Source organism: Hylobates moloch, unplaced genomic scaffold (genome assembly GCF_009828535.3).
Source record: "Hylobates moloch isolate HMO894 unplaced genomic scaffold, HMol_V3 SCAFFOLD_17, whole genome shotgun sequence".
Lineage (NCBI taxonomy): Eukaryota > Metazoa > Chordata > Mammalia > Primates > Hylobatidae > Hylobates > Hylobates moloch.
The window spans coordinates 30781821-30925999 of NW_026652292.1; the positions used below are offsets into that span (position 1 = coordinate 30781821).

Consider the following 144179-nt stretch of genomic DNA (forward strand, 5'->3'; position numbering starts at 1 on the left):
TGTCAGGGAAGTCTTAACCATAATGTATGAGCGAGAGCCTCTGAAGTTTCCCAAGGCAGGTCTGCTCATCTATTTAAAAGAAATTAGCAAGCTCTGCTTTAGCTTAACTGAAGAGCATCTAGAGAAAGGATGGGGATTTCTAGTTAAAAGGATGCATTGCACCAATGCTCGGAGGGGTGTGTATGTAGCATACAAAACTGTAACATGCTGTTCTCTGTACACCCTTCCAACTCCCACCTACAGGGGAGGTCCCTTGAATTGTTTTCCTAGAAGTGAGAATGGGTTAACAAAAGATTCTTTCACAGTCTCCTGCCATTTCCCTTTCTAACAAATGGTTCATGTTTAGCCCAGTGGTTTGCAACCTTGGGGAAGGAAGAGATATTTGCCTCCAGGGTATGTCTGGCAACGTTTGGAGACAGTTTTGGTTGTCTGACAAGACAACATCTGGGATTGCTACTGGTATCTAACAAGTAGAGACCAGAAATGCTGGTAAATAATAATCATACAATGCAGACCCTCCCACATAACAATGAATTATATGGCCTAAAATGTCAATAGTTTCAAGGTTGAGAAATTTTAATTTAGACTAAAGTGACTGCTTAGGTTAGCAGTGGTGCCTGACGACCCCAAAGGCTCAAACTCTGATTTTTAGGCAGTTAATCCACTCAATTAAAGAGTCAATTGACTCAATTAAAGCGTCAATTAACAAACCAAAGGGTGAAATGTTAGTATCTCTGAATCCCTTTCTAATTCTGTCACTGACTTGCCAGTTGAACTGAGACAAACTTTTGTCTCTCCTGTTCACTCAGTTTCTTGGGTTGCTAGAAGTCAATGAGAATAGCTTTTTAGTTTCATTGGTATCTCCTCTCCCAGTGACTGCCTCCCGAAATAGTGCCCCAAGGTTTTCAATGATCTCCATGTCCATAAATCCAGTGAACATTTCTCCTTTCTTGCCTTCCTTGGCCTCACATTAGACACAGCACTAAATACAGCCCCTGCTTTTTTTTCCCCTACATTTCATTTCTTGGCTTCCATGTGTGAAAGGAAAGTATCTTGGGCCCCCAAAATCACTAAGGAAAACTCAAGCTGGAAACTGCTTGGAGCAAATCTGCCTCCCATTCTATTCAAAGTCACCCCTCTGCTCACTGAGATAGATGCATACCTGATTTGCCTCCTTTGGAAAGGCTAATCAGAAACTCAAAAGAATGCAACTCTTTGCGTATCACCTTCTGTGACCTGGAAGCTCCCTCTGCTGCTTTGAGTCTTCCTTCCTTTGCTTCAAGTTGTCCCGCCTTTCCAAACTGAACCAACGTACTTCTTACATATATCGATTGATGTCTCATGTCTCCCTAAAATGTATATAACCAAGCTGTGCCCCAACCACCTTGGGCACATGTCATCAGGACCTTCTGAGGCTGTGTCATGGGCTCGTGTCCTCAACCCTGGCAAAATAAACTTTCTAAATTAACTGAGACCTGTCTCGGATTTTCGGGATTCACATGTCACAGGCTCCTAGTTTTCCTCTTTTCTAGCTCTAATTCTCATTGTCATAAACAGTGACAATAGTCATTAAATATACATGTAGTAATTATCATCAACAGGCTTTCCACGCTCTACCAGACAGTCCAATCTCAGAGTTCCCCCAGGTTTAACAAGAGATTTCTTCTCACTCTACACTTTTTCTCTAGACAGTCTCGTCAATGTCAAAGCTTCAATTATAATCTATACACTGCGAACCCACATATTTTTATCTTTGCTGAGTCACTGATTCATGTATTCAACTGTCTTCTTGACATCTAAATCTGACTGGGGCGTTCACACTCTCATATGTCCAGCCTGAATGTGTCATCTTCCCCCACCTGACTTGCTCAGCATGCCTACCTACCCACATGCTCAGGGTAAAAACTTGAAAGCTTTTAATTTCTCCTTACCTTCACCCTTTCTTTGTATGCAGTCCACCCCCAAGTACTGTCAAGTCAGTCTCTTAAATGCCTATTTAAATCTTATTCTGCCCCGCATCCCTCTAGATTGAAGTACAATCATCTCTCTCCTGAACTATTGATGTAGCTTCCTAATTGTCTTGATTTATATGAGCTCTGCCCCTTCCAGTCTACTCATCACACTATATCTAGAGTGATGGTTTGAATATGCAAAACTGATTGCATTGCTCCCCTGCTTAAAATTTTCCAATGTCCTCCATTACTCCAAAGTCACAGATCAAAATTCTGCAGTCAGAAATTGTTTGACACCTGCCCATGTCACCAGACTATCTAGCACTATTTACTTCGTCTCCCTGTGTTATAGGCACTTCATCTTCTTTCTCTCCTACAAAAGCGTCATGCTCTTTCCTGCCCAGTGCCTTCATTCAGGCTGTTCCTTCTGCCCAGAGTCCTCTTTCTTCCCATTTCCTTACCCCCACCCCACCCCTATTTACCTGATTATAGAATTTCCTTTCTTCCAAGATACTATAGTTTATAAGACACGCCTTTTGTTTACAGGTTTCTAGAGAAAAAAATATTATTCATTAAATAGACATATAGCAATTGGAAATCCATACTGATCTTAAAAATCTTTAATTTGAAAAGATGTGAATCTTAGAATTAGATAAATATGCTTGCAAATAGTTAAAGATTAGTTGCTTGCACATGGTTTTATAACTGTCTATTTTACTCTGTTTTCTTTCTTATTGTAATTATAACAATACAATTTGTTAGAATTTCTTTTTTTTTTTTTGAAATGGAATCTTGCTCTGTTGCCCAGGCTGGAGTCCAGTGGTGTGATCTCAGTTCATTGCAACCCCCACCTCCTGGACTCAAGCAAGTCTCCTGGCTCAGCCTCCAGAGTAGCTGGGACTACAGGCATGTGCCACTATGCACAACTAATTTTTGCATTTTCAGTAGAGATGGGGTTTCACCATGTTGGCTAGGCTGGTCTTGAACTTCTGGCCTTAAGTGATCTGCCTGCCTCAGCACCCCAAAGTGCTGGAATTACAGACATGAGACAGTGTGCCCAACCCAGAATTCAAATTTTTTAAATGTCTCTCTCATCTACTAGAATGTGAGTTCTGGTAGATAGTATTTACCCCTAAATCTCTAGTACATGACACAGTATCTAGCATAAAGTTGGTGTTAAGATTAACCAACATGTTCAAATCAGAATTGCTCCGTTTCCCATTAGGTTATGTTCAAGCCAGCCTTGTGTGCCCACCCTATGCTAGTTTCTATTGCTATTATAACACATGGGCAGAAATGTTGTGGCTTAAAAGAAGGTACATTTATTCTCTCACAGTTCTGGAGATCAGAGGTTCAAAATCAGTTTCACTAGAGTAAAGCCAAGATGTCAGAGGAGCTGGTTCCTTCTTGAGGCTTTAGGAGAGAATCCATCTTTTTGCTTAGTTTAGCTTCTAGTGGCTGCAAAGTTCCTTTGGCTGTATAAAGTAACATCCAAGGGCTTGGGAAATGGGATGTGGACATATTTGTGTGGGTGGGGGAGGCATTATTCAGCCTACCACCCACCCGTTTGTCAAAAAACCAATATATGGAAGACTTAGATCCAAACTGGGAAATGGAGCATAGATCAAGAGACATCACATAAGAGTCGATACCATGTTTTAGACTGGGTGTGTCTCCTTCCTAGTGGTGAGATCCTTGGTAAACGCCTTCATTTCTTCAAGCCTCCTCTGCAAAATGCTGGACCAAAGCAGGTGATTTCTTCCCTTCTATGATCATGGGCTCCCAGTAGTTACATGCTAGAGTATGATTTTATGCTGTCCTCATGCCTTCGCATGGCCCACATGGCTTCAGGAACACAAAAGAAGCCCAGAAAAAGGTTTCAAGCTCCCATACCCTGCCACTGTGAATGAGAGACAGTTTCTTGCTGCTGATTTTCCTCCAGGCCCCCATCATAGCCTGGTTTCAATTTTGGTAAGAAGAGGCACAGAAAAACAGACCACATATGTAACATAACAAGCTCTGCACCCTTCCTCCTTTATGGTTTCTTTAAACACCAACAGAGAGTACCCCCTCCCAAAAAACCTAAAACTGGAATATCCCATCAAAGTATAACTATTTATTATCTACCCACCCCTTAAAAAAAAGGGAAACAATAAAAGAGGTAAAATTATTGTCCACTTATCTGGCATGAATTATTACATTCTAGATAACTTAGTCATGCACAAAACTAAACAAAAAATATAGTTTTAGATACTAGTAGATTGCACACTCATCTAGATTAAGAATTCCAGAGAGGATCAAAATAGAGGACTTATGTCTTTCAGCCTATCTCAGTGCCTGGCAAGAGTAAGTGGCCAATGAATGTGAGATGAATTGAATTAGGCCCGTATAATTTTTTCGTAAAGTATGAATATGTACATGTGATTTGGAGCAGATCAAGTAGATATATTCCTGGGTGTGCCTAGAAGCACTGAGAAGCTGTGTATGTGTGGGATGGAGGTCATCGGCGTGAACATACCAAAAATTTAACAGCAGAGAGCTTTCAGGGTATACCCCAGCTTTGCTTGTGTTTCAACAGCCCCTTGAAATATTAGAAAAGAGAAATAGAGACAGAGACGAAGAGAGAGAGAAAATTGATGGAGAAATAACCAGTTAAAGTCAAAACTGAGTGTGAAAGTGAGGCTACTAAAACCAGGATAATAGTCATCCATAGAAATAACCTGTGCTTTGGGAGGAATCCTCAGGGCAGGGGTGATTTCCAGGTAAGAACTGATCAAAGGAGATGTTTGCGTTTGGCTAGGTTTTTAACTAAAGCCCTTACTCCCTCTAGTGGGAAGACGGAGCAGTGCGGCATCCGTAGCAAGGTGTGTGCTCTTCAGGCTAAAAGTCCTTTGGAATCAAGATTGTTTCTTGTTTCTTTTTTTTTCTTTTTTCTTTTTCTCTTTCTTTCTTTTCTTTTTCTCTTTCTTTCTTTATTTTTTCGTTTTTCTCTTTTTTCTTTCTTTTTTTCTTTTCTTTCTTTTTCTGTTTCTTATCTCCTCAGCTTGAAGTTTGCATCCTCTTTATCTCCTTAAGTAAAGCTGGGAGTTCTATAGTACTCCAGGAGTGAGGACAATTATGCTTAAGGAACTTTGGATTCAGTTTAGTCTCAGACCAAGAAGAAAACATTTCAAAATTTTAAAGTAAATCCTAAAAGTGTAATTTACACCAGAGCGATTGACCTGGCATTTATGTAGACTGCAGCTTGAGAAGTAATTCAAGTGGTTTCCACTCATTCCCTTGGAAAAGTCCTTAGAATGTACTTCCATTGGTCTGAAAAACGCCTGAAAAAGAGTCCTGATGCTAACAGTAGTGGAAATAGGAGGCCTGGTGGTTCACCATCAGCCCAGTGGTATCCTCTGTTCTATTTGCATCTAGGTAAAGAGACTGTGGGCTGTATGTGATCAAACAATTTGTTGAAGCGCTTTGGGCCTAGGGCATTTAATTTCTGTGAAGTAGGTCCATCACTTATTTGTTCTGTTTTTGTGTCACCTCTCAGAATACATTAAAGTACGGGCAACCCTTGAGCCCAGGCTTCTGCCATGTGAAGACCCTTTGAAAATCCTGACAAACACAGGCACTGCATAAGTGATCAGCTAATTAAAGAGGGGAGGTGGAGCTGTCCTTTGTGTATCCAATAAGTACCCATTATCTCATTTGAGCATGAAAAGAGGCCACTGTTACTACTTTCAAGAAGGAAAGTAAGCAGGATAGCTCATATTTTGAGAACCATTCCTCACCAAATGGAATAATTCCAGTGAAAAGTGGGAGTGAGGAAGAAAGAAAAAAAAATTCTAATCATAATGTTTGGGAATAAGAAAGGAAGAGGAAACTCACGTCAAAGCCGACTTTCTCCTGCAGGTGTAAAATAAAGGCTTAAGATCGTTCCTGCTGAAACTCTGGGGAGGAAAACGGGAGCTGGCGGGTGGGCTTTGCCTGAAGCTCAGCTCTCCCTGGCGGCGCGGGCGCGGCTGAGTTCAGCACCTCGGAAAGCGCCCCTCGCGGCACCCCGGGATTACGCATGCTCCTTGGGGCCCGCCGCCTTGGCAGTGCAATTGCCACTGTAACTGGTGAGAGCCACTGGCAACCCACCCGGAGTTGACAACCGCGGAGAGACGCAGACACCCACTGACCTCCAGGAAGCAGAGCGTGGTGAATGGAACTCTAGATCTCTTTCTCTCCAAGGACGGAAACCTCATCCAAGCAGTCCCAGAGGAAACGGATAAAGGTATTTGAAAGGGAGCGAGCGGCCCCAAATCGTACAATTGAGCGGCTGTGGGAATTATGCGCCAGTGCCCTGGTGACAGCGGGACATGGAGAGGGGAAGTCTGCGTTGTACATAAGGACCTAGGGACTCCGAGCTTGGCCTGAGAACCCTTGGACGCCGAGTGCTTGCCTTACGGGATGCGCTCCTCAACTCTGCTCCAAAGCAGCCGCTGAGCTCAACTCCTGCGTCCGGGGCGGTTCGCTGCGCGCCAGGACGCGGTTAGTACCCAGTTCCTGGGCTCTCTCTTCGGCAGCTGCTTTGAAAGCTCCCACGCACTTCCCGCAGGCTAGCCTGGGAACAAAACTGGGGTAAACCGTGTTCTCTTAGGTCTTGTCCCCCAGAACATGACCTAGAGGTACCTGCGCATGCAGATGGCCAATGCAGCCACGATAGCCACCATGAATAAGGCAGCAGGCGGGGACAAGCTAGCAGAACTCTTCAGTCTGGTCCCGGACCTTCTGGAGGCGGCCAACACGAGTGGTAACGCGTCGCTGCAGCTTCCGGACTTGTGGTGGGAGCTGGGGCTGGAGTTGCCGGACGGCGCGCCGCCAGGACACGCCCCGGGCAGCGGCAGGGCAGAGAGCGCGGACACCGAGGCCCGGGTGCGGATTCTTATCAGCGTGGTGTACTGGATGGTGTGCGCCCTGGGGCTGGCGGGCAACCTGCTGGTTCTCTACCTGATGAAGAGCATGCAGGGCTGGCGCAAGTCCGCTATCAACCTCTTCGTCACCAACCTAGCGCTGACGGACTTTCAGTTTGTGCTCACCCTGCCCTTCTGGGCAATGGAGAACGCTCTTGACTTCAAATGGCCCTTCGGCAAGGCCATGTGTAAGATCGTGTCCATGGTGACGTCCATGAACATGTACGCCAGCGTCTTTTTCCTCACTGCCATGAGTGTGACGCGCTACCATTCGGTGGCCTCGGCTCTGAAGAGCCACCGGACCGGAGGACACGGCCGGGGCGACTGCTGCGGCCGGAGCCTGGGGGACAGCTGCTGCTTCTCGGCCAAGGCGCTATGTGTGTGGATCTGGGCTTTGGCCGCGCTGGCCTCGCTGCCCAGTGCCATTTTCTCCACCACGGTCAAGGTGATGGGCGAGGAGCTGTGCCTGGTGCGCTTCCCGGACAAGTTGCTGGGCCACGACAGGCAGTTCTGGCTGGGCCTCTACCACTCGCAGAAGGTGCTGCTGGGCTTCGTGCTGCCGCTGGGCATCATTATCTTGTGCTACCTGCTGCTGGTGCGCTTCATCGCAGACCGCCGCGTGGCGGGGACCAAAGGAGGGGCCGCGGTAGCCGGAGGAGGCCCGGCCGGAGCCAGCGCCCGGAGACTGTCGAAGGTCACCAAATCAGTGACCATCGTTGTCCTGTCCTTCTTCCTGTGTTGGCTGCCCAACCAGGCGCTCACCACCTGGAGCATCCTCATCAAGTTCAACGCGGTGCCCTTCAGCCAGGAGTATTTCCTGTGCCAGGTATACGCGTTCCCTGTGAGCGTGTGCCTGGCGCACTCCAACAGCTGCCTCAACCCCATCCTCTACTGCCTAGTGCGCCGCGAGTTCCGCAAGGCGCTCAAGAGCCTGCTGTGGCGCATCGCGTCTCCTTCGCTCACCAGCTTGCGCCCCTTCACCGCCACTACCAAGCCGGAGCACGAGGATCAGGGGCTGCAGGCCCTGGCGCCGCTCCACGCGGCCGCGGAGCCTGACCTGCTCTACTACCCACCTGGCGTCGTGGTCTACAGCGGGGGGCGCTACGACCTGCTGCCCAGCAGCTCTGCCTACTGACTCAGGCCCAGGGCGCGCCGTCGGGGCAAGGTGGCCTTCCCCGGGCGGTAAAGAGGTGAACGGATTAAGGAGGGCTGGGGGGGGGCAATTTAAGAAGTAGGTGGGAGGAGGATGGGCAGAGCATGGAGGAGGAGCCTGTGGATAGGCCGGAGGACCTTCTCTGGAGAGCAGATGCTTAGAAATCAGGTGGAGAGAGGAAACTGGCAAAGGGGCAGAGACCAGCCCCACGGACCAGACAGGCAACCTCCGCTCCGCACCCCACAGCCTTTCCTTACTCTTCCCAAGCTGGGCAGTGTGGGGGCGCCCAGAAGCGAAGAGAAGCAGCAAAAATGTAGAGAAATTGGCACGGGGAGCGGGGCTTAGCCAAATGACGCGCAGACAATTGTGCCCGTTTATTCCAGCGGCTTCTGCGGAGAGGGCAGCCGTCGGCACAAACTCTCCTTTGCGTCTTGGCAAACGAGACTGCAGCAGCGCCAAGGTCCTACTTGCTGCGGGGCTGCCCCAGGAATCTAGAGCTGGTAGGCAAGAAACGCTTTTGGAGTTAAGAAAAAGAACGGACCATCCTGGTCCGCCCCCAAGAGAAACGGCAAAGGAAAGCCACCTCCAATGGAGTCATTATGACAATTATCATTCCGGACTGGGCCAGCGGGAACACCCGGAGCCCGACCTAGCTGCACAGTCCCGGAGCTCAGACGTTGGCAGGGGGATAACACCTGTCACCAGCTTGGGAGAGCGATTCTCTGGGGAGTGTCGTCACTGCGGGAGGGAGCAGACACAGTGTGATTAGAAGGGCTGGACAGGGAAATTTCTTCAGGCTGCTGCCCCAAAAGGTAAAAGGGGGCTCATATGCTCATTTGGTAGCAGAGTTGGAAGTGGAGCGTTGGCGCGTTGCGCGCAGGAAGCCCGGGCACTCCAGTTCCTCTGAGAGCAGTCTGGGTGCCTGTAGGCACTCTGGTCTGCGTGCTGCCGGTGAGCTGGGCCCAGAGGCATCTTGAATAGCTCTACTGGGAGGAGTAGGGGCACTTCTTCAGTTCCTCCCTTCCCACGCTTTGAGAATCAAGCTCTTCCTTTGATTGAGGCCCTGGACCAGCTAGTAGAGGGATGGTTCAGTATTTATTTTATTATTATTTTTTTCTGGTAGGCTTAGATAGAAGAGCAAGAAATACCGCAGAAATGTGCAAGGGGAATTGGGGCCGGTGAGGGGGAAGGGGAATCTTGGAAACCAAATTCCTAGAAGCTGGGTCGGATCTCTCAAACAGAGGTGTGGGGTAGGAAAGAAAATAGAAGGTTCAGGTACAATGTTCTAAAGCGAGCAGAGTACTGGGGAAACTGTTCTGAGGGTATCATCAGAATTTCAGGTGTGGGTTTTCTTGTTGCTTATATTATTGACAAGACAAGGTAGGAAATAGGAATTCCCATTGGACATTATCATCACCAATTTCCATTTATTCTAAAGAGTGCTTTACATATTAAGCATGCATGACAAATTCTTTCCCAGCCTCCAGACAGTTTCTGGAGCTGTCTCTGAAGATTGCCTCACATTTCTCATGTTGACTCTCTTTTGATCACAGGAGCTTAAGGTGTTAAACCCTCACAAAGTCCTTTCTTGGGGCTCTTCTGAGAACTAGGATCAAACATCAGTCTACCTACCCATCTGCTGGCTTTGATAGAGGTACTGCTACTCTCTTCGGCAACCTGGTTTGGGGCCAAGAAACCAATGATGCAGGCACCCACTGGGGTGGTTGGTTTAATATAATAAATAGCCATCGTAAAAACAGGTCTGTTTAAAGAGCCTCTTGAACAGTAGAATTGTTTAGAGATGTCGTTGAAAGTTTTCTGCAATATCTGAGATTCAGGGCTCAAAATGTGAGATCTACAACTCCCACCTTCCCTGATCTGCTTTTTGTGATTGCAAAACACAATGAAATGACTAAACACTCATGGCTTCCCACAAAGGCAGAAGCTGCCAGTCTCGATTCAGAGCAGTCTTGTGAAGTCAGCTCTTTTAGAGTATTTGTTTTGAAGTAGTCCATTTTTTCTTCACCCTTTGGGAAGAACAATTATTGATATAGATATTGAATAGCAAGTGGGCTAACAAAGACTGAAATGTAAGCTCCACAAAGTTCCCCAAAATACAAAATACATGAAAAAGTAAACACAGGAAAAAACTAACATTTGCATGGTAGGAGATCCATCTATAACACGGATAATAGACTCTGACTGAGAGATTCTTATCAAAGCAAATTGCCATTTCAATTTAACAATAAAATAATGTGTGGGTAGCTCAGAATTTTTACGAAAGGGTGTTGAAGTATGTGCCTCTGCCACTAGGGGCACTAGAAAAACAGAAAAGAAGGAGCTGGAGGAATGGAAAAAAAATAACCTCTATAAAAAGGGTCACTTTGTCCAAATCCCAAGCACAGGGCTTCTGAGAACATGGCAGGAGGGATCAAAGATCATGACTTTGGTCTACCACAAAGACAAAAGGGTCACCAAAGGAAATGGTCAGATCAATTGTAATCAACAATTACTTTTCGAGTGGCTGTTGTATGCCATCCCCTGTGCAGGGTGCTGAGGTGATGTACATGAACCAGACATGTTTCTGACCTCCACATGTGAAAGGACAGACAGTGCTGAGTACAAGCAAGGTAAGACAGGGAATTATGAGCTGAATGTCAAAGTAAGGCTGAAAGAAAGAAAGACAAAGGAACGAAAGGTTGATCCTACTGGGAGATCAGACTTTCTGGTCAAAATAATATTTGAGGTAGGTCTAAATATCTGGGCACAGTTTAGGCAGAATGGCAGGGGTGCGTTCGGAGGTAGAGAGGATATTCAATGCTAATAAAATGTGGTGACTAAAAGCTTTGATGTTGGAATGTCAGATGTTTGGTTGGGGAAGCAGGAAACAAAGTAGTAGGGATTGTCTCTATTGCAGGATTTCCCAGGATTTCTGTTGAGAGTATGCATCCTTGTAGTAGTTTTATTTGTCTGGGGAAAGGAAATTTCTTTTGCCAGAAAGAATATGTCATTGGCATACTGAGAACAAATACTTAGATTTCAAAATGTGGTTAAAGACTTTGAAAATTGGATTATATTTATTCATTCAAACCTCAGGGAGTTGAGTTCAATGAGTATTTGCATATTTGTGTGTGTGCGCGCATAAGTGCCCTGTGGTTGGTTAGGGATGACTACATTTGACTTCTTGGGAGTTCAATAAGATGGCCCTCAGCTATGGGTCACCTTTCCAGCTGGCCCATCTATTCATTCCCAAATCTTCACACGTCAGAACAGTTTTTGGAGAAATGAACAGGAAATAAACACTGAACCCTGGAGAGGATTCCATTTCTAAACCTTGCAAAGGCCAAGTACAGGTAAGGGAAATAAGAGAGGTAGCTTGTCGCTGTTTCCTTCCTAATGCTGAGAGCTATGTGCCATGAAGCCCTCCAAGCATTTACCCATCCTCATCCCACACAATGGCGTTGGGAGCAGGTGTTTTCCCTGATGGCCTCTCTAAATGAGTCATTAACTTATTTCTCCAGGATGGATAATGGCAGGGGGATGGGAGGGTGGAGTAGAGAAGAAGGGGTAGTTTTGTATATATTGTGTAAAAAGAATGAGATTGTTTCATTTGGGAGTGAATGTACTAATAGAACACAGGGGGACCTGATTGGGAAGCAGAAAATGAAAAGGGAGCAAGGCTTGGAGGGTGATAAGCAAAAGAGCATGCTCAAGCCAGAGAAGACAGCCTAGCTGGGTCTGGAAAGCACCAGTGATCTGGAAAGAATGGGACAGACACACTGCAGGAGCCTGGATAAGGAAGCTGCATGCCCTGCAGGTGACGAGGTTGAGCAGGGAGCAGGAAGAAGTGGCCACTTTAGCATAAACCCCTGCCCTCTATTGTTCCCCCCAACATATACACCAGAAGTGGCCAGATTCACAGGGGCATTTCAGATGCCTTGCTCCACACCCCTAGCACTGCCTCAGTCACAGGTATAAGAACCAGGTAGCTGCAGAGAGTGGGTTCTTTAAGCACAAAGGAGGCAATGGTAGAATGGACGCAACAAAGTGGAAGCCCAAGCAGCAGCAGGAGGAAGAGAGAGCGTGTGAGATATCAGGGATGCCACTGCCTTATGAGACACTTGGGGAGGCTGGGAAGGAGAAGGAGGCTGCAGCACAGAATGAAAACAAATGGCTCTTTGCTCCTAGGCTGGCCGACTTCAGTAGATACAGTCCTTAGACCTGGGCAGCCAGCTCATTAGAGGAGACCCTGCTCTGCCCCTGCCCCTCCCCACATGGCAAGGATTGCACAGGACCTTCTGGAGCCTGTGCCCCCCTAGTCCTCCCACCTGCTAGATTATGCTTGGGTAACTGAGACCTTGGAATTTCTTGTCCAAATGGCCCTGAGTCTATTTACAAGGAATCCATGGGTTCTTTCTTGAGTCTATCCTCCAGATGGAATTCCATGCCACTGAGTCTGTCCACCCTTAAGTGGCTAAGGGTGGTCGTTTGCAGGAGCGGTAGAGAGTGGAGACAGGTGGGAGGCTGTGGATGTGCTGACGCCAGCATGCACACAAGGACTCTACACTGCCTAGGTAGAGAGAGGAGTGGGGGAAGCAGCGAAGAGGGATGGGCTGTGGATCACATGCCTCCATTCGTGTGCCAGACACCAGGCAGAACCAAAGTGGCTGGGTTCAAAGCGCAGCTCTGTCACTTAAGAATTGCGTGGTTTCAGATAAGTTATATCTTTCTGCCTCCATTTCTTTATCTAAAAAATGGAGAGTGGTAACAGCACTCACTCCCACAATTGCTGTGTTAACGTTAAAACATTTATAATAGTGGTAAAGACTCCATAAATGTCATGGTTTGTGTTTTGTGGTTTGTTTGTTTGTTTTGAGACCAGGACTCGCTTTGTCTCCCAGGGTGGAGTGCAGTGACAAAATCACAGCTCACTACAGCCTCGACCACCCAGGCTCAAGCAATTCTCCCAATTCAGCTTCCCCAATAGTTGGGACTACAGGCATGCACCACTATGTCCAGCTAATTTTTAAAATATTTTTTGTAGAGAGAGGATCTCCCTATGTTTCCCAGTCTCATCTCGAACTCCTGGCCTCAAGGGATCCCCCTGCCTTGGTCTCCTAAAGTGCTGGGATTACAGGTATGAACCACCATGCCTGAACCAATGTTACATATTATTAATCATCACAACTCTCTGAGATAGCAATTCTTATCCCAAATGTATAGATGAGCAAGTGTGCCTTGGGGAGATTACATAGTTTACTGCTGAGCGGCAAAGCCAGGATTCAAAACCAGCTGATTCCAAAACATGATTTTTATTAAACTATGCTGTCTCTCAAGGCTGCTGAACACCTCACCATGGGGCAGTTGAAGGGGTATGGTTAGAGAAAAACTGCTTAGCCTGGAGAAGAGAAGATCATGGGAGAAACAGGGGGCTGTTTTTTGAAAGACTTTCACATCAAATCCAGAGGACAAAACACGGGTGCAGACTAGAGAGAAATATTTTTACTGTGTCAGTGAAATGAACTATTTTAAAGTGGTGAATTCTCCAGCATGAGATGTTTGAGTAGACTTGTTAGGGGTATCATAAAGTAATAGGAATTAATTATAAGCAAATTATGAATAAATTAATATCAGAGAATAAATCATTAGCGATTTTTGAATATTTGTGAATTCGATGAAATATATGATTCCCCAATATATATGGACCCCTGGCTAAAAAAAAAAAAAATCAGATCACTTCACAGAACACATCCAAGCATTGTATATGGAATTAGTCTGCTTCTGAGGTCTCAGCAAGGTTTGTAATGCCCTGTGAAAAGCAGCTCCTGCCTCTTCCACCTTTGCACTGAGATGCTACCACCCACACTTACCCCTTGCCACTGATGCATGGAGGCATAGTCCAGGCAAACGTTGCCTGAAATATGGGGACCGTTGTGCAGAGGATTGGTTTAAAGTGAGAGGTGGGGCGGGCGCGGTGACTTGTGCCTGTAATCCCAGGAGTTTGGGAGGCCAAGGCAGGCGGATCACGAGATCAGGAGATCAAGACCATCCTGGCTAACGTGGTGAAACCCCATCTCTACTAAAAATACAGAAAATTAGCTGGGCATGGTGGTGGGTGCCTGTAGTCCCAGCTACTTGAGAGGCTGAGGCAGGAGAACGGTGTGAACCCGGGAGGCGAAGCTTGCAGTGAGCCGAGATCGTGCCACTGCACTCCAGCCTGGGCGACAGAGCAAGACTCCATCTCAAAAAAAAAAAAAAAAAAAAAAAAAAGGGAGACAGAGGTGGGCAGATTCCATGGCTGAAATCACAATACTGGGCGTCCAACGGGCGGACCCTAAGATTCAAAGCTGCACAAAATGTTAACTTCCTGCCATGTGCTTCACTGTGTCTGAGGTTAGGGTCATTGTCTCTTTATCCACCTAATCCACGTATCTAACAAAGAGAGCCACAAAGCAACAGCCTATCAGTGCCACCGCAGACGCTGTGATCACCACGACGACGACGGTCCCAGCTGTGTTGACCAGAAAGCCCAGGCCACCTCCAACCAGGATCTGAGCCAGCTGCACCATGCATGTGAGGGTGGCGCAGTCCATGCCCTTGCCTCTCACACTGTTGTCTGGGTCCCCTCCTGGGGCCTGCTGCCTCTGCAAAGGAAGCACAGAACCATCATTTGACCTACAGGGAACTGTCATTTAGGGCACAGGTCGGCAAAATTTTTCTGTGACCAGCCAGATAGTAAATATCTTTGGCTTTGTGGATTATACAGCCCTGGTCATAACTACTCAACTCTGCTGTTGTAGTGCAAAAGCAGGGGCAATGTGGAGCTGAGTTGGCTTTCCAATATATATTGATGGACATTATTAGCATTTGATTTCATGTAATTTTCATGAATTGGTGATGTGGAACTGAACTGAATATTGATGGGTATTAGCATTTGATTTCATGTACTTTTCACCTGTCACAAGATATTAACCTTCTTTTGAACTTTTTTTCAATCATTTAAACAATTAAAAGGAATTCTTAGCTCGCAGACTGTACAAAAACCAGTGGCAGGCCATAATCAATACAATGTAGTGGATACTTAATAAATATCCCATTCTTTTTCTTTCTTAGTGTTAAAAATTCAAAGATTTTAAGAAGGATGTTGAATTGCTGATGTCCTTAAGAGAAGCAACTTTAAAAAGCATTTCAATCTTTCAAAATATGGTTGCTACCTGATTAATATAATAATGTTTGGTTAATGTTTGATATTTGGTCTGAACTGGTCGATAACTTTGTCATTTGTTGGGTGTCTCTTATGTGCTGGGCCTGGGTTTTTTTTTTTACCTATTACTGTATTTCAACCTCACCACCTCCTTAGATGCACATGTTATTATCATTACCCCCATGGTAACAATTATAATACTAGCTATCACATTTTGAATCTTTGTCAGGTGCTAGGGGGCACTATGCTAAGCACATCCACTATCTTGTTTGCTTTTCTGTAAGGTAAATAACATTCTTTCCATTTGCCTCATGAGAAAACTGAGGGCCTGCGAGCTTAAATGATGATTTCCTACACTATTAGGCAAAAAAAAAGCATTATGCTGAAAAACACATATTATCCTTTGAATAAGAAAGGAAAATAAGAAAACAGATTTACATTTGCTTGGTTTTTATTTAAAAATGCTGGAAAGATTAACAAAAAACTAGTAAGAGTGGTAACATGTTGGGGCTGGAGGGAGATAGTAAATGGTAAAGGGAGCACACAGTGTGCACTTTTGTGTATCATTGTGAATATATTATCTCACCTAAAAATGAACTCATTCTAAGTGCTACCTAATAAGTGAGTAAATAACATCCCCAGTGTAACACAGCTTCCAAGTGTGAGAGGCAGGATTTGAATCCAGGTTTCTCTGAGCCTGAAGCACAGGTTTTCTTCCCCCAACACCATGTAACACTCTCCTTGTAGGGATAATTTTTTATGATGACTGTCCCATTAGCAGCAACACCCCTGTCATGCACTAAAACCTTGGTGACAATGTTTGTCAGAGGATGAGGAAAGCCACAACTCTTTTTTGAAAGGTTTTTACTCCTGGTGCGCCTCTGCCCTGCTGCCGGATCAGATGATGAAAAACATGGCCAGAATTACAGTCTCATGGTTATATGTTCAGTGTTTTTGCAGTTTCATGCTGAGCTGGATTAAACTTGGAGCTTTCTCTGTAGCTTTTATATCATTGCTCCAGTTAAGGAACTGTAAGCCTATTTTCATGGGAAGAAAGTTGCAAATTTTGATAAGAAGAGGTGGTAATTTTAGAGTGGAAATACTAACTCTGTTATAAGCACTGCATAGGCGCTTGTTCACTAGTTGAGTTCCAAGGTTTACATAGCGCAGGTCCCCCTCAGGGCAGCAAAGTGGGGATTACCACCCATGATTCCAGCTTTCCTTCTCACACATGGGGTCTGACTTACAAAATCTGGACTCCATTGCCTAGGACTTTCCTACCCTCAACAAATAATGCCAAGAAATTCCACCATGTACCTCTGCAAGTTGGGGGTAGGGAGACCCTTATTGTGGGTATCTAGAAATGCTGCAGGTGGCACCAGGGAGACCTGTGAGGTGGTTATAGAAGACCTGGGTCCCCCTTTTTTGTCTTTGTGTAATTGTGGGCTGGTTTCTCAGCCTCACCAAGCCTTCTTTTTCTAATCAGAAAAATGGGTGTAACACTTCTTGCCCTACAGCTCCCTAAGTGAGCAGGGGATGAGAATAAGGAGGACAGGAGAGCTGGACTGGGCTGGGCTGGTGAGCATGCCTGTACCAGATCATGGTTGCAGTTGGTTGGGCATTTGACTGCTGCTGTTTCATGAACCCTTATTTTCCAGCTCTGCTCTACACATTGCTACCAAATCCTCCCCAGCCTTCAGATGAGTCTGGACGTTACCCAAGGCAGAGGTTCAATGACAGCACACCTCCTTTTCTTCCTCGCGGTGGTACTCAGTAATGAGGTTAAAGGGCACGGTGTACAGGGTGCTGGACATTACACCAAACAGGCTGCACAGGACCAGGGTGGAGTAGACATTCGGGAAGAGCCCAATAAATCCCGTCCCCAGGCCAAACAGCAAATATCCCGTGAAGTAAAGACCCTTTAATCCAATGTAGGATACCAAAACTTTCTGAAAGTCTGTGGGAAGAAGAGAGGGAGAAATTACAGCTGGCAGTACCTCATAACATTTAATAATTTCAGACAATCCTTTCTTCGGAAGATTCACTTTTTTAGATGTCCTTTGATACTGAGCCAGGAACAAAAGAATCCCCTTATCTGTGGGTTGAAAACAGCTGGCTTTTGGAACCATTTTAAAGACCTTTGCATAAAGGACAGCTTGAAAATGCCTTGGCCGGCTGATTTTTTTTCTACAAAGAAGAGTCTGGCACTGTTTAGCAGACAGCTGGATAGCAAAAAGAAGCAAGAAAGGTGGTGGAAAATCTGACCTAACTATGGGAACCTGGGGCTTCAAGAAAAGTGTGGGTTATTCTGAATCAGATGGGCTGTGGCCTCATAGGACCAAAATAATAATACAGGCCTATCTTGGCCCTATGACCCAAAGTCAGGTTGGGGAAAATTGAAACAACCAAAATTTACAGAATGATCTAAGTCATTCATAATTTCTTAGCCCCCATCTGAATGGAGTCTGCACACCTGAGAAGGAGGTAAAGGATGCTCAATTATCTGAAGACACTTTCCCTGACTTGCCAATCCTTCCCAGACTGGTAAGGGGCTCCCACAGCACCCAGCATCTCCTCATCACTGGCTCCCTAACTCTTGGTAAACAAGTTCCTTGACTTCTCAAAACCCCAGCTTCCTCATCTGAAAACTGGGAATAATAAAACCATCTTTTGGAGTTGTTGCCAGGATCAAGTGAGATGAAGTGTCTATGAAATCACCCAGCCGAATGCCTAGCATGTAGAAAACATCCAGTTAAGCAACAAGACAGGCTGAGCTGGAGACAGTTGACTCTTAACTGGGTTCCTCTTCTAGCAGGTCAACTTGGCTTGCTTATATCAGTATAGTGGCAGAGCTAATTTTTAAAAATGAAAAATTCTGCTTTAAAGCATTTTACAAGGTTTTCCACAATGGCAAGGAAAATCCCTAAATTGTTTTTATCTTCCTTTCTTAATCAGTTGTTTTTAATCCACACATTCCTCATCTCTTCCCTGCCCCATTCTCCTGGAACACAAGAATCAGGGGATAAATAACAGATACTTGAAATGTGGCTATTCAAGAATGACATTTTCCATATCTATTCATATAATTATTGGACGGACACCTTGTAGAGAAGCAACCTTATTTGCAGTACATTTGAATCAATTATGAAACTAAACACTGTCTCACACTGATGGAAGACAAAGCTCTGGAAATGACAAGTGGGCAACATTGCTTCCTCTATTAAACTTATACCATGACTGGAGGAGTGTTGTTAAGGTTGAGAATACAAAAATGAGAATAAAGCTAGATCAGTTTCTGCTTGCTTAATAATTATATTTATACAGAAAATGTAATCTAAGGTGTCTCAATACCTAAAAGATACCATCAATACCCACTGGGTAAATGCTCTTATCCAAGTGTGTATGCCAGCAGAGGAGAAGGCAAAGCAGGATAAAGAGGTATTTGGAAACATAAGTAACTTCAGTACAAAGACTGAAAGTCTGGCAAAGAATACTTATTCACAAAGATAATTCAGTGAACTTCAGGGCCAAGCTTGCATTGCCCTCTGATGGGTCTGATACCCAGTGGTAGTCATATCCTTACACGATGCCTCTCTTCAGGACTGGGGGGAAATTATAGATTTAAGCACCAGTTATGACTAGTAGTGTATGATATTGTGGTATGAACAATTGGCCATATCTTAGTACTCAGTGTTGTTATTCTAATTGGTATACGTGTACCTGCTGTATACAAAAGGAGCTTGGAAACAAGTCCCTATCAGCATTCTCCACCACAGCAGCCAGATTGTCCTGCCAACCTCCACGTGGATAGAAACTCTGAATCTGCTCCTGATGTTATGTGATGAATCCAAAATAGAGGGTAATATAGTGAGCTCTGGAAGGAAAGGAAAGGATTGATTCTGCCCAGAGTGGGTTGAGGTGCAGGGGGAAGAAAACTTAAATGATTTGACTGAGGAAGTAATATTTAAGCTGGGTCTAAAAACATTATTAGAAGTTGTCTAGTTGGGGAAGTAGAAAGAGCAGTTCAGGTAGAAGAAACTAAAAGCAGCGGCAAATACCCAGAGATGAGAAAGTCTGCATAGTGGGTCATTGAGGGTGGTTAATTGATATGGGAGTGAAAGAGGGCAAAGTATGAACTAGGCCAAACTGTGAAAAGCTCAGGAATTTGACTTTATCCTACGGGCAGGGAGAACCCCTAAAATCCTTGAGCAGAGCTGGCTGGTATTTTATAAATAAAATGTTGATTTGAATTTACAGTGGTAGGGATCCCATAGATTTACACATTAATAAAACTTTGGAAAACTATTCAACTAATAATTTCTTTTGTAACTGGAAAGGCTTTTAACTAGAAGGGACCTAAAAATAACATGCTTTAAAGTTTCAAATGTCATAAAATTTATGCAGACAAGACTAATAGAATGTTATCTAGTAGGAGTTCCCTGAGGAAAAATAAGTTTAGATCGACACATTTTTTTCTGACAAAGATGAAGGTAGGGCTGGATGTAGTGCCTCATGCCTGTAATCCCAGCACTTTGGGAGGCTGAGGCAAGAGGATCACTTGAGCCCAGGAGATTGAGACCAGCCTGGGCAATGCAGGGAGACCCCATTTCTACAAAAAAAAAAAAAAAGAAATTTAAATTAATAAGCCAGGCAGAGTAGCATGTGCTTGTTTTGGTCCCGGGTACTCAGAGGGCTGGGACTTGCTTGAGCCCAGAAGGTTGAGGCTGCAGTGAGCCATGATCATGCCACTGCACTCCAGCTCAGGTGGCAGAGTGAGACTTTGTCTTAAAAAAAGAAGAAAAACAAAAAAAAAGAATGAGGGTAGTAGTAAATAGTCCCCTCGGCCCTTGAAATCATGAAGGACTTAAGCTGGATAATTTACTAAACCCTTTTAGTCTAACACTCTTTTATTCTATTTTAAGTGCTTGAAATCTTCCTCGTGGAATTTTTCTTAGTTTGCATGCACCAAGAGGAATAAAAGAGTTTGCTAAATAAATGTAATCTTTAAGCGCTACTATTTGAGTATCCTAAATTTTAAAATAATGAATGTTGTGGTTATGTGGTTATTGGGCTCATCAACTTCTTGCATGTTTACGTGAGGTCCCCTTTTCCCAATTGCACTCAATTTTTAAGAGATCTTGAGGCAGGTTTCCTGCTGTGCTGTGGCTAGGTAAAAGGAAGAGAAAGAGGCGCTCACATACATCCACCCTTTCCCCTCACAAGAAGCAGGCTGACAGTGACAGAGTGAGCCCCCCTGAGAATGGTAACAGGGATTCTCCCGATCTCTTCCCACTTCCTTCACCCAGGCGTTATCCCTGCTGTCCCCTGGACGTGTCCAAAGGCCAGAGCCCTGAGCTGGGGGTCAGTTATTCTTACAATCTTGCAGAAGAAGAGCTCTTTATAAGAGCTCTTTATAATTAGGAGAACTGCATACATTTTTCAGGCCAGACTTTTCACTTAATTCAATGCATACAGAGCTTGGAGATACCCACACACACAGTAGCAAGTACAATGCAGCCTGTGCGATGCCCTGGAGTTGTAGCACAGCCACCTGGACTTATGTAAAGACAGCAGCGGAAATCCCTTTGTTCAGTGTCTTCACAGCTGCAACTTAGGTAAGTGGAGGTTAAGAGGCTCAGAAAAGCTGGCACCTGGGAAGGAAAGCCAGCTGTCCCCAATCCTGGTGTGTTGCTCCTGTAACCCACCCAGCTACACATCTGAGCTAAGGTCATTTTGCATGCTGACTTTGTCACCTGTCATATTAATATCGCTTCTCTTCTGTATCATCTACAAATCTGATAAGCCTATCTATGAAATGCCACCAATGATCCTGCTCCAGTAGAACATGAACCTGCTGGGACTCATTCATCCAACACTTCATCTTGTAAAGAGTCCCTTTTATTTTCCAGAGAAACTTGATCAGGAACCCACTGGTTCCAAGAACAAAGTAATCAGTGAGGAAAATGACACCTAGAATTCATGATGAAAAAAGGATGCTTTATATGGTCCTTTTAAGGTAACAGTTTTTCCTGACGTCCACAGATTTATTAAGAATCTGATTGTTTTTTTTTTTTTTCTTGAGACGGAGTCTCACTCTGTCGCCCAGGCTGGAGTGCAGTGGCGTGATCTCGGCTCACTGCAAGCTCCGCCTTCAGGGTTCACGCCAGTCTCCTGCCTCAGCCTCCTGAGTAGCTGGGACTACAGGCGCCTGCAACCACGCCCGGCTAATTTTTTGTATTTTTGGTAGAGACGGGGTTTCACCGTATTGGCCAGGATGGTCTTGATCTCCTGACCTCGTGATCCTCCCGCCTCAGCCTCCGAAAGTGCTGGGATTACAGGCGTGAGCCACCACGCCCAGCCTAGAATCTGGTATTTTAAACAGTAGGAAATACACATAGAAATATCAAATCCAAGTTATGCTAGACCAGAACATTTTAGAAGACATCCTTAGGAGAGAGAGAGACTTACAAGAATAAAGTGAGGAAAACACGGAGTTGATGCACAAGCCCCAACATCCAACCTCGACTCCTCTTTGGTAGATGAGAAACTCCGTGGAGTTGTGTGCACTATAGGGATCCCCGTGGTACACAATCTGAAAGAGAGATTGGAGGCTGTTGAGGTACAAATACAATGTAGTAAGAACCCCTTCTCATGCACTCTGCTTCTCCACCCCTGGGGAACAAATGTCCCTGCCTGAGGGACCCTTTCTAGAGTACAGAGCTGAGGCTGTCATGACCAAGTCGCCCCTTCCATCCTATCACATCTTCATGCAAGGACCTATCAGAAATCTAATGCTTGCCGCATCAGATCTCAACAACACTCTCTCAGATCCTTAACATTTCTCCTTCCATCTCACAGCTGGCCCCACCTGACTCAGGCAATCCCACCACTCATCTTCTGCTACAGCCAATCGGCTTCTGACTCATCTCCACGCGAGCCATTCCTGTTCCTGCTTGGAATGTTTTCTCCCTCTCTAATATTCCTCTAACTCCTACTCACCCTTCAAGGCCCAGACCATACTGCACCTCCTTTTTTATTTGTATTTATTATTATATTTTATTTTTTAAGGGACGGGGTCTTGGTGTGTCACTCAGAATGGAGTAGAGTGGCACAATCATAGGTCACCGCATCCTTGAACCCCTGGCCTCAAATGATTCTTCCACCTTGGCCTCCAAAAGCACTGAGATTACAGGCATGATCCACCATGCCCAGCCTGAACCCTGCCCCTCCTTTTTGAAGCCTGCCATGGTTGCTACAGCTCACATCAATTTGCCCTATTTGTTGTTTTTGATTAAATACTGGCAGGCTCCGTAGTGTCCTCTAGTTGTCCGGGGTATAGTAGCATGTTTCCAGACCTGTCTGTAAGCCAGCTTCTTGATAGTACCCTTTCCTACATTCTTACTGTGCCAATCTTAGAGGATAGCCCAGAAGAACCTCAACAGGTGTTAATGGAGGAAATGATGTGTAACAGTGAGTGTGTGCACAGGCACGTTCATTACCTGGCCCATGAAATCTGTGAAGAACAGCATGTTGGACAGGAAGGCCGTCCATCCAATGAGGTGGCTGATGCAAAGGTAGCGGTAGTGAGAAGGCATGCTCACCAGTGCTTTCAGCAGTGACTTTAATGTCATTGCCCTGCGAGTCTGAAATAAAACATGAAACAGAGGTGAGATCTTCACTGCAGAAACTCAGCCAGCAAAGGGAGCCAGAGCACATAGCCATGTTATGTATTTGTCAGTCAGCCATCCCACAAAGTGTCACTTTTCCTGGACATGGAACAAGGTTTCCATGGAGTAGACTCACAGGAGGTATTCTGTTAAGCATGAGTGGCTGCTTAGCAGTTTCAGGCCCAGAATGAGGCTTTGGACCCAAGGGCAAAGGGAATGAGAATAGTGCTAGCTTCAGGCCAAGGTGTAGGAGACATTGAGCATCCTATCTCTGAATGACAGAACTGTTGTACAAGGACAAAGCTCACAGACATAAGCCAGCTCTTAAATGATTATAATTCTTGGGTCTCTTAACTGTGAGAGCATAGTAGGCAAATCCAAGATGTCTGTCATGATCTTGGTCTCCTAATGTCATCCCTGTGATTATGTGCTGTTACATGGCAAAGGGATTTTGCAGATATATTAATAATTAAGGTTACTAATCACTCACCTTGAGTTAATTGAAAGGGATATTACCTGGGTGATCCTAACCAAATCCCATGAGCCCTTGAAAAGTATAGAATTTTCTCCAGCTGATAGTAGAAGGGAAAGTCAGAGCAACTCAAAACACAAGAAATGCCTGCTTTGAAGGTGGAGGAAGCCACATGAAAAGAACCTGAGAGTGACATTTAGGGGCTGAGAGCAACTCCAGGCCAACAGTCCACAAGAAAGCAGGGACCTCAGTCCTACAACCACATGGAACTGCATTCTGCCAACATCCTGAATGTGCTTAGAGGCGGGCTCTTCCCACTGAGCTTCCAGATGAGAATACAGCTCTGCTAACACTTTGACTTCAACCTTGTAAGACCCTGTGCAGAAAACCTAATGCAGCTTACCTAGGCTTCTGATCTACAGAACAGTGAGATAATAAACTGATGTTGTTTTAAGCAGCTAAGTTTGTGAAAATTTTTTATTCATTAGAACATTAATACAGAGAGCCAGTCAGCTCCCTGTTCTTAGCCAGATGTCTCCTCCCAGGTTATTTCTCTGAATCCTAATGATAGCAGAAACATGTTAATGAGCCCTACATTGAGTTAGAAGTAAGAACAATGTAGAACTCAAATATATATATTTATACACACACACACACACACACGAAGGGTCTTCAATGTGTTAATGGAAAATACATATTATGAAAAAATTATTCATGGATTCCAAAAATTTTTTTGAAGCAAAATAAACTCATGCTAACTTGTTATAGCATGTCTGAAGAAGATTTAGTTTGAGGTACTAAGAAGGATAAGACATCAGTTTGCAAAGAGCCCCTAACAGAGCAACATGAATTCTACTAAAATTGAAGCTAGAATAAACATCAAATTAATGGTGAAGCTTCGGTGGAAGAATCGTGAAACACTGATTTTTTTTAAGTTTATGAAGACAATGTCCCAAAGAAATCGGCAGTTTACAAATGGATAACTCATTTTAGGAAGGCACCAGATGGTGTTAAAGATGAAGTCCTCAGGGGCAGACCATCTACATCAGTTTGCAAATAAAAAAGTTAATCTTGTTTATGCCCTTATTGAAGAGGACTGACAATTAACGGCAGAAACAATAGTCAACACTGTAGACATCTCAGTTGGTTTAGTTTACACAATTCTGACTGAAAAGTTAAGGTTTAGCAAACTTTCCACTCAATGGGTACCAAAAGTATTGTGCCCAGATCAATTGCAGACAAGAGCAGAGCTTTCAATGAAAATTTTAAACATGTAGGATCAAGATCCTGAAACATTTCTTCAAAAAGTTGTAACAGGAGATGAAACATGGCTTTACCAGTATGATCCTGAAAACAAAGCACAATCAAAGCAATGGCTACTGAGAGGTTGAATTGGTCCAGTCAAAGCAAAAGCAGACAGGTCAAGAGAAAAGACCATGACAACAGTTTTTTGGGGATGCTCAGGCATTTTGCTTGTTGACTTTCTGGAAGGCCAAAGATTGATAATATCTACTTACTATGAGAGTGTTTTGAGAAAGTTAGCCAAAGCTTTAGCAGAAAAACACCCACAAAAGTTTCACCAGAAAGTCTTTGTCCACTGTAACAATGCTCCTGCTCATTCCTCTCATCAAACAAGGGCAATGTTGTGATAGTTTTGATGGAATATCTTTAGGCATCAACCCCACAGTCCTGATTTAGCTCCTTCTGACTTCTGTTTCCTAATCTTAAAAAATCTATAAAGGGCACCCATGGTTTTTCAGTTAATATTGTAAAAAAGACTGCATTGACATGGCTAAATCTCCAGGATCCCCAGTTCTTTAGGGATGGGCTAAATGGCTGGTATCATTGCTTACTCTTCTAAGCAATGAACTCAATGGAGCTTATATTAAGAAATAAAGTTTATTCTTTTTAATTTTTATCTTTTCATTCTGTTTTTCCATTAACTTTAGGAAGGCCCATCCCATACACATATATGTAAAAAATGAATATATAGGCCCCGATTCTTAAATTTAGATTTAAATTAGGTTAAAACTAGAAGCTATAGTTTTTCTGGCTTCAGAAACATTGAGAGAATGAGAAACTTTAAACTATTGATACAACTGTTTTGAAATACAAAGAATGATAATAGCTTTTAGCATCTTGTCATATAAGAGAAGAAAGAAACCTTGGGAATATTAATTGATTAGCTTCCCTGAAGACACTGAGACCATAAACATCAGACACGATTTGGTAATGGGTCTTTCTTGTCATATTTTTATTTATTCCAAATCATGACATTGAGTACTGGCTAGTTTATAAGACAGTCTACTGAGATTTTCTATTTTAACTGTAACAGCATATTTTTTATACTTCTTAACCTTATGTAATCATGCTTTTTACTTCTTTGTTGTGGAAAATTATATTCACCCATTTTAATTTTGTTGTGTAAGTTGATTTTTTAAAATTCATCAGTCTTGCAGTATCTAGCCCACTGACCATAACTATACTCATTTTCTGATAATCAGTGTTAAACACTATAGACATTTCCCTGGATTGAAGGAAAATAACTGTTTTTCTGCAAGTAGAATATGGCACCTGTAAAAATAAATGATTATAACCGAAATGAAGTGCAGAATTACTACTTTTTCCTCAGCCACAGAAAGAAGCAGCTAACAATAGCCCAAGAAACAACAGCCTGGTTTTCATACCTCCAACTAAATGGTTTATCATCACTTTCCTTCCTCTCTTTCTAAAAATGCAAAACTGAGAAAGTGAATCTGGCCAGCAAGCATTCAGCCTCACTCTAAATATTAATATATGCTTCTGACTTATACATAATTTTCAGCTTGCTTTCATTGTTAGCCTAATTTCTCCTTTCTTCTAAAAATAAATATGAGCTTTTGAAATGTGCCTAGTATTTCTGTAAAAGCTGGGAGTGTAAATATTCAAAGCCCCTTTGCATATTTTAACTCAGAATAAAAACCCAGCTGGGATATTATTCCTGACTCATCAATTCCTTGGTAAAACCCTTTCAATGGTTCTGAAACCTTGGGAGTTGTTTTACCACATTTATTTTGCACCACTCTCAGCTGGAGACTGGGTGGTGATGAATTCACAAGCGAAAAAGGTACAGAGTCATCAGGGAGAAAGAAAACTTCACAAACACACCCTCAAAAGGAGACTATTTAAATGTTAAAGGGAGCAATTGATGACATGGAGGAATTGGAGATAGATTTTATGAGATCTGGTTTAAACTCCTGAAATAATTCAGCCCTCTTGCCATTAAAAAAGAAAAATTTGTTCTTAAATTACACAGCCACTCTTATTTTGAAAAGCAATGTCTTTGGCAAGCAATGACAGCCCTGCAGCCTTGGCCCTGACCCTGGGGAAGTGCAGACTTCCTTTGCTTAACTGGAGACCTCCCAGGGCACACATTTGGAAGAAAAGTACAAATCCATGGCTTTGAGAGTAAGATGTATTACTCTGTGCTTTATTCTTACTTTATCTTTTTGTCTTATTTTATTTGCTTATTTATTTATGTTTTTAGAGGTGGGGTCTCACTCTGTTGCTCTGACAAGTGTGTAGTGGCATGATCACAGCTCACTGTAGCATCAAACACTTGGGTTCAATGGATCCTCCCACCTTGGCCTCATGAGTTGCTGGTACTACAGGAATGAGCCACTGCACTGGTGTCAATTTGTTTTTTAAACCAAATAACAAGATCATTCAGAGTCTACAAAATTTTTCATGCTGTCCCTACTAGAGAGTTCTTTGTATCTGTCGTATTTATCTTCGTACTCGTGTAGGAGTTCCATGCCTTTCAAAAGGCTTCCACTCAGTTGATTTCATTTGATTCTCACAGCAGCCTCTGAGTGGATGGGACAACCCCTGTCCTATGCGACTCTTGGAGCGGGAGTCCCAGTCTATTGAAGGGGACATCAAAGAGGCAGATAATCTATCAGGGTGTTATCTATTATCACGTATATACTTATCTTTAGTAAAACCCCACCTTGTTTTGTTCCCCAAACCACCACATTATTTTTTAATTTTCACTTTCACATTATTTGATTACCTTTTTCCTTATTTTTTATATATTATAGAAATTTTGGATGTATTGCAGGATTTAAACATAGAAAAATTAAAGCTTCCTGTGAGCCTATCATCCAGACTTTTCATTTTTGGTATATTTCCTTTCCATTTTTTCCTCTATGTATGCAGCTTTGTTTTTTCCCAAAATAAAGATGGTTTTGTGTATGTAATGTATATTTTACCTGATATATTTTTAGTAAACCTTTAGAAACATACATTTTTAATGACTGCATGAATGTCATCATATAGATATTCCATGATTCTTTGGCTGTCCTGCATAAATGCACAAAGGGCTCCAGTCCAACTAGTAATCTTAGAGTTCTGGTTTGTTGGTGAAGGAGGGGCAAGGAGAACAGGTATTCTCCGCCAGGCAGCCTGGTGTAGGGAAAGGGGGTTGAGTCCAGGCGTTAGACCTAAAATCTCAAATTTTCTCCACTTGTGTGATCGAGATAAAATGAAGGCTTTATCCCAATGACCTCGTAGTTCCTCCTTGCACTCCTACAGTTATGAAAAACATTGCACTCATCCTAAAATAGGAGCTACTATTGGAATCAGATGAATAGATTACTCTCTTTGACTGTATTCTCCTAACAAGTGGCATGGGGAGAGGCAGATTGATGCGCTGTGGCAACTCAACTCCAAAGCAGTCATGTTGATAGAATGAGGCCTCCTTTCAGCAGATCATACTCAACCATTTTGCCAATTCAAACATAAGCAGCGTTGAAGTTTACTTTTGCATTTGTTTTGGAAAAATGCTAAGCAAATGAACAGAGTAAACAATACTGGAGGAAGCACTTGATATCAAGGAAAAACTACTTACAGACTTTTATAACTAACAGCTAAGACGCATTGCTTTTATTTATATACATAACTGTATACCAAAAAAATGAGGTTTTCTACTGACTATACGTAGCAAAAAAAAATTCCTTAAAATACCATTAAAATAAAGTACAGTTTTTAAATTTTGTAAACCACTTAGCTAAATGTAATGTGGTATCCTAGATTGGATCAGAAAAAGGATATTACCCAGGAATGGGATTGCTGGATCAAATGGTAGTCCTACTTTCAGTTCTTTAGGGAATCCCCACAATCTTTTCCATAGTGGTTGTACAAGTTTATATCCCCACCAGCAGTGTAGAAGTGTCCCCTGTTCACTGCATCCACGTCAACATCTATTTTTTTTTTTATTATGGACATTCTTGTGATATATATATATATCTCATAGTTTTTTTATTCACTCGTTGATTGATGGGTATTTAGGTTGGTTCCACGTTTTTGCAATTGCAAATTGTGCTGCTGTAAACATGCTTGTGCAAGTATCTTTTATATATATGATGGAATACTACTCAGCCATAAAAGGAATGAATAAATGGCATTCACAGTGACCTAGATAAGACTGAAGAATAGTATTCTAAGTGAAGTAACTCAGGAATGGAAAACCAAACATTGCATGTTCTTACTCAAAAGTGGGAGCTAAGCTATGAGGATGCAAAGGCATAAGAATGACACAATGGACGTTGCGGACTCAGGGGGTAAGTGTGGAAAGGGGATGAGGGATAAAAGACTACAAATTGGGTGCAGTGTGCACTGCTCAGGTGATGGGTGCACCAAAATCTCACAAATCACCGCTAAAGAACTTACTCATGTAACCAAACACCACCTGTTCCCCAATAACCTATAGAAATACATTTTTTTAAAAAAGGACATTAGTAGAAAAACTGGTGAAATTCAAATAAGTCTGCTGTTTACCTAACAGTATTGAAGCGGTGTTAATTTCTCAATTTTAACAAATGTACATGGTTCTCTATGATGTTAACATAAGAGAGAAGCTGGCACAGCATAGATAGGAACTCTCCCTACTATCTGCAACTTTTTTGTAAATCTAATTAAACTTTGATTAAGAAAGCAAAATAACACATAGGCACCCTTTGCTAGGTGACAACTCCATGGGGTAGAACAAGGGCTGTGGTGTTCACTAGTCTTCTGATGCTCAGCACTGGGTCTGGCAGGGGTAATTAATAGCTATTGAATGAATAAAAGAATGCACAAGTGAATGAACCATGCACACAGTGCAACTCATTCCAAGAAATCTTATTATCCACCCAAATAAACCCTCCTGGGTACCTCTTTATTCCCTGTAGTCAGCAGCTGGATTAATATCAAAAACAAAAAGCAAACCAAAAAAAAAGTTAACATCAAGGAGTCCTCCGCCCCACTAATTTTGATGGACCTCCATCATCTACCTAATAAAATTTTAGTTCCTGTGCTGGCATTCAAAAGCTTCCAAAATCTGTCTCCAATTTGCTTTCCTAACTTTATTTCTAAAGTTACAAACTCTATGATCTATGGTACCACTTATACTTTTTACAAATATGCTTCATGCTTTAAAAAAATTTTTTTTATATCTGTGGCTTTGCTGATGCTCTTCTGTCAGAAATATTTTTCCCCCAAAATCTCTATTCAAATCCTATCATTCAAGGCACAACTCAGGGATGATCTCCTCCATGATGCCTGTCTCCATTTATTTAGGCACAATCCTTCCCTCTTTAAAACTAAAGGCAATTGCTATTATGCCATTTGTGGCCACCTTGGAAACGTGCCATTTGTGTCACCTACCAGAGAAAACACAGTTGATCGACAGCCCCGAATCCTGCCTCTCTGGATCCACTGTTCCTGTTCCTGCCAAGAAACTCTGTTCCTATACCTGTTCCTGCCAAGGTTACCCCTTTCCTGGCTGTTCCCAGATAGTGACTAACAAGACGGGGGGTATTAGTGTTAGCCTTTTCCTACAAGAGTTGGGACTCCTGTAAGGAGCAACTTTGGCTGGAGGACTCCTGTTTGGCCTGGGTGAAGCTTTCTTGGAACTTCACTGCATCTGAGAGGCTTCCTACCCTATCCTCTTTCCTTTCCTTTCTCCTTTCACAGGTGTTTGACTTGCATCAAGATAAGAAGACTATCCCTTCCTATTTCTGCTTTCTCCACTTTATCTTTCATGCTGTTTTCTCCAATGAATCTCTTACATGTCAAATCCTATCTTGGTGCCTTTTTAAAAGATCTGAACTGATACATTGTTTCTACAGCATTTACCATGTTCTATCACGGATTATGAGTCATGGTATAAATGGCTTATGCCACCTGTTAGGCTGCAAATTCCTGGGCATAGAGACTGGACATTTGTCAGTTTTATGGTCCCCTAATATCTAGTACAGTGCTTTGCGCATACTCCGTATCCCAAGCTGTTTGTTAAATGAATAATGATTATAATGTGTTGATATATTTATGTGAAGTTTGAAAAAGTGTCTTTGTATGCTTTATCTTAGCTGAACATCCTAATAATCCTAGAAAATAGACTGGCCAAGCCAACAAAAGAAGTTGACCTCACAGGAAGGTGAGATTCACTGAGCTTGTCTGAAAGTTGTTAGAGTCCAGTTTTGTGTTCCCTGTTTGTGCTTAAAGCACTCTAGCGTTTTGCCAGGGTCATAATAACAAGACCTAAACCCGACAGCTTACTATGTGGTAGCAAACACTCTAATAACTTTACAAGGATTAGCCCCTGCAACCTGCACAAAAGCCATGTAGGTAGATGGAATTATTTTATCATTTAACAGAAATGTAAATGCCCAAAGTCATGCAATCCAGAGGTGGTATAGCCAGGATTTAAGCACTGTGCTCTTAATCTTTAGGTTACCCTATAGCAAGTAGCTACTTGTGATTCACTGAATGAATAACACAAGTCAGCAGCTACAGGAACCAAGATTTGAACTTAAGTCTTCTACAACCTTTTGTCAATCAAGAAATCCTTTGTTCTATATCCCTGAGGTTTTGGCGTTCAATTTTAGCTTGAAGGAAAATGCAATTATTTCATCAGTGTTGTCCAATAGATCGTTCTACCATGATGGGAATGTCTTACATCTGCACCGTCCTATATTTTAGCTACAAGCCCTATGGGGCCTTTGAGCATTTGAAATGTAGCTAATGCAACTGAAGAAATGAAGTTCTAATTTTATTTTTATTTTAATTTAAATAGTCCCATGGGATTATTAGCTACTACATTGCTCAGCTTAATTCTAGTCTCTTCTCTGATCATTTCGTCTGAACGTGGTCTCATTTCTCTGGCAGTTAGTTGAATTTTATTTCAAATTTTAAGCTGACAAATTCACTGTGCAGTTCACTGAAAATGAACTAAAATATGCAATCAGCTCATGACAGGCAAATTCAATATGCCCAACTCAGTCACCAACCCAAGGATGCTACCATTTGGAGGAAAAAAATTTCTAATTTATGATTCTAATCTAAGAGGATATTTCTTCTGGCCTAAGGATGATTATAGGCTTCTCTTGTGGCCTAGCCGTTCTCAACTGGCTTCATCTTCCCTGGTTGGATGCTCTGAGACGAGTAAAAGACAGGAGGACCAGAGGAAAATGCAGACCTTTTTCTTTGAGATATAAAATTTTAATTCCAAGGGATGTTAGCTACTGGGCATTTGGGAATTCAATTAGACTCCAAGAAACTCTTCTCATCAAATAAACAGACAAAACAAAGAATTAAAAACAAAAAACAAAACAAAGAGCAAGAATATTTTTCCCATGTAAAGAAAAAAATGTTCATCTTTACCTGTTCAGCGTGATTTTTGTTTTTTGCTCCTTGCATTGCCAGCTCTGGATTTACATAACCATTTTTAACTTTCTCGATAGAACCATACTCGTACATTCCATCTGATGACAATGGAGGGTCCTGAGGGGTTTGCTGTGGGGGAATGCCCTTTGCAACATCTGTAAGTGGGGCTTCAGAGATACTGCACAGATGAACAATAAAACACAAAGTGAACACCAACGCAGAGAAGAAGAACATGACCTGGAATTCTGTACCCAACAGTCTTCCCAGTTCCAGATGGGCCCAGTCTATGGCACCCAAAAGGTAACCCAGGGCACCTCCAAAACCTGGAAAGCAAGAAAAGCTATGTTAGCATATTTAGCAAATTATCATTCATTTTCCTCATGCATAGACACTCCCCTTCAGTGGGAAAACTCCCTGAAGATAGCAGAGGCAGCCTGGATATGATTGGAAAAGCAATACAGCAAGAGGCTGAAAAACACAGAGCTGGGCAATGTGGGTTCAAGTTTTGCCTCTAGCATTTACTTGCTGTGACCTTGGGCTTCCTCACCCAGAACATGGAGGTAATAGTAAAAGAGTAACCTACTAGTAGGGTCATGATTTGAAAATACAAAGTGTTCAGGATGGGGCCAGACGCATAGCAAGGGCTTACTAAGTATTGCTACCATCAGAGATACTGTGACCTTTCCAAAGTGCATTCTCTAGACTGCTTTTGAACTTAAATTTCTGACCAGGAAAAGCCCAATTAAATTTCTGACCAGAAATTTTCTTAAATTTCTGACCAGAAAAAGAAAACCAATTTCTGGCAGCAATAAAATTAAATGACTTGTAGTTTCTCTATTATTAAGCTTCCTGGGATGACGTAAGCTTGCAAAGATCAAACACCCTCAAAAGCTGTCTTTCTTCCTCTATTAGAAGCTCAATGTACTTGTTCCCAGCTGATAGCTGGGAACAGGAAATAATGAGAACAAAAGTTTAAACATGAATTTTTAAAAATCCTATTATCATTTCACTGGACTCCAACCTGAGGTCTTTTTGGTGCTTGTTTTATCTGCTCAGGCTTAAACATAGTGTCACTTGAGGGATACTGAGGAAAGGCTCCTCAAAATCTATCCAACCCTAATTATCCGATATTTAAAACCCCATTATTAGTTATTCCTTTTTTGAGTTTCTGTTTTAAAATACACATATTCCTGGTATGGGCAAGAAATTACTCAGCACCAAAGTAGTAACTGTTCCTCAGATGTTCCTTCTGGTGCAGACATCAGTGACTTCTGATAAAGGTGGGTAGATAGCATGGTGGAGGAGGGCGCGGTGGACATATTATTAGCTACTATATTGCTCAGCTTATGATGTTGAGGGAATTAAAGAGTCAAGTGCCAGACACATCCTCTATATATGTCACAAACTTATGTAGGGCTGATCCTCTTGTCAAAATTCTTTAAACGTCAAACTCCCATCATGCCTACCAAGCACAATTTATCTAGCTGAGCAGATCAGCTTTCATCTTTGTTTTTGATTTTTTTGTGTGTGTGTATGAGTGAAGTCTCTACTTTATTTCTCAGATAAGGACAATATCTTCACAAGCTAGAGAATCAAGGAAGAAAATAGAACTAAAGGAGTTCCTCTCTAACCCTAAACATCTAAAGTTACATAAACCCTGACCTCAAGAACACAAACCTGAATGTCAAGTACCATGAATCCTAATTTATTCAAATTAGTGAGAGAGTAGACGATTTTGGTCACTTCATATTCTGGTTAGTTGCAATTTAACATAGAGACTATTTAAGGAGGACCAACAATCTAATTGGATTCCAAAAATAAAGCATCGTTAGCATGTTCTGAATGGTGAAGTGTTTTAAGGCAGAATTATAAGAAATTGTGGCCAATGGGGCACAGCGAAGCAAGACATATAGTCCCTGGAAGCGAGAAATTTATGGTCTAGTTATGTGTGATGAGCATATACATAAACAGATAAATGACAGATGATGGTGAAGTGCCCAGGATTTGAGAGAAAGAGAAGGTCCTGAAACAGCCACACTCTATGACTGATTCAGAAGAATATTCTGGGATTTGTGGTGCCTCTGGTTATCATTAGACAATGACTATTCAGTTGTGGAGATGCAGAAGGTATCAGAAGTCATGTGTCAAGCCAGGCAATTAACCAACAAGAATGTATTAAGTCTGCTCCCCAACCCGTTATGACAACCAAAAATATCTCTAGATATTGCCAAATATCTCTGAGGGAAGGAGGTTGAAAAGTGACCCCTAGTTTTGAACCCCTGACCTAAGTCAACCCTATGACAGACACACTCCTTTTTTGAAACTATCATTTGTAAACAGATCAAGGGTTTTCATATTGCCATTCAATTCTCTTATCACTTATGCCTCTATCTTTCAAATGTTTGTTCAACTGAGCATTACTGGTTGCCTCAGTTGGAAGAATGTAGAGCAGAAGACCCCTGCTCATTTGAAAGAATTGATATGTGAAATGAATCCTCCACTGTGCAATGGAATGGTAGTTTTACTTTATGGAAAAAAATATAAGGATATGCATATAATGATGGATTTATATTAGAGATTAATTTGGACAATTGAGTCCTGCAATTGGGGAGTTTCCTGATGCAGTTGCATGTCTACTGGTTTACTTTAGTTCAATAAACAAGTATCGAGCACTAAATATATGTAAATGACTCTACTAGCTTATAAACATAAAAAAGACACAGTTTCCCATTTTTTCCCCAGAAGGTGGTTTCAAGTGGGAGAAGCAGATAATGGGGGAAGCTACTTTGAAAATAGTAATAAATGATAAGCTAGAACTCAGAGCTGAGTACTCAGAGTACAGAGGAGTTTCGAAGAGTTAATTATTGGTGCTAATTAATGGTATCAAGGTGATGTCGATTATTAGTAAATCTGACAGGATTTCTCTCATTAGCAATGAAAGTTATAAGAGTTCAATAGATCAATGAATTCAAAAATTCTGGAGGTAGAAGGAGATTTGAAGAATTAGATCAGAAAGCTATGAGTTTTAGTGATTCTGTGATGGAAGACCACACAGAGGGAAGAAGGGATTTGGAATCGTGCCTGATTTCCATTCCCATCTTTGTGCTTTCTAGTCACATGCTCTTGGGCACTTCTCTGAGAAACAAGGGTGGTGCTGCCTCCTCATTTGAATTTAGTGAAGATTAATGCAAATAATCCATGTCAAGCCCCAGCACATACCATGGCAGAACCAGACCCAAAAGTGAGCTCCCTGCTGACTTCCTATAGTAACCCTAATTCCAAAGCCTCCCCTAGAAGCAGAAGATAGCTAATGCACTGAACTGGCTGAAGGCAGCCTGTGTGGAACTTGCTGAAAGCATTTATTCATTTTAGGCCCAGTGATTAGAACTAATGGATCATTCTGAGGGCTGAGACCTGGGCTTACCCCTGACCCTACTGTGGCATGTAGCAAGTATCAAGAAAGTAAAATATATCTCAAACTTGGAAAGTGTAAAAATTTCAACTGCTTGATTTTTAAAATATTCCTCTAGAGCAGCCTTCTTAAACTTTAATGTGCACGCAGATCATGTGGGCCCCTTGTTAAAATGCGAGTTCTGATTCTGAAGGTCTAAGGTGGAGCCTGAGATTCTGCATTTCTTTCAAGCTCACCACTGACACCAATGCTGCTGGGCCAAGCATCACTCTTTTCAGTGGCCAGGTGACAGCAGTTTCCAACTAATTTCCTTTCTCGAGAAGTGGTACTTTGTTGTCACAGGATATTTGACCCACAATTCATAACTGATAAAGCACAGTATTTTCAGTCCTGTAAAATTAAGGTAGTTTGCAGATATGAATAGGATTTTTGTAGCCTGGTAGGGAAATTACTCCAAAAGTATTACAGAGGGGTTATACTTTTATTGTCTTGTAGAAGGTTAACCAGGTTCATATTTAGTCTAGCATTTTTTATTTTGCTAGACACACACACACACACACATACACACACACACACATTTCCTGCAAGAACCTGGGGGAAACTCTTCTTATATCTTCCCCATTGGTTCCTTTATTAATGTGTTAATTTAAAACCTTGACATAATCTATAACTTAGAGAATTATTAGCACTCTCTTATCTTAGGGAAGGGGGCAAAAAAAAAAAAAAAACCGGAAAGACTGTCTTATTTGTCCCAAAGCTACTGTTTTGAAGTAATTGTAGCTGCAAGTTACAATAGTACAACAGGACATGCCAGGAAAGCAAAGTGGGCCACTGGGGCAATTATCCTAACAGAATATTAAGACACTGGAAAAAAATATTTAAACTTTATCTATTTGCTGCCTCAGATATGATGAGGGCCAGTAGAGGGCTGTAGGAATTCATTAAAGGCCTTTCTTTTGCTTCTTCTGCTTAAGCCAAGGGTTTTACCTTCAAAGACAATCTCCCCAACAAAACCTAATTGCGGTACGATAAAGGCTGATAGTTTTACCATTTTACCACCTCCCACATCTACATCCAGACTGTAGTTACCTCTGCTGCCAAAATCAGCCTCTGTGAGGCCACTGGAATCAATCACCAGGCTATTGGGCAAGCCATAAGCCAAAGCGTTCGGAGGACATCTGCTGCCACATTAGATAACAAGCTTTTACAAAGAAGGGCCAGAAGTGGTCCAGCTGGCGCCTTCCTCACCAAGCCAGGCTGTGTTGTCAAACTCAGGAGAATAAATGGCTTTAGAAGACAGATGTCATATTTCATAAGTAATGATGCAACTGAACAATGGCCCATCCTGGAAGAAGTCCAAATATATAGAAATATGTAAAAAATTGTCTTTAGTCCACAACTATGATAGTTAAAATGGGAAACTGGGAAACTGTCAGTACCAAGGAATCTAAAGGACGAAAGGAAACTTAAGAGAGTCCATCTAAATCAAACTCTGCACCTACCATCTGCCTCTAATTGCCTGCAGGCATCAGGTGTGTGGCTTAGCAAGCTCAGCACCAGGGCTGACACGGCTCAAATCATGAGAGCTAGCTATGTGCTGTTTGCTACTTTACCTCTGAAGGAGGACAGACTAAAGAACGCCCATCTTCCTATGGGGTTCATGAGAAAGTCGTTCTGATTCTTTTCTACATGTTGAAAAAAATAGCAATGAAAGTGTCAGATTAGGTGCATGCTTCCTACCTATGCCCACCAGGTACCTACTAAATCCTGGACAGTTAACATAAGTACCAGCTACTCTCTCTCTCTCTGTGTGTGTGTGTGTGTGTGTGTGTGTGTTTGTGTGTGTGTGTGTGTGGTGTCCTTGACCCATTTGTTTATCAATAGAAATTGTTGGAGCACCTATCTTCACCAGAAACTGTGCTAAACACTTGAGATACATCAACGAGCAAGACAGACATGACCTCTGCCCTCTTGGAGGCTGAGTACAGGAAAAGCAGTCAAAATGATACATGTGTTGTGTTCCCAGTGAAAACAAAAAAAATTGAAACTAAACAAATTTTTAAATTAAAATTAAAAAAATTATGCACATGCTCTGGTCAAAGACCAGCTTGACCAGACAAGCTGATCTGATATTTCTTTAGGTTTACAAAGCAACTTTTCTCTTCAAAGATGCTGAGATAATATGTTTAAAATATTGCTCACTGTTTCCATCCACCTACCTCTAATCCTGGCATCCCTTTCTCTCATTGGCCCTTCCTTCACATTTAAGCTGGGCCAGGATGCCTCATTGCTTTGAGGACAGGATGTAACAGTAGAGAGCAGAGAAATAAGAATGGTTTGTCTTGCTTCTGAGTTCCAAAAGCCCCTAGGCTGCGAAGGCATAGAGAGTAGATTCATTAGAAAATGAATCTGCAACTGAACAGTGGCCCATCCCGGAAGCCTGGTGCTTTAAGAACCAGGCTTCCCAGGCTAGACAGAGCATTCATGATGGGTGCACACATATTGGTAAATCCCTTAGGCAGTGATGGTCTTGCTGCCTGCTTGATGGGCCTAGCTAGAGTTGGAGGGTGGGAGGAGAGGAGCAGAGCCTCCCCTGGAAGTCTTGGGGGATCCAAGAGCAGAGAAGATAGGTGCCTCATTTCCTAGTCAGACCCCATGGAGGCAGTAAGAACCTCAGGAAGAAAAGGCTGTGCAGGAGGTCAGGCATTAATTGGCCTCGTTCTGGAGCCATTTATGGCTGTCTTGAGCTTTCTTAAAGTTTACAGAACTAATATTTCCAGTTCTAAGTTGTAATGGCTCAGCACACTGTGAAGTATTTTGCAAAATGCTTTAACTCCTCCTAGTGGTGACCAGGGAGCACAGGGCACAAATGCTAGAATGAAAAAGCTCCAGACTAGAAGTCATCAGCTGAGTTAGACAGCCCCTGTGAGCCACTGCAAACCTTCTCGGTCCCCACCTGCCTCCCTTGCTCCAGCAGCTGCTGCAGTGACCAAATCTAAGCCAGCTCTGGCCAGCTTTGCACTGGACAGGTGCATCTGGATGGTGCCTAACCTGAGGGAAGACAGAAAGAGCTGGGGTTCAGGGCTTACAAAACGCATGGTACCACCCTTAGTCAGTCAGTACAGACTGGATTAATCTTCCCTCATTCATCCCCTACATGGAGAGTTCTTTGGTGCCTTTCCTAAGCCTCCTCAGAGCCAGCTCTGTAATGCTTATTGTTTGGCCTGTTCCTCTCCACCACTTCCTTACTCTTGCTCTCTAGAATCCCTTCCCAAATAAACTATCTGTATACAGACCTCTGGGGTTCAACTTTTAGAGGAATCCAGACTAACTCATGAACCACATCTTTGGTTAGCTGGTTGGCTGGCTGGCTGGCTTGTTGGTTGGTTAGTTGGTTGGTTTTGCCCCTAGTCTACCACTAACCAGCTGTGTGATCTTGGGTTAGCCACTTTACCTCTCAACAACACATCTTAATCATTAATAAAATTAGGATGTTAAATCCGAATATCCATCCCACCAATATTTTTTGAGCACCTGCCATATTCCAAGCACTATTCAAGATAGTGGTGGTCAATGAACAGGAAACACAATGTTCTTGTACTTGAGGAGCTTATATGATAGTTAGAGAGACAGACAATAAACAATAAACAAATAGTGCTTCTCATCATGGTGGACCCTAGAGATAAGATATTTCAGGACTACAGCAAGAAGCTGCCAGAGTGCATGGAGATGGGCGGCCATCTTAAGGAGCTAAGGGAACAATTCAAAGAATTTACCAAGCCGTATGAAAAGTCTGAAAATGATCTGAAGGCCCTAAAAAGTGTTGGGCAGTTTGTGAGTAATATGCTTAAACAATTAACTGAAGAAAAATTCATTGTTAAAGCTGCAGATGGACCAAGATATGTTGGGAGTTGTCGTCGACAGCTTCACAAAAGTATCTGAAGCCAGAAACAAGAGTTGCTTTGGATAGGGCTACACTAACTATCAGGAGATATTTACCAAGAGAGGTGGAGCCACTGATTTATAACATGTCTCATGAGGATCCTGGGATGTTTCTTATTCTGAGATTGGAGGGCTATCAGAATAGATGCGGGAATTGAGGGGTTACCACTTACAAACCCAGTTATTCCAGTGTGTAGGAATAATACCTCCAAAAGGCTGTTTGTTACGTGGAGCACCATAAACAGGAAAAACACTCTTGGCATACAAGCTATTGCTGGCCAGCTGGACTGCAACTTTTTTCCTTTTTTTTTTTTTTGTTTTTTTGGAGACAGAGTCTCACTCTATTGTCCAGGCTGGAGTGCAGTACTGCGATCTTGGCTCACTGCAACCTCCATCTCCCAGGCTCAAGTGATCCTCCCACCTCAGCCTCTGGAGTGGCTCAGACCACAGGCATGCACCATCATGCCCAACTAATTTTTAATTAATTAATTAATTAATTTTTATTTTTTATTTTGAGATGGAGTCGCATCTGTTGCCCAGGATGGAGTGCAGTGGCATAATCTTGGTTCGCTGTAACCTCCACCTTCTGGGTTCAAGCAATTCTCCTGCCTCAGCCTTCTGAGTAGCTGGGATTACAGGCATGCAACCCCATGCCTGGCTAATTTTTGTGTTTTTAGTACAGACGGGATTTCGCCACATTGGCCAGGCTGGTCTCAAACTCCTGACCTCAGGTAATCCACCCACCTTGGCCCCCCAAAGTACTGGGATTACAGGTGAGAGCTACCACACCCAGTTATCCAGCTAATTTTTGTATCTTCTGTAGAGATGGGGTTTCACCATGGTGCCCAGGTCCACCTGCCTTGGCCTCCCACAGTGTTGGGATTACAGGTGTGAGCCACCACGCCTGGCCAGGACTGCAATTTCTTAAAGGTTGTATCTAGTTCTATTGTAGACAAGTACATTGGTGAAAGGGCTCATTGGATCAGAGAAATGTTTAATTATGTCAGGGACCATCCACCATGCATCATTTTTATGGATGAATTAGATGCTATTGATGGTTGTTGGTTTTCCAAGGGTACTTCAGCTGACAGATTCGGAGAACTTTAATGGAGTTACTGAATCAAATGGATGGATTTGATACTCTGCTCAGAGTTAAAATACAACAGACCAAATACACTGGATCTTGCTTTGCTGCATCCAGGAAGATTAGATAGAAAAAAAAATACATATTGATTTGCCAAATGAACAAGCAAGATTAGACACATTGAAAATCCATGCAAGTCCCATTACAAAGTGTGGTGAAATTGATTATGGAGTAATTGTGAAGTTTTCAGATGACTTTAGTGGAGGAGACCTGAGAAATGCTTGTACTGAAGCAGGTATGTTTGCAATTCATGCTGATCATGGTTTTGCAAAACAGGAAGGTGTCATGAAAGATGAGAAAGTGGCTGATTCTAAGACCCTAGAGCTTAAATCGGTCTATAAACCTGTGTAATTTACTTTTTGATGGCTATATAAAAGACATTGGCTTAATGTGAAAATGAAGTTAAAGAAAATACTATATGTATTGCCAATGATCTCATTAAAAGTGTACGAATAAAAATATGAGAAACATCGTACAAATTAGTGTAATAATTCAGTAATCCAACTTTTAGGATTGATATGGAAGTTTGTACGTTTGCTAATATCGCATTTATTGCAGCAGAAGTTACAAAACAAGAATGTGTTGAAGCTTTTCATATTTGCCAGGTGAGCATTTTGTACCGGTGGCTCACGCTTGTAATCCCAGCACTTTGGGAGGCCGAGGCGGGCGGATCACGAGGTCAGGAGATCGAGACCATGGTGAAACCCTGTCTCTACTAAAAAATACAAAAAATTAGCCGGGCGTGGTGGCGGATGCCTGTAGTCCCAGCTACTCGGAGAGGCTGAGGCAGGAGAATGGCGTGAACCCGGGAGGCGGAGCTTGCAGTGAGCCGAGATTGCCGCCACTGCACTCCAGCCTGGGCGACAGAGCGAGACTCCATCTCAAAAAAAAAAAAACATTGAAAATTGTTTGAGGTAGTAGGATAAGAAAGCATTTTAGTGACTTATATCATTTGTTTTCCTCATTCTGAAAAGTTGAATAAAATCTGTTTGATTCAGACCTACAGAAATAAGTAAGTGAAAAAATAATACAGTGTCAGGTAATGATGGGTACCTCTGTGATGGGAGTCAGGGCTGGGAGTGTGCGTTTGTGATCAGAGTAACAAAGCAAGGAGGCCAAAAGCCAATTGCCAATTGGTACCTGGGAAAGTACTTTCGAGCAGAGGAAACAGGGAGGACAAAGTCCCCCAGATTCCCACTTCTCTAATCTGACTTTGAGATTCTTTGAGAGTTGTGTTGATCCCATTTGAATGGAAAAGAGATGGTAATTTGGAGACTCAATCACCCTAAATTGCCTAAATCACCCTTATTATCCACAAGCTGAAATCCCTGTATCCTTGGTTTCTGCCCTGGCCACATCCTTTCCAAGCTGCCTAAATGAGGAAATGTAGAAGTCCACCATGGGTGGAACTTCAAAGGTTTTGTTTGATGGAACAAAACCACTCATCTAAAGATGATTCATAAAAGAGAAAAGGTTAAAACAGTCTCAAACATGAAGTGGCTCCTTTCCACTGTGTAAACAGTTTAGTCAAAGAGTCTCTTGTTTCAATTTCATTTTTAAGACTCTTTTCTCAGCCCTTAATTATTTGCTGTTTGGAGCATTTGTTGCATGTTCGCATTTTTTGTGCATACTTTGAAGTATTAAAAAACAAAAGTTAAAAGAAATTGATATCTGACAAGTTACCCATTCTTCTTCCAAGGATGTAGTGGGGCAAGTTTCTTACTGAGTCATTACAAATAAAATGTTGGCAGGCGTAGTGGGGATAGCGGAAATCAAGTAAATATCAACATTTGGCGTTTCACCTCTTTGGGTTAGATGAAATCCTTTAGATGGTTCATTGTGCTGCACCTGTGACCCTTGCAAGGTGGTTATTAACTAACGTGGTGTAGAGATTTGCAAGCCTGTGAAGGAACGAAAGCTCAGAAGCGCTGAGGCTACTCTGCAGTGAATAGGAGGAACCAGGAGCTGAACAGGGCTGGCCTTTCCTGTCATGCCTGATCCCAGCCTCCTGCCAAGCGAGACAGCCCACTGCTAAGAACAGCAAAGTCTTGGGTTCAAGTAGCAGAAATACGCTTGGTTAGACTCCCTAGGCACAAAAGAATTTCCAGTCTTCCCTGGTGAGTACCACTCTGTTAGCTCACTGGGTCCCACAGCCTCAGGTGCACCCAGCAGTGAAGGATCTGTGTGGTGAGAAGATGCGGGTGGACCCACCAAACCTACCATGGCTACCACATATGCCAGGGATGGAGGAGGATAGAGTTGCCTTTAAATATAAAAGACAGAAGCTAGAGGAATTAAATGTCTCCCTAGGAGCCAGTACAGTCTTTTCTCTAGAAAAAACCAAAAAATATCAGAAATATGCTGGGAAATATTTTGGTAATGAATGCTTGGATGCTTGTTTATGAAGCACTTGGAAATGCTGGGCCAGAACCACAGCAGTGAAACAAACAAAAAGAATTTCAATTTACTGGGATGATTGGATTCCTTGGGTGAATAATATTTTGCTGTTGACGAAAAATCAAAATGGGCCCTGACACTCAACATGCCTTTGCCAGAAAATGTTTGTTTCAAGTGGAATGCTGTAGTTATCTCTTTGCCAAGGGCATGTAAATTCAGAAAGTTTGGCATGTATGCAAAGACAGGGCAGAGGGACAAGGCCCTGCTTGTTATTTTCACTCATCTTTTAATGCAGTTTTTCATTCAGTGAGGATACCACAGTGGGGTCACATATCCCACATTTAACTCACCAGAATTCAACTATTCACACTTCGAACACAGAGAGAAAAAGAGAGATTGCAAGAAAGACAAGAGTAACATTTAAAATAGCATGGGTAATTCTATTAATTTCAGGAGTAAGCATTAAAGGAGAGACAAATCTGCATATATGTGTGTGTGTGTGTGTGTGCGTGTGTGCAGGTTTGTACACAAAAAACAAAGCATATTGTATTTTATGACTAATCTGAGAGATATTTACGAATAATGTCAATTGTCATTGTCACTGAATCGGGGACTTTAGAATCTAAGCCTTAAATAAAGTGAGAGACTCCACTGCACTGTCCTACAAGAGGAAGATGTTTTAAGTTGTTTTTGTAGTAGGGGAAAGAAGTTGCTTTGAGCCATCCACACAACCTCAGCCGCTCCCATATGACCAAAGACATGCACTGGAGACAGTTGGCTGAAGTTCGGGGTTCAGTGCTAGTCATGAGACAAAGAAAAGTAATTAAATGAGCGTATTTGTCTAATTGATGCAATTTGTCATGTCATGTAAAACCATGAATTATAAACAGGGTTATGTAACCCTCGGGTCTCCTTTTACACAACTAACATGTTTAAGTGCCTGCTAACAGCAAGGCAATGAATTAGAAGCCATGGGGAATTTGCAGGTAAACCCTCATGGGAGAGTTTACGAATCTTGTAGGAGGAGTAGATAAATACCTTGTAAATTACAATACAGGGGAGAGAGTGAACAAATGTGCAGACCAGGTAAAACTGTGAGCAGGCATGTATATCACTCCAAAATATAATTATCCTTTAATTATTTACTCATATATGGGACTTTAAAAGCTCTGATTCATTTTCTTATAATAGTCTTGGTCTTTAATTATTCTTATTAAGCTAACATTCAACTGTGTTTGCATTTTATGTGATAGCTACCAGCTTTGACTATTCAATAGTAATTACTCCTTCCTTCTTGCTAATAGAACTGCAATGTTGTTTAGGGAGAAGTATGACAAACTCCTAGCAAAACCCTCACTTTTCAACCCCCTTAGGCCACTGAATGCACACACAACCCAATTCTGCCTAATGAGAAACAAGCAGAACTCTGGGGGAGAGGAGGTTTCTAGGGCAGATTTGCTTTCTTCATTTAAAGAGCGAATGTAGGCTCTTTCTCCCTCCCCCTTCCCCCTTCCTTCTCCCTGACCCTCCTCTCCCCTCCTTTTGTCTTGAAACCAACAAGAGCTATGGACCCATAGCAATTGTCTTGTATCCAGGAGGCAACATATCCATAAAGCTGCCAAGGAAACATGAAATTGTTGGCTCTGACATCTAGCAGCTGACTAAGAGCCAGCAGACACCTACTCCCAGACATTTTGTTACATAAGAAAAATAAACCTCTGCCTTTAAGCCACTGTTTTGTGGCTTTAGTGACTTGCAACCAACCCCTTCCTAATCACTCTATTCCCTAAGCATATACCAAGTGCTGACAGGGAAGGGGCCAAGAACACAGGGAAGGGCTGAAGGAAATAAGCCTGGATTTTTGGGTGGCAGTACCAGTCCCCCAAAAAGATCATTAAAGTGCATATAACATTGTCTCTCATTCACACATCCCTTATCCTCTCACTCATTCAAACATACATTACCTCTGGATAGTCCCCTTCCCTCAAGAAGTTTATGGTGTAATGAGTGTGATTAGAAGTGTATTTAGGGCCGGGCACGGTGGCTCACGCTTGTAATCCCAGCACTTTGGGAGGCCGAGGTGGGCGGATCACAAGGTCAGGAGATCGAGACCACGGTGAAACACCGTCTCTACTAAAAATACAAAAAATTAGCCGGGCGTGGTGGCGGGCGCCTGTAGTCCCAGCTACTCGGAGAGGCTGAGGCAGGAGAATGGAGTGAACCCGGGAGGCGGAGCTTGCAGTGAGCCGAGATTGAGCCACTGCACTCCAGCCTGGGCGACAGAGCGAGACTCCGTCTCAAAAAAAAAAAAGAAGCGTATTTAAATAACTAACATGGAAGGTGGAAAATGGCAAAGGCCAAGAAAGAGACTATAAGAAAGTAGCCCTTTGGGGCTGGGCTGTTTAAGCTGGGAGGTGGTAAAATGTTTTCCTCAGGGTGTGAGCCAAATTTCCCTTTGCCACCAACTGCCCCTCTCTCCAAGGATGGGGTGGAGGTTGAAGGGGTGAGGAGGGTGGGGGAGATTTTCTTCCCCTCCCTGCAGGACAGGGGTAGAAGGAATTTAGAAAATCTTAAGGGGAGCATTCTGCATGAGAACCTGAGAACAGCTAGATTGGAACACAATACTCCAGTTCCATAACTGCTCTTATGAACACAAAAAGACCTTTTGTGTTTTTCTTGTTTATTTGAAAATTCTAGAATATCTTCATTGTGCAAAGAAGGAAAAGAAAAGGAATTGGGGAGGAGGGAAGAGAGAGAAAATCATCCACATCCCATCCAAGCTTCAGGAGCTGGACTCGGTGGCAACAAGGGTAAAAGTGAAAGGGCTCAATTATGGACTCAGTTGTGTCCCTGTACTCCCCAGATTCCTGTGTTGATGCTCTAACCCCCAATGGGACTGTATTTGTAGACAAGGCCTTTAAAGAGGTAATCAAGGTTAAACGAGACTGTAAGGGTGGAGCCCTAATTCAAATCCAATAGGACTGGTGTTCATATAAGAAAAGGAAGAGACAGTGAGGGTACAGGTGCACAGAAGAAAGGCCAAGTGAGGACACAGCAAGAAGGCGGCTGTCTGCCAGCCAGGAAGAGAGGCCTCACCAGAAACCAACCCTGACAGCTTCCTGATCTTGGATTTCCACACTCCAGAACTGTAGGAAAATGAATTTCTGTTGTTTAAGCCACCCAGTCAGTGATATTCTGGCATGGCAGCCCAAACAGACCATAAAGGTCCCAGGAGGAGATGAAAATTCAGGATGTATGTGTGATCAACTGCAGCCTCAATGGTCTCTTCCAGATGGAGTTATCTACCTCACTTGCACCTTTATGTTCATCTACTCAATAAACTTTTGTGCTTTGATTATTTTGGGGATCTAGTCCCCGACCAAGTTAGAAATTAAGTATACCTGCAATTTAGAAGAGAATGAGAGCCCTTGTTTCTGGAAAATGAGTGAGCATTTCCAAGCAGTTTTGATCTCCCGAGGCAGAAAAGGGGAAACTTTCAATGTGAGCAAAGACCCGGAACATGAAGAAGGAAGGGCTGGCTCCTTCATTTGTCCCATTGGTATTTATTTTGAACACCTACAATATGCAAGGCAGTGGTAGAGGAGTGAGGGATGCAGGGAATAAAACAGACCTGCCCGCTGCTCCTGGGAACATGATGAAAAGTTATTCAGAGCACAGAGAATGTGGAAGGAGTAATGGGAAGTAAAGCTTGGAGAGTAGGATGGGAACAGATTGTGGTAGCTTTGAACATCTGTCTAGGAAAATATTATTTACCCATGAGGCACATAGGGAGCCACTGCAGCTCATCAAGCAGGAAAGTGTCCTGGTCATGGTTGGCTTTTAAAAATATGAATCTGGAAGCTATCAGTTGGCTCAATTGGAGTGGGAAGAAACTGGAGGCTGGAGAACAGTTAAAGGATGAGTACAGCAAACCAATAATAAAATTCTAAGGCCTTCAGCTGACTGAGTGGACACCCTTCTTGGCCAAGTGGATCCCAAGAAACCTGAAAACCTAGTTCAGGCCATGATGAGGGGTTATAACATACCCTGTTATAACCCCTCCCTTTGGAGTTTAGACAGAACTAACCAGCATTAACATTAAAATAGAGATCTTAAGACTGCCATACAAAACAGACTCTGTAGCAATAGGATGCCAAATTCCAACCTGACTCTGGTATACCATCACATGACAGATAACAGACCCTGAAGAAAATTAATGCATTTTACCCAAAATATATTTCTTTGATATATCTTGGAAGGCCCTGCAAAGTCATCTTTTGTGGGGGGATTTTTTTTTTCCTGTAGAGAACCTCCTTCCCTCACTAGTTTTTTTTAGAGAGGCTGACACCTTCTAAGACCCAAAAAGAGACATTTGCCATCTATTCTCTCTGAAACTTGCTATCTGGAGGCCTCATCTACATAACAAGAACCTTGGCTTCCACAGTCCTCCTTAACTCAAGCATTTCTTTCTGTTGACGTCAACTCTTTAGGCAAAGCTTAACTCTGAATCAATTGCCAATTGAAAAAGTTTTGACTCTACCTATAACCTGTGAGCCCCCCCTTCAAGGTGCCCCAACTTTCTGGGCCAAACCAATGTATTCCTTACATTTATTGATTTATGTTTTTGCCTGTAACTTCTAGCTCCCTAAAATATATAAAACCAAGCTATAACTCAACTACCTTGGGTGACTGTTCTGAGGACCTCTTCAGGTTGTGTTCCAAGTCATAGTCATTCATATTTGGCTCAGAATAAATTTCTTCAAATATTTTAATTTTTTTCCATCAACAGTACTAAAGCTCAGATGAGATGTAATAAAGCCTGAATGAAGGTAATATTAAAATTATTGATGTTTGCTGGCACCATACCATATACTAACATCAACAGAAAATCTCAAAAGGGATTTATTATCTTAAACTCATAAAAATACTGTCAATGAAAAGAGTCAAACTCTGTAAAATATTTGAAGAGATATATTCTGAGCCAAATATGAAGACCATGGCCTGTGACGCAGCTCTAGGAGAGCCTGAAACATGTGCCCAAGGCAGTAGGGCTACAGCTTGGTTTTATACATTTTAGGGAGACATCAGACATCAATCAATACATGTAAGATGTACATTGGTTTGGTCTGGAAAGGCAGGACAAATCAAAGTGGGGCTCCCAGGTCATAGGAAGATTCAAAGATTTCCTGATTGGCAATTGGTTGAAAGAGTTTATCTATAGACTTGGAAGCAATAGGAGAGAGTGTCTGGGTTAAAATAAGAAGTTGTGGCAAACAACGTTCTTATTATACGGATGAAGCCTCCATGTAGCAGGCTTCGGAGAAAATAGATTGTAAACGTTTCTTATCAGACTTAAAAAGGTGCCAGACACTTTAGTTAATTCTATCCTAAATCAGGAAAATAACTGGAAAGGGAAGAGTGAGCAGTACAGAAGGTAGATTTTCCCCACAAGAGACAGCTTTTCAGGGCCATTTCAAAATATATCAAATAAATGTATTTTGGGGTGAAATACTTCTATTTCTTTCAGGGCCTGCTATATTATCATGTTGATACCTAATTGCTACAGTCTGTTTTGTCAGTTTTAAAGTCTCTGCTTTAATGTTAATGCTGATCAATTGTGCTTGAATTCCAAAGGGACAGAGGTATAATGAGGCATGTCCAACCACCCATTCCCATCATGGCCTAAACTAGTGTTTCAGATTTACTTTAGAATGACCTTGGCCGAGAGGAAGGGTCTTTCAGTTAGCTGGGGATTCGAATTTTAATTCTGGTTTACAATACTGTCATGTATTCGCCTTGGAAAAGTTTCCCTAACACAGAATTTTGTCTTTTAATATCAAGACAACAAAGCATGGGTCTTTTAGCCACATCTAATACAATTGTAAGCTGGGAAGTGGTGGCCACATTGTCCAATGTCCTGTAGATCAAAAAACTCTTAATATCAAGTTCAAAAGCCAGAAAGTCTCCCATGACCTTGTAATTAATTTCAACAAATTATAATAAAACAGAAGGAATTGTCAGATTCAAATTAGGAAAATGAAGTTGGAATCTATTCTAAGACTTTCCGGCTATGGACCATGGGCAAGTGACTTAATCACCGGACCCCCTCCCCTACTCCAATCAGTGGACTTCAGGTAAATATTTAACAACTGGCTTTCCAAGAAAAAAAAAAAAAAAGCCATGATTTATAGCTTTGCCAATTTCTAGAGTTTTAATACTGCCATCATGGCCAGTTTCAAGCCAGCAATGTGATGTCAACAAGTTCACTGAATTCCTAAAATTTGACAATAGATTCTCAACCAGCCAGCATGAGCCAGCTGTAAGCACACCACTGCTTCCAAGGCTCAGCTTCCACATCTGAAAAATGGGAATCACACCACCTCCACATGGCCATTGTCAGGATTGAGATAAGGTAAGTGAAAATACCTAATACAGGGTTATTAGTGTACATGGGGTATTTGAGAAATGTTTGTTCAGTATTTACTGAGCATCTGCTATGAAGCAGACACTTCCAGGAACTGAAGATTCATCAGAGAACAAAACAACAGGTCTGCTCAGCGGGGATTGATGTTCTAAATGGGAGAGACAACCAGAAAGATAAAAGAGGAGAGAGAGAGACAGATGATAGATAAATAAATAGCCAGTCAGTTAGTCTGGTATTGATAAGCACTAGAAAGAAAAATCAAACCTGATAAGGATGAGGAGACAGAGGAGTGGTCATACTATGTCAGGTATGGTAGCCAAGAAAGACGTCACTGATGAGAGATATCTGATGAGAAATCTGAGTGGAATAAAGGCATGACTATGGGATTATATGGGGAAGGGTGTCCCAGGCAGGAAAAGAGCTCATGCCAAACCCTGGGGCAGGTATGATGGGCTGGGCTGATCCCAGAGACAGAAGGAGGCCAGTGGGGTGGGAGCACCTGAGTGAGGAGACACAGGTGGAAAGTGCAGTGGGAAGGGAAGCCAAGAGCAAAGGTGAGGCAGGGGAAGTCTCAAGCCCTGGCCATGTCTTGGGTGCCTTTAAACACCTGGAGACATAGTGGGCAGGGGCCAGTGACAGGGCTGCACTCCTGCCCCTCTGCCTTCCCTACACAGAGGAGGATCTACCAACTGTGCTCCAACAGCCTCACTCCTTCATGTTTTCAACTATTCAAATGTTTGCTCAAATGACAAATATTGGCTCCAATGGCTTCCATGGGCAGGCAGCAGTCTTAGCTCTAGAGACAGAAACTATGAGCAAAACTTGAAATCTTGCTTTTCATGGACCTACCTGGCCATGGAAGGAGACAGAATACATCAAAACATAAATAAATGCATTGGCTGGGCTACAGAGACAATCAAATAAGGTGGGCTGATAGAGTCCCCCTCTTAGATATAAAAATCCTCTTGGGCCAGGATCCTCCTGTCGCCTTACATTTCAATGCCTAGTTCTAGCACAGTGCTAACTGGTGCTCTGAGTAGCCTTGCTCTAAACAATTGACCAACAGTAACCAAAGTAGGCTGGCAACAGCCCCAAGAGATCAAGAGAGCCCCCATTTTCCTCCTGGCATGAACTTTTTCAAACCACAAGGTTGAGGAAATGCCAACCTTTTATATAACTAAGAAATCTCTAAGACGTGGAGTTTTTTGTTTGCTTGGTTTATTTTCTCTTTTTGTTTTTTAAACCTGCCACAAAATCATCTGGGATCTTTATTAAACAAATACAAATGTCTGGGCCCCGCCTCAGACTCACTGAATCAGAATAACTGGAGAAGGAGCCCAGGCAACTGTATTTTCAATGACCTTCTAAGGAATGTGGATGCTACATTGCTGATGCTTGAGATCCTCTGCTCTAACGCAAAAGTACAATCCACAAGGCTTCTTTTCATTTCAGTTGTAATTGTCTCCACAAAGCATTCTTAAGAAAGCTCTTCTGTAAACTTCCTTTGCAGAAACTGCAGCACTAGTCACAAGCTGACTGTTCAGAGAAATGCACGGGTAGACAGTGCCCGCATGACGGGAGCAGCCCATCAGCTGACCCGTTCATTCAAAAAACTCCACGTGTAGAGACACTGGATGGCTGTAGTGGAAGTGCCTCATTGTCTGGGGAGCTGAAGGAGAGACTTTCTGGAATATTCCCTACCTGTGAAGAGGGCATGGTAGTGGAGGCCCTTCTCCTTGTCCTGATGGGAGCAGACATCAAATAAGTAGGCTTTGATGGGCCCATCAATGAAGTCAGCAGCAAAATCAAAGAGAACGACACCTATCATGGTGACACTTATGGTCCAAACCAGCTTCCTCCTTGGGTTAGCAATCAAAGCTAAAAGAAAAATAAACATTGATCTCCTAAATCCTGTTTTAGAATCATCCGCGTTTTGTAATTTCCACCAAAACTCCTTGCCATAAAATCATCTTTTTATTTTGCTTTTTTTCCAAATAAAAATAGCTTTATATTTTTTTTCAGGTTTTAAAAATTATGCAAGCAAATGTCCAGATAACACAAATCTACGGAGACAGAAAGTAAATTAGTGATTGCCTAGGGCTGATGCATAGGAGAAAAGTGGACATGACTGTTGATGGTAATGGGTTTCTTTTGGGGTGATGAAAATGTTCTACAATTAGAGAGAGGTAATGGTTGCACAACCTTGTGAATATACTAAAGGCACTGAATTGTACATTTTTAATTAGTGAAATTTCTGGTATATAAAATATCTCTTTAAATAAAAAAGTATGCATGCTTATCGCAAACAATTCCAATTCTATTAAAAAGGCTGAGGGAGATGCTTCCAATCCCAGCCCCAGCAAAGCTCAGGCTTTAAGGCCTCCTTTTATGCACTTCTGCACATACGGACACAGGTGTACAATGGTAGTCAAATGCAGTGCTTCTCAAAGTTTGGCATATTGAACTATCGCTTGTACATCTTGTTAAAACACAGATTGCTGGCCCCATTTCCCAAGACTCTGATTCAATTGGTGGGCCTGAAGTGGGCTCGAGAAACTGCATCTCTAATGGCCCCTGCTGATGCTGAGGGGCAGGTCAGAGGCCACATCTTTGAACAGCACTGACGCAGCAACCAACTTTCTTCATATGATTTCAGCTCCTCACAATTTTTAACAGCTGGATTTTCATTCTATGGATACTCTGTAATTCGTTTACCCAATCTCCTATAAAAGATACATTGTTTCTCTTGTTTGTTTTTTAAACTTAAGAATAGCATAGCTTATATACAGGTTTTAAAAATTGCAGTATAAAATGAAATGAACAATAAGCCTACCCTGCCACTTCTCACCTCCTGTCCTTTAGTAATTCTACTTAGAGTCAACAACGCTTATCAGCTTTTTGTTCATTCTCCTGGAAATATCCTACATTTGTACATTTACGCTTTCTTTCAAATATGTACAAATGATAATTGATTATCCTGCCTCATAATCATCTATTCTGCTAGCTTGAGAGTTAATGATCTACAAATGCCTGCTATTTTTAGTGATCCTTCTTGCAATGCAACTTTATTGTACTACCATCAACTACTGATTAATTGGTAGCTGATTAATGGCTAGAAAAAATGCCTACCCTCAGGTTTGTTTTTGTCCAGAATTTGCAGTGCCAGAAAGGTCCTCTTGAGCTGACGGACTTATGCCCTATGGCTATTAAAACGCTCTACATAAAACTATGAACAGAATTAACTCATTCGGATACACAGATGACTTATTGTAAATATTTATGGAGCTATTTGGCAGCTGGTCAATTTGATAAGAGTATTAAATAGAGCATAATGGGCTCAAAAAGTAACTCAATTGATAAATATGTAAAAATATTCAATTTGATAAAATAGATACAAATTTAATCCTATTTTTAAATCTTCACAACAATGAAACATATTTATTTTGATATTTCTAGAATTAGAGGCTCCCCAACCACAGAATCTGGGCCAAATTTGTCAAAGGGGAAGTTCACTGTAACCTAGGAGAGATCAATTCTAACAAATTTCTAGGAAGGGTCAAACACATTAACATTCTCCTCCTGCAGAGGTACACACTAAGACACATATCCCTGCCTGCCCACCTTGTGCAGCCTGCTTACCTGCTACAACAGTATCCCCATTGAGGTACAGAGCCATGCCTAGGAGCATCATGACTCCCAGGGTGAGGATGTAGGGTCTCCGGCGGCCCCACCTGGACCGGCAGTGGTCGCTGGCCGATCCGACCACGGGCTGCAGCAGGAATCCCAGGATGGGGCTGAGGAACCACACAGTGCTGTACAGACTATTGGGCAGACCCACGCTGAGCAGGACTGGGGTCACGTACGCTGCCTCCACCGCGTAGCAGAACTCTCGTCCGAACATGGCCATGCTGTGCATGATGAGTCTGCTGGTGGGTCTTTTAGGCGGCTCCAGAGAGTCAAAGGGGCCATCATCAGCTAGGGATTTATAGACATGGTGGCCAGCCTGCCCACTGTTGCCACCCATGGCCACTGGCAGAGGAACCTTCCTGTGAGCCCACCACCTCCTGCGTGGTCCTAGGATCTGTGTTTCAAACTGGATTTGACGTGGAGCCTGGCCGAGCAACCAACTGAGATGGTCAGGCTGGGGGAGGGGCTCAAATTCTTTCCTGCCTCTAAGATCACAAGTTACGATGAGAGGGAGGGGCTCAAATTCTTCCCTGCCTCTAAGATCACAAGTTGTATTGAGAGGGAGGGGGTGGTGCTGGAAAGCATGACAGAGATTAGCAGCTGTGAATGAGCCCTCTGGCTCCTTAAGACGTTGGAATATTTTTCTAAAGGGATCCTCCTTTGTACTGTTCCCTCTCTCTTTCTTTCTCTCTCTCTCTCACACAGACAATTACACGTGATCACACACATGGCTTCTCTTCCTCTCTCACACACACGTTATTACACGTGATCACACACATGGCTTCTCTCAGACGGTATTACACATGATCACACACGGTTTCTCTCTCTCACACACGTTATTTCACATGGTCACACACATGGCTTCTTTCAGATGCTATTACACATGATCACACACGGTTTCTCTCTCACACACGTGCTGTTACACATGATCACACACGGCTTCTCACACACACATGCTGTTGCATGTCACACACATGCTTTTCTCACATACATGCTATTACACATGATCACACATGGTTTCTCTGTCACACACATGCTATTACACATGATCACACACATGGCTTCTCTCTCACACACACATTATTACACATGATCACACACGGCTTCTCACACATGCATGCTATTACATATCACACACATGGCTTCTCTCACATACATGCTATTACACATGATCACACATGGCTTCTCTCTCACGCATGTTATTACACATGATCACATACATGGCTTCTCTCACACATGTTATTACACATGGTCACACATGGCTTCGCTCACACATACTTTATTACACATGATCACACACGGCTTTTCTCTCTCACACGTTATTACACATGATCACACACAGCTTCTCTCTCACACACACTATTACACATGATTATGCGTGGCTTCTCTCACACACACATGCTATTACACATGATCACACATGGCTTCTCTCTCACACACGTTATTACACATGATCACACATGGCTTCTCTCTCACACACGTTATTACACATGATCACACATGGCTTCTCTCTCATACACACGTTATTACACATGACCACACACATAGCTTTTCTCTCACACACACTATTACACATGATCACACATGGGGCTTCTCTCATGTTATTACACATGATCGGACACATGGCTTCTCTCACACACATATTACACATGATCACACATGGCTTCTCATGCTATTACACATGATCACACACATAGCTTCTCTCACACACACGTGTTATTACACATCACACACGGCTTCTCTCACACAATGTTATTTTACATGATCACACACGGCTTCTTTTACACACAATTACACATGATCACACATGGCTTCTCTCACACACACGTTATTTTACATGATCACACATATGGCTTCTCTCTCTCATACACACATGCTATTACACATGATCACACACATGGCTGTGAGGTAATAAAGCCTTATTACATAGAGGTTATGTCAGAATGTAAATAAATTGATATCTTTTCATAAACTTCTTTTTATAAATATAGACATTCTATTTTTTCCTGACTACAAGTTTTCCACACACACAGCTCAGGAGTGAAATAACTAGATTTAAAATGGTGGCAGGTCACACCCTTCTTCAAATCATTAGCTGTGTCAGATCGCCCTGATATTTCTCCTCGTTGTACTTAATACATTTTACAATGAGATAATTCTGGGTTTATTCCATATCCTGTGTTTGTCTTTGATTTCCTCAAGAGCAGAGAACAGGTCTGTTTTTTTCGTCCCCAGCAAGTATCATGATACCTGGCACCTAGTAGATCCTCAATAAATATTTGCTAAAGGAATTACTAAGTGAATAAACCATACACACTACATTTTGTGCTTCCTGACTGCCTGTCTGCTCAGATCTATTTCCTTTGGTGCTCTTTATCTTATGGGGCTACATTTCCAGGGTTCCCTTGTTTTCTGGCTTCTAGGTAGATTTGGCTAATAGGAGACACTGGTAGGAAGACTAGGGGAGAGAGAGAAGGAAAGAAGCCAGGATATTTCCCTAGATTCCTTTCTTCTCCCTGAGGTATTAATGCCAGTGTCTGTGTCTCCAAGGTGGGTGCAGCAACTTTGGCTTCTGGGTCCAGGTAACACCAGCTTTCCCATCACCCCTGCAACCATAGGAGTGGTCTTGGCTTCCTAGTTTTGTTCCTATCAGGGTTGCTTCACTATCTCCTGGGCTTCTCTGCTCTTTCATCACCAGTGGAATTCTTTATATTAAGTTTTCTCTGTTTTAAAGACTTCGAGTGGGTTATATTTTCCTTGCTGGACCCTGAGTTCAAATGAAAAGTCAGAGTTGTAGGGAAAACATCTTTTATTATTATTATTATTTTTATTTACTTATTTAGAGACAGGGTCTTGTTCTGTTGCCTGGGCTAGAGTGCAGTGGTGCAATCCTAATTCACTGTGGCCTCAAACTCCTGGGCTCAAGTGATCCTCCTGCCCCACCCTTGAGTAGCTAGGACTACAGGCACACAACACCATACCTGGATAATTTTTTTATTTTTATTTCATAGAAACAGAGGTCCAGCCAAGTTCCCCAGGCTGATCTCGAACTCTTGGCCTCAAGTGATCCTCCATGCCTGGGCTGGAAAACATAACCTTATAGGGAAGTTCCTAAAAATGGGTGAAGAACAAGACTGAAGGCTAGAATATGAAAGCTTAAATTCTGATTCTGCCCCTTCCTAGTTGCATATTCCTGAGCAAATATTTTCAACTAGTATTTCTAAAACTGTGCCAAGGCACCCAGGGCATTAGAGTGACCTCACAAGAGTATCTCAGAATATTTAAAAATTTGAACACATAAACACAATGAAACTCAACATCTGTCAGACATCACATGAACTACTAGTGAGGTAGTTCATGCTTTCCACATAAGATTGCACTATAATCCTTCTGATAATTTCATATTTTTGTGAGACTGGGTTTTCCAGTCAGTCTGATAAAAAAAATCACGTACTATATGGACATAAGCATGGAGCAGAAAATGAGGGCAACAGTGTCCAATCTCATTCCAGGTGAGAAGCTGCACAGTGCCCAATAGGTGCATACATCTCCTTAGTAAGTAGTTGTGATTAACAATGAAATAGAAATGAAAAATATATTTTCTTTTTATTTATGTGTATTATATTTTTCAAACAGCTAATAAGTTTAATTTATTTAATTTGTTGGGAACTGATTATTTATAAATTGAATGGTTAGATATTTCTTTTGGCCTAAGCCACCATGAAAAAATCACTGAGGCGCTAAGGGAAACATGAACTAAGAAGCCCTTCTGAGTCTCAACTGTAAGATGAAGAAACCTGCTCCACCTTCCCCTTGTGATTGTTGAATGACAGTTGAGATACTGCGCATAATGGACCTTACTGATTGCCTGCCCAACATCCATTCTCTACTCCCTCTACTCTGATGGCACCTGGATTAGATTGTGGAATCTATCCCTTCCTCACATGCCTTTAGGAAGTAGAGTCCAGGGAAGCTCCAGGAGCAGGCTGTTTTTATGTAAAGACAATCCCGTCTTCTTTGTCAAAGACAGGTATAAGAAAGGCTTGTAACTTAACTCAGTTCAAGGAGACACAAGACGACTTGCTGGGGGGTCCTGAGATCTTTATTTCTGGATGTTGCTGTGTGTGGGTATAAGATCCAGAACTTGCTACCAGCCTGAGGAGAAATCAAACACATGGAGAATGGAAAGCTGACAGCCCAGAGACCCACAGGGAAACAGGCCCCGAATGACTGGATACAGGCAACCCTAAAACTGACTGTCCCTCTGGACTCCAGGTAGTGAGCCAACACATTTCCTCATTATTTTGGATATTGTTTTTTTCAGCTGAAGGCATTCTGATTCAATATAGGTGAAACTTTTTTTTGCAAATTAAAAAGTGTGATATAACTGTTGCTAAAGTTTGGAATGTGCTTAGAGGGAGATCATGAACACCAAGACAAAAGGCCTGGCTGCAACCAATCACTCTGTTTCACGTGACTTTTATTTATCACCATACAACTTGTGGCATTTCACCATTTTCCACATTGTAGAATCAATCATTGTGTAAATAAATGTATATCGATGTCTTCAAGAATATATCATTCCTCTTTCACTAGAATTTGCCACCTTCAATTACCTGCATCTCTTCCACTCTCCTTAAAACTTCCTATTTTCTCCTTACCTGTCCCCCTTACTTATTTCAAAATCTACAGCTTGTCAAAAGTTAACTGCAAAAATAGAGGTGTAACATTTTTTTGCACAGGGTCTTAGACTCTTCAGAAAAAGGAAAGTATGGGTCACTAACAAAAGCTACTAACCTTGCTTTTATATATTCACTCTTTAAAAGTTCACAACCTGCAAAAAACAATTCTGCATTTGAACATTTTGTGTAAAGTCAACTAATTACAGAAATCAATCCTCTAAGCTAGCCTGTTTATTTACAGATTTTTGCCAGCTTGCTTTTATCCTTTCCCTCACTGGTCCATTCAACAGATATTTTTTTGACCACCTATTGTAACAGTAACCAAGGTAAAAAGATTTGGTTCATCTCCATTAGGATAGTGCTACTCAAAGTGCAGTCATTGAACCAGAATCATAATCACCTGGAACCTTGGTGGAAATGCACATTCATGGGTCTTACCCTAGACCCATTGCATTAGAATCTCTGGAGGTGGGGCTCAGGAATCCATTTTAACAGTATCTCCACGTAATTATTTTGCTTGCTAGAGCCATTACTCTGGGAACATAACGGCCTAGTGAACAATTTTGTAAAGTATAGTAAAGGCAATTACTATCCTTGCAGATGTGTACAAAGTGAGATAGAAACCTACAAAGGGCCTTAAGAATAGGAGGTAATATTGAGCACCTAGGATGTTTAAGCACTTCACAGGCATTGTCTTAGACATCACAATGATAGAGTGAGATGTGAACCCAAGGCCCTTCTGACTCCACAACTCATAATCACTGTACAAAACTACCCTAGGGTTGAAAAGCACAGGAAGTTTCACAAAGAAGGCTGTGTTCCAGCCCAGTCTGAGTTTGCTAGATCAACAGGCTGGAGCAAAAGGGGTCTTGATAGTCCTGGAAAATAATGATACAGTATATAGAAAGGAATGGAAACAAGAGAGACCATGGCATAGTTAGAAATTTCAGGTAGTCCAATGTAAGTCCTGGGGAACAGGAGGACAGGGATGGGACTGGACAGCCAGATGGAAGCCTTATTTTAAGTAAAGGGTTGATATGCTACGTAAATGAGTTTATATTCTACTCTGTAGGAAAAAAGACCACCACAAAATTTTTGCAGGACTGAAAATTCAGTGTGGTGTCAAACATACCCAGTGGAGTAACATGATAATAATAATAAGGCAATGATACTAGAGGTCAAGGCTGATAGGGCAACTGAACCGGAGTCTTGGGAAGAGATAAGAGGGGCCTGAATGAAAAGTGCAATGGGGAATAGGCAGAGGGAATGGATTCAAGTGCCGTTAAAGTAGAATTGACAGCACTTCACTCTTGAGATGTATTCATTTAATAAATATTTACTAAGTTTCTACTATGCACTTGGCACTAGGTCTAGGAACTAGGGATTTTACAATGAATGAAACATACAAAATCCCTCATAAAACTCAGTGTGTTGGTGGGCTGGCGGGGGTGGGAGGGGAGACTGGGGTTAATAAGCAAATAATGTCAGTAGTGATATAGGGTACAAAGAAAAACAAGATAGGGTGAGGGGACAGCAAGTGATGAGGTCGCTGCTATTTTAGACAAAGGCTAGCAAAGGACTCTCCGCATGGGGGCAATTGGGCAGTGGCCTCAATGAAGTGAGGATAAGCTGAGGGCCTATGAGAGTGGAGAAAGGCATGGTGGGAATGGAAGCAGGAGACTGGTAAGAGAGAAAGACTTGCCTGGCAGGACTCAGATGATGGCACAATCTGAGAAAAAGAGGCATGTCAGTGAGGCTAACAGGCAGCTGCACAGAGAAGCCCGGCTCCCAGCAGAGAGAGCTAGATGGAGGGGTGAGAGTTATCTGCCGGAAACCTGGAGACCATCTGCCAACATTCCCATTCGAAGACACTGACTGAATGATTTCCTGTCAAATTAAAATGGTCAGACTTCTCTATTTCAGGACATTCATTTTGTTAAACAATAGAGCTAAAAATATTTCAAGGAGTCACAAAATGCTATTTAAATGGTATTTAAAGGGTTTTCTTGGAAGCGTTGCACAAACTTAAAAGCACAAGTACACTTTAGGGAAAAAGAAAGCTTTATTTCACAAATTATATTATATTAACCCACTCAAAATATAAGTCAAGAATCTTAATATCAACAAATATATCAAGCAAACTGGAAGGCAGAATAACTACCACAATTTACTATAAGTACCCAAAGTATTTATAAATCAAAAGCCCTAATGATAACCATTGTTAGAATTCAATCATCACCGTAGAATCAGAGTCTGTAATTCTTTTCTTGATTAGAGTGGCAGGACACTGCAATACTGTTCCTCCATGTTTCCACGCATACAATGTTATGTGTTACTCTACACTGTAAATGCAGTATTCAAATTCACTTGAGCTATGGGCCTGGAAGTTAGAGACTAGCTTTTACCTTATTACTTTCAATGATTTTATCTGAGTTAAGCTGATAAATCTCTTCGCGGCTGAATCCAAATTCTTCAAGGATCTCCTCAGTGTGTTCTCCTACAAAAGGATCCCTTTTGAAAGAAGGGATGGCCGGGGTGTTTAACAGCAGAGGTGCAGGGCGGGGGCTCAAGTCCTGCTCCTCATTGGTGATAAACGAGCCCCGTTCCTTGTTGTGATCATGATGAACAACCTCCTCAAAAGTCAGAACCGGAGTCACACAGGCATCTGTGCCGTCAAAGATTTGACACCACTCTGCCTTCGTCTTCTTTGCAAATACATCTGCAAACTTCTTCTTCATTTCTGGCCAATCATCCATGCTCATCTGACTGGGAAGTTCATCAGACTTTAGTCCAAGTCCTGAGGAAAAATACAATTTCTTAAATTATTACGCTTTGAACAGAGCAATTATAATCAATAAAAATGAATGCTGAGCCCACTGTACTAAGCAAAATAAGATGTTCTATAAGGGCTTCTCAAATGAGTCAAGAGAAAAAAATGTAAAATCAGTTTAAGGTTGGAGCCAAAGCCTAGAGAGGGCAGAGGTAGTCAGACTTGTCACTACCGAGATTTTATTATTCGTATTTCATCAAAAGTAGTCTGTTTTCAATGGTCTGGTTTTGGAAATTGATTTCCTACCTCTGAGTAGATTTTGAAAAAAAATTTCCCCGGGGTGTTATTACCAGTCATACTGAGCTAAAATAACTCCCTATTTTCTATAATGTATTCAAATCTTATTAAAAAAATATAAATAATTTTACACATGGCCATCTCAGTTTCCAAGGAAGAAGCCTGAAGACGAATTATTTAATTCAGGATTGCAGTTTTTTAAATACATTCATTTATCTTTATTTTGTTAAAATAAAAGAGCTGGAATGGCCAGGAGTGATGGCATTAGTATAGCGCAAGCTACTCGGGAGGCTGAGGCTGGAGGATTGCTTGAGCCCAGGAGTTCAAGGCCCAGCCTGAGCAACACAGCAAGACCCCCATCATCCATCATCCATCCACCCATCCATCCATCCATCCATCCAAACATACATTTAAAAAAAAAAAAGAGCCCAAAAGGGCTTTGTACTAGGATAAAGGACTTGTAAAGTAACCAAAGACTCATGCAAATTGCTCCTATAACAAACAAAACAGAAACTTATTAGCTAGCCAGTCAACAGTGGGGCATGCAGACTTTCCTCTCCAGCATGAAAGGGACTTGAAGGGCCCATCAAGACCACAGTGCAGAGGACATGACAACAGCTCTCTGGGGATTTAACAGGAAAGGTGGCCTCTCTAGCTCTTGACCCCATCTGTGGTTTTTACTGACTATGTGGGTCTACCCCTGCAGACATGCCCAAACTCCAGTTCTGATTAAATTACACCCAAAGAGCAGGGCTGCTTTACAATAGTTGGTGTAAATGTCCTTTTTCTTCCCTATATAAGCAGGTTTTTAAAAGTGCATGGCTAAGTGTCAAATGATAATGAAAGGCCCTTTATGCATCACACTGTGTGTAAGTTTAGCCAAGTTAATTGAATAATCCTCACTTATAGAATACCTTCCTTCTCTAGCGCATTGACAAGGCTAATTGTAAATTGCTCTGAAGATGGTAAAGTCCCTATAGAGGTAAGAAGACATAAATACTGAAGCCTCTTCTTAAGGTTTTGAGGACTATGAGGCAATAACAAGAACCAACACAGTTCCAGATTTTTGTAAACAGCCTCCTGTGGGATATATAAGTACATTTTCTTCTGTAACCACCAGTCCCATTCAAATACCAGGACAGATATGAGGCCATAGTTTCAGGTTATCACTATAATCTACAGGATGTCTTTCACTTGATGTTCTTTCTTGACTGCCCTGAACTCTGTGAGTGAAAGGCACATAAAATGAGCATTGAGCAAAAAGTAGTGATCTTCATGTGCTTTTAAAACAGTTTCTTTTTATCAGAATGTGATCAGAATCATAACACTAAGTAAAGCTGGAGCCAATATGTTCTCTCTTTAACCTTATAGTTGAGATTACACAGGTCATAGTTTGTATGCTAGAAAAATACTAGAAATCAAAAGCCCCCAGATCCTACCCTAACTCTAACACCCCAATTCTCCCATTGTCTACCATCCCTTCTTCGCAGCCCACAATCTCCCATCCTGCCCATGACCCTGACCAAGGCCACAGGATTAAACACCAGTGGTTTAAGGTGAGCTGTTTGCTGTGCTCCTGACACTCCAATATGGAACTTGGAATCCAGTCCCAAGTCTCAGAATCCATAATTGTATAAATACAGTTATAGATTGTGGCTAGTTGTTATGGTACAATCACTATGAAATTTCTGGTATTTTAAGTCAAACAGATTTTCAGGAACTAGCCTGGGGACTCAGACACCATTTAAAACTTGGGAAAGCATGTTTTGATTCAAAAAAAAAACTGCCATACACACACACACACACACACACACACACACACACAGTTACACAAAATGCTTATTCTTTTAAGTACATGCCATAAACTTTACTGCTTTATAATACTAAGTACATAGTAAGCAGTCAAAATTCATGTTGTAAGTATTCAATGATAGATGTCCAGGATGGCAACTGTAAACATTATTTTATTATTATTATTATTATTTTTGAGATGGAGTCTTCCTCTGTCACCCAGGCTGGAGTGCGGTGGCGCGATCTCGGCTCACTCCAAGCTCTGCCTCCCAGGTTCACGCCATTCTTCTGCCTCAGCCTCCCTATTTTTATGTATGTATGTATGTATGTATGTATGTATGTATGTATTTATTTAAGACAGAGTCTCACACTATTGCCTGGGCTGGAGTGCAATGGCATGATTTCGGCTCACTGCAACCTCCGTCTCCCAGGTTCAAGAGATTCTCCTGCCTCAGCCTCCCAAGTAGCTGGGATTACAGGTGCCTGCCACCATACCCGGCTAAATTTTTGTATTTTTTAGTAGAGATGAGGTTTCACCATGTTGGCCGGGCTGGTCTCGAACTCCTGACCTCGTGATCTGCCCACCTCAGCCTCCCAAAGTGCTGGGATTACAGGTGTGAGCCACCACACCCGGCCATAAAAATTATTTTTCTAATAAAAAATTGGAAAAAATGTAAATGAACTTGCATAGGGAATTGGTTATATAAATTTTAGTACAGGCAGATCAAAAATATGATATGGCTGCTATATAAAATGGGTGAGGGTGAAGATCTTTTGTACTGACATGAAAGAATGTCTTTGCTATACTGTTGTATAAAAAGCTATAAATTATAAATTTATATAACTATATATAAATTATAAATTGTAAAATAGAAAATAATTGCTGGGTGTAGTGGCTCATGCCTGTAATCCCAGCACTTTGGAAGGCTGAGGCAGGAGGATCACTTGAGCCCAGGAGTTCAAGACCAACCTGGGCAACATAGTAAGACCCTGTCTCTACAAAAAAATAAAAAAGTTAGCCAGGCCTGGTGGCACAAGCCTGTGGTCCCAGCTACACGGGAGGCTGAAGCAGGAGGATTGCTTAAGCCCAGGAGGTCAAGACTGCAGTAAGCCATGTTTGTGCCACTGCACTCAAGCCTAGGCAACAGTGTAAGACCTTGTCTCAAAAAATAAAATAGAATAGAATAATTGTGCATTTGTATATGTACAATAAAAATTCTTGAAGGTCACATCCCAAATTTTCCCAAAGTGGAAGAACAAAGGAAAATTTTCCCTTCTTAATTTTTAAAATCTGTATTGCTTTTTTTTCCTAGCAAACATATAATTTTAAATTTTTATTTCATTTTTGAAAACTGTGGTAAAATATACATAAAGTTTACCATGTCAGCCATTTTTTGGTGTACAGTACTAGGGCATTAAGTACACTCATACTGCTTTATAACTATCACCACCATCCATCTGTACCACACAACTCCTGAACTTTCTCATCTTTTCAAACAGAAACTCTGAACCTATTAAACACTAACTCCCGCTCCTACCTCCCCACAGCCCCTGGCAACCACCATTCTACTGTCTGTCTCCATGAACTTGACCACTTTAGATATTTCACGTAGCGGAATCATATAGTATTAGCCCTTTGGTGACTGACTTATTTCACTCAGCATAATGTCTTCAAGATTCATCTCTGTTGTAACGTGTTGGAATTTTCTTGTTTTTTTCAGGCTGAATCACATTCCATTTTACGTCTATACCACATTTTGTTCATCCATTCATCTGTTGATGGACACTTGAGCTGCTTCTACCTCTTGGCTATTGTGCATAATGTCACTATGAACATAGATATACAAATATCTGTTTGAGTCACTGCCTCCAATTCTTTGGGTTATATACTTAGAAGTGGAATTGCTAGATCATACAATTCTATGTCTAATTTTCTGATGAAATGCCACGCTGTTTTTGACAGTGGCTACACCACTTTACATTCTCATTGGTAATACTCAAGTGTTTTGTTTCCCCTCGCCAACACTTGTTATTTTGTATTTTTTAGGAATAATAGTTTGAAGGCCAGGAGTGGTGGCTCGCTCCTGTAATCCCAGCACTATGGGAAGCTAAGGGGGGGCAGATCACTTGAGGTCAGGAGTTTGAGACCAGCCTGGTCAACATGGTGAAACTCCATCTCTACTAAAAATACAAAAATTAGCTGGGCATGGTGGTGGGCACCTGTAATCCCAGCTACTCGGGAGGCTGAGGCAGGAGAATCACTTGAACCCAGGAAGCAGAGGTTGCAGTGAGCCGAGATCACGCCACTGCACTCCAGCCTGGGTGACAGAGATCACTAAGCTTTTGAAAATTATCTACTGATAAAACAGCTTTTGAAAATTATCTATTGCTTACCTGATTGTACTATAAGAGCTTTGCTATCTCAAAATGTCATAAAATTCTCAGTGTTTTCAGATTTTTTTGTCCTAGAAAATAGCAGGGATGCAGCAGAGTACACACCTTAAAAAGATTTTGCATACTTATGTTCAGAAACTGAAGATATAAAGTATGGTCTCAAAGATCTAAAACACAAAGGGGAGTAAATTAGGTATGTAATTAGTACTACCTCAAAAATTATTATTATTATTGTTGTAGTTTTGAGAGAGCCTTGCTCTGTCACCCAGGCGGGAGGGCAGTGATGTGATCTCACTGCACTGCAACCTCCGCCTCCCAGGTTCAAGTGATTCTCGTGCCTCAGCCTCCCAAGCAGCTGGGATTACAGACACGCGCCACCATACCTGGCTAATTTTTATATTTTTAGTAGAGATGGGGTTTCACCATGTTGCCCAGGCTGGTCTTGAACTCTTGACCTCAAGTGATCCACCTGCCTCAGCCTCCCAAAGTGCTGGGATTACAGGCATAGCCACTGCACCCGACCCTCAAAAAATTATTACAGATGTGGGGGTTTGTCCAGTAGGACTTGAGAGAGAAGACATGTATATGTGATTAGTAAAAGTACTATTTTTGTAAATAAATATTATAAAAGAAAGATAATGCTGAGGCATTTTGGCATGGACTAGGTAGATTAAGTGAAAGGTGATTTAACATGCCATCTCCTTAGCACAAGCCATCTGTCAGCTAAGGATCCTAGGTAAACTTTGAAGGGAGATGAGGGTTAAGGATATCATAAAAGTCTATGGATGCAAAAAGAGGGGGCTATAAAAAAATCAGGGGAGTTACAAAGTTTAAACTCAGCAGAAGAATACCCAGGAGAAGGTGATCAGGAGTTAAGGGGTTGGAGCAATGACCCTGCTAGAAAAATGTTGTCTTGTTTCATTTTCAGTGTTTCCAGAAAGGCTCATTTATTGAGGTGAAGTGTGGATGTGAAAAATGAGCACTCAGCACATACAGCAGTGCTTCTTCAACCAAGGTTTTGCTTTCTGTGGTTTCAGTTACCCACAGTCAACCATGGTCTGAAAATATTGAATGAAAAATTCCATAAATAAACAATTCATAAATTTAAATTGCATGCTGTTCTGAGTAGCATGATGCATGATGAAACCTCACATTGTCCTGCTCCATCCTGCCTTGGACATGAACCATGTCCATCCCATCCACACTGTGGGGCTACCAACCCATTAGTCACTTAGTAGCCAACTAGGTTATCAGGTTGACTGCTGCAGTATTGCAGTGCTTGTGTTCAAGTAACCCTTATTTTACTTCCTAAGGGCCCCGAAGGTTGTAGGCAAAGGTGATGCTGGCAATGTGGATATGCCAAAGAGAAGTCTAACGTGCTTCTCTTAAGTGAAAAGGTGAAAGCTCTCAGCTTAAGGGAATAATAAAACTCATAAGCTGAGGTTGCTAAAATCGACGGTTAAGAATGAATCTTATATTTATGAGATTGTGAAGAAGGGGAGAAGGAAAAAGAAATTCATGCTAGTTTTGCTGTCACAACTCAGACTGAAAAGTTACAGCCATAGTGCATAAGTGCTTAATTAAGATGGAAAATGCATTAACTTTGTGGGTGGAAGACATAAACAGAAACATCTTCCAATAGACAGCAATCAGGTTCAGTACTATCTGCAGTTTCAGGCATTCACTGGGGGTCTTTTAATGCATCTCCCACAGATAAGAGAGGACTACTGTATATGTTTTAAAATAACAGGATACACCAAGGAAGGGAGTTAACTCCAGAGTGGCAGAATGAGAGCCTTCAAAAACTGGCATTAAAGCAATGAGAACACTAACAACAACTGTCAGAATTAACTTTTTTATAATTCTGGAAATTAAAAGCTTGCAGCAATCCAAGGAGCATTTATTCAAGAAAAACAGCTGAATCTCAGTAAGAGCAGTGAGCTTTGTGGTGTTAGAACTTGTGCTAATTTCATCCCTCTCCCTGTGGTAGCCTTGAAAAACAACTTCCTCTCAATTCTGGTCAGTTCTGAAAACCAGCAGGAGAATAGCCCCAAGAGGAGGAAAAGAAGTTTGGAGCTTCCCCCAAAACCCCATCCCCAGAGAACTGTCATTATTTAGCCTGTCTGGCAGCTCCCTGAAAGGCTCCATTCTTAGGGCTTGTCTTGCTGACTCAGAGCTCACTTTGCTCTAGCCCTAAAATGTTGATTTAAAAAAAAAAAAAAAAAAGGCAATATTTTATCGCAGCTGTCTTAGGTGGTGTTATTTATTGCACCTAATGAGATGCTGACCAAAAAACTCAAAAGAAAAAACTGGGGAATGGGATATTTATAGGGGGCTTTGAAAAGCTCCAACAGATTCCTGAGAATTTTTTTGCAACTCCTGAGAAGGCCATGCACATGCACACGTGCAGGGCAGTATGAATGCCCGGGAGAGATCTGTAAAGGCCCTCCTCTCTCACCTCTGGCTGACCTCGAGGCTCTTCACAAGCAAGAAGTTAAGGCACATAGTGCCTCAGAAAAAGATGGGAGATTTATTGGTTCAAGGCATTTACGGGCCAGGCGCAGTGGCTCACGCCTGAAATCCCAGTACTTTGGGAAGCTGAGGCAGGAGGATAGCTTGAGGTCAGGAGTTCAAGATAAGCCTCAGCAAAATAGCAAGATTCTATTTCTACCAAAAATAAAAAATTAGCCAGGTGTGGTAGTGTGTGCCTGTAGTCCCAGCTACTTGGGAGACTGAAGCATAAGGATGGCTTGTACCCCGGAGTTCAAGACTGCAGTGGGCTATGATCACACCACTGCACTCCAGCCTGGGCAACAGAGCGAGATCCTGTTGCCTAGATTAAAACAAGCAAACAAACAAAAAAAAGGCATTTAAGGACATTTCTGTCCAATCATTAGCTGAAGCTAACTCAGCTGACTTCAGTGGCTGCACGTGCCAAAGAATACAGACTTAATTTAAGAAAATCATTAAACAAACAGCAACAATAACAAGTCCAGGACTGAGGGGTCCTGAGGAGTCCTGGGAGTTGTCACATTAAATTATTTAAAATGTCTAGTTTTTTTTTTTAATTTTACACGTTTATTTTCATTAAAACTTATTTAAGTCACTTTGGACCCAGCACGTCCTTAGGTTTTACCCATTCATCAAACTGCTCTGCTGTGAGAGAGCCAAGTTCAGTGGCAGTTTCCTTTAAGGTTGATCTTTTTGGGGTGTTGTCTTAGCAATCTCTGCTGCTTTGTCCTACCCTGTATGAGGGTTGAGAGCTGTTACCAGCATTAGCGACCAATTCATTAGCTTCTTGATCCTTTCTTTATTGGTCTGGATTCCCACTATGTAGTTTTCTGTGAAGGAAACTGAAGCATCCCCCAGCAGCCTGAGTATAACATAAATTTTTAATCATCATTGGCTTGAAAACATCCAACTCAAAATGGCCACTGCTGCCTCCAAGTTACAGCCACACAAAACCCCATGACTTGGGTTGCAACGATGGCCATTGCTTCACACTGAGTAGGGTTTGCCTTGCCTGGCACGATACTGCTTCCTGTCGTATTTTCAGCAAGATCAGTTCTGCCAGACCTGGCCAAGGACCAGAACTCAGAAAATGAATATCATTTGCTATCTTCATCAGACTGCAGGTGGCAGTGTTCATGGCTCCACAGAGCTCCACCAGAGCATCATGAGCAGCCAGAGTTTCCAATTAATTTGGAGCAGTGACAAAAGGCAAGCTTTTTAATTTCTGGACAGAGAGGTACGCTTTATGATCTAGATAAACCATTGTGTTCTTCTATAGTTTTTCCAACTATATTTGAATAGGTGAAGTTAATATGTTTAATCATAAAATGCTTTCAGATGCTTGCAAAAACAATTACTCCATCAGATGAGAACACATCAAAAATGTGAAAAATTTTTAAAAAGTCATTCCAGCTATATGCAAATAACTTTTAGTATCTGCATCTGAAAAGCTACCAAACATAACAGTGAAACTCTAAACTTGTAGAAAGGTAAACGCACTGTGATCTGCTTTCACATCACTTCAGAGTATATTCTAAAACTTCTTAGATTCTACATTGTTTATAGAGTGAACTTTAAATTCAAACATTTCTCAGGAACAAAATGACTCCCATCCAATTATTTAATTAGGGAAGAAGAAGTCCCAAATTTTCTTGCTAATTTATGGCAACTTGCCAAGAAGGCAAGAATCTGCAAGACAGGTAATCTGCAAAGGCATAGTGATATATTAACATATTCTAACAGAATCTCATTTGCCAAAATCTTTCCATGCTCTGGTGACTTCTGACATTGAAGTGCCATAAGGGACATCTACCAAAGAATAGGAGCTGGTAGAATACTGAATGGAAAGCAACCCATGTGAGATCATTTCTAGGAAAGAGTAAGATCTGGGCACACAGGGGCAAGATTATCCAACACAAGGAGTGAAATGTAATAAAAGCACTGAACATCCTACAAAAGGGATTATTATTTTTAAAACCCTCAGCTATTTTATAGACTAGTAAGACTGCTGATCAATTTAAAAGCCATGGAAAATGGCCCACATTATATTGATGGCTATAATTAGGTTAATTAGAAAGTGGCTATACAATAAAAGACATCATAGATTCCAAAAGTCTTTAAAATAGAACCAAAGAACATCCATGGCAAAAGGGGAACTGGGGGAGATGTGTGACGTTTACTCACCTTTGATGAGCAGCTCGTAGAACTGGGGTTCTATTGCTCCAACAGCCATGAACTCCCCATCTGCTGTCCTGTAAGTCGTATAGAAAGGTGCTCCACCATCCAGCATGTTCTGTCCTCGAGGTGCTTCCCACAGACTCAATTTCTGAGTTTTCCACAGAAAAGAACTTAAATATGCTGCTCCTTCCACCTTTGAGAAAACAGAATACAAGACAAATCCAGATAACTCAAGTGTCAAAGCATGAATAATTCCTCCTATTCAAGTTAAAAAAAATTGCATAAAAATTATTATCTTAGAGTATACGAAGATTCCACCTAATTACACAACTTCTCTGGTATTTCCAGAAAGTGAGTTAGAGCAGTTTGTGTTAAAATAACAATTGGCTGCACTGTTCAGTTCTGAAAATACTGTAAGACTTAGAAGAAATGACCTTTGCTTTCCATTTCAAATAAGATTGGCAAAATGCTAGTGATTTTTAGCTAGGCGAGGGTACATGGAAGGTCACTATACTATTCTCTCTACTTTTTATAATGTTAAAAACTGCCAAAATAAAAAGTTAAAAATTAAAAGAGTTTTTAAAAATCCATCTTCAGATCTCCATACCTATAAACACACACAGATGTATAAACCATACCACATTTTAAAGGTAAATCACGTAACAGTAAAATTTAGCTTATTCTAGCTTGATTCCAATCCCAAGAAAACTGTATTTGAGTATTTAATATATGTTGTATTTCATAATCACTAGAGAGTTATAAAATAAGCTAACAATATGGATGACAGGTATGTGCATCTTCTGAGTCCAGGCAAACTGGTTTGGGAATGCCAGCTTCCCACTGAGTCCTAAAGTCATCACGCCACCTTCTCACTGAGTCCTGAAGTAATTACACAATAAAGTACAATTATTACAAGGCTCAAACTCAAAGGCTGGAGGCACTGGTCCATTTGAAGAAGATGATGTTCTGACCTTTATGCCTTTTGTGAGCCTAATGTCTCCAGCACCCCAGGAGGAAGGCCCTCAAGGCATCCTCGTCTCAAAAGTTACCAATAGAGGAGGTCTCATTCCAACTGCTAGCAATTTCTCAGTTACTGACTGTGGAACAACCACAAAATGTATCTTTGGATATATCCAATTTTCCCTCTAAACTTGAAATTTCACGTACATCTGAATTTATGGCTGTGACATTTATTATCACCAAATAGCTGAGTTCATGTAAGTGGCCTATGGCAGTGCCTTTTTTTGAGGCTGGATTACAGAGATATTAGAGTTCCACATTTACACACATACACACACACATATATATACACACATGCATGTATATGTGCACTATTTTAAATATATTTTATGTTTATGTTATTTAAGCACATATTTAAATGTATCCTACACCAAATTCTGACTCATCAGAGCCTCAACTCATTAACATTTGTTGCTAGACTTTAAAACAAAGCTTTTCCTTCCAATTTTGCATAAATCTTACCTTGTATTTGAAACACTATTAAGGAAAACTTTTGTTCTGCATGGTTCTCCTCCCCTCTTAATTTGTGCTTACTCATACAAAACCAACAAGTTAGCACCTTCAATAAGCAAGTGCCTGCTTTCCGCTCAAGCTTCGCTTCTCTCAGAGCCTAACGCCGAATCAATAGGGCAATAGATGAACTGGAAGCAAGCTTGTCATACAGTGCAAGAGAGAGTTTTAGCAGAGAATTCTGAATACTGTTTATCTGACTTTCATGTTCAGGCCAATGAATGTGAGAAGTTTTTACACACTGTAGTGAGTCAACCTTGAAACAAAATATTTTTGTTCTGCTTCATCATACATGAAATGCAATCTGAAATTTTAAGCAAGTTTTTAAAAATATAGGGTTTGTTTTTTTTTTTTTGAAATGGAGTGTCACTCTGTTGCCCAGGTTGGAGTGCAGTGGCACAATCTCAGCTCACTGTAACCTCCACCTCCAAGGTTCAAGCGATTCTCCTGCCTCAGACTCCCAAGTAGCGGGATTACAGGTGCCTACCACACCCAGCTAATTTTTGTGTAAAAACTATAGATATTTTTAACTTATCTCTGTAACTCAGGATTTTCCTAACATCCAGTCAAAATGAAATATAGTAATAAACTGAATACTGAAAGCGATGAGACAATCGCCCATAAACTGTCACTTCCAGCGTTTGTGTTTAGCACAACAGCTTCATTGGTCTGACAAAATAATATATAAATATTGAATATGTAAACATAAAATGTTTTATGCTAATAAAATACCCCTTTAACCTCTTTTATATGTTGAACGTCCTGATGAGACTGTTGAAAAATAGACGTGTTAACAGAGTTACAGGTCCAGTTGGGCCCACTCAGGACAAAAACAAGCTCTGGTCTAATCCTTAGCATCAGAGGAGGGTACAGGACAAGAAATACAGCAGGAACCCTCCTCGTCTCATCGTAAGGCCTGGCAGTGGCTACACTGGCACACGGCTTCTCTTGCCCCATCACTCATACACCACGCATGCCAGTCGAGAGCCCCCGACACAGGGAAACCGCAGCCTCAATTTGCCACCAACCTTTGACATTGTTAAAAGAAAAACTTTAGACAAATTAATTTAAGAGTTTAACTGAGCAACAAATGACTCGTGAATTGGGCAGTCTATGGAACCAGACTAGGTTCAGAGTGACTAGTGTAGTCCTGTGGCCAGAGTGGACTTATGGACAGAAAACGGAAAATGATGTACAGAAAACAGAAGCGAGGTACAGAAAAAGCCGGATTGGTTACAAGTGGGCCTTTGCCTTGTTTGAACACGGTTTGAACAGCTGGCTGCCTGTGATTAGTTGAAGTACGGCTGCTGTGATTGGCTGAGACTTGCTGCTTGTTACAAAAGTAGGTTACAGTCTGTTTACACATCCAGTTAGGTCACAGCTCACTATGTAAGAGAAACCTTTAGGTGGAACTTAAAATACGTAAGGGGGCAGCTTTATGCTACAGTTAATTTAACAACGCTGTGCTTATCACGTGGGCTCAGATTGAGTGTAAATACAGCAAAACGCACTCCATATTCCAGAGTTATCTTAACTACAGTTTCCAAGGAAACAGCACTACAATAAGGCAGCCTCCAGCTCTTCACAGGCAGGCCCAGGTCTGGAATTCCGCTGCTAAACAATGTGAAAACTTTCAGCCCATTAGAAGGTATCTGCCTCCCCCTAATCAGCTTCTACAATTGCCTGTGTCACAAGGGTTCCTAGTGATGAAGCAATGACTATGATTTACTGATTCTTTTAGCCTTGTGTAATTAGCAAACACTTACTATCCCCTAATGGAAATATGAACCCAGAAGAAAGATTACAACATTTTCACATCCCCTAAAACCTTACTATCTTCTTTACTTTATTTATTTATTTTGAGACAGGGTCTCACTCTGTCACCCAGGCTGGAGTGCAGTAGTGTGATCTCGGCTCACTGCAACCTCTGCCTCCTGGGTTCAAGCAATTCTCATGCCTAAGCCTCCCAGGTAGCTGGGACTACAGATGCGTATCACCAAGCCCAGCTACTTTTTTGTATTTTAGTAGAGATGGGGTTTCACCATGTTGGCCAGGCTGGTCTCGAACTCCTGACCTCAGGTGATCCACCCACCTCAGCCTCCCAAAGTGCTGGGATTACAGGCATAAGCCACCACGCCCAGCCAAACTTACTATCTTCTAATCATTATATAATTCTGATTAGCTACATTCTGCTGAAAGCAGCAATCACCTTTTATTTATATTTGATGATAATCAATTGCATCTCTTCAGTAAGTTATTCAAATTATTACTAGAGAAGTATCTAGGCTCAAATTCTCCTTAACACTCCCAAGGCTCCATGTTTGCTCTTAGTTCATTCCTTTTGGATCCCAGGGACCATGCCCATGGGGCAGCAGGGGAAGTTGTTGAAAGCAGTGGCTTTAGGGTCCAAATGCCTGGGGCAGTGCTTCAGACCCTTTCCCGTCATCTGCTTTAGAGGAAGGCAGTTAACCTCTCCAAGTCTTCAAGTCTTCAATGCCAATGACAGTAGCACGTCTCCCTCAGGAAGTTGTGTGGATCACAGAAGCCCCGGGGAAGGTACTGGTCTTGAGTTTGACAGGTACTGGTATAAAGCCAGTGCTGCTATCTCATGCAGCGACTATGCCATGACTACGCCAAGAGCTGGCCCACAAAAGATAAACCACACTCCCCTGCCACTGGTACACACTTCAGAGAGGGCACACTGGAAAGTGTGAGATGTGCCCTGATGACAGTGTCCCACAGGCACACACTCAGTACAGGACTGGTCATGATTCACCATGAAGAGGAGAAGGAAGCGCAGGCTGAAGCTTTGGAGATGAGGGGGTTTCTGGTAGAAAATGGATTTTGTGAAGATCATCCAGGACCCAATCCAGTTGACACTCTCAGTCTCTAAACTCTTGAGGTATCCACCAACATTTGACCCTCTGACCATTCCTTTCTTTGGTTTCCATGACAACACTCCATTCTGCTTCTCTCCTTAGCTGTCCCCAGCCCTTGCTTCTCTTTTCTGCCCACGCATTCCTTAAATGCCGGTATTCTAGCCCCTTTCCTAGTGGATCACATAGTCTCATATGGCTCCCAAATAACTCTGAACTCTGTTTCTAGTCCCTAACCTCAAGTATCCCACCTGCATATCCGAAAGGCACTTCAAAACTGAAATGACTAAAACTGAGTTCCTTTTCTCCTAGTAAAAATAACCACAATGACAAATTTTTACAGAAGGTCCACTGTACGCCAGGCACTGTTCCCACACTGAACAATGGATGAACTCATTGAATTCTCATAGCATCTAACAACGCTATGAGGTGGATGTCATTATTATCTCCATTTTACAAAGGAAACTACAGCACAGAGAAGTTAAGTAACTTGCCCAAGATCATAGAGCTAGTAAATGGCAGAGCTAGGACGGAGGTAGTCAGCTGCCACTCTATGCTCTGACCACTGTGTTCAGCAGTCTTCCCTCAGGACACTAGCAGGTCATCCAAGCCAGAAACCTGGGAGCCAGCCTCAACTTCTCCTTCTTTGCTCCCTGTCAGTCCATTATCAATTCCCAGCAATTTTGTATCTCAAATGTCCCTTCAATGCAAACCAACTCTACCATTAACTGCTTTAGTACTTGCCCTGATCTCTTCAGCAATAACCCAGTCATTGGTCTTTCCATCTCCAGTCTCGTCTCCTCAAATCCATTCTCCATCCCACCTCCAAATGTCTGTGAAAATGCAAACACGCAGTGGTGGTGCTGGAGTGAGCTCTCTTACCCACTAGCTGTGAGATCTTGAGCCAATGACTATGCTTCCGTTCCCTCCTCTTTAAAACAACAACATATCCCAAATGCAGTTTTGAGAATAAGAAGAAATCACACAGGGAATGTGCTCAGCAGAACATGAGGCAAGCACTCAGTGGATGACAGTGAACAAACAGAAGTGTTATGATATCAGAGCATCCCCTATAAAATGCAGCAGGAAGGTTTAGACAGGGAGGTGCATTTGACCTTAGCATTCCTAAGAATTTTCTCTACCTGCTGAGGGAGACTTCTTGAACTTTTTTTGAACAACGACTGCTTGAAAATGATATACTAAGCACAAGAGATACTTGGGGAAAATTGTTGAAATATTTAGGTTAGCAAATATCTGGCAAAACCTGTAATTACTTTTGAACTGACCTAAAACAACATAGGAATCACATGAGTCACAGAAAGTTTAGAGAACTGACTCCAAGGACAGATGATCAAAATATGACATTCTAACAGATATATAAAGGACATAAGCCTATTTTAAAAAGAAAAGGATATCCTTGGTGACTTGGATTGAAACTTCAAATGTCATTTATCTCTTCTTCTTCAAAAAAAGGATTTTAAGCAGCCATATCTTAAACTTAGGGACAAGTGGCAGGCATCTACCCCAATTAATACTTACCATACTCGCATCAATGACCTGACCCTTGCCAGAGCGTGTGCGTTCAAAAAGAGCCATTATAATGCCCAATGCACACATAAGGCCACCACCAGCAAAGTCAGCCAGGAGATTCAGCGGGGCATACGGACTCTCACCACTTCTGCCAATTTTTGAGAGAACACCTACATCATTAAAAACAAATTTAATGTCTCTTTTAAATTTAATCTCTTCTTAAATATGTGAGCATCTTAAAGGAATAATCAATCTCTCTAGTAGATAATGTAAGCGAAAGCTAGTATATATCACTTTTCCAAATCTGAGCTTAGTCAGCAAACTCATAAACAGGCTTTCCCTCAAGACAGGATCCTTGTTTTGTTGTTTTCCTGTCTAAAACCTATTCCAACCAACATTTTCAAATATTGCTAAGTTTTTACTCACTTACTTTTGGAAAAGAAAATGATTATTTATTTTGTGGTTTTAAAACAGTAAACGCACTTTCATTCTTAGTAGAAAGAAATGCAAGAAAATACTTGTACACAAGAAAAAAAAGGAATTTAATTTTTAAGTAGATGTGAAAAGCCAATTCTATACCCACTTCTTTCCTCAACTTTTAAATGTGTACTCACAGAAAATCTGAAACGTCCTATAGTCAACAACACATAGTTCTTAGAATTCTGGAATCAAGCCTACCTCACATGTCACAGGCAAAAACTCTAATAAAGTGATATTAGGACCTGAAAACCAAGGGCTTTTTTTGGTGCTCATAGAAGTCTGAAACAATGACTCAAGTAATGATTCTCAGTATGGTGGGTGGAGATTTCGGGGTGTGGGGGAGCAGTAGCTGTCAGAATCGAACTATGTCAACATTTTCAAACTACACAGCAACCATCCCTAGTACCCAGTAAGCCTCTTAATTCCTAACAGGGGTTCGTCTGAGAATTTACTCAACAAATGTAGTAAATAAATGATAGTAGTGGGCATGTATTATCCTTCGAACGTGTTAAGGGGTGGGGTGAGGGAAGGTTGAGAATGATTTTTTCAAGACTCAAACTGATCCATTTTAAACACCCAGGCCCTCTTGATTGATTCTGATAAATATTTAAATCTTCACCTTTACAAATTATTGTTAATCAACATACCTGTAGATCTTAATGGACTAAATTAAAAGTGTAGACTAAATTTTTTTTTCAACATACCTGACAAAGCCAAATAGTTGATATCGTGGCCAGCTAACCGGGAGAAGCTTCCTGACTGGCCAAATCCACTCAGCCTGGCATAAATAAGCCTTGGATTTTCCCGCTGCAGAATCTCTGGGCCGAGCTGGAGTTTCTCCATGACACCTTAAGAGAAAAGTAACGACCTTCTTAAGAGAGTATGAATTGAGGATGCAGATAATCCCTTCTCTGAGACAAACATAAAATAGCACCATTGCAAGTAATATTAATAACATTTGCTGTGGGCTAATGGCATGTTTACAGCAGTTAAGGACCCAAAGAGTGAAGCTACCATTTCTGGAATGTGTGGCTTCTTCCCAGGATGTAATTTCTCCCAGTACATCCCTGTTTCCCTCTAGGTTTATCCAAGCCTATTTATTCAATCCCCAGAGCAGGGTCTCATCCCTTTAGTAAACCCCTTTTCTCTCTTTCTATACCACATCAGTGTTTACCACACCCCACCTTAGCTGCACTTGCTCGTACATGCATACACTTATCTTCCCTATCAGCTCATCAGCTCCTCCTGCAGAATTCACACCTGTTTCCATAGGCGCTAACGTGCCTAGAATCAGTACCTGCACGAAACAGTTTAGCGCCCTTCTGTAGAAAGAGTGGTTAGTGACAATAGTACCTGAGAGTTTTTAAGCTATCAACAAGTATAATATTTATAGCAGAAACCCCGGGTAACCAGCACCTGAAATTTCCTGGGATTAAAAGTAATCAAAATTACATAATAAACTCACTGTCTTTACCTTCCTAAGGCTAAAATAAATAACAGAAAACCTCTAGTCATCTACCTAAACACCACTCACAACTCCTCACCCAGAGGCTATATCCATATTCCCAGCCGACGTTCCTCCTAATTATAAGACCTTGGACAAGCCTCCCTCATCTTAAATGGAGCATTCTTAAATTATTACATAATCTTAATTATTAAATCATTATTGTTACAAGCCTCAAATACGGCCTTGAGGGTTAAATGAGTTAACGCATTTAAATAAGCCGGCTGGTGCCGTAGGCATTCATTCATTCACCATTTACCCATTTCCCACTTGAGACCAGGCAATGCTTTGGATTTCTACTTGAACAAAGTTATTCTGGCAGCTGTCTGAGAATCCACTGGAGTGATACCAGCCCCAAACACCAGTTTTTAAAAGGCTGTCACACCAGTGTCAAGGCAGTTGCAGCAGGTATGGAGAGAAATACTCCGAGTGGGCTAAGGAGCAAAATGACTGTATTGATGATCATTGAAATTGGATGTGAAAGGAAGACAGGAGTCCATGATGAAGTACAAGTTCGAGATTCAGGCATTCACTGAAATAAATAATACAGAAGGTGGAGATGCTGTTTTAGAAGGAAGAAGGAAAGGCTCAGTTTGGGATTTGTGGAAGCTGCCTGGCGGGCAGCCTTGACGGCGATGCCTAGGACATCTGTATGCCAGCGTCTGCGGCTCTGAAAGGGGGAAGTCTACAAAAAGGTGAAAATGTTGGGAATGGGAAACGGGGCTTCAGGCAGCAGATGCTGAGACTTAGAACGCCAGCATTTCAGGCAGGGAGCGTTAGCCTGGGCCCGTGGATGGCTTGAGGGTACAGCACTCCAAAACGGTAGCCGAATGACCGCCTATATGCAGTTTTCCAGGAAGGGAATCCTGTGGCTTTCATTAGATTCTCACAGGGTTCAAGACCCTCAATTAATTAAGAAAGGCAAATACGGAAAGTTTCTTAGAAAAAAAAAGAGGAATTTGGGAAGGAGTCAGAGAGGCAAAAGGAGAAACCGGGCAACAGCAGTATCTCAGAACCCGTTTTGGACAATCCAGTTTGGGATGAATGATCACTAACAATACCCTAGGAGGCAAAAATCTAGAAGGCTGGGGCCGACAAGGGTTCTTGCGGCAACAGGGCAAAGGTGTGGCGGGAGCAGCCTCGATCGAACGGCCAGGCCTCTCCCCTCCGCGGGAAACCGGGCTCACCGCGGCGGAAGGGCTCCAGCAGCACATCCGACCGCTCGCACAGACGCCGCAGCACGGCGGCTCCCCGCGGCTGCTTCAGGTCCAGCACTAGCGAGCGCTTGCCCCGGCCCAAGCGGCTCACGTCGTAGCGGAAGCTGGGCCGGTCCACGCGTACCACCCGCGCCCCGAAGTCCGCCAGGACCATAGCACAGAACGGGCCCGGGGCCAGGCCGGACAGCTCCACGACCGAGATGCCCTGCAGTGCCATGGCGCTTCCCAGTGCCCCCTGAAGGAAACTGAGCAGCCCTTCGCCCCAGCCCAGCAGCCTGCAGGAAGCCCTCCCAAGGCCCGGCGCCACGCCCCAAATGCACCACCCACGTCCCTCTTTGGTGGGCCTGCGCGAGCTCACGGAGTCTGCGCACTGGCGCGCTTCCCCACCCCCGGCCTCCCGGGACCGCCAGTGCCAAATGCACTAGGTTGCTTTCGTTTTCCTGCAACCTAAATTCCTGAGTCCTAAATTGCGGAGATTGACCTTTGGAGCTCCTGCCTGTTACTGTCCTCTTTGGACGCTTTTATTGTGACCATGGCGATCCCCAGCCGTTGTACCATTCCAGCCCCTACTCCTGCCTTGCTCTGGGGAAATAAAATAACGTAAACACGTAAGAACAATGCGAAAGCGTTTTCTTCCCTAGGCGGCAGATTGTCTTCTTCACCGCCCCTGCTTAGCTAGCTAGCTAGCTGGCAATTTAATCCAGAAACGGCTTGCGATCCCTCCTAGATGCACTCGTTTTGAGTTACAAACTCTGTGGATTACATGTCTTTTTAAAAAAGTTTAGACTACACTAGGAAAATTATTTTAGTATCAGAAGAACATCGGGGTGTAGTACTCATCAGCGCTAAATGAGAGCGCTTTAAAAATGTTAGTTTGTCTTCTGCCATTTCTACAGAAAGCTGCAATTTCAGGTTTTCAACCTAATAGATGATATTTCAGAAAAAAAAAAAGCAATCGCAAACAGCCCCACTGCTTTTTCAAATCATTTTTTCTCTTCTAGGTATAGCCTGTCAGGTGGCCTAATGTAATTTTTGACATCTCTAGGAATTTGAATAGAACCAGAAATGGGTGCCAGAGAGATGCCTGCACTAATCTTAAGTGGGGATTTATGTATTTCTCAAGCAAGTGATTAAAGCAAATCTAGGCACGATTGTAATCAAGATCTTTTAGGCAAGAAAGTCATGATGAGTTTTAGAATTATTTTAGGACTCTGTGGCTTTCTCTTCATAGAAATAGAAAAAAAAAAATTGTATAAAACCACAAAAGATCCTGAATGGCCAAAGCAACACTGAACAAAAAGAACAAAGCAGGAAGCAACACACTACCAGAATTCAAATTATACTACCAAGGTGTAGTAATCAAAACAGCATACTATTGGCATAAAACAGACACAAAGACCAATGGAACAGAATAAAGAACCCCTAAATAAATCCATATATTTACAGCCAGCTGATTATCAATAAAAACACCAACAACATACATTAAGGACATTCTATTCAATAAGTAGTGCTGGAAAAACTGGAAATCCATATGCAGAAGAATGAAACTAGACCCCTATCCCTCACCATACACAAAAATCAACTCAGAATGGATTAAAAAACTTAGACGTACAACCCAAAACTATAAAACTACTATAAGAAAACAGATAAAACACTTCAGGACATTGACCTAGGCACAGATTTTATGACTAAGACTTCAAAAGCATAGGCAACAAAAAAATAGGCAAATGGGACTATATTAAACTAAAAAGCTTCTGCACAACAGAGGAAACAACAGAATAAAGAAACAACTTATTGAATAGAAGAAAATATTTTGTAAATTATTCATCCAACAAGTGACTAATATGCAGAATATACAAGAAACTCAACTCAACAGCAAAAAATGAAATAATCTCATTAAAAAGTGGGCAAAGGATCTGAACAGACATTTCTCAAAAGGCATACAAATGGCCAACAGGTATATGAAAAAATGCTCAACATCACTAATCATCAGGGAAATGCAAATCAAAACCACAATGAGATACCACCTTACTTCAGTCAGACTGGCTATTTTCAAAAAGACAAAAAATAACAAATGCTGGCGAAGACGCAGAGAAGAGGAACTTATATATACTGTTGGTGGGAATGTAAATTAGTTTAGCCGTTATGGAAAACAGTATGGAGGCTTGTGAGAAAACTAAAAAGAGAACTTCTATATGATCCAGCAGTCCCACTACTGGATATATGTCCAAAAGTATCGGGGGAACCCTCCCCCAATATTTCAACGTAGGTTCTTTCTATTTTCCCTAAGTGTCGGCCAGTCTGAGAAATAAAGGGAAAGAGTACAAAGAGAAGAATTTTACAGCTGGGCCACCAGGGGTGACATCACATATCGGTAGGTCCGTGATGCCCACCTGAGCCGCAAAACCAGCAAGTTTTTATTAAGAATTTCAAAAGGAGAGGAGGTTTAAGAACAGGGAGTAGGTCACAAAGATCACATGCTTCAAAGGGCAAAGAAGAAGAACAAAGATCACATGCTTCTGAGGTCAATAAAGATCACAAGGCAAAGGGCAAAGCAAAGATCACAAGGCAAAAGGCAAAATCAAAAACTCCTGATAAGGGTCTATGTTCAGCTGTGCACATATTGTCTTGATAAACATCTTAAGAGAAAACAGCGTTCAAGAGCAGAGAACCCTGGTCTGACCAAAATTTACCACGCTGGAATTTCCTAATCCTAGTAAGCCTGAGGGTACTGCAGGAGACCAGGGCGTATTTCAGTCCTTATCTCAACTGCATAAGACAGACACTCTCAGAACAGCCGTTTATACACCTCCCCCGAGGAATGCATTCCTTTCCCAGGGTCTTAATTATAAATATTCCTTGCTAGGAAAAGAATTCAGCGATATCTTCCTGACTTGCAAATCTGTTTATAGGTTCTCTGCAAGAAGAAAAATATGGCTCTATTCTGCCCAACCCCACAGGCAGTCAGACCTTATGGTTGTCTTCCCTTGTTCCCTGAAAATCACTGTTATTCTGTTCTTTTTCAAGGTGCACTGATTTCATATGGTTCAAACACACATGTTTTATAATCAATTTGTATAATAGTGGTCCTGAGGTGACGTACATTCTCTCAGCTTACGAAGATAACAGGATTAAGAGATTAAAGTAAAGACAGGCATGAGAAATTATAAGAGTATCATTTGGGAACTGATAAATGTCCATGAAATCTTCACAATTTATGTTCAGAGATTGCAGTAAAGACAGGCGTGAGAAATTATAAAAGTATTAATTTTGGGAACTGATAAATGTCCATGAAATCTTCACAATTTATGTTCCTCTGCCGTGGCTCCAGCCGGTCCCTCTGCTCGGGATCCCTGACTTCCCGCAACACAAAAGAAATGAAATCAGTATGTCAAAGGAACACCTGTACCCACATGTTTATTGCAGCACCATTCACAATAGCCAAAATATAGAATCAACTTGAGTGTCCATTACTGGATGAATGGACAAAGGAAATGTGTACATATACACAATAAAATACTGTTTGGTCATAAAAAAAATGATGAAATCCTGTCATCTGCAGCAACATGGATGGAACTCGAGGTCATTATGTCAAGTGAAATAAACTAGACACAGGAAGAAAAGTATCACATGTTCTCACTCAGATGTGGGAGCTAAAAAGTTAATCTCATAAAGAGTAGAATGATGGGGAGCAGAGATGAAGAGAGATTGGATAATGGGTATGAACATGTAGTTAGATAGAAGGAATAAATAATAGCTAAATAATAGTATTTGATAGCACAGTTGAGTGACTGTAGTTAACAACAGTATATGGTATATTTCAAAATAGTGGCCAGATGCAGTGGCTCACACCTGTGATCCCAGCATTTTGGGGGGTTGATACAGCAGGATCACTTGAGGCCAGAAGTTCAAAACCAGCCTGGGCAACATAGTGAGACCCCATCTCTACAAAAAACTTGAAAAATTGGTGAAACCCCGTCTTTACTGAAAATATGAGAATTAGCTGGGCATGGTAGTGCGCGTCTGTAATCCCAGCTACCAGGGAGGCTGAGACAGCAGAACCACTTGAACCAGGGAGGCAGAGGTTGCAGTGAGCTGAGATCATGCCACTGCATTCCAGCCTGGGCGACAGAGCAAGACTCCGTCTTGGAAAAAAAAAAAACTTGAAAAGTTATCTGGATGTGGTGTACACCTATAAACCTACTAACTCATGAGGCTGAGGTCTGAGGATCACTTGGGCCCATGAGTTTGAGGCTTCAGTGAGCTATAATCACACCACTGCATTCCAGCTTGGGAGACAGAGTGAGATCCTATTCCAAAAACAAAACAAAACAAAACAAAAAAACAAAAACAAACAAAAAGCTAGAAGATTTGAAATGTTTCCAACACAAAACAATGGTAAATGTTCTGGGTGATGAATATCCTAAAAACCCTGATTTGATCATTACACATTGTATGCATGTATTGAAATTTCACATGTACTCCATAAATATGTACGAATATTACATATTAATAATAAATCAATAAAAATTTATATGTTGAATCCCTAACCATCAATACCTCAGAATGTGACTGTATTTGGAGATAGGGCCAAAATGAAGTCATATGGGTGGGCCCTCATCCAATATGACTAATATTCAATCCTAGTATCCGTAGAAGAGGAGATTAGGACCAAAAAAACACAGACCCAGGGGAACCATGTGAGGACACAGTGAGATCAAGTGAGGACACTTGCTGTCTTCAAGCCAAGGAGAGAGGCTTCAGAAGAAACCAAACCTGCCAACATCTTGATCTTTTATCCTCCAGAACTGTGATAAATTAAACTTCTATTGTTTAAGCCAACCAGTCTGTGGTATTTCATTGTGGCAGCCTTAGTAAACGAATACACCCTCTGCCCCAAATTACAGATGAAGTCTCTAACGAGGGTCTCAGGTCACCTAATAGACTTCATTTTATATCTCTGAGAATTGCTTTAGCTATGGAACCATGCTTCTTAGATTCCGGGTTTATTTACCGTAAATAATCCTTTGGCCAGGGATATCTTGTTAAGTGCATTCAGTCTTTCAATTCTCTTCCTCCTAGACAATATCATGCATCTATTTACACAAAATCCAGTTAATATGGAGATTCACTTGCCTTTTTCTTTCTCCTCCAGGGCATCCCTGTAGTAAGGTGGTAAATGCATCATAACGCAAGCTGCTTTTAAACTTCTTCCATAGCTAAAGTCTTCTTTAACTTTCACCTGTAGTGAGATGTCTTTGCCTCCCCCACTGCAGCATTCAAGAGATAAACACAGCCAGGTGCGGTGGCTCATGCCTGTAATCCCAGCACTTTGGATGGCCGAGGTGGGTGGATTACTTAAGGTCAAGAGTTTGAGACCAGCCTGGCCAACATGGTGAAACCCCATCTCTACTGAAAATACAAAAATTAGCTGGGCATGGTGGCCCCTGTAATCTACTCCAGAGGCTGAGGCTTGAAACCAGGAGGTGGAGGTTGCAGTAAGCTGAGATCATGCCACTGCACTCCAGCCTGGGTGACAGAGTGAGACTCAGTTTAAAAAAAAAAGAGACAAACACTCCCATGATTTTGATGTATGTCCTACCATCCATTATATCTATCTGGAGACATAGCTGTACTATTTATATACTATATTTTGTTTTGTCAAAATGTTATTTTGGTTTTTATTTGATAAAGTATATTATATTGCATTTATTTTTCTAAACTACCTTACCACTCAATTTTACGTTAACTGGCTTCCCATTTCTACTACTTCCTCTTAGATCCATCAGGATTCTTGGCATAAATACGAAAAGAAGTTCACTGGAAGGATACCAAGTAGCTCATATAATTGCTGGGAAAGCCAGAATTCAGGCAATTGGCAGGGCACAGAATAGTCTGGGCTGCTAGAGTCACATTCAAGGTTGCAGCATGAATGTCTGGTTAGGATGGAGAGTCTGCACAGAGACTTCACTCACCCCTGCCCTGCTGAACTCCTGCCGGCTGTGCAGGATTGGCACCAGCCTAAATTTTACCCAAATGGGCAGAGGGACTAACTTGAAGGGCCTCCCACTGACAAGATGGAGCCGTTAAACTGGAATAATGACTGTGGTGGATTAAAACACATCAAATACTATGAACATTCATGAGTTCACAATAATGGTTTTTAAAGCCTTCATTAATCCCTGTTGGAGGTTGTTAGGGCACCAACTTTTTACTGTAAAAGTTGAATATTTATCTTGCCCTCCATATGAATGGTATTTCAGGATAACCAAATAGCTAATGAAAGAATATCTGTCTTTAAAACTTTCACTGTTTTGCAACCCCAAATGAAAAAGCAGATTTCAGCTATAATCCTAAGTGGCTGCTGAAAACATTAGGTAAAAAGCTAAAGGGGGAAATGTCTTAGTCTCTTCAGCTGCTATAACAAATCACCATAGACTGGGTGACTTAAACAGACATTGATTTCTCACAGTTCTGGAGGCTGGAAAGTCCAAAATCAAGGTGCTGGCAGAGTCAGTGCTTGGTGAGGGCACTCTTGGTGGCTTCTCATTATGTTCTCACAAGGTAGAGAGTAGGAGGGAGAGAAAGAGAGAGGCAAGCTCTCTCTCCTGTCCCATGAGAACACTAATCCCATCATGAGGACCCCACCCTCCTGACCTAATCACATGCTGTATTAGTCCGTTCTCACACTGCTATGAAGAAATATCTGAGACTGGGTAATTTATAAAGGAAAGAGGTTTGACTCACAGTTCAGCACGGCTGGGGAGGCCTCAAGAAACTATCATGGCCTAAGGTGAAAGAGAGTCAAGGCACTTTCTTCACAAGACAGCAGGAAGGAGAAAAGCTAGCAGGGGATATGCCAGGTGCTTATAAAACCATCCGATCTTGTCAGAACTCTCTCACTATCATAAGAACAGCATGGGGAAAACTGCCCCTGTGATCCAATTACTTCCCACTGGGTCCCTCCCACAACACATGCAGATTATGGTAACTATGATTCAAGATGAGATTTGGGTGGGGACACAGCCAAACCATATCACCTCCCAAAGGCCTCATCACCAAATACCATCACAGGGGATTAGGGTTTCAATATGTGAATTTTGGGGGAATACAAACATTCAGTCCATAGCAGGGAACTTATAATGTATAAATCTGGCTTTGACATCCTGAATCCACTGATAACTTTAATATCAATATAATAGGGCACTATGTACCTCCCTGTATGATGCAATGGACAGAACCACCTATGAAGTTTTTCTGCAAAAATCTGAAGCCTAAATTTAATCAAGCATCTTATTTATCTACTCATAGGAAATATAGAGAATAGAGGATAAACCAAAGGATGTAATTGGCAAAATCCACAATGTTAGAAAGTAAATGGTAAATAAGCAAGAAATTATTGCACATTTAAAAAGACTTAGATACATCAATCGAATGTAATATACAAATATTGTTTGAAATCCTGACTTAACCAAACATACAGTAGGAAGGTATTTGTAAGACAATTGGGATATTGTTAAACACTGACTGGATACTTGATAATATTAAGAATTTTTTTCCTTTTAAGATTATCATTTTCCTTTTTGTGGTTATCATCTTGTTTTTTTCTTTTTCTTTTTAAATAGAGCCAGTCTCAAATTCCTAGGCTCAAGCGATCCACCTGCCTTAACCTGCCAAAGTGCTGGGATGACAGGCATGAGTCAACTCGCCCAGCCCATGTTTTCTTTTTATGGTTATATTTTTTTAAACTAATCTGTCTGAGATGCATGCTGAAGTGTTATAGGCCTTGAAAGCTAATCAAGGAACTTATAATTTCTGACCAACTGGATTTAAGCATTGCTATGAATCTTTGGCCTTTGTCACTCTCATTCCCTTCTTTTTTGAATACAAACTTTTATACCTGTTATATGTGTTTTCCTGTCCTACTATTTTATTAGATGTGGGGGGCCAATAACTTTTCTTTTTGGTTTCGCAGGTTAGCAGATCAAAAGGAACTGTACTCAAGGAGCTGGACTGAAGAATTACTTCCAAAAAGCCTCACCCACATCTGGACATGATGCAGAAGATGAAATTCTAGACTTTGAGGTGATGCTACGATGATGATGTGAGATCTCTGAGGACCTTGCAAGAAAATGACTGTATTTTGCATGTGGGAAGTATTTGAGTCATTAGGGGCTGGAGGGCAATCGAAGGTTAACTTTAAGATGGCCCAATTGATCCCCTCCTCCTGGAATTCATGCCCTTGTGAAACCCCCCCGCCCTTTGAGTTTGGGCTGGCCTGGTGACTTGCTTCCAACCAATAGAATACCACAAGGTGATGAGATGTCACTTCCATGATTAAGTTCTAAGCTGTTGTGGCTTTTATCTTGCTAGCAGACTTTCTGCATCATATTCTCAGTTTCCATGCTTTGATGAAGTTAGCAGTTCATTGGACAAGCCCATATCATAATGAGCTGAGGGTGGCTTCCAGACAACAGCTAGCAAAGAACTGAGGCCCTCAACCCAACACCCTCAACAAATGGAGTTTTGCCAGCAACCCTAGGGAGCATGGAAGCAGAGCCTTCTCTAGTTGAGCTTTCAGATGACCCAGCCCTCATCTATGACGGTAGACCTGTGAGAGCTTCTGAAGCAAAGAATCTGCCTGAGCCATGCCTGGACTCTTGACCCACACAAACCATAAAATAATGAATGTGTGCTATTTTAAGCTGTTAGTTTGTGGTCGTTATGTATCAGTAAATAATTAAAACATGCAGTAACTAATTTCTCTTTTAACAATTCTTTGAGGTACATGCTGGCAGACAACCCAATTTTACAAGTGAGGAAACTCAGGCACAGACATTGAGTAACTTGCCCAAAGTAACTCATCTATGCCAAGAGGGGAGAGACTTCTTTCTTATTCCACAATATTGCTGTGACACTAAAGAGTCCAAATGAGTGACAGTGGGTGTGTTTTGTGGGGTTGCTGCAGGGGAAATAAGGGTAGAGAGTATTTTTAAGGCATTCTGCAAAGCATGGTGTTGCTATGTCCATTCCACTGGATTAACACTTACCATCCAAACAGGGGTTGTGCCTCCTTACCTTGCACTGTCCAATAAACATTTGGAGAAGAAATAGTGCAGGGGTGGTAGGGGGAGGGTGGGATGTATGGTCAGCATTAGCTAGCTGTGAAAGTTGCAGATACTAGGATGGAATCACTTGCATTAGATCCAGACAAAAGAGAGCTGGTAAAGCCCGAAAAAGAGGATGCTCATGCTTATATGTCTGAGATAAGAAGAACTGTTTCCAAGAACTTTCTAAAAACCCTTTGGTTTATGACTAGACATTCTCCAGGACTGCAATAATTCAGATATGATGTTCTCAAGAACACTTGCCCACTAACAGCGTCTCCATCCATAAACTGCTAACAACTCTGGCTTTCAACCTCTAGAACCAACAAACTCTGTTTCTAAGCAGCTTATGTAAACCTTTTTTTTGCTAACAAAAGTTCCCCTTCCTCTTGCCTCACCAAGTGTACTCATGGTTTGCCATTCCATGCATTCAGACTATGATACTTATTTCTATTACCAAGTAAACCCAACATATTTAATTTTTTTTCTAGTGTCTTTTTTTGTAAGGTTGACATAATCAATGCTTGTCTTTAAAAGAAAAAAAATGTGAGCGCCTCAAAGCCTCCCATTTTCATCAGATTGACTTTCCTAAAACTTAGCCCTGGTTACATCAAAATATTGATCACAATTTAACAGTGATTCTTTAGCTGCTAATTTAAGTACAGGTCTCACCTTGGCATTGAAAGCCTATGGCATTTCTTCTGTCTGCCTTTCTAGCCGTACCTGCCTTAACGCTGCATCAGCAATTCATTCCAGGCTGACCGCACACTATGCTGTTGCATACAAAGAGCTTGCAGTTTCCCTGCCTCTTTTTTTTCCAAACTATTTTTCATTGCATAGAACACTTTGTCTCCCATCCTCACAAATCACAATCCTACCTATCTGCAGCATTTCTAGCATTCTCAAATATTGCTGGTAGGAGTGCAGATTTCTTGGAGGACAATTTGACAATATTTATTGGCAATGTTGAACCTTACCTGAGCCCTGTGTTCTTGGAAAGGCACTTTAAAAATCCTCCTTCCCTTTTGTTCTGGGAAATGGCTTGCTGCAAGGAATCATGCTTTCTCTTATGACTTAAAACTTTCTTGTTTACATAGGACATGACCAGGCACAGACCCTCTAAATTCCCACTTTTTTTGGTCTTATAAATGTTAGCTGAAGTGTTTGTTGAACTGTTCAATCTGGGCAAAATGCAAACTAACCTGACTTGACCAAAGTTTAGTAAGGCTTTTCCCCTTTGCCCAGGCACCTAAACTTTGGCTCACTTTCGGCATTGGAACATGGAACCGTGTTAAAGTTAGAGGCCCCTCCTCCAGGGAACTGGCTGAACTCAGGAAAAAGTGTTGCCTAGTCAATGTCCCATCATACCTGTCACTCATCCCATCCCCTGCACCTAGTTCTTGTTTACTTCTATCCATAAAAGAAAGCCTATTTGTGTCTGTCCTCTGAGCTACAGATCCCATAGATCTCAGAGCCTCTTCCCTATTGTCGTAGTCACCTTCCCCTTATGGCAATAATCCTTTTGAATAAAGTCCCTCCTTACATATGTTTAAGCTATTTTTTTTAAATGTGACATTATTAACAGCTTTTAAAAATGTCTAGGTTTTTTGACCAAATAATCTCACTTCTAGAAATTTAATCAAAGGAAATAATTATATGCACACAGTTTATTTTTTAAAAAGAGAATGCTCATGACGTATTATTTGTAATCAAAAAAATATATAATATTTTCCAAAACAGGAAAGTTAAATAAAGTATGCAGCCATTAAAATTATGTTTTCAAATTGTCCTTAGTAGCATTCGAGAGTATTCTTAATATGTTAGTCCAACCCATTAGAGCAAGATACAAAAATATATAAAAAGCTAATTTCAAATTGTTTTATTACTATATTTAAAAATAGAAGCCATAAATACATGCAGGAAAAGACTGAAATAAACACTTTAAAATATTAATATTATTTAATATTTGATGGAATGATTAATTTTATACTAAATATTTTGGGGAATTTTATAAATTTTCTATAGTGAGTTTTTTAAATCCAAATATTTTATATATATATATATTTAAATATAACACTTCAAACATACAAAAGCAAGAAAGTGTCTCTGGCCATCAAATATTATCTTTTCCACAAGCTTTTCTTATGCTCTCAGCTAGATACTGTTTCTCTCTCCTTTGAATTCCTAGCCCTTTGCCTTCTATGGCTGTAAAAACATTCTACTTTATGTTTTGTTATCCATGTACTTATTCCTTTTAGCCTATTGTCCTCTACTAGGTTGAAAAATTAGAGAAGGTAAGAATTGTACTTTAAATGCCATAGGAGTGCCTGGAATAGCAAAGTATCTTGCATAAAGTAAATGTTTATGAATTCCAGCCACATCGTTTGGAGTTTACATTTGCATATTCCATCCTCTGAATTATTTTTTTACATTTTAATTTTGACTTCAGCTTTTATTCATGATACACTCAATAAAATTCCTTCAATATAATCTCTTTGTTGTCCAAGGGTCAAATATAATGTTTTCTACACTGGAAAATTACCAAAGCTGATCATTATGTGAAACAGTTCTACACCGTATTACATCCGTGAAGCAAGCAGAAACTCAAGTGCTTCGTTTGCAGAGTTGCTTTAAGATTTAGAATTTGCGGTCGGGTGCGGTGGCTCACGCCTGTAATCCCAGCACTTTGGAAGACCAAGCCAGGCAAATCACCTGAGGTCAGGAGTTCCAGACCAGCCTGGTCAATATGGTGAAATCCCATCTCTATTAAAAACATTAAAAATTAGCTGGTCCTGGTGAAGGGTGCCTGTAGTCCCAGCTACTTAGGAGGCTGAGGTAGGAGAGTCACTTGAACCCAGGAGGCAGAGGCTGCGGTGAGCTGAGATCGTGCCACTGCACTCCAGCCTGGGCAGCAGAGTGAAACTGTCTCAAAAAAAAAAAAAAAAAAAGATTTAGAATTTGCAGGTTTTGTTTATTAGATGGTACATGTAAATTTCCTATGACACCTACCTACTGTTTCCTTTTTAGCTTCTCAGTTTTGGGACACTTGTGAAATTAGTCTTTCAAGTATAATTCTGGTCATGGGTAAATTGTGAAGGCATTGGAAATTATCTGCACCTTTTCCCATCTCTGTTGTGAATCAATTTCCCACATACCTGGGACTTGTTGCCTACAACCAAACCTTGTGTGTCACTAAGGTGAAAACTTAGAATTTAAGCATGAACATTACAAAGACTTCAGGTATGTAATAAAAAACCTCTTTCCTTAGAGGTATTCAGATGTTATTTGTGAGCCCTCTAAACATCAATGTCTTAAAGGGTTGAAATTATAACAATGGAATAACTGAAAAGTGAAGTTTTCTGGAGTCACATGACCCTGCTGTGTGCCCAAGTCACCTATTCAATGGCTGTTCACATCATCTGCATGAAAATATTTTCACTTTCTGTTAACTATAGTGATTCACAATTCTATGACTATTAAACTTTATTAAAAACAAGTTTAGAAAGTATCTTTAACAAAGGTGTGTTTATTTCCATATATTGCTCATTACATTTTTCTTGACACAGTTTTATCTAAAGCCAGGTCAAAGTTTTTCTCTAAGGTATTTATCAGTAGTGTATGTTCTTTAGTTATAAAATCCCTCTGGTCAACATGCAACATTTGAATATCTATTGGCACTGTACCTCTATGAAATATTTATGACATTTGTTAATAGTGAACCTCAACCTCCTGACCCCATATCCGAAGTTGGGGGTAATGTGGGGGAACACACACAAACTTACAACCACATTACTGCTCAAGCACTTTATAGCTAAAATCTATTGACTTTAAAATAGCATTGTATGTGAATTCAGAGTTTTAACATATTTTGTGGATCAAAAGTAAAGGGTCAAAGGCTAAGCTGAACCCGGAGGGCACTAAATTAGCTAATAAGGCAGTTAGTGCCCCTGTTCTTGCCCCAGCCCTGTCATGTCACTGCATCCGATTCTCTCAAATGTTATATAGAATAATGAACTTAAAACTTCAGGGGTTCCTGAAAACTGGTATTAAATTAAAAGCAGAGCAGTCAAAATTCTTTGCAAATGACTTCTGTGATAGAAAAAAATATTTCCAACCTGCGTCAGATGAGAATTATCTTTTAGGTGCCAAGGAAAGAGTGATAAAGATGCTGAGTATATTAGTCAAGGTCATCTGAGAAGACTATTTTGTGGTTGATTCTTCTGAGCCCCTGAGTTGTCCAACATTATTGGTGTACCTGTAGCGTGAATAACATTGTAACCAATAATTTTTTGAATACAGCAATGTAAAACCCTCAACTTTAATGTTCCTCAGATCTTAACAAATCAGCTCAGCTACAAGTCTTCCCCAAAGTGGAGCTATTCTAGTTATATATTTACTTAGTTTCAAAGAGCAGGAATCCTGCAAAGGTGGAGAAGCGTTGGTGGTCCCCATGGAGAGCGCCATTGCCCATTCGCAGCCAAACCTCATCCCCTTTGGCTAGCTTCAGCACAGCATGATTGCTGGATGTATCTGATTTGCCCTTCATTTCATAGCTAGAAAGAAAAAGAGGAACAAACTACTTAGTCTTTGCCATGAACAACCAGCTCTTCACCAAAGTCTGTGCTCCCCTTCTCTCCTTCCCACAGGTATAATCCTGTGGCTAAGTTCTCTAAACAGCCTGTGAGCAGAAATGACCTATGTGCCACTTCTAAGGCTGGCTAGTAACACTCTCACAAAACCCCTCCCTGCTCCTTCTTAGGACTGTCTGGAATGTTCATGACAATGACCAGAATGATCTTAGAAGCCATATGTTGAATACTGGGTTCTTGGAGACTGTGTGGAAAAGAGCTCTCTCTCTTCTCTGCTCCAACCTGGAACAACCTTGGGCTGTTTGATGAGAAGGAAAGAAAGTTATATTATGTTTGAGCTATTCCACTGGGTTTTTGTTACAGTAATTTAGCTTCCCCTAACTAAGCTAGAATTTGGTACAAAAGGAGGCTGGTCCACAACCCAAATAAAAATAGGCTTGCACTGTCTCATGGTCAGGCAAGGAGCAATGGGGAAACAAATATCATGGTCTGGGAAAGCAGAAGATCCATGTTACACTGTGCAAAAACATTTGGAAAACGTGATAACTTGGAAGATAGATCTAATGCCTGTAGGGTAAGAAAGGGAAGTGATTGGAAAAAGCCAAAGTACTCTTTGCTGCTTTTAGAAAGATGTTGCTACAAAAGATGAGTTAGGCAAAAACTGACTTGTTTGAAGAAGAGGAAGTACATAGTGTCTACATGGTTGGGGCCTAACAAGGTTAAAAAAGCCAGGTGTCTTTATAGCTGGAAGAGCAGTGATAAAGTTGATGTTTTTTCCTTAAGACTACTCATTCAGCAGCCATAAAAAAGAATGAGTTCATGTCCTTTGCAGGGACATGCATGAAGCTGGAAGTCATCATTCTCAGCAAACTAACAAACACAGAAACAGAAAACCAAACACCGCATATTCTCACTCATAAGTGGGAGTTGAACAATGAGAACACATGGACACAGGCAGGGGAACATCACACACCAGGGCCTGTGGTGGGGTGCGGGGAAAGGGGAGGGAGAGCATTAGGACAAATAACTAATGCATGCAGGGTTTAAAACCTAGATGACGAGTTGATAGGTGCAGCAAACCACCATGGCACATGTATACCTGTGTAACAAACCTGCACATTCTGCACATGTATCCTGGAACTTCAAGTAAAATAATAAAAAAAAAAAAGACTACTCATTCAATCAAGTAGACACAGCTGTGGCACAATCTGATGGATTAAAAATATTGCCTTTCTGCCCAAATCAATTGCTTTAGAAGGCCTCAGGGTAACTCTATTAAATTGAGAGAAGGCATGAAGACAAGGAATAGCAGGCTGAAAACTGTCAAGAAAAGTATACGGAGTGTGGTTTAGTAACACACGTTAACTGACTTCACTTAATCTATTTAACAAATGAAGTAAAAGCCAGCTAAGTAAATAGAGTAAAATCGAGTAAAAAATAGAGTAAAAGCCTGCTAAGGAAGTTTCTGAGGAAATGGGTTTGCCAGAGACCCAAAACTGGACTCAAGAGGCTTGGGCTGTTTGACTCAGCTTTCAAATTTGCACCAGCAGGAAGTGGGCTGTGAGAGAGCCTCGAGGAGGGCCTGCTCACCTTTCAGATGTGCCACAGAGAAAAGCAGATAAAGAAGACCCTCCCAGAGGACAGAACCAGGAGCCAAAGAGAAAAACAACCAACAAACCAATTTGATGAAAAGGACTACTCATTGACTGACTCAGGGCTTTGAGCTGGATGCGTTATTTGTGCTTCACAGGCTGTCTCCCATAGGGACAGAGAGACGGGGAGACATGTATTGTAAGTGTAGGAAGAAGAGTTCAGCAGATATTTGGAAGCCAGAGGGCAGAGAAGGTTATCTGTTCACCAGAATCCCCTTTCTTCTGTCCCATTGGCACTGCAATTCCATGCCACCCTTGCATTTGTTGGGTGGAAAACAATGTGACTAAGTTCTCTGAACAGAATTCCTGATCCATAAATATTTCCACAAGCTTGCAACAGCAAGCTTTTCTCCTTCTGACTCTGGCAATGACAATGACTAGAGAGACTTTCAAAGTCAGTTTGTTTGTTTGTTTGTTTTTTGTTTTGTTTTTGAGATGGAGTCTCGCTCTGTCGCCCAGGCTGGAGTGCAGTGGCGCAATGTCAGCTCACTGCAAGCTCCGCCTCCTGGGTTCATGCCATTCTCCTGCCTCAGCCTCCCGAGTAGCTGGGACTGCAGGTGCCTGCCACCACGCCCAGCTAATTTTTTGTATTTTTTTTTTTTTTTAGTAGAGACGGGGTTTCACCGTGTTAGCCAGGATGGTCTCGATCTCCTGACCTCCTGATCTGCCCACCTCGGCCTCCCAAAGTGCTGGTATTACAGGCGTGAGCCATCGAGCCCGGCTCAAAGTCAGTTTTATAGATAGCAGAGCTGCTTTCATCAGCCTGGCTTCCTCAAAAAACAGGAAGAATAAACCCGCTCCCAACCTGCACCCCTCCTACAACCCCTCATTCTTTCCCAACCTGGAACTCTTGTCCTGGACTGGTCAAGAAAAATCAACTTCTAATATGTTAGAGTAACTGGATCTCTTAGTTGCAACAATTTCACCTACCCTAACTCATCTTTCTGTCTTTTAGCATTTCAAATACATCTTCCCACTCAGGTAAGGCTCCAGAAGTAAACACAGCAATTATCACACATCATCAAAAATAACAGGGAAATGATAACAGCCACAAAGTTTTTCATAGATAACTCATGGCCCATTTAATTGTAAGAAAGGTGTTGGCTCTCTGCCTCTTTGCCACATTCCAAGCTAACATCAGAGGGCATGGGAGAATGGGAAAGCAGAAAAAGGGGCAGAGAGAGAGGAGAAAAATAATGAGTTATAAAAATAATCCAAATGATTGGTTATGGGGAGTGCTGCTAGTAATTAATGCAAGGCCTCTTATCAACCTGCTGATGCTCAAGTTCATCAGATTAATTTTTTCCCAAACAATAATGATGATAATGTGGCCATATTGGTGCGTGAGGGCTCTTATTAAGGACAGGGGCCATGTCAGGCTCTATTGACTCCCATACGCTTCCCTGTCATTAGGCATTCCTTGAACAAACAACGGCAGCATGGATGAGACCCATGATAGAAAAGACCACCCACCTGTACATGCTGAAGACTGTATTGCCATTGTGCATAAGGTACACATACACTTCCTCAACATCCTCATGCTTCATCATGCTGAAGGTGAAGAAATACACACCTGAAAAAAGCAGGTATTTATCCATGTTGATATTAACATGTTATACATTGAGGACCTGGAAATACCTGGAGATTTGCCAAATGCCTTCACATGTCTTTTATTGATATTCTTTGTAGTGTGGTGTCTCTCCTTGGCCTTACTTTGCAGGAATGTCCCTTTATCTAATCCCCTTCCAAGTGCTTTCAAGTGTTTTGAGACTTTCTCAATGTATACATTGTGTATCCCCAATAAGACTTAAAAGTCTTTAAAGAAGGAGCCTACCTCATTTTAGCTGTATCTCACTGCCTTGTGCCCTGACAAAGTGCTTAGGGCAAAGTAGGTGTTGTTCCTGGGCATAAGTTAGCTATCATCCTCATGTACCACAGAACTCGTGTTACCAAGGTACAGAGAGGTTTGTGATTGAACAAAAACGCTCCATGACTTAAGAAAATGAGCGGCCGGGTGCGGTGGCTTATGCTTGTAATCCCAGCACTTTGGGAGGCCGAGGCGGGTGGATCACGAGGTCAGGAGATCGAGACCACAGTGAAACCCCGTCTCTACTAAAAATACAAAAAAAATTAGCTGGGCGTGGTGGCGGGCACCTGTAGTCCCAGCTACTCAGAGAGGCTGAGGCAGGAGAATGGCGTGAACCCGGGAGGCAGAGCTTGCAGTGAGCCGGGATTGCACCACTGCACTCCAGCCTGGGCGACAGAGCGAGACTCCGTCTCAAAAAAAACCTCGTGATCTGCAATGAGCAACTATAACAATACAACAGATGATTAAACTCATGAAAGGGATTAGCCAAAGATAAGGAAATCTTGGAGCACAGAATAAATGTTTATGAGTTCTAGGGAAATGGTTCTGGTAATTTCTCATGCTATTCCTTGTATGTTGGTGAAATTACATACAATAAACAGAAAGACCCAACTTAGACTCAGCAGCAGGACCTTGTCACTAAAAGTCTATATCCTCTTCATTTGAAAAAGACCAACATATATTTTAAAAGATTTGAGTTTTTAAATAAGAGCCTAGGGCTCTTAATTGAAAGCAATATAATATGACCTAATATACTCTAAATGCCAGCACACAAGATACTTTCACTGAATGATTAAAAAGAATCCAATAGCACACAGACAAGACAAAAGGAAAAATTTTCAAATTCTAAATGATCTGGGGTTTTGGTGTGCATTTTGGAAAGGTGAATGAACGTAAGTCATCAAGCTCTTACTGATTTCCATGTTACATTCTAAACAAATGGGCTTTCAAGACAATAACCCAGAAATAGCTTTAATAAAAGATAGTTCTCTTTCTTTCTCAAAGGTGCAATTAAGGAAGATGAAAGTTGTAAGGGTGCCGTGTCAATTCACCTGATTCTAAGTCAAATTAAACGAAGAAGTATGATGATGCTTTGTCTAGTGCCAGGAATGCATATTCAATGTTCTGGGAACAAAGGAAATGGCCTAAAAGTTTATCATGCCTATTCATATGCCTAAAGATTGGCTCACAGAGGAAAAGTAAAGGCAGATAAAAATTAAAAGCCTCAAGGAAAATAGTTTACATGTGTTCAGTTTTTCACATTTTACAAAATTTCATATTAGACACATACACATACATAATTTTCAATGCCTCAAGAAGATAAAGCTGAAATCAAAATGACAGGAAAATATATTAGTTTTTCTTACAAAATGATGACTACTATTAAAAATAGGTTGCAAAAACATGTTAGAAAGAGGAGACTAAAACACCAGATGGTGAATAAATGAAATGCCTGGAGTTGGAAATTCCGAAGTGAGTATGTATTATACCCACATGTGGCTTTCCTGCAAGGGAAGGTACTGAAACCAGAGGAGACACATTTGCACTATGGTTTGGAGGTCTTTGTGTTGCTGTAATTTCAAAAACCAGCCTTCTCTGTCTCTTCACTCCCAAAGTCGAAAAGGACAAAATGGTCTTTTTGCAATCTATTGCAAAAATGGAGACCGAAACAGAGAACTGTGAGAGTCAAATGACAGTTGGTATCACTAGAAGCTGAACGTCTGGCCCAAGAGAGCTCTAAAAAATTAAATCCTTACTTAGGCTTCAATTATAAAGCCATTTAATTCCATGGAAACATGGACTAGGTATTTCTAGGCACTAATATAATCTGTAGCATAGATAGCATTTAACAGAATAGTTATAAGAGAATTATGACATAAACCTTCAGAGCAGAAAATCACATAAGAACATTTAAAGATGATTTTCATGACATTAAAGTGTGATGAAAGATTGCTTCTATCATTTCATATCTCAGTTCATTTCTGACTTAAACTGAGTAGAAAAAATAAATCAAGGTGCACTTAAAAGCATTTGTGAAATCTGACAGGGCCACTGCCTCCATCAGAAGTTTCTTCCTTTTAATTCTGGATACCATATAGAGAAATGAATAGAATTGAAAAACAAAAACCAAATAAGTATCCACATTCTGCAACACTAGGAGACTGGAAGAAAATCAATGAACTTCAAAAATACCTGTAAGTGCTGCCAAATGCCCCTGAGGGTGGACAGAGTCACGTGGAGATAATACGAGGTTGGGCTGGGCTCTGAGGAGGCCAGGTGGCAGCAGGTGTCACACAGTGCCAGAAGAAATGTACTCCCTGATAGTGCGGGCCACGTGGAAGAGCAATGCTGAAAACAAGCCCCTGTGAACAGGGGCTGAGCGGAAGCCAAGGCTGTGTTTGGGGTGATGGTTGCTAGATACAGTGTAGGATGTGGAAAGCGGACCTGCAGTGGCCAATCTCAAAATCTGCCAGCAAAAAAAAAAAAAAAAAGAAAAAAAGAAAAGAAAAGAAAGAAAGGAAAAGGCTCCTGAAGGCAAGGGAACCAGGAAGTATAAGGCTGGCTTCAGAAGCTTTCATGGACCCAGTGCAGTCTGGAGAGGTAGTGGAAGTGTGTGACCAAGAAAAATACACATCAGGGCCATACTTAAAAGAATCCGTTAGTCCCCTGGCAGCAGGGGAGGAAGCCTTTGAGTTATCCAGTCTAGAAATTGCCCTGGTCCTTTCTTCACCAAGAAACTAGAGCATATGGCTGGTCTAGGAAATTTCAACTCATTCAACCATCAGTTAATTTTTTCAAGTAGAAAAGAAAAGCAAAAATGACCCTAATGGATTAACGATACTCTCCAAGAAAAAATGTTTTCATGTAGTAGATGAAAAATGTAGCCATGAATTTATACTAATAAAGCAAATACCTCTATAAAAGAACATTATAGAACAAAAGGTGCAAACCCATGGTAGAAATGGCCAGACAATAAATGGAATTAAAAGCTGGGGGCATCCGAAAAACCTGGTGAGATCTGAATAAAGTCCATAATTTAGTCATAGTATTGTACCTAGGTTCATTCTTTATTTTTGTAATTGCACTTTGGTTATTTAAAATGTTAATAGTAGGGGAAGATGGTTAAACAAAATATGAGAACTTTGTATAATATTTTCATAACTCTCCTGTAAGTCTAAAATTAATTCAAAGTAAAAAGTTTGTAAAATGGGATTTTCTATTTATCAACTGTCCAGAAACTTGAAAGCACATTTTGTTGATAAGGCTATCAGGAAATAAGTGCTTTCATATCTTGACAATTTAAGTATATTGGTACAACCCTTACAGGGAGCAATTTGGCAAAATTGATAAAAATTATGGATATGTTTATACTGATAATATTCCTAAAACTTTAGCCTACAGATATACCTGTAAGTGATCAATTACAAAGTGGCATATTCTTGCTGGCATGGTGGCTCACACCTGTAATTGCAGCACTTTGGGAGGCTGAGGCAGGAGGATCACTTCAGGCCAGGAATTTCAGACCAGCCTGGCCAACATGGTAAAACCCGTCTCTACTAAAACTACAAAAATTAGCCAGGTGTGGTGGCCTGGGTCTGTAGTCCCAGCTACTCAGGAGGCTGAGTGGGGAGGATTGCTTGAGCTTGGGAGGCAGAGGTGGCAGAGGTTGCAGTGGGCCGAGATGATGCCACTGCACTCCAGGCTGGAGGATAGAGACCCTGTCTAGAAACAAACAAAACAACAGCAAAAAAAAATCCACCACCACCAAAAAAAAAAAAAAAGCAAACTGGAAACAACCCAAATGTCCAGCAATAAGGGAATTCATTAAATATACTTTGGTACATTCAGCTATAAGAAAGAAGATGAAGTAATGATGTGAAAAGATTTCTAAAATATATTGTTAGTTTTTTTACAGCAAGACACAATCAGAATGTAGAGTGTCCTAGCTTTTATATAGAAATATGAGAAGATATATTTGTATTCATTTGCATAAACAAACTCTTTTTTTTTTTTTTTGAGACGGAGTCTCGCTCTGTCGCCCAGGCTAGAGTGCAGTGGCGCGATCTCGGCTCACTGCAAGCTACGCCTCCCGGATTCACGCCATTCTCCTGCCTCAGCCTCCTGAGTAGCTGGGACTACAGGCGCCCACAACCACGCCCGGCTAATTTTTTGTATTTTTAGTAGAGACGGGGTTTCACCATGTTAGCCAGGATAGTTTCTGTCTCCTGATCTTGTGATCCGCCCTCTTCGGCCTCCCAGAGTGCTGGGATTACAGGCATGAGCCACCGCGTCAGGCCTTAACTTTTTAAATAAGTAAATGTATTACCTGCTCAATTTATTTTAATTAAAAAAATAGGATCAGGCACTCTTTGAGGTGGTGGCAAGGGGAGGAAACAGTTATGACACATTTAAACTGAGAATTATGTTTTAAGGACTTTTAAAGTCAGAGGTAACTATGTCCTCTTAAGAATTATTTAGCTCAGTCTAAATCAGAGTTAATAATATTAATGACTATGGCCATATTTTAAAAACTATCTTTGTCTTTTCAGATCCTAATTTGTTTACTTTGAAATCCAACAGAAATCTATATGAGCTGTTTGGTTTAACTTGAATCAGAAAAAAAAACTACCTTAATGTCTTTATTTCCTACTCCCTTCCTCCTTCTTTCCCCCCCTCCCTTTCTCCGTCCCTCCCTCTCTTCTTTCCTTCTTTCCTTAATTGTCTTTACTATTACGTTGATTAACTCAATCTTCATCCTATGTTTCCATCTCACCTGATACTGGGGCCCCAAATCTACCAGTCATGACATCAAAGAAGTTTCCAATGTTGGTCTCAACACTGCTGAAGATAATCCCACTGTTCTGATTGCTGAAGTGGGTTGCCAGAGAAGCCATGAATGCAATCTAAGGAAAGAATTATTGGTCAATAAATAGGCAATTTATCTTAAAGAAGTCAAGTTTTTATGCAGATTAGTTTGTTAAACATTATACATAACAGCAAGATTGGGAATAAACATCAATCTATGGAGAAATAAATAAATTATGGTAATTCCAACATTTGAATGCTATGCAGCCATTAGATTGACAATGTCTATCAACAGTTCTGAACATAGGTTTCAAAGATTATTTGTCTTTCAAATGATTTTTGAAATATTAAAATTCTGTTATCAAATAATACCAGAAAAATTTAGATGAAATTTTCCACTTATAGCCGTGAAATGCACATTAGCAAATTCAAGGACCTCAGAAACCCTATAGCCAAACATTTTAATTTTGGTAACCCTGCATTATTTTTTCCCCAAAAGATACCTATTAATTTCTTTTTTTTTCTTTGTAGAGACAAGGTCTCACTATGTTGCCTAGGCTGGTCTCAAACTCCTAGGCTCAAGAGATCCACCTTCCTCGGCCTCCCAAGTGCTGGGATTATAGGCGTGAGCCATGGTGCCCAGCCTATTAATTCCTAATGAAATTAATTCTTTGAATACACTTTGAGAATTCTTGATGCTGATCTAAATGTGCATCTGTATAAAATGAGAAAATATCTTCAATACACTGTTTACTCAAAAAGTAGACAACACAAGATCATTATTGGCTGATACCAGCCTTTATTAACTGTCTGTGTGGATGGAGTTATTGTGTGGGTAATTCAGAAAAATATCTGCAAGAATATTCTTGAAATTATTAATAGCAGGTCTTTCTTGGTAGAAGTTTCATGGGAAAGTTTTCCTTCATTACACTTCTAATTTTCAAGTTAGCATGTATTAATTTTATATTCAGAAAAAAGAGATACTAATTTTAAAGCTATAGAATTGTATTTATTTACATGAACAGGCATTTAGGATAGATTGTCATTCATGAAATAAAGTAATAATATGTATATATGTTCCCATCATATTTAAAAGTAACATGTATATAAGTATGCATAAATCTGAAAAGTTATGTAACTGTATGTTAATAGTAATCACCTCTTGGCATGTTTTATTATTTTTGGCCCAGAACTCCTCTATTTTTTTTTTAACAATGAAAAGATATTACGTGAATAGCCTTAGAAAGGTAAAAAGGAGTGTTTGCAGTTATCTAAAATACAGAAAAATGGTTTACTAAAATTAGCAATCTTTTTGAATATTAGAATGACAAAAATTTCTCAGCAAGATTTTGGATGAAAAAATGTCATATTGGAACTGTAAAGTTTAGAAATGAGAGAATCTGAGAAGTCATTTAATAGTCAACACCCATTTCTGGGAATGGTTACAAATACTTTATGTGTAATCTTTTAAGGGACTTTGAAAGCTTCTGCTTAATCAGTAAAAGATCAGCAAAAAGAATTAACTTGAGAAACCCGCTCATGGTGGCAACCAAGAGGCTGTACGAGTTTGGGAATAAGACTGTCTACTTGGGTCCAAATATATGAGATTAAGGTCCACCTCTCTTAATTCTGTCACTTGGCAATTAAGCAATTAGTAATTGATCCTCAAATTTCTATATCCCTTAAGTGGAGAACTGGGCAGTGCTCTTCCTCCTCTTGCCACCACTACTATTATTATTACCACCTCTATACTACTAATGTCCAAAGACAGGGTTGAAGTTCAAAATACAAAATGTTAACAACAACTTAAAAAGCCTTGAGACAATTCCGCCTGTCAAGAAAAGCTTTTGTCACTATTCACAATAGCAAAGACATGGAATCAATCTAAATTCCCATTGATGATAGACCGGATAAAGAAAATGTGCTACATATACCCCATGGAATACTATGCAGCCATAAAAAAGAATGAGATCATGTCCCTTGCAGGAACGTGGATGGAGCGAGAGGCCATTATCCTTAGCAAACTAATGCAGGAACAGAAAACCAAACACCCCATGTTCTCATGTATATGTGGGAGCTAAATGACAAGAACACATGGACATATAGAGGGGAACAACACACTGGGGCCTATGGGAGGATGGAAGGTGGGAGGAGGGAGAGAATCAGGAAAAATAACCAATGGGTACTAGGCTTAATATCTGGTGATAAAATAATCTGTACAACAAATCCCCACGACACAAGTTTAACTATGTAAAAAACCTGCACATGTACCCCTGAACTTATAATAAAAGTTAAAAAAAAAAAGAAAAGAAAAGCTTTTGCTTAAAACCACCATTGAAGAATGAGCTGTCAATCCTTCGTCAAAGTCAATCCTTCATCCAAATGAGTCATTGAAACTGAGTGTAAGTTAGATTAATAAATTCTTTAATTTGCTGGGACCTTCAAAGAATGTGAAGTTCCCTCCTTCACAGTCTGCATAAGACCCAAATGATTGTACTGTGATTTTAAGGTAAAATAGCTGATGGGGCAAATTTAATAATTGCCCAGAATGTTCTCTATCAAACTGGCTACTCTAGGGCCCCTTCTCCGTGGTTTACCATTCATAGGTTATGGGTTAGAGTGTCTAGCTTTGAGATGTTTACCTTCTGTCTTATTAAATACGTTAACCTGGCTGAGTGGCACCTCTAGCCTTTTTGTTTGTAAATTTATACTGGCACATGGATCCCAGGTTGCTGAAATTCTTAAACAGCATTTGGCTAGGCACGGTAGCTCACACCTGTAATCCCAGCACTTTGGGAGGCCGAGGCAGGCAGATCACTGGAGGCCAGAAGGTTGAGATCAGCCTGGCCAACATAGCGAAATGCCGTCTCTACTAAAAATACAAAAAAAATCTGCCGGGCACGGTGTCGCGCACCTGTAATCCCAGCTACTCCAGAGGCTGAGGCAAGAGAATCGCTTGAACCTTTGTGGAGGCTGCAGTGAGCCAAGATCACACCACTGCACTCCAGCCTGTGCACACACACACAAAACAAAACAAAAATGGCATTCATTTGAAAGTTGCAAAACCCACAAATGATAGTAACACACTAACTATTCAAGTTATTTTAAACTTGAAAAACCAAGGCCCAGAAAAATGATGGAACTTATACAGGGTCAAACCACCACCATACACCCACAAATAAAAGACAGAGTTTCCCCCTAATTGATCTTTCAGGCAAGAATCGCTTTACAGTCTAGTTCTTCAAAAATCTCTCATATTGCAGGATTTTATCTCAGTTACTTTATTTTTATCCACAAGTTACTTTTTTTGGGAAGACACTAGTCAGAAGGAAACTTAATTTTTTTAAAATGCTAGTTTTCAATGCTGATAGAAGTCCCCTGGAGGGGATCCATTTCAAAATATTAGCCCTCCTCCACCTCCCAGAAATAACCCAAAGTTAGTAATTTTTCTTGTGACTTAACCTCACATTTACAAGTTTAAGACGTTGTTGGCAATAAGAACTTTAATGATCATTTAAAAGAGAGATAAAGAATAGGTAAATGGGTACTTGAGCCTGGAATAAAATGTAGTTTTAACCTCATAAATTGATTTTTTAGACTTTATGCTGAAATGAATGTAATCTGGTCTGGAACACTGAGTGGATGACTCAAAACTGAAATTCTCCATTGATAAAGAAGATTCTGACAAGAAAAGCTCAAGTAAAAATTATACCACAAGGTCAAGTGTGGTGGCTCAAGCCTGTAATCCCAGCACTTTTTTGGGAGACCAAGGCAGGCAGATCACTTCAGGCCAGGAATTTGAAACCAGCGTGGCCAACATGGCAAAAACCCGTCTGTATTAGAAATACAAAAATTAGCCAAGTGTGGTGATGCATGCCTGTAATTCCAGCTACTAGGGAGGCTCAGGCAGGAGAATTGCTCAAACCCACGAGGCAGAGGTTGCAGTGAGCCAAGATCGCGCCACTACACTCCAGCCTGGGCAACAGAGCAAGACTCTGTTTCAAAAAATAAACAAAAATTATATCACAAAATCTGAGTTGAGAGAAAACAATATATATCAATATTTATGTATGGATTAGTATATGTAAATATAACTATATTAATAAATACATATATATAAATATTATATATACAAATACATAAATATACATTTTATATTTACAAAATATATAAATATATAATTTATAAATACAAATACATATATATTTGTATTATATATACAAATACATATATAAATATAAATACATTTTATATTTACAAAATATATAAACATAAATACATTTTATATTTACAAAATATATAAATATAAATACATTTTAATAAAATATTTTATATTATAATATATAAAATATAATTTATATAAATATAACATATATATTTTACAAAATATGTGTTTATATAAAACATACACAAAATAAATATTTAATAACACATATATATAATTTATAATAGACATTTCATCATCCTTTATATATTAATTGTATACAATTGATTCAAAACTTTTTACACTTATCACATTCTCAAAAAACTCAATGGAAAATGAAGTGATTTATATTAGGTTGCCTTGGATTGGTCCAATTTCCTAAAGGTCTCTCCTCCCTAAGAATAATATCTAAGTCCCCTTTTTGGACAGTATGGGCCTTATGCAAACATCCTGTGATGTAGATGAACAAACTGAGACTCAGATTTACTCAGGATTGGGGAAGACTTGAGGAAGCACTCGAACATCCTGATTCCTGGCCCCTTGTGGCCAGGCAGGTTAGAAAGCCACCAGGAGATATACCGAGGATGGTTTACCTGAAGTTCTGGTGGAATCCCTGGGTAGCCCTTCTCTCCTTTGGGGCCATGCTGCCCCCGCTCCCCTCGAGGCCCCAGGTCACCTTTGTCGCCCTTCTCACCTTTGGCTCCTTCATGACCAGTGGCTCCATTGTTGCCATTGTTTCCGTGGTTTCCTTAAACAACCAGACATCATCACATGAGAAAACCCAGTCGCTCATACTTACCATCCATTTCTAGACATACTGTCCAAACTCAATTATGAAAGGGGACCATTCGAAACAATCCCAAATATAACCAAGGGGTATCATCATCTAAATAGGGCACCAGGCTCTGAAAGAAGCCTTAGATACACTAAAGCTCCAAAGCCTGTTTATCCTTTGAAGCAAGGCTTGGAGGAAAAACTGTGTAGAATTCTGATTATCACATTATCATTTAAAATAGCAAAGATTGGAAACCACCTGTATAATCACCAATACTAGGAGGGCATGACATATTCTAGAAACTATGTTATATAATCATAAAAAAGAAGGCTGAAGAAAAACATTTAATGATATAGTGATATTCATGATATTTTTAGATTTTAAAGTTATAAGTGGCCAGGTACAGTGGCTCACACCTGTAATCTCAGCACTTTGGGAAGCCACGGTGGGAGGATCACTTGAGCCCTAGAGTTTGAGACAAGCTTGAGCAATAGGGTGAGATCCCATCTTTACAAAAATAGAAATTAAAAAATTAGCCAGGTATAGTGGTGTGCACCTGTAGTCCCAGCTATTTGGGAGGCTGAGGCAGGATGACCTCTTGAATCTAAGAGGCCAAGGCTACAGGGAGCCTGGATCATGCCACTTCACTCCAGCCTGGACAATAGAGCCAGACCTTGTTTCAGGAAAAAAAAAATGTTATGAGTAAATACAGATAACATGATACTATCTTTGTTTGGAAAAATATGTATTTATGTATTATACCCATAGGGAAAAAAAATACAAGAATAAGTTACAGAAAAATATTCACAGAGGTTCTTTTCTAAATGTGGAACATGAGTAATTTTCGTGTCATTCTGTATATTTTTCTGTCTCTTTGAAGTTTTCTACAAAAAACACATATCACTTTTATAACTGGGGAAAAGGTAAATTCATTCAGTAAACAAATTACAGCAATGATTTTGAAAGCAAGAGTTGGAAAACAATTTTAACTTTTCCCTTTGCCACGAAGAGACCATTTCTACACCTCTTCTTTATTTTTAATATTTGCTAAATTTCAGGCTTTTTGCTGTTTATTTTGCATGCTATCCTTGGTTGGTTATCATACCAGGCTTACAGCCCTTCCAAATGGATGAACTTTGACTGTGTTTACAAATTAATGTGTTCAGTGACAAAGCCATTTCCTGGTTAGAAAACATTTAACCAAGGCCAAACTTTTGTGTAACCTCAGAAGAGTTAAGACCTGAGAAGATTTTACAAGGGTTGAAATAGGCCCTAGCCTACATCATTGCACCTGCTGGCTGCTGTCCTTGATGGCCAGTGACATAGATTCCAAGCCAGTAAGTGTAGTTTAAAGTTTAACATAAATGTTCTGGCTGTAAATTTGGTTTTGTGCGAGAAGCTACTCAAAAGTAGAAAAAAAAAATTGAACCACATTTGATGAATATTAACATCAATGAGAGTAAGTCACAGGAGAGCCAGTAGACTTTGGCCAGACCCTGAGATGAGGTCCTACCCTAAGGATTAACGTGAGGATGAAGACAATAAAATCCAAGATAGGCTTAGGAGCCTCATATTGAGAGGACCTGGGCTACCCTTTCCTGGACTGACCCAGGGTACCAGCAGGCCCACGGCACTCCCCCGTGCCTGGCGGCATCGGCATAGTACAGATGACTGAACTGCTGGTCTAGTAGGGTCTGAATTCCAGAGCATTCCCCATACCACTACATGGTACTGGAGCCTAAAAATGTTTCCATGAGGCCAAGAGTGGCATGAGAGTCAGCTGAGAGACGGCTGAACATGGAGAGATCCTGAGACTGGAGGAGGAAGCACTTAGCTGGACCTAGAGTCACACAGAAGGATGCACAGCTCAGTGACTGGCATTGAGAGGGCTGTAGCCCAGAGCAGTAAGCTTTCGGCTCTACTCTGCCCTTCATAAAGCACGCTGTGGCAGATATACTGGAATGAAGACTATGACCTGGTCGTTTCGGACTTAATGCTGTTGAGGAGCCTCCCAGCCTATGAACCTGGTACTCCAGGGTGCCAAGAATCTAGCGGATCCTTTGGATCACACAGAAGTGATCCCAAATTATTTAGGTTTGCCCTTTGCTCCTACTTTAGCTCAGGCTGCAATTAGATTGACAGTATGTCTTGCTCATCCTTACCTGGAATGCCAGGAGGGCCGGGTGGCCCAGGGGGGCCTTGGTAGCCTCGAAAGCTGTAGTCTCCGTGACAACACTTACTGCAGTCTGGGGGTAGTCCTCCAGTTTGTGGAGACTAAAAAGACAGAAAGAGAAGCTTCAGAAAAAAAGGTACTTGTGAGCAATTAGGATTTTAAAATTTCCACTGGCCTTGGCCCTTAGGTAAGCTTAATTCCAATCGAATCACAGCAAGATCAGAAAAGATGGGATGGGGTGGAAATATCAATGGCAAAGGGTCAGGGAGTAGCTAAGGTCAGGTGATGATCAAAGGAAAAGGCAACAAAAAAGTCAATAGAAGAAGATGCTCTTTGAAAAGGCGTGTGGGTGGGGGTGGGAAGTTGGGTCCTATTTCTGAAAAGTGCCTTCCTGCTGCTACTGTAACCACAAAGGAAGAAACTTCTTCAGAAGTGGACTTGGAAGCCTTTTCTCTTTTCCAACTGCCACAGCCCCAGACATAGCTAAATTGAGTAGATGGTCCTCAAATTACAAGAATTATCCACTTTAAGCACTGTTTTAAAATGCTTACTATATCCATGATACTGAGTTAAGAGCTAGATTAAGATTTCTTAGAAATTCTGAATAGTAACACTAGTTTTTCAAACAGCTGTAGCACACTTAAATTGTCTTAGAAGATGAAGGAAATAAAGTATTTTTTAGTCCAATACATTCATTTACTTATTTAACTGACAACTAGAAATTATATATATATTTATCAGGTATAACATGTTGTAAAATAAGTACACAGTGTAAAATACTAAATTGAGCTAACTAACATATGCATTGTCTCATATGCTGTTTTTGTAGAAAGAGCACTTAAAATCTACTCTTAACAATTTTCAAGAATATAATACATTGCTATTAACTATAAGTCCAATATTAATACATTTTTATTAATTATCTACATCTTGAAACAACTTTAACTTTGTAAGTAAATCAACTATTTAACATGATTTCTATTTCACACATTCCACTTTAAAATGTGAAATGATTGGGCCGAGCATGGTGGCTCACGCCTGTAATCCCAGCACTTTTGGAGGCCGAGGCAGGTGGATCACCTGAGGTCAGGAGTTGGAGACCAGCCTGGCCAACATGGTGAAACCCCGTCTCTACTAAAAATACAAAGATTAGCCAGGCATGGTGGTGCATGCCTCTAATCCCAGCTACTTGGGAGGCTGAGGCAGGAGAATCACTTGAACCCAGGAGGCAGAGGTTGCAGTGAGCTGAGATAGCACCATTGTACTCCAGCCTGGGCGACAAGAGCAAGACACAGTCTCAAAGAAAAAAAAATTGTGAAATGATTATCTCACTGTTTGAACCAATATTTAATAAGCACTTAATGGGTACTAAATATGCTCAAGTATGACACTGAGTGAAATGCTTATTTATACAAAGATAAATTTCTAAAATATATGTTTACCATCAAAGAGCTAAAGACCTAGTGGAAGTTGATTGACAGAAGAGTTAAAGTTGCTTATGAAATTTGAACTGTCATCTAAATTGGCAACTTGCCTTTTAATTATGTCATACAAAATACTTGTGGAAATGTTCCTAGACATCAATTATAATTCAACAGTCTTTTGAAAACAGCATGTTGTTGCTAAGAGATTCATGAAAAAAATGAAGCAAATGAGAGAAAAAGGAGGCCAGGGAAGAAGAGAAAGAAAAAGGAGACACAGAGGGAGGAAAAAAGAATTTAAAATTCAAGTTGTATTTGTCACTAAAAATTTAACTGGATCAAAACTTCACACAGTTAAACATTTAGACCTTACTTTCTTTTTTTTAATAAAAAATGGGCTTGAATTTTGTTCTCATTCTCTCACCACTTTTTCCTAAAATTTTCTGCAAAGCTATTCCGGGAAAACGCTGAACAGTATCTGTAGCACAAGCATTCTCCTGCAACCTCTCAGAACCCAAGTCTTGCCTGATCAGGAGCTATAACTTAGAGCCAACTCCTAGTCTTGTCTTCAGTCTACCAGGCTCAAACCTGGACAAGAACTAGAGTCTGTGAAAACCTTCTGTCAAATTGGTAGGGGAAGAAAAGTCAACTAAAGCCATTGGTTTGAGATAAGGGATTTCATCTCAGGGATTTTATCTGAGGGATTTCAGGACACTTGGAAAGTCAAAGACACCACGGCACGCCCCACCTTCTAATCCAAAACTGTAATCTGAGAAGGAAGGATTCCATATTTCCTGCTATGGTTTTGCCAATGTGAAATTCAGCCTTTTAAACCTCAGAAAATCCAGGGCTCTGCCAATGATGAATTTTAAGGATGGAGAAGGGAGGAGAAGGAGGGAAAATCCTCAAGTGGAACCATGGATGTAGGAATGGAATGGAAATACTGAGATGCTTAGGAATGTTGAAACACCCACTGGACTGAAACCAGAATTTCCATCATGGTGCTGCGTGACCTTAGAGAAGCCACTGTTCTCCAGTCATCTTTTTTTGTTTGTTTTGTTTTTGGCGATTAAATCAGAGGATTGGATGAGGTGGTGTTGGTGCACAGAAAATGACTCTTCAAAATATGTGCTTCAGCATGTTGAGTGATTGGAAATGGAAAGCTTCAGAAATAAGCCACGAAGATAAGGTGAGCACAGGGAGGATGGAAGGCTCTGTGGGGCAGGACAAAAGCTTGCTTGATCTTGATTTTCAGTACGAACGCAGATTATGAGAGAGGGGCCTCATGATCCTTCTGAACTTTGGTGTCTTAAGAAAGACGTATTGGAAGAGCTATCACAGGGAAAACTGGCTTGTGGCAAATCTCTTATTAAAAAAAAAAAGAGAGAAGCCTCAGATCCAAGGTCTCTCTCTGACCTTTCCCTGCCTCCCAGTCTCTCTGATCTTCTTTCCAGAAGTGCCGGGAGGGACTCTGTCTGGAATTTCTTTATTTGACTAAGAAAGTGTCTTTCCAAAAGAAATGCAATTGTCTTAAGACCCCCTCCTTAGGAATCTCATCAAATAACCGGGAAAGATCAACCACTGGAGAAGTGAAGAGACTGGGAGTCATCACAAGGCTCAGACAGGCTTTTTTTCTATTTCCTGAGGGCAGCTAGGAGCCATAATCTGGGAAGCTTTAAGACAACCTCTGTTCACAGTAAATTTCTCTCTCTTCCCTTCTTGACACTGTTACAGTAGGCAGCTACTCAGACATGAGCAGGGTAGGGGAGGGCTCTACCTGACCAGGAATATCAGGTGATCATCAGGTGATGATCAAGTGGCTTTTAACTGTTTCTCTAAAATAATAATTGGTTGCAGCCAGTGTCGGGGAAAGGCAGTCTTCCTAAAGATAGAAAAAACCTGAAACTGGTTATTGGCAGCTTCCCAATAAGATCTCAGGAGTTGGGCAAGTGTGCTCAAGCATGTGCATTAAGAGGCAAAATGGCAGAGTTTAATTGGCAAATGACCTCCTAGGAGCATTTGGCTGGTAAGGGCAGAATACCTCAGGTGAGCATGGTTACAACTCCAGTAAACATACTATGCATGCTCACCTCCCAAGTAAGTGCTGGCAGGCCACTGCACATGTGGACAACCCACCCCAAGGGAAGAATCAAGGGAGAAGTAACGCAAGACCCCAGAAGTATGCCAACGTAAAAAAAACCCAAGTCAAAAGGTCAAACCGTGCACTTGTCTTTCAAGTTGCCCATTTGGCCCTTTCCAAGTATACCTGCCTTCCTTTTGTTCCTGCTCTAAAGCTTTTTAATAAACTTTCATTCCTGCTCTAAAACTTGCATTGGTCTCTCTTTCCACCTTATGACCCTCAATGGAATTGAGGAGCCAAGAATTGAGGTTGTTGCAGACCTGTATAGATTCACTTTTGGTAACAACACCTCCCCCAGGGCTCAGAGGAACTTTGTAATTTACTTCTACATTCCCCAACTCCCTGCTACCCTACATGGAAGGGTGTGTAAGCATGCATTGGGCTATTGGGAAATCATCCCCATGTGGTATGTGTTTTTCTCCCATTGATCTGCCTTTGGACAGTTAATTTTCAGAGAATCTTCAGAGGATGAAACAGGAGAAGATTTCCCACTTTTTCCCTACAATTGTCTTGCATTTTTTTCCAGCTCTACAATGCAAAGATACTATTTTCCAAAGCCTCAAATAATAATTTAGAAACATTTTGTTTTTAAAGTCTAGTATCTAGGCACAAGAATTCAGCTCCAGGAGATGGAGTTGCTCAATGCTAGAGCCAACTAGGATTGGAAGTGCAAGACCAAGCTACTTGAGGGCACTTTGAGGGCACAGAGCTGCCACCAGAACAGTGAGAGACTTCTGGTTGCTACTAGTCGAGTGCCTCATGAGAACCCTTCAGCAACATTGCATTACATGCTCCTTCCTCTGGCCTTGTCTTTCAAAGTTCAGTTGAATGGAACAATACTTTTGCATTGTTGAGTCTTTTGCTGGGACCCTTAGAACAAGTTGGACGGGTTGTGTTAATTCAGAAGTTTTCTCCTAGGAAAGGGAAAATTACACGTAGGTAGTTGCTATTTATGATCTCCTTGTTTATCATCCCCTTTCCCCAAAGCAGGACAAATTTGTATGCAAAAAGCATGTAAATTTGCAGCAGGCGAGAAAGAGTTTGTCTCTAAGACACGCTCCATCAATTTTGTAGATGGAGGCCTAGGGGTAGTGATGCAGAATTGAGCTCTACTACTAGTAAGTGACTTCTAGGAAGGAGAGTCATAGCTCCTTTTTAAAATCTCCTGCCCCAAAAAAAGGGCAAAGAAATAAGAGGAAGGGAAGTGGGAGGAGGGAGAAATGGGTATCCGGGACAAGGGGGAGAGACTGACAAAGGTGAATGACAAAGAGGCTGCAGAGAAGAAAATACCAGGAAAAGAGAGCCCAGGTCTGCCCACCCCAGATCTCTGGCCATTGTCCTCCACCATGAACCCACAGCTGGAACATCGTTCCAGACCATACATCTGATTATCTCACTGTCCTGCTATGAACAAACAAAACCTAGCTAGCAAAGCAAAATCTAAGCTCCTAAACCAGCTAGCAGAATCCTTCTTGGCACTAAAATCATGTAGCATCCTGTCCCCCCAACCCCCACCCCTGCATCCCTAACCCAGGAGCTTCAGCCACAGCCAACTCCTCATAGGCTTTCCTGTCTCTATTGCAGCACTTTTTTTTTTTTTTAAATTTGCTGTGGATAGTCATTCTTTCAATCTCATCTTTTAAGATCCAACACAAAAACTATCAGTATTTTGACACTTTTGCCCAACTGCCTTTTATGTACCGATTTTATGTAACACATGGCATTTAATTAAACTTAATTTAATTAATAAAAATTTATCTCTTCTACAGCCCTTCAGGATGGTTTGGACATGGGAGCTCAGGCACATTTATCTTTATATATCCCTGGCCCCCCTTTTAAAGTTTGGTACAAAGTAGAAGCACAAGAAATGCTTGGGAACTGAATGAATAAGAGGAAAAGTGAATTATGATCAAAGAAGAGGGACAGGGGAAGTAGGGAAAGAAGGAAGAACGTAGCACAGTCCTAAATTCAAACTGTGGTCTCCATAGCCATTGGTAGAGGAGTTGTATTGAAAACTTCCAGAATGTCAGTAACTCTAAATATCCTCAATAGCTCCTGTTGGCGGTTTGTTTGAAAATACTTCAGGAACCTAGAAGGTAGACTGAAGGAGAAATGTGATTTGGATTTCAGTGGCCTGCTGGGTGTTGGTTGTCAGGACATAATGACCAAAGACAACATTGAACTTCCTTCTGCTTCCGTTGGGGGAATCGCACTGTCATGGCCAGGAGAGATACCATCTGTTGGCCAGGAAAGATACCACATGTGAAATGGAAAGTCCACATCAAGTCTTGGACACAAGTGAAAATATCTTCACCACAAACAGAAACCCACACACAAATTAGTGTTAATAATTACCCTTTAGCCAAAAGATTGTCAGATGAATAGACAATCTCTAAAAGTGGCTTTCAAAAGATAAGATCATATTTAGAGATTATCATTTCTTCTGTGGCTCCTTAAAGAAGCAATTTTCTCTGGATACATCCCCCACAGAATGGTTTGGGCAACTGCCTTGTGTGGTCAAGTTAGAAGTTCTGGGTTAGTTTCAAATCTGCAACGGATTCTGTGTGTGATCTTGGTCTGATCATATAACCAAACAACCAACCTAAACTTCTGAATCCATGGTAGGAAGGATTTAGATTTCAATTACATGAAATTCTTCAGGTCCTATTTAATGCATTAAAGTAATCAAATCTTGTAGTAAAAACCTGTATGTTCAAATATCATATAACTCAAAGTAACTCTTCTTGCCCCCTCCAACAGTTTTCAGCATACTAGATGTCTAGAGGGTAATTCAAAATATTTTAAATTACATTGAGTTTCATCAATTTGCAATTCACTATACTGAAATCTTAACTCACTCTTACACTACCAAGAGTTAAAGATATTTCCTTAGAGCTGAATTTATAACCTGAGAAATAGATCAAGTCCTCTGTGATTATCAGGCATCAAATCATGCTATAAGGTTTGCATTTCAAACAGTTTATTTTTTATTTAACTCTTTAATTCTTTTTAAAACAGGCTGAACAGAGAGGCTTAACAATCTAGAATGCTATAAATCAAATAAACAAGACTGCCATGAAATGTCACAGTATACTCACAAATCAAAGTAAAAAAACTTTGCTTTTGACAAATTCAAAGGGCAGCTTCTCCCTGCTGGAAGGGATTAAGAAAGTCCAATTCTCTTAAGAACAACAAATGATTGTCTACAGTGACCCATCTGTCTGCGTGGGTCAGCACTCCTTTCCGGACCAACAGAGCAAGAAAGAAATCAAGTCCCAGCATAGCAGGAAGCTGGCTGGCCAGGTTCCCCTTTCTGATGGGGTGATATTACGGCCACTATCCCATCACATCATTGCTGCCTCGGCTGATTTTCTAACAGAGACCGACAGTCTCTCTTGTACCCGAGAGCAATCCAGAAAGAGATTCACAAGCAGCTTAGCGAACTTCTCGAAAGCATTCATTGATTCTAAGAATCTTAGGCAAAAAAAGAACAACAGCAACAACAACAACAACAGCAACAACAAAACTCATTAAGCTTTCACAAAAATCCTTAGAAGAGAATTCTGAGTACCTGGCCCCACAATGTGGTGATCTGGGCTAGGTCATCTACCTCGGGGTGCGGTAGCTCATCTGGTCTCAGGGATTTTAGGTCTGTAGAAGTGTTATTATCCACAGTCCCAGTTTTAGGATGGCTCCGCTCTCTCACTTTCTCCCTCCTGGAGCCGCTACGGCCAGTCTGCTGGTGGCTTTGCACTATTCTTGCCACCACTTTATTAGTTCTTCCGCTCACCTCCATGTATTCATCTTGACACAGGCAAAAAGGGAGGAAAAACAAAGCCAGCAGTTGCCAATAGACGAGCTGCCTCCAAAGCATGATTCTCAACAGAGCCTCAGAGCCTCCCTGAGAAGACAGCAGGGCTCCAGGAGCGTGGTCTCCTCGGGCAGATGCCAGGACTGGAGCTGAGAGCTGCAGCGGCGGAGTGGTTTTATACTTTGGTGTGTAATAAATAAGGCTGTAGGCATGCCAGAGTGACAGCAGCCCTCCTCCCCAGGCAGAACAGCCCCCATTCATCATTTTCCCACACCACAAGCAAGAACGATTTGTGTGCACAGTTCCCAGTTGGCGAAATTCATAAATGTCACACCTTGGCACGTTTCTGTTGAAGTGTGAAGAAAACATACACAACCAGCTGGGAACAGAGAGCATGTGTCCAGCAGTTTGCGTTTGTGATTAGACATGGAAAGGCTGTGTATTTGCAGTCTAAAAAGCCTTTTGGAAAAATCTACCCTTGCGCTTGCCAGGAAAGTCAGGCTTAACTGCATCAGTTTTGTCTGAAATGGCAGTGGGAACCCATTCAGGGCTTTCACGACAGCTCTTGCTTTCTAGTTGTACTGTTAGTATTTCCCCACTTTGGCCCACTTAAGGTAACTCATTTCCCCTTCCGGATACCAGTGGCAGAAGGCAGTTGGTTGCCTACAAAACACTGAGCAGGATTCAGGTGCAGTGTCTCTGGGTTTAGCAAAGGTATTTCGCCATCCTCAGCTTTACTTCTTTTCCCCATGACTTCCCAAAAGCCAAAATTAAATCAAAGTTAACCAAGTCACTTACTGTCAGATGAAGATACAACACCCTGCTTTGTGTTAAGAGAAGGCTGTCTCTGGCTCCTCTTTCTTTTGACATATTCTTGATTAAAATAGAAACGGGGCCGGGCACAGTGGCTCATGTCTATAATCCAGCACCTTGAGAGCCCAAGACAGGAAGATCCCTTGAGCCCAGAAATTCGAGGCCAGCCTGGGCAACTTAGCGAGACCCTGTCTCTACTTAAAAAATAAATAAATAATAAAATTGAAGAAGTGGAAAGCACCGAACACGTTATTTCAAACACAGCATATCCAGATTAAGAGGATTCTCGTGTTCTTTGCTTTAGTTGCTATACTTTTATTAATTCAGCCAAAAAGAAAATGGGCGTTCCTAATCGCTTCAGGATAATAAATTAAGAGAATTTAAACAGTTTTGTCATCAAAAATTGCTTCTATTTACACATGATTTTATTTATATTACTCATTCACTCACTTAAGAAAATGTTACTGGCCTTCTCTCATGAAAACTTCTCTCTTAAGAAAATGTTACTGGCCTTCTCTCAGGACTGCAAAGAGCATGGGTGGCAAGCGTCTGATGAGAAGGGGGCGAGGTGGCACTGTGGGAAACTGAGGCTTGGAGAAGCTCAGCCTGCTGATGAAGAGTCAGAGCAGCTGGGGAAAGGGGAGAGGAGAGAGACCTGTTGACAGCTGGCCCCATCACTCAGACAAGGGCCTGAGAAGCAAGAGCCATCTCTAGAAGTGGCCAGAACTGTCAAAAGCTAGCCTGGCCCCTCCTGCAGCTACCAGAACAGCCGCTTCCAGAGTCCACACTTATACATGGAAAGGATTTGGTGCTGGGGATGGAGGGAGAGAGTTACTCTGTGAACTAAAAGCTCTCCAGGCCACAGTTCAGGGGCCTTGGGAGCCATGTTCAGTCCAAGCAGTCAGTTCCCACCTAGTAGGGCATAAAAACTCAGCCATCTCCATGCTATAAGTCTACCCTTGAGCATCTAAACCTTCCTCACTGGAGGATTCCTTGAGTTCTGTCATGTCCACCGTTAAAAGGTAGATGTCCCTGGGAAGGGAAGTGTGCCAAACTGTTATTCTTAGTAACTGAGGATTTTCTTCCCAGACCTGGAGCTGGAGCTGGGGAGAGGATGGCACCTGTGTTTGGAGGGTGAGCAAGTGGATGGGCTTTTGCTGTGGGAAGGAAAGCCCAGAGCAGTGTCTCAGTGAAGGGTGTTCCCTCATCAGGGAGGCCTGGAGAAAATGTCACAGGGAGACCACAAAGCAAGCAGTGGCTCTGAAATCTAGGTCACCCAATTCACAGGTTTTCCAAGAGCTGTCTCTGGCTCTCGCCATCATGCATCCCCCACGATGTGGGCCATCTTGCTAAGTAACTACAAATCAGCCTCTGACTTTCCACCGCATTGAGACTTTCCATTCGTGTTTTCAATCCTGTCATCTATTCTAGTGGTTCTCAACTCTGACTGCATATTAAACCAAGGAGCTTCTAAAAATATTAGTGCCTGGACTCTATCCCAGACTAATTGAGTCAGAATCTGTACTGGGGCCTAGGCAGTTTTTAAAAGCTTCCCTCAGATGATTCTAAGGTGCATCCAGGGTTAGGAATCACTGACCCATCCTCTTCTTGACTCAAAAGGAGTAAATAATAATATCCATAATTTGCTAAGCACTTACCATGTGCTAGTCAAGTACTACTTTGCTTTATCTCACTGACTTCTGTCAGCAAACCTATGATCCCATCTTACAGATGAGGTGATAGAAGCTTGCAGAGGTAAAGTGACTTGTCTTGTGTTATGCAGCTGGAAAGAATTGGACTCCATCTGTCTTTCCAGAGTGAGTTCTCCTGCCTTCCTATAGAGAAGGATCTACAGAGAAGGATTCTGCAAAGAAGGATCTCTCCTTCTCTCTGCCATTGGCCCATTATTGATCTCTCCCAAGAAATCAATAATGGATCAATGGCAGAGAGAAGGTCAGTCTGAGAGCTGCCAGGGAGGCTGCCCTCAAGAATTGGGGTCAGAAAGTATTATGGGTTGGATTATGTACCCCCAAAAGAAATTTAAGTCCTAATCCCTAGTACCTGTAAGTATGACCTATTTAAAAATAGGGATTGTTAAAGTAAACGAAAATAGAGATCAGGCCTGAAGAATCCCTTAGCAGACAAAGCCAATTAGGTTTCATAAGTGACCTTAATCTTGCTTGGTTTGCAAACATAGGCAAAACTTAACTTCAGCAACTTTTTCTAAATGCCTACATTAAAGAAAAACACAATGTAAGTTAAATGACTCAGAAGCTTTCCAATGGGAGAGACCAAATAAGGCAATTGTACAACTGTAACCAATCAACTACTTTATTTGCTTTATATCTGTGTTTGTCCTGTAAAAGCCTCCCCACCCCTTGTGTTCCCTTGATAGAGCTCCTGAACCTCTTCTGGTTTAGACTCATGCCTGAGTCATGAATTGCTGTTTGCTCAAAGTCTTTAAAACTGTATTGTGCCTCAGTTTACTTTTGAATAGGTCTTTAAAGGTGATCAACTTAAGATGAGGTCATTAGGGTGGGCCCTGAGACCCAATATGACTGTGTCTTTATAAAAAGGGAGAACTTAGACACAGAGGCAGACATGCACACAGGAGAACACTATGTGAAAATGAAAGCGGGGATCAGGGTAATGCATTTATAAACCAAGGAATACCAAAGATTGCCAGCAGACCACCAGAATGTAGGTGAGAGGCATGGAATAGATCATTCTCTCACAACCCTTAGGAGGAACCAACCCTGCTAACACCTTGATCTCAGACGTTGAGACTCCAAAACTGTGACACAATAAATTTCCCTGTTTGAGTCATCTCATTTGTAGCATTTTGCTGTATCGGTCTTAGCAAACAAATACAGAGAACATGTATGAAAACTTTTTGAAACAACAACAACAAAAACACTTGTTGTTGGGACTGTCACAGCATCCTGCCTGCCTTGGCCTCAAGGGACCAGTTAGGATGTTGGCACAGCCACTAATGTGAGCAGCAGAGGTGCAGATGCATATGAATATACATGTAAAAGAGTCTAAACCAGAAGAGGTTCAGGAGCTCTATCAAGGGAACACAAAGGGTGGGGAGGCTTTTACAGGACAAACACAGAAAATAAAGTAAATAAAATAGTTGATTGGTTACAGTTGTACAATTGCCTCATTTGGTCTCTCCCATTGGAAAGCTTCTGAGTCATTTAACTTACATTGTGTTTTTCTTTAATGTAGGCATTTAGAAAAAGTTGCTGAAGTTAAGTTTTGCCTATGTTTGCAAACCAAGCAAGATATACATGTACTATCCTGTACATGCAGAGATGGCAGTCTGAAAATATTTAGTAAATTGCTTAAGTTCATGGGTAGTAAGTAGAAAACTGGGCCAGAGAGAAGAGTCCCTCATCTTTCAATATAGGTATCTTTTACTTCCCTCCAGTAATTTCTCATTAAATGCATTTTAAACATTGGTTTATTATTAAACCTTACTTGGTTATCATTTCATATATGCTCCAGAATGTTCCTTATGTCTAGTTTTCAAAGATGTGAATAACAATTGGGCATAATTTTTTACCTATGGGTTGAATATTAAAAACATCTAGAATCTGCCCCAGGCAACCTCCCTGGAGGTGATGAAGTCCCAGTTCTGCACAGTTGTCTCTGGCTGTGAAAGTTCACAAAGGACACCTGAGGACATCGGGCTCCTGGATACACTGGGACTGTCACTGCATCCTGCCTGCCTTGGCCCCAAGGGACCAGTTAGGATGTTGGCACAGCCACTAATGTGAGCGGCAGAGGTGCAGATGCATATGAATATACATGTAAAAGCCAGATCTGTGACTCAGCTTTGCAAGGCAGAGGCAAATATTTGTTTAGCTTTACAAAGGAGGCCGTTATAAGATGTGTAGGTACCCTGTGGCCTCCCCCATGGTGCTTCGCTGTGGCCTAAGCCAAAAGGAGATCAGCTATGGTCTGGCCAAAGGACAGTCAAGAACTGTGTTGGACTGAACGTGTCTTTGTATAAGTGCCAACTTAAAGAGCAGCTAAAGGAACAACTGTTTGCATGATTTTCGAGAGCAGTGGAAATGTGACCCACCTCTCTCTTGCCTCTTTCCAATGAAAAATACTCCCTGTACTAAGCACAGTGAATTCTGAGATTCTAAAATCAAGGCTTAGTCTCTTTGATTTAAACCAATTAGAGATTTATTAATATACAAATAAAATTAATATACACCTTGAGATGAGGTAGTTTAGCTGTATTGGTTGTTTATGACTTCATGTTAAGGGCTTTTTCAGATGCTCTCCAGAGAAATTCTAGTTGAAGAAGAAGTTTTAAAAAGAATCAGTGTGTTCAGAAAGGGGACATTGCCTATAGACATTAGATATTGCCATTTGAAGAAAAATGGGTTCACCTTGCCACCAGTACAGGGCAAAATGAGGAACGAAGGAATATGAGAGGAAGTTGGTCAGCTGATCAGGATGTTACAATTTTGGTGGAATTACATGTTTAGGGTCATTATTCACGTGCAGGAAACTCACTGCCAGTGTCCCAGGAATGGATCTGTCTCCATCACAAGAATAAGGCTTTCAGAGACTCATATACAAAAATTATCATCTTAATGTATTCATTTATAATGAAAAATATAACTCTCAAGCTGACTACATGTATTATAGATGTTTGCTGAAAAACAAATTCTCTTGGTAGACAAATCTATTTGAGAAGCCAAATACTAATCAGAGATGTGTGTGTTAAGCATGGTAGTGTGTGTGTGTGTGTGTGTGCATGAGAGACAGAGAGAGAGAGAGAGAGAGAGAAGAGAATTTGTTGGATAATGTTAATGGCTGGTGTCATTGAGCATTTTGGTCTGTCAGGCTCCAAACAGAAAAACAGAAACCACACTAGATATTTTAACACAGAGAATTTACTATAAGAAATTACACAACACAGGGAAGTAACCATCTTGTAAGGTTGAGGGAACCAAAGGGAGAGTCTGGTGTCATCTGAATTTAGAAGCTGGAAGAAGGGACCCTGCAGGCTTCTGTGTAGGGGGCACTGCCCAACTAAAACTGATATCTTTGCCAGGTTACAGTGAGAAGAATTCTGGGAATATAGAAAGAAGTTGACCTGGAAACAACTATAGCTACCAGGGTTAAGGGCCATTGCTCAGATGACACAAAAACAGCAAGACAAAAAAAAAAAAAAAGAGCAAGTGTCTTCTACAGCCATCCAGGACCCTCTTCTGTCACCCCCTATGGGTTGACAAAGGAGAAAAGTTATTTGCAGAATCTGAGTTCCAACATCCCAGGGCAGAGTTTTGAAGGGTGAGCTGGAGCTGAGAGACAACAACGTAAAACCTGATGCACCAATCTCTAGGAATGTTCCTGCCACAAGGAACAGACACTCAAGCTCCTGGGGCAGAAGCTGAAACACATCACCCAGGTTGGTCTGTCTGAATTCTCCTTTTGTAAATTTTATTCAGATCACTTCCATCTTTCCTAATCGTTTCTTTCTTCAGACAGAGGACAATATAATTCCTTATAGAAAAGCTTTCTTTTTTCTCCTAGTCTTTGCATCCAGTATACCTGGATTTAGGGTATTCACAGACAATCTTTTGAGTCTTTCTCATTAAGATGACCTGCTAACTGTGTATTGGACACTGGTGGCTGTAGCTGGTTCCAGGTCAGCTTCCTTCTATAGTCCCAGAATTAGCCTCATTGTACCCTGGCAAAGGTATCAGTTTTAGTTGGGCAGTGCCCCCTCCTCAGAAGCCTGAGTCTCAGCCCTGTAGGGTCCCTTCTTCCAGCTTCTAAATCTAGATAACACCAACCTCTTCCCTTGGTTCCCCCAGTCTTAGGACACAGTGACCTTCCCCAGGGCTAGCCTGCTCAGCCCTATTTTGCTCTTTGAGAAACCAAGGTTGACTTCTGTAGATGGAAGTCAAACAAGCTTGATCCAGATCATGAAGAAGCCTGAAGCAGAGGCAGCTCTGACACTCCAGAACCCAGTTTCCCAACAGGACCATGCTATACTGGCCTTCTAGTCATTTGACAAGGCAAACTGCATTCACACAATGAAGACAAGACAAGGATTTTCTTGAAGATCTTGCTTAGCTACAGCAGGATCTTGAAATGGGAGACTGATTTTCAGGAATTGCCTAATGTGATTGTGAGAGCTGGCGATATTGCAGTCTTGAGTTTAAAGGCAGTCTGGAGGCAGAATTGTTTCCTCTTCAGGGTCCCTCAGTCTGTTCTTTTAAGGCCTTCAGCTGATTGGATGAGGCCTGTCTACATTATGGGGGGTAATATAATTCATTCAAAGTCTACTGATTTAAATATTAATCACATCTAAAAGAATACATTTACAGCAACATCTAGACTGGTGTTAGACCAAACAATAGGGAACCACAAGCTAGCCAAGTTGACACAAAAAATCACACTGTAAAAAGTAAATAAACATCCCAGGAGAGTTGAGAACATTTGATAATCATGAAGAATAATCCAATGGTACTTGAGACACTGGAAGATAACTTTCTCATTCTGAAATATTCCAGAGAAGATGGGATAAGCCTTTTTGTATGAAGCTGCAGAGATAACTTCATTGTCCCTATCCCCAGTTCCTCCAAGCTCAGCTTTCTCTAGGTTTCCATAGACCTCTCCACCCCAGTTAGCCAGTTACTTCCATTGCTCATCAATCCTTCTCATGTGCTCCTTTCTGCTAGTCATTGTCTCCTTGCCTTAAAAGTCCTCCTATTTTACTCTGTCTTCATGAAGTTTATCTAGCCTTATTCAGATAATACCACAAAGGGTCCTCTTGCTGTTATGGTACATGTCTGAGCTACTCAGTGCTTGGCATCGCCTCTATGGCAGACCCTCTTTGTTGTTATTTTCTTTTTTCTTTTTGTGGAGGCCAAAGCAACTCCATCTTGAATGCTGATCTTCCATGTTGACTTCGGATTAACACCTGTCGTGGGAAGGCCTCTAAAATTTCCAGTATATTTATTGTTCCTTAGGGAAGAGCACATACTTACTGTAAATCCTGTCCTTCAGTTAAAACAATCTTGATGTTATCATACCTCACTTGTCCTACACATCCCATCTGAATCACACATACCCCTTCCCAACGACATATAAGTTCCGGCTTTGGGGAGTAATGGCGCAGGGATCCATCATCTCCTCTCACCACCACTTGAGACACAGACATGGCTTCTGTTCCCAAGTTCCTATTAAATGTTTCTTTCAGAGAAACTGCATATGTCAGCTTCTGTCTTCGACCTTTCAGCTTCCTTGGACTTTGGGGGTAGGTTTGCATAGACCTGCCCAGCATGGAACACCTTGTAACAGAGTCTTGATTTTGTTCTTCTGTCCTTCAGATAAAGTGAGTTCTAGTCACAGGAAATAAAATATGACTAGATTCATCTTTTGGCCAGGGATTATTTTAGGCATGGACTTGACATTATATGATAAAGAAGAGAATCTGCTGGGGAATTTTGGGAAGGACTCCTTACTCCTGAAAAGGGACACACAGAAAGGAAATGTACTTTTTCTCTCTCTTCTTCCACTGAATATAGTCATGTTTACATACAAAGTGGGACACTACAGCAAACCCTAGGATGGCAGAGCAGAAAGATAGAAATAACCTGGTCCTAGATGGCATTTGTGAGCCACCAAATTATCTAATTACCCAGACTTCAAACCATTCAACTGTCTTCTATGTGAAATAATAAATTTTCTATTGTTTACAACTTTGAGGTGGTTCAAAATTGTCTTTATTGTGTTATTACTTAATACTCTACATATCTGTCTTATTTTTCCAACTAGATTAAATATCCTTGAGGGAAATAACAATACCTTGGTTATCTTTGTATACGGCCTGTTCTGCAACTCATACATGGTAAATACTCCATAAATGCCTGTCTTTGGTAGAATAAGTAAACGGAAAATATAAACCAAATTAATGGATTAAGTATGTGCTGTACTGATTAGTTAAACACTGCCTGAGCTCAAATAAGGCAATTGTAAGGGAGCTGAAGGATTTAGAGAGCTGGAAATCCTCCATTTATTTGGTTGTCCCAAGATACTTCCTGAGGAGGCAGGGTACTTCCTCTACATGTCCGGTCCTTCTTCTGGGAGGCCTTTCCTGATTTCTCACAACAGAAACAATGCCACGTCCTAGACATTTTTCCAGTTAAATTGGGGCCAGCTGACTGGGTTCTGGCCAATGGGCGTGGATGAGGCAAGCTATTCCTCAGCTTAGCCTTTGAAAACATTCAGTGAGATCATCCTACTCTTCCTCTCCTCCTTCACTTACTTTGGTGGCCATGGGTTCCACGTAGTGGAGCTATGATGGCAGAGTCTCTGTCAGCCTGGGTCCTTGAGTGACTGGGTGGAGGAGAATTCTCTGTTGAACCTTATAAAACATGTACTCATGGTGGCAGGCGCCTGTAATTCCAGCTGCTCGGGAGGCTGAGGCAGGAGAGTCGCTTGAACCCCAGAGGTGAAGGTTGCAGTGAGCCGAGTTCACGCCACAGCACTCCAGCCTGTGTGACAGAGCAAGACTGCGTCTCAAAAAAAAAAAATGTACTCCAAGTTATTAATAAACTTTATCGTGTTAAGCCACTGTGCTTTCAGAGTTAATTTATTACTACAGATAGTCTATGTACTGTCCCACTCGATAGACATCCTTAACTAGATATGTTCTTTCCCCTATGATCTCAGAGCACTAAAATGTCTTCTTTGCAGTACTTTCCAAATTAAAATTTGTATTTATCTATTGTATTCTTTTATTAATGCTGTTCTCTTCTCACTAGACCATCTATACCATAATGAGATCCTTATTTTCTTACTACTGTACTTTTAATGCCTAACATAGTGCCAGCCATATGATAGATGGCAATAAATATCTGCTAATGAATGGACAGATAGATGGATGAATAGATGGATGCATATTGACTTTAGCTGCAGACCCACCTGAGTTTGAGTTCCATCTCCTTGACTTTCTAGCTGTACTTTGTCCTTTCTAAGTCTCAGTTTCCTCATTAGTAAGATGAGCTCATGACATCTATCTTACATGGTTGTTGTGAAGATTAAAAGATACATTGCTGCAGCAAAACACTTTCTTCCTAGCACAGTGCCTGGCACCCACTCACTGTCAAATGTTGGCCATTATTACAGCTCAGGGATTGAAGAAAGGGGCAGAGCTAAAGAAAATTACCAGAAAGAAAACATCAAGTCTGCATAAATTGTTTTGTATTTCCTGCTTGTGATTAAGCAATTAAAATAGGATTTCAGTCATTAAACCTATTAAGAGGTTACATATCACTAAAAACAATTTCTTTTTTTAAATAATTGGCTGGGAGAAATTATGCCTCTGTTGAATTCAGCACCAGGTACTACAGGGTGTTGGTGTTAAGTTTGGGAGGCTTCTGCAATTTTGAAGATATTTCCTTAATTTCTTCGATTTTTCCAAAGATGATTTTGAAAAAGTAAGGACAGATTTCTATATAGAAACAGAGATAAACATCTTAAAGGAATAAAGCTGTATAAATTTATGAATAATCCTTATAAAACCTTGAGTCTGCCTTGAAAATTAATCACTGGATTCAGCAAATAATGAGGCTGCTCTGTCTTGCCTGCTTTCATGGTTTGCCACAGGCTGTTCCAGGACTCTGAAACTATTAAGGAGCAAAATGTTTCCACATGAGTAATGCTGATTTCAGACACTCCACCCGAACCACAAAGGGAGCAGATCTGGGATTGGCATCCCAAATACATTTCTTTATTCTGAGCCTTAAGCTAGGCAGTAAAGAAGAAGCATTCTTGGATTCTAAACCAGGAGTCCACCGAACCGTGTCCCATTGGTTCCTGTCTGCTGGTGTGACATGGGGCTCTCATCTTTCAGAGCCATTTGCCTGTCTGTCTGCATGCCTTCCTACAAATCCAGTCAAATGCTCATGCTCCATAACTGCAGCCTTGGAGGGCCCCATTTAAGACAGACTTTGGCACATAATCATCCAGTTTTTATGCACCTAACCGGCATGTGTGTCTCTGGAAAGGACACCTGTGTGATGAGCAATAATAGTACAACAGGATTTTAAGAAAAGCAGAGCCAGCTGCAGCCCATTTAACCCATTTCCCCACCCTATTATATTTGACTGAATAATAGCCCAGAAAAGAGAAGTAATATGCCTAAGGCAATGCAGCTAGTTAGTGGCAGCTTCAGAACCAAAGCGTAAGTCTGCTGACTCTTAGTCCAGCGATCTTCATGCTTCATTATGGGTGACATATTGTGTATCTAGTACAATGAGATGTTGCTCTTCAGTAATTATGTACTGAAAAGAGATGAATTAATAGTTTTTGCTGGCTAGATTATCACTCTGGTTTCTAAGCTAAACTCAAATGCCACTACTCCTATTAAGACTTCCCTGATGAGGCAGAGTGACAAGTAGAGAAACAGGCCAAGTATGGAAAGACCTAGCATTGGATCTCAGCTGTTATAATTAGCAGTGTGACCTTGAGCCCTTTGCTTCTGCACACTGCCCAGAAGCATGGCTTTCAGAGTCCCCCAGAACCAGGCCCCCAGACAGGGAGTTCAACAGGATTAAAGAGAGTTGAGCTGTTTTCATCTCTTCTTTCTTGTTTGCTCCTATCCTCTGGGAAAATGGATCTTAGCCCTCTGAAAAAGAGCAGACCTCTTGTATTAATCCTCCACACTGGGAAACTTTAGCTGGAAAAGGATGGTATCTAGGAGAGGTGTGAAAGATGAGAAAAACACAGTTCTGTACCTCAGTTGCCAGAGGTTCAGATGCTCTATCCAGGGGCCAGTAGACTTTTCTGTAAAGGGCTGTATAATAAATATTTTAGGCTCTATGGACCATAGAATCTCTGTCTCATCTACTCAGTCTGCCACTGTAGCTTAAAAGCTGCCATGAACAATCCAGAAATGAATGAGCAGGGCTGTGTTTCAAACAAAACTTTATTTATAAATACAAATGGCAGCTCACCGGCCATAATTTGCAGACTGCTGGTCTATTTTAAGCCTGATCACTCCAGGATCTTCTTGACTGAATTATGATAGAGATTGTTGGGGAAGTCACTGTGGTTCTATAACTCAAGAAAAACTATCAGCACATGGAAAAATAGAAATTTTAAAAGGGCAATAAGTGGTGCTCCTAAACCAACTGTAGGAATCTGCATTTTTTAAATTCCTATCTCTCTCCTTTTTGGTTTTGTCTGTATCTTCTATATCTGTCCATATTTTTATCACCTTCTCTATCTCCTCCTTTTCTCCCTCCTTTTCCTTTTTGATTATCATCATCACTACTGTCTGCCATATGTAGACCAAAAAACACGTGTATCAATTAAGGATTTGAATGTTAGCAACAGAAATAATCACATAATGTCTTAGGCAGAAAAGTTTTGCATCAAAAAGTTACAAGGTGCTCACAGAATTGACTGGCAGCTGGAGAACCAGGCTTGGAAAAATGCAGGAAAAACTGTATACAGGGTTCCACACAGGAAACTAATCAATTATTTTTCAGCAGGAACAGTTTGGCTGTAATGTCACTGTTGGTGGAGTCAGACCTTGCATCCTCCTGGACACCTATAAACCACCATAACTAATTCTTAACTGACCCTTTATTCTTTGTCATTTATTCCAAATTCTTGGGTAGGAGTTATCCAATTATCTGATTGGCTAATTCTAAACTACATGCCCATGCCATAGCTACCACATGGTAGAAAGAAGGGGAAAACTCCAAACTTAAGTTCTACACCGGACAGCAGGATATTAACTCCCACTACTGTCACACAAAAGGAGGGATTCTCACCGTATGAAAAGTATATAGATACTGCACAACGAACACAATGACAACAGTCAATCAGCACAGATGAGGCATTCAAAGCCAAAGTTGACCTCTGGGTGAAACACACAATTAACATCTGAGTACTGACATACAAGGGGTTGATTCTAAATTGACCACAGTATTATTACTGTGTTCTGCCTATGGGTTCAGGTATGGGAGGGAGATATAAATTGTCAACCTAATCAAATTTACATTCCCTGGCTGTAGAAGGATTTTCAATTCATAACAGGAAGTTTAAGGCTACAGATTAATCACTGACATGGATTTATACCCTGATAGGTGCTGGGTGACCCCCATTTGTTTTCTAAGTCCATGGGGAATTTAATAATAAATCAAAACTCCAGGGACAGACTCAACGTCCTGGCAGTTATGCCCATGAAAATCTAATATTTTCCAATATGCAGTGGGAAATCTGCATACATCTGTCTTCAGCTCTGAAACACACAGCAGCTGGGGGACAGCTGCTCAGCCTCAGGGAAATAGGGTCAATTGTCCTGTGACACTCACCCTGTCAAAATCTGGACCCTCTCTTTAGATGACTTGGCTGGCTCTCAGAGCAGACTGGAGCAAGGAGGAGGCGGAAATGTTACCTGGCAGGCAAGCTCTGAGTTTTTCCCCCTTCTCTAAGAGTGGGTCAGGTCACAGGCCTAGTCAGTGTGTTAGGTTGCACAAAGTAGAGTTTCAAAGGCCACTATTGGCATCACCAATGCTCTGACATGTTGTTTGTCATTCTGCATAATGCACAGCCAACTGCCCTGTCTATTTTGATCAGTAAATCTGAGAGGACACCTTTTACAGCACATGCAGGAGTCCTCTCCAACTCTCTTTGAGGTTGAAAATAGAAGTTGACCAAAACATAGTCCCCCCCACTCCAGGGACTCAAGGTCAAGACGAAGAGGTCAAGATGAGAAACAGAGAATTACAGCCATATAAAAAGTTATGGTGAAGGTTTGAACTGCGTGCAGGAGAGCAGATGCAAACCTGAAGGTGCCAAACAGGTTTCCTCCCCTCTTAACAATTGTATTCATTTACTAGGGCTGCTGTAACAAAGTATGACAGACTGGGAAGCTTAGACAGCAGACATTTATTTTCTCACAGTTTTGGAAGCTGGGAGCCCAGGATCAAGGTGTACAGGGTGTGTGTCTCCTTGGCTTGCAAATGGCCGTCATCTTGCTGAGTCTCTACATGGTTGTGTGTGCACATATCTGGTGTCTCTCTGTGTCTCTGAATGTCTTCTTCTTATAAGGCTACCGGTTGGATTGGATTATGGCCCACCCTAACAGCCTCATTTTCACTTAATTAACTTACCTCTTAGTTCCTTCAGGCTGCTATAACAAACGGCCAAATACTAGATGGCTTAAACAACAAGTATTTATTTCTCACAGTTTTGGAGGCTGGACAGTCCAAGATCAAGTCACCATCAGATTCAGTATCTGACTAAGGCCTGCTTCCTGGTCTATAGATAGCTGTCTTCTCTGTGCCTTCACATGGCGATAGGGGCTGGGGAGTTCTCTGAGGTCTCCTTTATGGGGCACTAATCCCATTCATGAGGGCTTTGCCCTCATGACCTAATCACCTCCCAAGGGACCTCTTGCTAACACCGTCAGCTTGGGGGTTTAGAGCTCAACTTATGAATTTGGGGGAAATACAAACATTCAGTCCATAAAGACCTTATCTCCAAATATAGTCATATGCTGAGGTGCTGGGGGTTAGGGCTTCAACATATAAATTGGGGTGGAGGGTTGGGACACCGTTCAGCCCATATCAATAGCTATGACCCATAAAGATCCTGGATGCACCTCAGGCCTTAGCATCCTTGGCTCTACTGTGTGCTCAGTCTGCCACAACCACCACTGCTCTGGGCTCAGGTCCTGCTGTCTCCCTGAGAATAATAGGCAGGCCTTTGAGGGGCATTGTTAAATGATGGGAAGTGACCACCTTCCTCAGGACCTGATTGCAGATTTACTCATGCCATTAAATTACAGCCTTCTAAAGACACAATCAGTGCATAGAATGTTACTAGTGTTATACCAACTTTCTCAAAGAGACCTTTCATGCAAATACTTCCTAATTTAAATAACATCACTGCCTGACTCTGTAAGGCTGGCCTTGAGCAAAATAATAGACCAAACAAAGTACAGTCATGTGTTGCTTAATGATGGGAATACGTTCTGAGAAATGCTTCATGAGGTGATTTTGTTGTTGTGCAAACACCTTAGAGTGTGCTCACACAAACCTAGATGGTATAGCCTACTACCCACCTAGGCTGTATACTATAGCCTATTGCTTCTAGGCTGCAAACCTGTAGCCGGTTACTGTAGTGAAGATCATAGGCAATTGTAACACAATGGTATTTATATATCTAAAAGTGTATAAACGCAGAAAAGGCAGAGTAAAAATTTGCTATAAAAAATTAAAAATGGTATGCCTGTGTATTAGTCTGTTTTCATGCTGTTAATAAAAACATACCCAAGACTGGGGGCAATTTATAAAAGAAAGAGGTTTAATTGGACTCACAGTTCCACCTGGTTGGGGAGGCCTCATAATCATGGTGGAAGGCAAGGAGAAGCAAGACACGTCTTACATGGATGGTAGCAAACAGAGGGCTTAGGCAGAGAAACTTCCATTTTTAAGACTGTCAGATGGCTTGAGATTCATTCACTATCACAAGAATGGCATGGGGAAAACCTGCCTCCATGATTCAATTACCTCCACTGGGTCGCTTCCACAACATGTGGGAATCCAAATGAGATTTGGGTGGAAACACAGCCAACCATATCATTCCATCCAGGCCCCTCCCAAATCTTATGTCCTCACATTTCAAAACTAATCATGCCTTGCCAACAGTCCCCCAAAGTCTTAACTCATTTCAGCATTAACTCAAAAATCCATAGTCCAAAGTCTCGTCCAAGACAAGGCAAGTCCCTTCTGCCTATGAGCCTGTGAAATCAAAAGCAAGTTAGTTACTTCCTAGATACAATGGGAGTACAGACATTGGGTAAATATAGCCATTCCAAATGGAAGAAATAGGCCAAAACAACAAGGTTACAGGCCCCATGCAAGTCCAAAATCTAGCGGGGGCAGCCAAATCTTAAAGCTCCAAAACAATCTCTTTTGACTCCATGTCCCACATCCAGGTTATGCCGATGCAAGAGATGGGTTCCCATGGTACTGGGCAGCTTGGCCCCTGTGGCTTTGCAGGGTACAGCCTCCTTCACAGCTGCTTTCATGGGCTGGCACTGGGTATCTGTGGCTTTTCCAGGTGCATGGTGCAAGCTGTCAGTGAATCTATCATTCTGAGGTCTGGAGAACAGTGGCCTTCATCTTGCAGCTTCACTAAGCAGTGTCCCAGTAGGGATTCTGTGTGAGTACTCTGACCCCACATTTCCCTTCCACACTGTCCAAGCAGAGGTTCTCCATGAGGGCCCCATTCCTGCAGCAAACTTCTGCCTGGACATCCAGATATTTCCACATATCTTCTGAAATCTAGGTGGAGGTTCCCAAACCCCAATTCTTGACTTCAGTGCATTCTCAGGCTCAACACCATATGGAAGCTGCAAGGTTTGAGGCTTGCACCCTCTGAAGCCATGGCCCCAGCTCTATGTTGGCACCTTTCAGCCATGGATGGAGCAGCTAAGACACAGAGCACTAAGTCCCTAGGCTGCACATAGCACACGGACCCTGGGCCCAGCCCATGAAACCACTTTTTCCTCCTAGGCCTCTGGGCCTGTGATGGGAGGGACTTCTGTGAAGACCTCTGACATGCCCTGGAGACATTTTCCCCATGGTCTTGGGGCTTAACATTTGGCTTCTTGCTACTTATGAAAATTTTGCAGCTGGCTTGGATTTCTCCTCAGAAAATGGGATTTTCTTTTCTATTGCATTGTCAGGCTGTAAATTTTCCAAACTTTTATGCTCTGCTTCCCTTATAAAACTGAATGCTTTTAGCAGGCCCCAAGTCACCTATTGAACACTTTGCTGTTTAGAAATTTCTTCTACCAGATACCCTAAATCATCTCTCTCAAGTTCAAAGTTCCACAAGTCTCTAGGTCGGGGCAAAAATGCCACCAGTCTCTTTGCTTATACGTAACAATATTCACCTTTGCTCCAGTTCAGGGGTGAATCCTAGAGCTGGGCTGGGTTCCTGAGTATTTCATAACAACCCGGTTGCCCCATCAAGATGCAGTCCCACAAACAACAGTTCTTATGCAAAACTGTTTCAGAGAGGGTGTAGGTAACCTTTTGAGTCAGGAGTGAGATGGAGCTTTTTTGCCCACTAGAGTCTTTGTCCTTCTTTTCCTTTGTAGGAATATGCCCTAATTATTGATCTCAAACTTTTTGTTGCGGCAGATTAAGTCCTTTTGGGTACAAAATATGAGAGATGGATCCTGTTTATCCTATGTGCCTTTTTCCTATGAGAAGGAGAGCGAGGAGTAAAAGATGGGCTTGCTGGTTTTCTAAGTACTTTAAGTCTTGGCTGAGCGCAAACAGCTCACACGTTTGAGCAAACCAATTGTTAGGCAATTCCCCTAACTCTGCTTCTACAAGAATCTCCCTATCATTACTGAATACCCATTGTGGTTTTTTTCTCAATCACCAGGGAGGAGCCATTTATCGTCCTGTCCTGAAGGGAGCTCCTCCTAGATCTGGTCAGATCTTTGTAAGGTAATTAAGATTTAAATCCCCTGTTAGGAAATCTGCCGGGTTAAGGGAATTTTCAGTGGCTAATGTTAAATCACCTTTTTCTAACAGAATGGCCCCATACTTTAAGATTTTTGAGTTAGTAAGCTACATTTTTGCTTTTTTGACTTAGAATAGTTCTGAACTGGTGAGGTGTGTTCACAATGAGATTTCCTCTAAAGTTATTTTTCTGCTTTCTTCTGTCAGCAAAGCAGTTGCTGCTACAGATTGAATGAATTTGGGCCATCCACGGGTTACTGGATTAAGGATTTTTGATAGGAAGGCTATGGATTGTTGGTGGTCTCGGTGTTTTCAGGCTATGCCCTTGTTTACATTGACAACCAGGTAGTATTGGAGTGTTATAAGGTCATGGAGAAGACCTCCAATTATCAATTAAAGGTTTTAAATTGATCCTGGATTTTAAAGGAATAGGGTACACTGTTTTTTTCTTAACTACTTGTATATCTCTCTCTTTCTCTCTTTGACTTTCTGTCTCTTTCTCTCTCTTTCTTTGACTTTCTGCCTTTTCTCTCTCTTCCCTCTCTCTCTTCTCTCTCTCACTTCTCTCTCTCTCCCTTTTCTCTCTCTCTGTCTCTCTTTCTCTCTCCTCTCTGTCTCTGTCTCTCTCCTCTCTGTCTCTTTCTGTCTCCTTGACTTACTCAACTTGCTTTCATCCTGATCTATTATGTTGTTGTAGACCCAGTTCTAGTTGTTAAAGTACTGGGTCATCATTCTAAGGCCCTGGCCAAGGAGCCAAGGCTTGGAGATTGTATTGGGGGGCTGGGGGAAGCTAGGTAGAAACTGGGGGAGGAGAGCATCTTACACAATGGGAGAGCAATCTTCCTAGCCATTTACAAACTTGGGGCCCTTGCAATGGTGGTGGGGAACAGGCCACACATAACTGCCCATGTTGAGAGCTGTATACCTAAATTGGGAGGGATACCAAGGATAAGCCCCCTGGGTTCATAGCCTAGATGCCTAAGGATGCAATGTAGAGCTTCCTTAGATCCCTTTGGAGATACAACTTGCTAGAGGAAATGAAAATCTGAACCATTAGTACCTAGGAGGCAGGGATCAGAGGAAGTAGATTCAGAGGTAAGGGGTAATTTTCAGAGGTAAGGAGAATTTTTGGGGCTACACTTTCAAGAAAGTCATGGTCAGGACCCAGGAGGTATGGGTCAGAAGGAAAGGTAGGAGCACATGAATGGGCAACTGTTGAGTAGAGACTTCTGGCTGTGCCATGATCTCCACTGGCTAATGCTTGGAGTCCAGGATGACAGCTTTCTGCCTCTAGTTGACCCTCGGCTTCCCCAGGAAAATTGAAAGTGGAAGCTGGTTCCAGGCAGACCAATGCTCCCAACCCAGAAGTGTTGGGGGTTGTTAGAAAGCCCTTCCCCAGACAGCCTCACACCTGAGTCTTAAGTCCAGTGGCCACGTTAATCGTTTTTAACCAGCCAACAGGTGCCCAGCATTTTCCTCCAATTCTAAGGAAGGATAGGACAGAATAGCAAGTGAAAGAGGTCCAATATTACTCATCACTTTGAAGAATCACTGTATGGGCCACCAGATGTTATAGGTTGGTCTTTGTTCTTAGAGCTCCCAAGATGTGGTGGGCCACTCCCAAGATTGGGGCGGGCCACTCCCAAGATGGCAGCAAGCCTTTTGTTCTCTGACCTGGGGTTCTTGGCCTCACAGATTCCAAGGAATAGAACCTTGGGCTATGCAGTGAGCGTTATAGCTCTATTAGAAGCCATAGGTCATGGAAGAGAACCATGGAACCCAGCGACTAGTGTTCAGCTCAATTAGGATGACCCTGGACATTTAGCTGTGCAGGAACAATGGCGAGCCTTTAGCCTGATCAGGAGCAGCAATGGGCACCTCACTGGATCAGGAGTGCAGTGGACACCCTGCCAGATCTGGAGGAGTGGAAGTCAATGGCGGGTCTGGGACAGCGGCAAACAGCAGTGGTGGATGGCAAGCAAAAGCTCAGCTCAAACTGTAACAAACACAGACCAGAAGAGTGTGCAGTTGCAAGATTTGATAGAATAAAAACAGAGCTCCCATACAATGGGAGGGGACCCAAAGGGAGTTGCCTAGTCTTTTCTCTTAAGGCCTTCAACTGATCAGATGAGGCCATCTATATTGTGGCGTGTAAAATCATTTATTCCAAGTCTACTGATTTAAATGTTAATCACACTGAGGATTTAAATGTAAGACTCCAAATTGTGAAAAACTTAGGATATACCCTTCTTGAATTGGTCTTGGCAAAGAATTTTTGGCTAAGTCTCCAAAAGCAATTGCAACAAAAATAAAAACTGACAAGTAGGACCTAATTAAACTAAAGAACTCTGCACAGCAAAAGAAACTATCAACAGAGTAAACAGACAACCTATGGACTGGGAAAAAATATTCACAGACTGCACCCAATGAAGGACTAATATCTAGAATCTGTAAGGAATTTAAGCAAATCAACCAGCAAAAAACAGATAACCACATTTAAAAATGGACAAAGGACATGAACAGACACTTCTCAAAAGAAGACATACAAGCAGCCAGCCAACAAACATGAAAAAATGCTCATTATGAATCGTAAGAAAAATGCAAATCAAAACCACAATAACATACCATCCCACACCAGTCAGAATGTCTATTAAAAAGTCAAAAAACAGGCCATGCATGGTGGCTCACATCTGTAATCCCAGCACTTTGGTAGGCTGAGGCAGGCAGATGACCTGAGGTCAAGAGTTTGAAACCAGCTTTGACCAACAAGATGAAACCTCATCTCTACTAAAAATACAAAAATTAGCTGGGCATCATGGCATCTGCCTGTAATCCCAGCTACTAGGGAGACTGAGGCAGGAGAATCACTTGAAACTGGGAGGCAGAGGTTGCAGTTACCCAAAATCAAACCATTGCACTCCAGCCTGGGCAACAAGAGGGAATCTCCATCTCAAAAAAAAATAAAAATAAAAATAAATAAAAATAAATAGATGCTGGTGAGGCTGCAGAGAAAAAGGAACACTTATACACTGTTGGTGGGGATGCAAATAGTTCAAACACTGTGGAAAGCAGTTTGGAGATTTCTCAGAGAACTTAAAACAGAGGTACCATTCGACCTAGCAATCTCATTACTGAGTATGGAAAACAGATCATTATACCAAAAAGACACGTGGACTCATATGTTCATTGTTGTGCTGTTCACAATGGCAAAGACATGGAATCAACCTAGGTGCCCATCAGTGACGGACTGAATAAAGAAAATGTGATACATATACACCATGGAATACTATGCAGCCATTAAAAAAGAATGAAATAATATCCTTTGCAGCAGTGTGAATGGAACTGGAGGCCATAATTCTAAGCAAATTAATGCAAGAACAGAATACCAAATACTACATGTTCTCATTCAAAATTAAGAGCTAAACATTGAGCACACATGGACATAAACATGGGAACAATAGACACTGCAGACTACTAGATGGGGAGGGAGGGGCCCATGGCTGGAAAAACTACCTATTGAAAAACTACTCACTACCTGGGTGCAATATACTCATATAACAAACTTGCATATATACCTCCTGTATCTGAAATAAAAGTTGAAATTTAAAAAAATAATAATTAAATAAATGTTAATCACATCTAAAAAATATCTTCACAGCAACATCAGACTAGTATTTGTCTAAACATCTGGGCACCATAGCCTAGCCAAGTTGACACATAAAATTGACCATCACACCTGCTTAAATGCCTCCAGAAGCTTCCCCCTTCTAAGCACATGTTCCATGACCTGTTGATTGCTTGCATTTCAGCCTCAGCATGAAGTGCTTCCACCTCATCTTCCACTCCAGTAAGGCTGACCCACAAGCAACTTTCCTTTTTATAGCATTCATTTATTCAACCAGTTTAATGAACAAATACTTGCTGAGCTCCTCCAAGGTACCAGGCACCCTCTAGGCTAGGCACTGCAGACAACAAAGTCAACAAAGGCACACACTCCTTTTCTCAGAGCACTTACATCTATCAGTACTGCTGCGCTCACCACATCCACAGAAATGGTGGCATCTACATGTTTCTCTCACCAGGCAAATCCTATGCATCTGTCTGTATCCTCCACTGCACAGACAAGCACGCATGTATATCTACAGTGTATAATTTCTGAAGGTCACAAAACTAATCTGGAAAATCTCACCTTCTTAATTCATTCCAATCCTAAACTAAATTTGTATTTTGAGCTGTTGTTGCCCTTGGAACTGGGAACAATAGTGCCAATTGATGACATTTTTGGCAATTGAGTAATAATTCAATCATTTCAAAATTGAAATTTTTCAATTTCAGGAAGCTACCTTTTCCCATTCTTTTTCCCAGTGTGACAACTAAGTTCTTGGGAGAACATTTATACCTGAAGGTTATAGCTAAGGTATGCCCTTAGAGGGGATGAAGAAAACTCAGATGTTCTTCTGTGCCCCTCTGGGCCTAGGAGGGGCTCAGGGACTCTGTTGGGCCTTAGCTGCCTGCACACCTGGAAGCCATGTTTATTTTCTGCTGCAGGTTCTTCTCTTTTAATTTGCTGCTTCCTGTGCTTCACCCTAGGAGTGAAACAGACATTTTCTCTGCTTGCAGAAGGAGCAAGGGAAACAAGGTTGAATGTGGATGTTTGAGACGGCAGTACAGTTCTAGAGATGTTTGGCAAGGCTGATGGGGAGTCCTCTCATCAAAGTCACTCATCTCAGAAATGGGCCTGACTGGTATCCCTTCCAAACTCAGCCATAGTTGAAGAGCAGCCTGTGGACAGGGTAGTCTCTGCAGGAACCCAATGATGAATTTCTAAGCACAGCAGCAGGGGCTGTTGGTCACTTATGAGATAAACAACAAGATCCAAAATATTTTCAAAGCATTGCATCATCCAAATTGAGAGGTCAGGATTTTTGGGGAAAGCCATTTATAGCTAAGGCATGGTAACTAGATGGAAATAGAATACATTTGGTTGCTGGAAATTCTTCATTGGTTCATTTGGTCAGCCATTCCCATTTTCCAGGCTCCAGCTGACTTTTTCCCTACACTCAAGAGGTTGACACTTTAATGGGGAGACAGATATTCATTATTAGCAAATGTATAATTACAAATATATTTATATATGTACATATATGCATATACATATGCATATACATTTTTAAGATAATGGAGGCAGTGTATTAGTCACTTTCTATACATTCTCATATTGAATTATTTAATATAGTGGATTTCTGTCTGTGTAACTAAGAGGCTTGGAAACAATGACAACAAATGTTCCTGTAGCTGTGGAAATTATTTAAAATGCATCTAATGCAGAGTCCAGGTATTGGCTTTTTTGTGATGCCCACCTGTAAGGTGCTGGTAAATGGCTGAGTCCCAAGATAGCTCAATAAAGGTGAAAATCAGCATGGAATGAGGAAGGGCCAAAGGTAGGCTACATCTATGAAAGGGAGTGTCCATCTGCACCCATATCACCTGTGAGAAGAGGGAGTTTTGCTGTGCAGAGATCTAATGGTTATTTGCAAATTGCCTTTCTTAAAGAGACTCCTTTTGACATTTGAATTTCAGAATCACCACCCTAAAATGTAGTCTTGGTGTTGGTTGAATCTTTGGCTTATAAGAGGCTTGTTGAAGAAAAGACTCAAACTCTGAAAAAATATTTGAAAAGATTTATTCTGAGCCAAATATGAGTGACCAATGGCCTGTGACACAGTCCTCAAGAAATCTTGAGAACATGAGCCCAAAGTGGTCAGGCACAGCCTAGTTTTATACATCTTAGGGAGACATGAGACATCAATCAAATACATGTGAGATTTATATTGGTTTGATCTGGAACGGTGGGACAACTTGAAGTAGAATGAGAGGCTTCCAGGTAATTCCAGGTAGATTAAGATATTTCTGATTGGCAATAGTTGAAAGGGTTATTATCAATCGAAAGGAATGTCTGGGTTATAAAAAGGGTTTTGGAGATGAAGGTTTTGTCATGCAGATGAAGCCTCCAAGTACCAAGCTTCAGAAAGAATAGATTGTAAATGTTTCTTATCAGACTTAAGATTTGTGTTGAAGTTAAAGCTGGTCAGCTTTTCCTGATTTCCAAAAGGGAAGAGACCATTCCAACCCCCTATTACCGTGATGGCCTGAACAAGTTTTTCAGGTTAACTTTGGAATGCCCCTGGCTGAGGAGGGCCCATTCAGATGGTTGTGGGAGCCTTAGAATTTTTTTTGGTTTACAGGCTGGAAGGCTGGGGTTGGTCTGACCACACCACTGTGAAAAAAGTGGTAGCTGATTGGTTGGCTTGAACTTCTCTGACAGTCTTTTGGCAAAATGGGTCTGCCATGAATTGCACAAACTCAGTATCTGTCTGTTTCTATTTATTAAGGTAATGAACATTCCCCAAGTCACTATGAACCAATTTTTATTTTATTTTCCCTAAGCACATCCTGTGATCAGGACTAATATTTGAATAAGAGGTTTTTTATTTGTCTCATTCCTTTTCCTGGAGTTTCATGGGTAGAGGTCTGCCTTCTTCATCTCTCAGCACCTAGCTCAGTGACTAAACAGATTATTGGCCCATTGTCCACCACCACCCATGACTATCAGAGAAAACCAAAAACCTGAGCTTCCCACAACTTTATGTCAAAGAGATGCTCTTATCTAAGCCCCCTTTGTCCCAAGCCTTGTAATCAGGGGAGGCAGTCATTGCAGTTTGTGAAGGAAGGCTCTATACAAATTGGCCTTCTGGCACCCTAATTACAGCCATAAAGTCAGTTCCCAAATAGGATTCACAGCTGCTCCCTCTGACTTGACCACAGGCCACATGGCAACTGGCTAGTCCTGTAGTGCAGCCAAGCCACTCTCAGCAGCTCATCAGTGAATCTTATTCCCCTGGTATAATAGGAACATCTGCAAGATTCATTTTGTCCTGCAGAGTAAGGAAAAGAAAAATGCCACATACTGACTTGCTTGTTAGAAATAAAAGACTTTCCATTGAGCTGAGCCATTTGCTTCTGAATAGCAATGTAAATAAAGTCATTCTGCAGCTGGAGCTCCTGCAGCCTAAGAGGCCCAGGATGGAGACAGGGCTGTCTGGGGCAAGTGTCATCTTGGCAGATGGGAGAATGTAAGAGCAAGCATGCTGAGCAGTTGTCATCTGTTCGAAACCTCTAAACATGAGAAGGTGGGAGAGAGATGTGTTATGAAGAAGTTCTAGACTGAAAGCATTGCACAACTCTGAAATAGGTATTTAATACCAAGTATGAAAGGAAAATAAAAACTTGGGACCCCAATTCACTCTGCCAAGAGAAAAAAATTAAGCTGAAAGCTGAGTCATGCAAGAAGCTACCTTTCCTTTTGTTCCTAAGCAGACAGTTACAGATAAAAGGTTAACTATCTCCACAGGTAGGTACTGTATATTCACCTTATCTCATGTAAATTGCCAGTTTACTGAGCTCCAGACAAATCTATAATTGACTATTCCCCAACCTGCTCCTTTTCTCTTGCAACATGTGGATTCAGTAATGTGACCACACCTTCCCTTCCAGCCTGCTTTCCCCCTTTAAATATTGAAGCCCTCAAAATCATATTTGGAGAAAGGCACAGACATGTCTCCCAAGTGCACTTCCTTAACTTTGGCAAAATAAATTTCTAAATTGATTGAAACCTGTCTCAGATACTTCTTGGTTTACAAATTGGCAACCAATGGAAGGGATTCTGAGTGGAGGTTGTCCTGACCTTTGACAAACCTCCTGCTGGTGCTTGGTACCAGCTTGAGCTCTTTTTATTGCTCAAACCAACAGGATAATTTGTCAAGGTCCAGGGACTCCCCCTCCAGAAAAATCTCTAATCTCCCCAAATGTGGTTGAGATCTGAGGTTTACCTTGCTGTACAATTCCTTTTCTGGAGTTTTACTTCCAACAAGGAAGGCCAGATTTCCTGCTTCCTTTATGATGGAGAATAGGCAATTCCTTTCTGCAGTTTCAGTTCACTTCTGGAAACCACAAAGTATCTGAGAATAGGTCTCAATTGATTTAGAAGGTTCTTTTGCCAAGGTTATGGACACACACCTGGAAGAGAGATCTGTGCCTTTCACCAAAGATGATTTTGAGGGCTTCAGTATTTAAAGGGGGAAAGGCGGATACTGGGGAAAGAAAAAGAAATTTTGAAAAGATGTGGGTAGATAAGAGGGAAGCAGCTGCATTCTTTTGAGTCTTTGATCAGCCTTTCACATTTGAGGGGGTTAGAGGAATTGTCACTTATGCATTCTTCTAGCTCAGTGAATCTGCATTTTTATATAAGATAAAATAAACATAGGGCAGAGGAAGCAATCAGATACGCATTTATCTCAGATTAGCAGAGGGCTGACTTTGAGTCCTGTCTTTGGCCCATACTTGTGAAAATAAGCTTTCAATTTACATTGTCAGGGTGAAACTCAACAGAGTTGTTTTAGGGTAAAAATCTTGGGGCCCACAAGGAATTTCCTAGGGGGCAAATTATGAGGATTGTAACTTTAAAAAAAAAATCTTTGTAGCTATCTTTTTTAGAAATGAAATGGGAGGCAGGTTTGCCTGATGCCATTCTCAGCTTGACTTTTCCCTTTGGCTTAATGATTCTGGGGTCTCTGGATTTATTTTCCTTTCACACTTCCAATAGGGAAGGCAAGTTTGAGTTTTTGTTTGCTTCTAACGTAATAGAGAACAGTCTTAAATTTAAAACTGCCTGTCTAAATACAATTGGTCTCCTTATACATATTATGAAAACTGTAAAAAAAAAAAAAAGAAAACTGTAATAGTCATCATTTAAAGTTATTTGGTAGATTACCATATTTCGTAGAATATCATATTTGGTAGAATATGGTAGATTTCTATAATTTTATGTTTGACTTGGCATCTATTTTTAATCTCTCTCTAGCACACCAGACTCTCTCTTGGTACTTTGAGAAGTAAATTTCACAATCTGATTTTCACCTCAGAGTTGTTCCTTTAGTAGGCAAATTTAGTGCTATCTAGCTGACAATTGCCTAGGGTAATGAAAAAGATTATCAAGAAATTGGAAGCCTATAATAGGAGGTAAAAAAAAAAAGTGGTATTATGAATCTATAAGATCTACTCCATATCTACATGTCTAATATGTCTATGTATTTATGTGTCATGTATGTAATGTTTCACTACCAAAAATATATAAAAGAGCTCTGATTACCTGGCTTAAAGTAAAAAAGCACTTAAATGAAATACTGTACCAGAAAAATAGAAAGTTTAAACCCAAATGCTTTCTCAAGTTCATATGACTTAAGAAAATCCTTAATAAATAAGTTGGTTTAAAAATTATTGGTAAAGGCTGGGTGTGGTGGCTCACACCTGTAATCCCAGCACTTTGGGAGACCGAGGTGGGTGGATCACCTGAGGTGAGGGATTTGAGACCAGCCTGACCAACATGGTAAAAATCTGTCTCTACTAAAAATACAAAATTAGCTGGGCATGGTGGCACATGCCTGTAATCCCAGCTACTTGGGAGGCTGATACAGGAGAATTGCTTGAACCTAGGAGGCAGAGGTTGCCGTGAGCCAAGATCATGCCATTGCACTCCAGCCTGGGCAACAAGAGTGAAACTCCACATCAAAAAGAAAAAATATATATTATATATATGTAAAATTTTACATATATATAGTATATTTTTTTACATATATAATATATATATTTTACATATATATGTAAAATAAGACTAGAAATGTTTTCAGAATTGTCGACATGCATTATTGTTTAGATTTATTGGTCAAGCAGTTTGATATTTATCTCTGCTAGATACAATAAGCTTCAAAATTTGGCATGAGAGTTATAAAGCTTGCAGCCCAAAAGAGAATTATGTTTGTGTAATTTTTTAACAAATAAGACATTTTATATTGTTGGTTTAATGAAAATAGCTAAATCCTGAGTTATTGAACAAAAACACTCATTTGGTTACCTTAAGTTTCTTATTAGGTAAACACCTGAAATTCACAGGCTACAAAAATGATTAACAGAGAAATAACTTTAAATAATTACTATCACAGTTTTCTTAGGTAATTTAGGTAAATTATTTTTTAAATTAATTAATTAGGTAAATATAATGAAATAAATGCTTGTAAAAGGAAAATATCTTGAGCCCCAACATCACTCAGCTAAAGGGAAAATTCAAGCTGGGAACTGCTCAGGGCAAATCTGCCTCCCATTCTATTCAAAGTCATCCCCCTTCTCACTGAGACAGATGTACATTCTGATGGCATTCTTTGGAAAAACTTATCAGAAACTCATAAGAATGTAACCATTTGTCTCTCACCTATCTGTGACCTGGAAGACCCCTCCCTGCTTCAAGTTGTCTAGACAGAACCAATGTACTTCTTACACATATTAATTGATGTCTCATATCTCCCTAAAATGTATAAAACCAAGCAGTGCCCTGACCACCTTGGGCACATGTCATCAGGACTTCCTGAGGCTGCGTCATGGGCACGTCCTCAACCTTGGCAAAACAAACTTCCTAAATTAACTGAGACCTGTCTCAAATTTTGGGGCTTCACATTTTGGTAACCACTAAGGGGTTCTGAGTGGAGATGCCCCTGACCTTTGACAAATCTCGTATTGGTGCTTGGTATCAGCAGGAGCTAACTTCATGGCAAAAACCAATAGGACAATTTGCTGAGGTCTAAGAACACCGCCTCCAGAGAATCCCTAATTTCCCAATATTTAGTCAAGATCTAAAACTTATTTTGCTGTAAAAACTCCTTTTTTTGGGGGGAGGAAGGCAAGTTTTTCCTGCTTCCATGATGATGGAAAGTAGAGAACTCATTTATGGAGTTTGAGTTCACTTCCAACAGGGAAGATGAGGGGTTTTTTTTCCTGCTTCTAGGATGGTGGAGAGCAGTCTTCAGCCTGAGACCCATCCCTAGGTAAGTAATTGAATTGGGATTTGTCTTGGCTAAAGTTAGATTAACAGCCAACTGGTCTTAATTTCTCCTTACCATTTAGAGCACTCAGTGATCTTACCGTCGGAGTTTCTTTGTTGTTTGTTCTGGTCTGAGATTGTTGTTTAAGGACCCTAATTCTACTTTGAAGATGCATTCTAAATAGTCTTCTCCATTCCATTGCCTTTTTTCCCAAATTTAATCTTAATTTGGTTTGTCAGTGTGTATTTTCATAAGGAGCTCAACTGTTGTTTCCACATGTTAATGAGAGACTGAGCTTTCTCAGCTCTGAAGAGGAAGGGCATTTGTTCCTCCCAGCCAAAAGGTGTCCCTGGGTGACTGGGGGCCTCATCGGACTGTCTAGGGCATTGATCCCCCATGCTATGACATGTAGTGGCCCTTCTGGGAAACCCCTAACAAAAATTAATTTTTAAAATGGCTCATCCAGTAAATACATATAAGGGCTGATCACCCAGCATTTTTAGCCCTCTC

At 41.4% G+C, this 144179-nt stretch overlaps 4 protein-coding genes and 1 pseudogene across 7 annotated transcripts; 2 read left to right on the plus strand and 3 right to left on the minus strand.

Annotated features, from left to right (window-relative positions):
• Positions 1-6268: 6268 nt before the first annotated feature.
• RXFP3 (relaxin family peptide receptor 3) lies at positions 6269-8794 on the plus strand. Its single transcript, XM_032135850.2, has one exon. It carries the CDS (start codon positions 6624-6626, stop codon positions 8031-8033), a length of 1410 nt encoding a protein of 469 aa, XP_031991741.1. The 5' UTR covers positions 6269-6623; the 3' UTR covers positions 8034-8794.
• Positions 8795-14445: 5651 nt separating this feature from the next.
• On the minus strand, positions 14446-53532 carry SLC45A2 (solute carrier family 45 member 2). 2 transcript variants are annotated; one of them, XM_032135583.2, is made up of 7 exons: positions 53038-53532; positions 51100-51276; positions 32077-32402; positions 22755-22898; positions 21724-21847; positions 17001-17212; positions 14446-14695 (listed from the first exon to the last, which is right to left on the minus strand). In XM_032135583.2, exons 1-7 carry the CDS (start codon positions 53420-53422, stop codon positions 14471-14473), a joined length of 1593 nt encoding a protein of 530 aa, XP_031991474.1. In that variant the 5' UTR covers positions 53423-53532; the 3' UTR covers positions 14446-14470. The 2 variants fall into 2 exon arrangements, with proteins under 2 accessions (XP_031991474.1, XP_031991476.1); XM_032135585.1 differs by lacking the exons at positions 14446-14695; positions 17001-17212; positions 32077-32402 and having other exon boundaries at positions 21822-21847; positions 53038-53422.
• On the plus strand, positions 39155-40928 carry LOC116456790 (26S proteasome regulatory subunit 10B-like; annotated as a pseudogene).
• Positions 53533-55876: 2344 nt separating the features above from the next.
• AMACR (alpha-methylacyl-CoA racemase) lies at positions 55877-79139 on the minus strand. 2 transcript variants are annotated; one of them, XM_032135586.2, is made up of 6 exons: positions 78816-79139; positions 76829-76972; positions 75654-75814; positions 69715-69901; positions 60173-60564; positions 55877-57240 (listed from the first exon to the last, which is right to left on the minus strand). In XM_032135586.2, the coding sequence occupies exons 1-6, from the start codon at positions 79060-79062 to the stop codon at positions 57136-57138; spliced, it is 1236 nt and encodes a 411-aa protein (XP_031991477.1). In that variant the 5' UTR covers positions 79063-79139; the 3' UTR covers positions 55877-57135. The 2 variants fall into 2 exon arrangements, with proteins under 2 accessions (XP_031991477.1, XP_031991478.1); XM_032135587.2 differs by lacking the exons at positions 55877-57240; positions 75654-75814 and having other exon boundaries at positions 60403-60564.
• A 10465-nt stretch (positions 79140-89604) lies between these two features.
• Positions 89605-115541, minus strand: C1QTNF3 (C1q and TNF related 3). Of its 2 annotated transcripts, none has more exons than XM_032135589.2 (6): positions 115370-115541; positions 108008-108119; positions 105664-105818; positions 100835-100964; positions 95667-95766; positions 89605-92505 (listed from the first exon to the last, which is right to left on the minus strand). In XM_032135589.2, exons 1-6 carry the CDS (start codon positions 115451-115453, stop codon positions 92346-92348), a joined length of 741 nt encoding a protein of 246 aa, XP_031991480.1. In that variant the 5' UTR covers positions 115454-115541; the 3' UTR covers positions 89605-92345. The 2 variants fall into 2 exon arrangements, with proteins under 2 accessions (XP_031991480.1, XP_031991479.1); XM_032135588.2 differs by having other exon boundaries at positions 115151-115541.
• Between the last annotated feature and the right edge of the window lie 28638 nt (positions 115542-144179).

Coding starts and splice junctions, on each gene's coding strand:
- AMACR (XM_032135586.2), bottom strand. CDS start 79,062: ATGGCACTGCAGGGCATCTCGGTCGTGGAGCTGTCCGGCCTGGCCCCG. Junction 76,973..78,815: donor GCTGGAGCCCTTCCGCCGCG/GTGAGCCCGGTT, acceptor TTTTCTCTTAAG/GTGTCATGGAGAAACTCCAG. Junction 69,902..75,653: donor AGGTCATTGATGCGAGTATG/GTAAGTATTAAT, acceptor GTTTTCTCAAAG/GTGGAAGGAGCAGCATATTT.
- C1QTNF3 (XM_032135588.2), bottom strand. CDS start 115,453: ATGCTTTGGAGGCAGCTCGTCTATTGGCAACTGCTGGCTTTGTTTTTC. Junction 108,120..115,150: donor TCACCACATTGTGGGGCCAG/GTACTCAGAATT, acceptor CTGTCTTTTTAG/TCTCCACAAACTGGAGGACT. Junction 92,506..95,666: donor ACAGTCTTCAGCATGTACAG/GTGGGTGGTCTT, acceptor TTTTCTTTCTAG/CTATGAAATGAAGGGCAAAT.
- SLC45A2 (XM_032135583.2), bottom strand. CDS start 53,422: ATGGGTGGCAACAGTGGGCAGGCTGGCCACCATGTCTATAAATCCCTA. Junction 51,277..53,037: donor TGGGGATACTGTTGTAGCAG/GTAAGCAGGCTG, acceptor TTTTTCTTTTAG/CTTTGATTGCTAACCCAAGG. Junction 17,213..21,723: donor GTTTTCCTCACTTTATTCTT/GTAAGTCTCTCT, acceptor TTCTTCCCACAG/ACTTTCAGAAAGTTTTGGTA.
- RXFP3 (XM_032135850.2), top strand. CDS start 6,624: ATGCAGATGGCCAATGCAGCCACGATAGCCACCATGAATAAGGCAGCA.